The sequence below is a fragment of the Amblyomma americanum genome, chromosome 9 (genome assembly GCF_052857255.1).
Source record: "Amblyomma americanum isolate KBUSLIRL-KWMA chromosome 9, ASM5285725v1, whole genome shotgun sequence".
NCBI classification, from domain to species: Eukaryota; Metazoa; Arthropoda; class Arachnida; order Ixodida; family Ixodidae; genus Amblyomma; species Amblyomma americanum.
Genome location: NC_135505.1, coordinates 37,947,846 through 38,092,024, shown reverse-complemented (window position 1 = coordinate 38,092,024; position 144,179 = coordinate 37,947,846). Strand labels below are relative to the sequence as shown.

Here is a 144,179-nt window from a genome sequence, read left to right as displayed (position 1 = left end):
TTACGTTAACTGTAAACACAATATAGTTTAGAACAGCAATGTACGTTAGCTGTGAACATGCACTGGTTACCTGCTGATACTAACACGCTGCTAAATTACTCGTGGTTGCACTACTATATCTTCGGTTTGAGCAAGATTAAATATATCGAAGATTCCAGCGCAAAAAACCCTTTGCCTTGCAACGTTATCCTGTGCCCACTTACTACGTAGAACCAACTAAATAAATTTTAAATTATCAAGAAAGCACCCCAGCGACATTGAGGAAATATATTTCAGTGTTGCCTTTCTACCTTCGTACCTCAAAGTTTAGGTGTCAACTTTCTGTTCTCAGAAGTAATGATAAGAGTTGCAGCGCTTAATAATGTTGTAGTATATTCATTACAGATGGGAACAAAATACCCTTGCCGAACATATCCCGATAGCAGCAGCAGCACTTTGCGCTTCAAACCTCGCACTCTTCTTGACAATTAACTTGTGAACAATTCGTGATTCTCCATCATCCAATTTCGTCTCTCCCATCGTTATTTTTCAGAGTTTCATTTCTAAAAGGGAAATGAAATAATAGAAGGTCTTTACACAAGCTGCCCTTTAGAGTGAAGGAGCACTTGATGCTATGAAATCTAGCTTTATTTTCCAAACATTTTTGTGACGTAGCTTGTGTATATTCTGAGGTATATGATAAATTGTGTGCTATGAGTTGACAATGGGACTATTTTCTTGTTAAATGCAGGCTATAGCTGACATACACGAGGCAATAGAAAACAATTCTTTCCTGGAAGCGACATATAGGAAACCATCCTTTAAGTTTAAGGGGCAAACGTTCAAGCTACTGCGCAGTGCCTGTATAGCATCACATAGCGCTTTATTGTTGTTGTTGCCTCACTCGTTCCCCCAATATACCAGCTTAAACCATTCAAACGTTTAGTTATATTTGAAATATTTTGTTTTCCAATCATGCCTTTTTCTCCGATAAGTGTGAGGCACTTTCTGCTGTGTCCAATTTGGCGCCAAAAGCATCGCTGTGTGTGAGGAAGAGAAGGGTGTAAGGGCGGTGGTAATAGGGAAGCGTTCACCAACTCGCGCCTAGATCTGATTGCTTCTCATCACAAAGCCACCTTGGTTGCAATTTTTCCGGGAAAAGGTTTATCAGACGAGCTGTTTAAGAAACAGTCTTTCATATCTGATCGAATCGGGCACAGTTCTTTTAAAAAGGCGGCACTGGTATAAGGCAGAAATGACAGCCACCGCAAGCCACGCTAAATAGGCTGCATTGAGGTAGTCTCTAATCATAATAGTTAGCAGCACAGGAGATTAGGTAACAAGATATTTTAAGCATCGAGTGATATACCATTGGTGGACGTGGAATGCAAAGGATCTTTGTGGTGGCGGATTCGGTGTGGAAGAGCCGTACATGGCCTAGGCAGAATGAGTCGGTAAGGCTAATACAATTAGCTCGTCAGGACACAAAGTCTCATTATAATCAAAGTCTATTGTTAGAAAATTGTTACAATGCGAATGATAAATCTAACCCGCCCATGTATATACATAAAGGGTTATCACAGATTGCGTATATGATACCCATGTTGGTCAGAAATTTTAAAGGGCATTTGAAGCAAGTGATGTGAAGCTACGTCACCCCAGGGTCCACGAATGTTCGCCAGGCTAAGGGTGCTGTATTGTCTCGTGACGCAGCTTTATATGGGCTGCAAAATGTTGACAACATATTAGTTCTGCGCTTTCGGTGATGCTAAATGTAGAAACAGCCAGTATTTTAAAATGACACCTATTTAGAATTCGTTCCGAAGAACGCAACATAAGGTAGGTGTAAATAACTTAGAAATAACTTATATATCACGAATACCTTCCGCAAAAAAAGGAAGCAGTATATGAAGATGAAAGAGCCCCAATAGTGAGACTAAAAATGAAATAGACTTATTATGCGCTCACGCTGCCAACATACAGGATGTAGACGTCCTTGGTAATGTGTCTTCCAGAAAAAATGTGAGGCTAAACTTGAAGAGTGAACAGAAGAAACTAAAGAAGCGTAAGTCAATTAAAGTTAGTGGTTAGACAAAAAGTAGAGAAATTCAGGTGATCGTTGCAGATCAGATGTTCGGCCTTAACTCAGCACGGCGACCTTAACGTTCTAAAAATTAACAGTAATATCACATTTATCATTACGGAATGCATAGTAGAAATATGACGCTTGGACAGGATACCGGCAAGCTTTCTCAGGAGACAAAAGACCTGGTTAAGAAACACCAAAGCTTGAAGGCGGAAAACCTCGCAGAAAGGATATAATTAGCACAGGCATCAAAGCTAATCAATAAGCGCAAGGTAGCCGCCATAAGAAAATTTAATGTCGAGAGAAACGAGCATGCTCTAAAAAACAAAGTTGGCGTAAAAGCAGTGACTAGGAAACTATGCATAGGCAAATACAAGATATATTACTTAAGGCCGAAACACGGCAAAGTCATTGCCAACAGACTTGCAGAAGTTAAAGTAGCCAAGAAGTTCTACACAAACCTATGCAGCAGCCAAAAAAAAATCAGTGCGGTAATAAAAGGGGCAGTAGCGCAGAGCAATCGTACCTCCGCAAGTAAAAAAACAGGAAGTAAAGAAATATTTAGGAGTAATTATTAGGGTGAAAGCAGCTGTAAGGATCGAGTGTCAGCAGATCTGCTGAACGACGGACGGGAGATTGAGCTATAAGAAATATAAATCGTGTATATGAAATCCTTAATTATCTCGGCTGCACAAGAAGCTTGAAAGCACGAAAACATCATCTTAATCTATAAGAAAAGAAAGGTCAAAGACTTGAAAAATTATATTCCTATTAGCTTCCTTTCCATTCCGTATAAGGTATTTGCTAAGGTAATCGCTAATAGAGTCAGAACAACCGTAGGCTTCAATCAAGCAATTGATCAGACAGGCTTTCGTGAAGAGTACTCGATTATATACCATATTCACAGAGTCAATCAGGTGGTAGGGAAATGCGCAGAGCATAACAGACACCTATATCGGTATACTGCCTTTTTAGATTACGGGAAATAATTGGAGTCAGTTGAAACATCAGCAGTCATGAATGCATTACGGAATCAGGCAGTTGAAGAGCCTTATGTGAAAATATATAGCGGGTTCACATCTACTACAGGGCTGCAGAAGGTCAGCAATAACATTTCAATAAGGAAGGGTGTCAAAGAGGGAGACACCATGCCGCCATTTTGATTTGATTTGACCTTTATTCAACATCAGGTGATGCTGGGTGCACATGCAAAAAGCCAGAAAGGCTTTACTAGGCCAGTGCACCCATTCTTTTACAGCAGGGGTGTAAAATATTATGTTGCACAACATGAATACATATATCGATAAAAATACAGAGGGAATGCAATAGAAGATTACACAGCATATATAAGCCACTCGTAGCCATCATGCTTGCATTATCACAAAAAAGCAAAACATAAAACGGTTACTGTCGTATTATCAAAAAAGAAGGCACAGAACAAGCACTAGTTAATAAAATAAGTAAAAGTAGAAAACACATCGTTTATCTAAGTAAAGATTTCGCGCAACTTTTTCATGGACAATCTTGTAACATCTATGTCATTTTGCAGTAGTTGATTTATGTTAGTTGGCAAGGTGAACTTCAGCATCTGTTTCTTATAATTGGTACAGCATTTGGCAACTTTCCAGAATTCAGGATGACGTGTGGGGTATGAAGCTCTGTTTCTATTTAATTCGGTTAATTCAGCTAGGGTTTGAATATGGTTTATGACATTTGACCTTAACATTTGCATAACCTAAAGCCATACATGAAGTCCGCACGAGTAAAGTTTGGTTTGGTTTATGGGGGTTTAACGTCCCAAAGCGACTCAGGCTATGAGAGACGCCGTAGTGAAGGGCTCCGGAAATATCGACTACCTGGGGTTCTTTAACATGCACTGACATCGCACACGAGTAAAGTTTAGTTTTTAGAATCAGTCAGCTGTGGGATATTGGTATGGCACTTTACATATAATTCTAATGGCACGTTTTTGAAAGACTACCAAATGGTGCATGTTTTCTGCAGTTGTAGTGGCCAACACTAGAATGCCATAGTTCATCAAAGGTAGGAAGAGTGATTAAAAAGGAGGGTATTAGCGGATATGGGGAAAGTCGGGCAGTAGCGACGTATAAGGACAATGGTGCTAGATAATTTACCGGCCAAATGTTCTATGTGTGTATCCCTAGAGCGCAATGCTCACGAAAGCGCAATGCTATTCATCACCTGTATACTGGTGGTCCTCCGTAGGTTGGATAGAAAACCGTTCGTTATTAGAGTTAATTGAGAATACCTACGTAATCTTCGATTTGCTGATGACATTCTCTTGCATTGCCACTTAGAAGACGAACTGCACAGCGTGATCATTGAGTTAGGCAGGCTGACCAGTAATGTGGGTATAAAAACTAAAATGCAAGAAACAAAAGTATTACTGAACAGCCTCAGAACGGAACAGCAGTTCACAATTGGTAGAGAGGCGCTAGAAGTAGTAAGAGAATATGTCTACTTATGGCAAGTAGTGACCGCAGATCTGAATCACGAGAGCGCAATAACTAGAAGAATAAGATTGGTGTGGAGCGCATTTGGCAGGCTCTCCTAAATCAAGAATGAGTTTCCCAACATCACTGCAAGGAATAGTATACACGGCATCAGAGCTAAATTTATCCAGAGTTTTAAATATGCCGCGGCACTCAACGACAACGTGACCAAATGAATGTTGCTTGCTGTGTATGAAGCAACTCACACTCTTTTTGTATTGTTCTTAATTGCATAATTAGTTTAGATTATTTAACCAATTTCACACGCAATGAAGTTTGGCGAAAAAGTTCAAGAAGAAGGTTGCAGAACGGTCCGCGAACCGTCCAATTGAACACTTTCTAACTTGCTATCTAAGACTATTCGGCTTTTTTCAATCACTGCAGATGCCCTCGAAATAAAACAAAAACACCTGACATGCCCTCTTGCGCACCGCGATTGCAGTGCCCTCAACCGTTCTTTGTAAGAACAAACAGAACATTTATCACGGTGTGCTGCAATATAGGCAAGCGGTATGCTTCCCTTGTGGTGCTTGATAGGAACAAGTAGACACAGAACTTATCGCTTGCGCTCACGCAAATCACACAGCCAGCACCTGCGTCACCACCCTGTCACGTTTATGAGCAACAGCGCACAGGGATAAATGTTTTGTTCGTTCCTAAGCGGAAAGTTTGAGAGCACTGCAATCGCGGCACGTAAGTGGACACGTCACGTAGTATGTTTTGTATTTCGCGGGAAACTGCAGAGAGCGAAAAAAAGCCGATACGTATCAGATGACAGTTAGAAATTTCAGCTGGACGTTTCGCACTTCGTTCTACTTCTGATTGGACTTTTTCGCCTATCATTGCTGCTTGCGAAGGGTGTTAATTACTCTCGACTAATAATTCAATAAAGCACAATAAAAAATTAGTGTGAGATGCAGCATAAAATAGCCAGCAACATGAATTTGTTCACGTCGTCTTACAGTGTCGTGGTATAATTTAAACCTGGCTAAAGTTACCTGGGATTCCCTGCATAACAGCTGTATCTTACCGGTCCTCACATACGGGCCGAAACATGGAGGCTTACGAAAGAGGTACAAATTTAGCTCACGACAGCGCAGCGTCCTATCGAAAGAAAAATAATACGTGTAATGTTAAGAGACCGGAAGAAGTTTGACTGGGTGAGGGATAAAACACAGGTTGGCGACGTCGTAGTCGAAATCAAGAGGAAGAAATCTGCGCAGGGAGGCATGTTTAGAGAAGGCAAGATAACTGCTGGTCTTTAAGGTTAACGGAGTGGATTGGAGAGAAGGAAAGCGCAGCAGGGTGCGGCACAAAATTACGTCCCCTGATGAGATCAAGAAGTTTGCGAGGATAGGGTGGCCGCAGCTGGTACAGGGCATGGGTAATTCTACAGATATGGAAGAGGCCTTTTTGCCTTTTTGCTGCAGTAGGCGTAGTCAGGCTGATGACCATGATGATGATGAAAAGCAGTGATATCACGAAACAAATCACTTTAGGCAGTTACAAAAACTGGGTACGAGAATCTTGGAGCTTGGTTTAGAGAAGAGGTAATTATCCACACCTCAATTCCTTTCCGGCCGAATAACGCGGTGCGGGCCATAGTTTCCTTCTTCAGAACATTCAAAGTTATGGCCCATGTCTGGTGTGCGCTAAGATCGAGGAGGAAGTCATAAACCAAATTAATCGAGCTACCCGAACAATTGAAACGCCTTAATAAGAGAACAAAAACTATATCAGCTCTTAGAAATGGGTTATAAGCAGACTGCCCCTTCACCGTCGCAAATGGTAGTGCCGGTAAAGCGGAAACTGGCACTAGACAACACCTCAACCCCTCCCCCCTCCCTCCTCAGCAGGCCAGTGTAATCCAAACGTGAGAGCAGGATCCGGCAACATCAACATCCGCAACTCGAACTCTGGAAAGCTCACAAAACATTCTTAGTGAGGGTAATGAGATTATTGATCAAAGGCACAGTCAATGACACTGCATCAAACCACAATTAAAGCCCAAAAAACACCAATACTCTCTGAATCTGCGGCAGTCTAAGACGAATTCATCTCGAAATTTCAAATACCTAAGGGAATGCGAAAGCGCACGGGGATCAACGACAGCCCACACCTTAAGGCTCAACGAAGGTTCGCTGGCATTACAGATCTGAGTGACTGCGAATCCTCGACAAGCAGCGCTGATGGGCTCATCCCCAAACTGACAGCCAGAGCACCTAGATATCTGACAGTGGAAATGTCGCTCCGAAAAAGAGAAAAGGCAGCTCCGTGCACATGTTTATTGAAAATCAACCGATACCCCCTGACGACTTTTGCATTCAAGACACGGGAAGCGCCTGGAAAACATCAACCAACTGCTACATCAGCTTGCTACTAACACCAACACCAACTTGCTACACTAGTGATACCCAGACTAACAGTGATATCACACGATCTCCCCTTGCGTGAAACCAAATCAATTTATCATCGAGATTATCTCTCAAAAAAGAAGGAAGAGGAGCGTGTTCGTCCTAAACTCTACAGTCGTCCGAGCAGCACGGAAAAAGATTTCATGCCAATTCTACTAGAGTACCCACGTACAGCAGCAAAACCACCTAAGTATTATGGGGGGACTTAAACGCTATTACACATGGCATGGGGCTACTGCAATGACATCCGAAAGGAACCAACCTGATGATGGATATCATGTCCCCCACTAGAATAGAGAACAGTGTTAGCAGAGGCACCTGCCTAGGACCGGCTTTTACGAAAATATTAATACCCTGCACATGAACTAATTTGGAACAAACTCTGGGCAGCCATCACAAAAATTTTAGCTTATCCTTAACGACAACACGCATAAGGCGGACTATTGCTTATTTAAAAATAAAGAACTAGAATAAGTTCAGGAATATCAAACCGTCAGAAGGCGGCATCACAAGAATTGAAGGCTTGATTAAAGACATTAAGAATGCTTATGCAAAAACCACCTAAATCATTCAAACGACAGCAGAAACAAGAAAATTTATACAGCGCTAGAGAGCAGGATCAGAAACACGACGATACAAACACGGCACTGAAACAAAATCACCCGAGGTAGACACTTATTTCCTACATTTATGGGAAGCCCGAAAATATTTAGTAAAACAGTAGTAAAATGAGAGAATATATATAAACTACGATCAAAACTAGCGAATGTTACGGAAGAAGCCCTGGTCTATGTATAAAGCTCGGCAAGCAAACGTAAATAGAGTTTTGTGATTGGCTAAGAAGTACCCCAATTACGACCAAACATTGTCGATCTTAAGATGCCTGATAGGCTTGTCGAAATAAAATCGGGCTCAAACAGAACACTCCACTCAAAAGCCCATAAATTCTCCGGGACACATGAAGATTCAATAAAATCTATGCGCGAAAATACACAGGGGACCTATCCCCTGCTGGCCAAACTCCATGAGGGCCAGCCAAACTCCACCCCCGACTCCCCCATAACACTGGCAGACATCTACGAAGCAGCGAGTATGTCTACAAGAAACACTGCTCCGGGAGGTGACAGGGTTACCAACGGTATAATCAGGAACCTGATCACTGACCATCTGATAGACACAAGCAAGTACATCAAAGCAGAACTGTGGGAGAAGAGCCAGCTGCCGTCGGCTTGGAAACACGCGGACACCATCACTATACCTAAGGTAGGAAACCCTCCGGCTATAGAGAGTCTCTGTTTAATGTCCCTCACTTGCCTGGGAAAGCTCTATGAACGAGTAAACCAACTGACGCTTCTAAACACGGGGCGAAAGCAAAGAATTAAAAAGAAAGTAGCCGTATGGCAGTCATCCGCAACCTTCATAAGATGTCTCGCAACATAAAAAAGATGAAAGGAAAGTGTTATGTCCGGGTCGTCTACTCTGCGCTGCGCAAGCTGGCAAAATATTTGTTCAAGTTACATTTAGCAAATTGACCTCACCCTATTTCGAGGGATCACGAGTTACGTGGCCCACCATGCATTTTGCCCTCTCCATTCTTTGTAAGGCTTTATATACTTGATCTTTCTGTACAGAAAGCCTATACGAAATCTATCCTCGTTTTTTGATGAATAAACCGTAACTGTCCTCAAGTTCTAGCATCGATTCCTTTAGTAAATACCTTTCAGGCACTGGTTAGTTGGTTTAACGGCAATTTTTTAACTCCTTGATAACCCTTTTCTGCTGGTTTTGGACAACGTAAGTGTTCAATCATGCTGCTTTAGCCCACATTGAGCTGCTGCGTCCCTGTTATTCACAGCTATTTCAAAATGAACAGTGAGAAGACGCGCTAAAGTTTCATAAAGGCCAAATAGAAAATCCAAAAAGAGGTCTGAAAAAAGACACTACTGGATTTTCGTTAAGGAAGGAGCACAAACTGTGATATAAATAGCGCAAACAAACACATTATATATGAGCCTTCCTTACAAAAAGAGATATATGGTCAGCTGAATAAACGTCTTTGAAATTCGCTAGGGTCTGAAGCCGCACCGTGAATACTAAAGAAGAATAACAGCAATTAAGTTGATATTTCGAATTCAAATAATAGATATTAACAGAATGATTGTGAAGTAAAGCCTTACATTTTTCCGATCGAGCAAAAATTTCTACGAATACGAACTTCAACAGGATCTAACATCTTTGCTAAGAATGCTCACTAAGGAGTACTTCACCAAAAAAAAAGAACTCGAATCTTAACTTAGGTATAGGCTCTAATACGCAGTCAACACAAATTCTTCAAGACACAATGTCGAGCCTCAATCCTGCTTAGCGCCGCTTAGCTACACTTGCTTAATAAATCTGTCTCCAAAAATTATAAAAAGCATTAGCTAGCTCCAAAGCAAAGTCACGCGTCCTCGACAAAACAGAGTTTTCGAAACCTTATAGATTCTAAGACCACTATTGTTATTATGCCACCACCCAAAGACGGCTCCAGGCAGCATCACATCCTACAGATATGAATCTCTCCTAAGTTTTATAGGAGAAACAATGAAACGCAGGTTATTAACAAGTCTCGAATGATTTCAGCAAAACTGCGGCCTATATGCAGAAGATATGACCGGATCCCGCAAAGATCGTTCCGTTATCGAGAGTGTAATTAATCGGAAGTCGACCGCAGAACACATGAAACGTCGCCACAGGCTGAATACTGCTCTCTTCCTCGACATCAAGGGTGTATTCCACAATGTCAGCAGGTGCGATCTTTGACGGCTTCGAAAAATATGGAATTGTCGGACACCTACATCAATGGATTGGAAGGTATCGAAATAACGGGGTAGTAGACATGGTGACGACTGATTAATGGGACACTTGAGATCATATTGTCACGCGTGGTGTCCCTGAGAGAGGAGCGCTTAGTCCAACATTATTTATTCTAGTTTTAATCAGCCTACTCAGAGGACTAAAACAGTTTTGCTGTTCACGTACACTGACAATATCTGCATATGGGCATCAAGTGTGACGCGTTTCCAAGTTGAAAGAAGACCGCAGTGTTAAGTGTCCATTGTGTCTGCCTAATTGCGTCGTCAGGGGTTGAGCTCAAGTTAGTTTTCACATGAAAGTTGATGGCTTGGTACCCAGCCACAACTGACAGTCAAGCCATTTCAAACAGGGCACACTATAACCTCTTAGGTGCCACAAGAGACCACGGCCTCTCCTGAACGACAAACATCTTTTTAGTCTTTCAGGCGGTCCGTTTTGCGCAGTTTGCAAAAGTTGGAGGCTGCTGTCTCTTTCTCCGAACGCGAGTAAAAAAGCACTGCAACATTTTTCTGCGAAACGGAGTGTGATGCGCTCGTTTTGTGCAAGTTAATACGTCACAGCAGACGCAGTTGCGGCGCAGAACAACAACGAGAAAACTCTGGTGATCCTAGCACAGTTTTGACGCATTAGCGAAGTCAACAAAAAAGGAATATTAAGAAATGTGGCAAGAATCGCTTTTTAACGAAGCTAAAAAAATTGACACAGAAGAGCGGGCATGGAGCATGTTTTTAACAGTGCGCTTGCATTACAACGTTGTAAAACTGCAACCTTTCAAAACAAAATATATCGGCATTTAAGGAACAGGTCCTTCGCAACCAGTTGACCGTTCACATCAATTTTGTTGCATCATTTATGCACATGCATCTTGATCAGACTAAACCTTAAGAATGTCCGTCATCAGCAATTTTTTCTTCGCAGGTAGAGCAAGAATTAATCGCCAGTCTTGAAAACTAACTGTGATGCCAATGAAAACTGAAAATATTGCAGTTTTACTTGAGAAAGGAGCCCACACTATGGCGAATGCCGGCGACGCGTTTACTTTCCGCCGTTCTTCCTAAAATTTTATAGCCTTTAATTATTGCACGTTAACCTTTAAAAGCTTTAATTATTTAATAATGTCACTGTGCTTAGTTGATTTTTACCAAAACATTCCGGTCACCATGTAGAAGTATGAACTGAGTAAAATGTAAATTTTCTCTTCATATCCTTCTACGGAAGATTAAGTAGTGGCAAAGAAATGGAGGTACCATCCTCTCTTCTGGTTCCCAAAAGATGTTGCAAAATAAGAGAGTCTTATTAGCCTTAGGCTAATTCGGGCTTTCAAACGTAACTTGTTTTTTCACCAATTTTTAACCCTCAGCTTTGATATTTTCTGCGTCAGATCAGAGCTTCTTGTGCACATTGTAACAGAAAGTATGAGCATTCTTCACAGCAGAGGATTCCGGATTTACTTCACACAGTAAAATGGAATGTTTCCAGGAGGCGGCAGAAAGGTAATCGTTTATTTTCGGGACATCTGGCATGTACAACCTGCTCAGAAAGCCACAAGCAACAAGTGTTTTCCATCGCTGTTTGCGCAGAACATGGTCTTTGTTTCTGTATAGAATGTACTCAGTGCAACCAATTTTGAAATGTTGCCACATCACTGTACTAGCTTGAGGGTCACTAGGATTTGGGGCATTACATAAGATATGGGTTATATGCAATAGAAGAAATTTTTACGCAAGTAAAACACTGCAAAGACACATATCTTCGCCCTTAAAAGTAATACTATGAACTTAAAACACGTGTCTGAATAGGTGACTGCGACGATGCCCTGTGGAAGGCCATTCCAGTGCGAGGCTCATCTGAGAAAGAATGATGTGCCAAATTTAGTGATCGCACGTCACCGGGCAACTTGAAAGGGATGACCAATGATGCGTGAAATAAGTGCTGCAGCACGTATATAAGGCACCAGGTGAATTGAGCTGTAAAGAACTTATGAAATAAACACATAGCTACCGATTTACGCCGCTATGTCAGGATTGTTAGGCCAGATTCTGCTGTTCAATTCAGTTCACTTCAGTTTTTTTCGCAGAAGATCTATGTCCGCTGCCGGAGGAAAAATCTTTGAGTGAACAGCTTGACGAGGCCTACGCAGCCGTTATAAGGCACAACAGCACACATTAAAAAATATTTATGCACATTGAGCAGGAAATATATGATACATGTTTGAAATGTAACAAATTAGGTTTAGGTTTATGGGGGTTTAAAGTCCGAAAGCAACTCAGGCTATGAGGGACGCCGTAGTGAAGGGCTCCGGAAAATTCGACCACCTGCGGTTCTTTAACGTGCACGGACATCGCAACGTACACGGGCCTCTAGAATTTCGCCTCCATCGAGATTCGACCGCCGCGGCTGGGATCGAACCCGCATCTTTCGGGCCAGCAACCGAGCGCCGTAACCACTCAGCAACCGCGGCGGCTTAAATGTAACAAAACAGGATCACTAGTTGAATTAATTTCAGGGCAAACATAAGTGTAATAAAACAACATCAAAATATCAATTCCGTAATCACCACCCACAAACAGAAAATATGCATACAATAAATTGACCAATTACAGCAACTCATAGATGCTTTATTAGCGTTTTAAAAGAGAAATTGTAAAACAAACTTTCAGGAAAAATAGAAATGAATTGTGCAGCTGAGAGAAACAACATTGGGTTAGATTATCACTAAACGCCGACGAAGGGCGTCTTTAGTGCGCCTATATATATGTTTGTATTTATCTGCCTTTGTATCTTGGTGTTGATATTCTTATGCTGCAAAAATATCATGAGTGAATGAGTCTTGTGCTTCGATTCTCGGTAGATGCTAAGAAATTTGTTACATATGTTTGCTTACGGTTCCAGGTGGCAGAGGCATATTCCAGCTTAGATCTCACAAGTGATTTGTATGCAAATATATTTAGGTTCGTGGCATAGGTGATGTTTGAGCAATCCAAAACTTCTGTTAGCAGATGGCGTGACTAGTGACGTGCGCTTTCCAGTCTACAACATTTATCCAGGTTAAGCCGAGGTATTTGTAAAACTTAGTTAATTGAACAGTGACGTGTGAGATTACAAATGGGGACTTAAGAGTATTGTATTTGCGATTAGAAGGCACGATTTTGCGCTTTTAGAGGCTAAGTTTAATGAGTCGTTGGTTGCGCCAGTCGGGTAAATATTGTAAGTCGTAAGTTTATCGGATGGGTCATGAACTGTGCGAAAGAGTGGAGAAGTCTTTGGAGAACATGCGGATGTTACTGAAGACGGGCGTGGGTAGGAGGCCATAATTAAAAATTGAAGGCGACCAAGGACAGACCTTTGCGAGACTCTAGTTGTTACTTGCAGAAAAATATACGCATCATTATTAACTAAAGAAATGGCTACGGCTAGCTACAAATCATTTTCTCTAATGCAGTATGTGAGGATGTATCTTTAACCAAGAAAGCTTTAGTAGTAAGCGTTTACGAGGTACTTTGTCGAAGTCTTTCGCAATGTCTAAGAAGAGTGCGTCAGTTTCAAGATAAGGGTCGAAATTCTCATGTAAGTCATGGAAGAAAATAGCTAACTGCGTTTCTGAGGATATTTTCTTACGGAGCCCGTGCTGAGAAAGTTATGCGCGTCATGAAGATTTATTGTTTATTTATTTTTCAACCCCTGAAATTTTATTTGCTACAACCACGAGAGCGGCTGCCTTGAGGTTAACTGTGCCCCCGTTCTGATCATTGAACGGGCTCTACTAGCGACGACAAAACTTTGCGTAACAAGTAAACCATACTGCTCCGCTTTTGATTACAACGTTCGAGAAAAAACGCCCTCCATATCTTAACCTCTGCGTCCAAGAGCTGCCAATAAATTTGGCCAGGGCAGTCAGCCAAGATATCAAGCGCCACCTGCTTCGCAAAACAAGTGTTACTTAAAAGGACAGTACTGGGTAATTTTCGTATTGGTTGTAGTTTTTTTACATTTCCTGTGAAAATAAACATTCTGATTCTGAATCATTATCAAAATTCATCAAATGGTGTTTTGCAGCCTTTCAACATAGTATGCAAGGGCTCATAGTGTATATCGAAGAAGAACACAGGACCCAGCATGTCGTCCTTCTCTACGTCACTTTGGCCTACACCACGGCATTGCAGGAGATGGCGAAGAGTACGCCTTAAAGGCCCGTTTATGGAAAGAAGGCAACGACCACGCCCTGCGCCATGCTCCAGAACGTCACCGAAGTAACTGGTTACCTGCACCACTCCAAGGACGACCGACTACGTGCCCGGCCACGCATTCAAGGCCAACATCGCAGCGACTCCAGAAGGTAGATTCGACGCCAATGTCACATGAAATACAAGCCAGGTTACAGTGTATGGGTGCAGAGGCCCATTCGCCACTGCGGACTCACTAAGAGGTTTCGCACTGCCACTTGGCCCCGTATATCATTTGCAGAATTGGAGATTATTATTGCGATCGAACAGTGAGGCTAAACACTGAAAGGGATGGCACCCTCGTTCTTGAGGTCGACCAATTGAAGCGAGTTAGAGGCTGATCGAGCCACGAAAAGACTTGGCAGTACACCAGTGCGGCTATCAGGAATGAGGCCTATAAGAATGTGCTATTGCGCTTACTGTAATGCAGATCAGACGAACAGTTATCCTCGAGACGGGTTAGAAATTGTCTAGCGGATAACACAAGTATAAAAGCTCACGAGTGGACCAAAGTCGCTCACTCGTCCACACACCTGTTTACAGCGCTCGAACAGCGCAACGTGGAGTACACCTTGCGTTATTTACTAGTGTCCTAGAATTTGAAACAAAACCCTATCATGCGAACCAATTCCCGTAGGTCTTCTTTAGTTCCGCCTTCATTTAAATATTATATCGAAAAGGGAAGGCTGAGGCGGTTTTCATTAATACACAACAGAGCACTCCGTTCGAGCGCTCCATACAAGTTTATGCGTGACTGTACCCACTAGCTCATGGCCTTTGCACCCTGTCTTCAAGAAACTAAACGTGATTCGCAGAGACTAGGGATATACCTGAGTTTTGCTTAGAACTCACTGTATATTTTCTTTTAGGATTTATGCCTTTTATGCTTTTGAATATTCATAGTAATAGGTTGTATCTTAGTAGAGTGATTGTTTGGCATAGAGCGGAGAATAGCTAATTTATGTCAGCTGTGTTAGCAACCGTGCATTTTGCTGATCTTTACCGTGGACAACCTGGGTCCTCTCACGGCACCAACAAAATCATAATAGTCATCCTGTAGAACCCTTTTACGTTAACTGTAAACACAATATAGTGTAGAACAGAAATGTACGTTGACTGTAAACATGCACTGGTGACCTGGTGCTACTAACACGCTGCTGAATGGCTCGTGTTTCCAGTAAAGCAGCTAAATGGGCTAGTTGGTTTTGCATCTTAGTGAAAAACAGCGCACAAGCAAACACAGACAGAAATAAGGGGACAAGCGCTATACCTTCACTTGTGGCAAGATTCAGTGTGTCGAAGATCCCGCCACAAAAATTCCTTTCCCATACACCTTCATCCTTTGGCGCGCAATTGCTATGTAGAAAAAACTGAATAAATTTCAGTTCATAAGAAAAGCATCTCAGCGCGTATTGAGGCAAAATATTTCAATGTTTTCTTTCTTCCTTCATACCTGAAAGTTTTGACATCACCTCTCTGCTCTCAGAAGCAAAGATTATGGTGGCAGAGCTCAATATTTTTGACGTACTGTATTCAATACAGATTACGAACAAAATACCTATGCCAAACATATTCCAATAGCAGGAGTGGCATTTTGCGCTTCAAATTTGGCACTCTGCTTGACAACTAACTTGTAAACAATTCGAAATCCTCCATGGTTCATTTTCGTCTCGCCTACCCTTATTTTCCTGAGTTTTATTTCTGGAACAGAAAATAAAGAATAGAAGGTCTTTACACAAGCTGCCCTTTAGAATGAAGGTGCACTTGACGCTTCAGAATCTAGCTTTATTTTCCGCCCATTTTTGTGACGTATCTTCTGTACTTCTGTATATGCTGAGGCATATGATAAATTGTGTGCTATGAGTCGATAATGGGACTATGTTCTTGTTAAGTGCAGGGTACTTGGGACATGCACGAGGCAATAAAAAACAATTCTTTTCTGGAAGCGACACATAGGAAACCATCATTTGATAAGTTTAAGGGTCAAAAGTTCACGCAACTGCGCAGTGCCTATCTCGCATCACATAGCGCTTTCCTGTTGCTGTTGCCGCACTCGTTCCGCTTATATACCGGACTAAACGTTCTTCGTCATAAGGTCCTTCCTTTGCTGCAGACCTTACTTGGTTCTTTGAGTTGCTTCTTCTCCGCACCAGACGTGCCCACCGCTCGAGACGGTTGCTTTGTTGGGAGACCGCAGACTTCTTTTCCGCACCAGGGGTGCTCCGTCGTAGACGGTATTGCGACGACTCAGAATGCAGGCGTTCAGGGGAGTATGAATTGACTGTATTATACGAAATGTTTACATTGCAAGCACTTTGATATGCATGAGACACATTGAAAACGGTAAAAAGGTTAAATAACAAAAAGGTGGAACTGGCTAACACTAGGGGAGGCCCCTACTCGGCATAGCCGAAGATGCATTACATCTGACCTTAGCCCAGAACTTTTTCCAGGGCTCCGGGCCCTGGTTTTAAAGACCTAAATGCTCAGCACATTCCTTGCATCACCCAATCACAACAAACTAACTCATGATTGGTTTACAAACTGCATGGCACGCCTTCCAGTTTCGGCAAGGTTCAAAGCCCTCTCTCTAAAATACACAACAGGAAAAGAGCATCAAAATCGCTATAAGAAAATAGATTTCTGGAATGGACCCTCGAAACGAGTTTCCCACCAGGTTTACGTGCCACGCCCCATACTTCCACAGTATGATTCGAACTCTCTCCCTCAGTAGGAAAAAAAAGCACAAACAACCACACATCGTACCCGCACGTGCAAGCGGTTTCCTTTGACTCTCGGTTTCCCTTGACTGAAGCTGTTCCGCAATTAGCTCTGTCATCGGACTACAGCGGGGCGCTTCCGCGGTGCAGCCCGTCTGCTCGTTTTTATTTACGACCCTCCTTGACGAGCTTACACCTTTTCACGAGATGCTTGTCGCAAGGTCGCATCGCGTTTGGCGCCGTTCTGACGAGGGGACCGAACAATGCGATGGTCAAAGCGCTTGACCATCGCTGTCAGGGGCTCTTGACCCCAAGGGCGCTCCTTTTCAGTGGGGCGCCCCGCCGCCGCCCGCCACCGAAAGGGAGGGGGAGAGTTTCAAAGAGGAGGCCGCCTCAGGGAGACGACGAGCGGGCGACCGGTTCTAATGACACCGCGAGTCGTACGATCCCTTTACACGCCCTTACCAAGATTTTACCAGGGGCCCAAATGGCACCTGTAGAATCATAACCCAAGAAGGGATCGTAAACAGCCCCGAAACCGCCCGCCAGGAGGGGGGGGGGGGGTGTTGGTTTTGTCAGCAAAGAGGCCCCTCGCCGTTCGCTGGGACCGAACAACATGAATATCCAGGTAACAAAATGGAAGATGAAAACAAAAACGTGCACACTCAAATACACATAGTGGCATGCTTGCTGGGCGCCCTCAAACGGAGTCCAAGTTGCTAGGCTGCATCCAGTCCACCTACAACGACGCACGCACTCTGCCCAACACACATTCGAGCACAGAGTTCACACTCGTGGCTGTCACATAGAAGTGGCAAGGAGAGCCCCTTCCCGCTCCGCTGCCAGCGGAGCGCCGCTGTCCAGATCCCAGCAATCATTACTCACGCGTGACAAGGCGTCAGCTTTGGCGTGTTCGCTACCCTTCCGGTGTTGCACCACCACGTTGTACCGCTGGAGCGCTAGCGCCCAGCGTGTCAGCTTCGCGCCGTGAGGTGTGCTAAGTGTAAGGTACGCAAGGGAATTATGGTCAGAGACAACAGTGACAGAGGCACCGAAGAGCCAGTGATCGAACTTATTTAGTCCCCAAATCACTACAAATGCTTCCCTTTCGATTGTAGACCAGCGGATCTGCGCAGGGGAGAACTTGTGGCTCGCAAATGCAATCGGCCATTCCGAGCCGTCCTCGGCTCGTTGTGAAAGGCAGGCCCCCGCGGCAAACGCAGACGCGTCTGTGTGCAGCCAGTATGGTCGAATGTGGCCCGGAGTAGCCAAGGCTACCGCTTCGCAGAGCGCAGCCTTGAGCAGTCGAAACGCACTGTCAGCTTTTTCCGACCATGGGATCTTATTCGGATTCCTTTTCCCGGTAAGCTCTGTGAGCGCCCGTGCCACCTTGGCATAGTTTGGTACGTAGCTGCGGTAATACCCGCACAGTCCTAGCACGCTGCGGAGTTCCCGTTTCGTTGCCGGTGCCTTCAACCCCCTTATCGCTGCCAGCTTCTCTGGGTCGGGTGCATGCTGCCCTGAACCAACAATGTGCCCTAAGTACCGAACGGACTTTCGTGCTATTTGGCACTTTTCCAGCTTTACCTTGAGATTTACCTGTTCAAGCGTCTTGAACACCTCTCTAAGATGGCGCACATGCGCTTCAAGCGTCTCGCTAAACACGGCGATATCATCAAGGTATGCGCAACAATGGTCCGAGTGCGGGAGCAACAGCCCGTTCATAACCCTCTGGAAGATCTGCGCGGCGTTTTTGAGCCCGAACGTCATTACCTTCCACGCTAACTGACCCCGGTGACAGGTGAAAGCGGTAAACAGCTGAGCCGATGGAGCTAGTTAAACCTGCCAATACCCCCTCCAAAGGTCCAGCAAGGTAATATATTTCGCTCTCCCAAACTTTCATTATCAGCTCCTGCTGCAGCGCCATCGGGTAGGCGTCAGCTACAGTCCCGGCGTTCAGCCTGCGGAAATCTACGCACATCCTGACAGTGCCGTCCTTATTAGGCACGCAAACCAGCGGGTGCGCATACGGGCTTTCGCAAGGAAAGATTAAACCCAACGTCAGCAGTTCATCTACCTGCATTCCCACTTCGGGAATCCTTTACGGATGCCACTCCCGGCCGGTCCCTGAAAAGCCCCTCGTGTTCCGCGAACGCTCCCAGGATTCGGTCTCGCTCATGCTTTGACAAATGGGCCACCGCGTCTCGTGGCAAACGCCCTCCGCTGACCGTCGGAGCGCGTACTCAACCTCTCCGAACGCGCTGTCTCCCTCGAACATTACGCCCACGTTCATTACCCTGCTCATATAGGGCCGCATTTTGCTTGCATGAACTAGTTTCCTTCCGCCGTCCGGCATTTGCACGAAATAAGAGTGGTCTCGGTACCTTTCAACTACGCTGCCAGGCCCCTTCCATTTCGGGAACATCTTGCCTGGGCGCTGTTCGTCGAATATTAAGACTGTCTCGCCTTCCCCAAAGTCTTTGGCGGTCGCTCGCCTGTTGAATTGCGTGGCGTACGCATTTTGCTGCCTCAGGCTTACGGCCTTTGCGACTTCAGCCGTTCGTTCTAGGCGTCCCTTCAGGTCTAGCATGTACTGAGCTGGCGAAGGCCCTAAACTTACCGGAGACTCACTCTCTCCTGTCCAGGTACTCTTTAGTATGCTAAGCGGGCCGGTCGGCTGCCTTCCATAAAGCATCTCAAAAGGCGCCACCCCGTCGTATAATGAGGCACTTCTCTGTATGCCCACAGCAAATAAGGTACAAACTTGTCCCAGTTCCTCCCCTCTTTCTGAATAACATGGTAGAGCATGTTTTTAAACGTCTTGTTCCAGCGTTCTACCGCCCCATTACTTTCCGGGTGACCCGGTGTCGAAAACCGAGGGGAGCACCCCAGCTTTCCTAAAAACTCCTGGGTGAGTTCCGCGGTAAAATTTGTTCCACAGTCCGACGATACAACCTCTGGGATGCCTGTCCTACTGAACACCGTGAGGAGGGCGTCGCAGGTTGCTTTAGCACTGAGTGAACGTAGACACACAACCTCCGGCCAGCGCGTGCACAGGTCAATGACACATAGTGCGTACCTGTGGCCCCTACCCGAGGCTGGTTCCAGGGGTCCGATGATGTCGGCGTTCACCCGCTGGAACGGATACCGTGGCCTCACCAACGGCTCTATGGGAACGCTGTCTGCTCGACGCAGGTCCGATCTCGTTTGGCAATTATGACAGCTATTACAATACCGCCTGACTTCGTCGCCATACCCGGCCAATAAAAGCTGATTTTAATTCTGGATTTGGTTTTCCTGAAGCCCAGATGCCCTCCCCAATTTGACTCGTGCGTCAACTGTAGTACTTCTCCGCGGCGGCATTCTGGCAACACCAACTGCATCACTGTCTGGCCCAGGAGATGATCTTTGTGGTACAGGATCCCGTCTACCACTATCATGCCTTTCTTTCCTGCTCTGGCGTCCTTCCATGCCCCCTGTAACGTCGCGTTACTGCTCTGGTTCTCCAGGAATATTTCCGACGCGCTTCTCTTTTCTACCATGGGGGCTTCCACGTCGCCGCTGTCCGAGCTCGTGCTCTCGTCACCCTCGCTATGCATTGTTACCTGGGCGACCGCAGCCTCTTTCTTCCCCTCTGTCACTACCGCTTCTGATGAGGGCCCCGGATAATCCTCTTTTTCTAGCGGCGTGTAGTTCTCGCCCGGCTTCTCTCTGCCGGCGACGATCCCTCGCATCTCCCCCTCTTGCTTGAGCGACTCCCAGGCTTCCTCCGAAAGCAAGCAATTGGTCTGGGACAGCAGCCTGTCTGTCAATGCGCATAAGACCGGCACGGCCTCGCGAATGTCTGCGAAGACTCCGGTGTCTCGCTTTAACGTAAAGGGCAGGATTGCTAGCTTTGCCTGTATCTTCTCCCCGAATGCGGAGATGAGATTGATCGTTCCGTGCGGCTTGACCAGTTCCGGCGGCACTACGCTCTCTCGAACTACTGTTACGTCGGCTCCGGTGTCTAGAATGGCCTCAATCTCTTCATCCTGACACGTCAGCGTTATTAGCTCGCGCTGGTGTGCCGCTGAGTCCTCCCGTACTGCAACGCGGGCCGAGAGGCCGTTCCGACTTTCGTTAAGCGTTTGCGGCGTCCCGTTTTTCGCGTGCGGGCAATCCGCTCTTTGGTGCCCCGTTGCTCCACAGGAGAAGCAACCTCTAGGTTGTGACCTTGCCTGCGGTGCCTGTGGCCGCCTCCCTGGAGGGTATCTAGGCATTTCCTTAGCGTCCGTTCTTTTCTGCTCTGGCCTCTTGCCGGTGCTGTTTTTCCCCTCTGCGTCCTCGAAGGTTTGCAGTAGTGCTGCCAGTTCGGTGGCCTTCCGCGACCCGTTCCCTTCCTGAAGCCTAACGTACTTTGATGCTGCTTCAGAAAGATTTTTTTTTAGTTGGTCCTCTACCATCAGGTCTAACAGCTGTTCAAATGTCCTGACGCTGCGCGCATCTAAATAGAAGCGCAAGTGACTGTGGAGTCGCGTCGTGTACGCTCTCCATCATTCAGTGCTCCGTTTCCTGGCGCCCTGAAACATGCTGAGAGGTACTCTCCAGCAGAGAGTTTAAGCTCTTCGAGCACCCCTTTCTTCACGGCCTCGTAATCCCTGTGCTGTGCTGGCGCTAAGCGGGTTGACAGAAATTGCACCTTGTCTGCAACAAGCGGGAAAACAATTTGGCCCCACCGATCTTTTGGCACTTCGTTTGTATTAAGGGCGTTCTCCGCCGCCCCAAACCATACTGGCACTTCTGCGTCGCTCAGAAATTTGGGCAGTATTCCCGCAAGCAATTTTGTGTAGTGCCGCAACTCGCTGTGGTTGCCATGCCTCTCTCCGACCTTGGAGTTCTCTCCAGCGCCTCCTCGCTGTCCCTGCTGAGCAAGCCCCAGTTCCAGCTCGGCCAGCCGACACCTCTCTTGCAACACCAAAACTTCGTCCGCCACTTTATCGTCCCTCTGCTCGACCTATGGCATCTCCAGTGTCCCTGTATTACTCGCCCCGCTTCCGACAATCCCGGCATCCTCTGCGTCGCTCATTCCCCTTCCTTTTTGGTTATCGGAATTTAAATGGGCGAAACGCGTATCCATAGACCTCACTCAAGCTTGTCTGGACAGTAACGCTCGCGCTAACACGTAACGAGAAGGGACTCACCCTTTGATGACAGACGCCAGGTCGCCTCCCTGTTGCCGATGGCGTCGAGCCCGCTGCTGCCGTCTCGGTTGTGCTCGGTAGCGGTCCGGTCGCTGCTATGTTTTCCCGGCCGGCTGCCTTGCGTCGCTGGTCCCCTGCCTTCGCCCTTGCCGCCGTCTCTCCGCAGGTCCTTCCTTGAACGCTGCTGCTCGTTCCTGCACCTGGCCTTCCCGAACTGCCGTTGGCTGGCTGTTCCGGCCCCGTCGCGCCTTCCTTGTCTTCTGCTCTTCCTCCTGCGCTGTCTTCCGATAACGGCAGGATCCTTGTCGACTGCGCCACTAAACGTTCTTCGTCGTAAGGTCTTTTCCTTTGCTGCAGACCTCACTAGGTTCTTTGAGTTGCTTCTTTCTGCACCAGAGGTGCCCACCGCCCGAGACGGTTGCTTTGTTGGGTGACCGCAGACTTCTTTTCCGCACCATGGGTGCTCCGTCGTAGACGGTATTGCGACGTCTCAGAATGCAGGCGTTAACGGGAGTATGAATTGACTGTATTATACGAAATGTTTACATTGCAAGCACTTTGAAATACATGAGACCAATTGAAAACGGTAAAAAGGTTAAAGAACAAAAAGGTGGAACTGGCTAACACTAGGGAAGGCCCCTACCCGGCAAAGCCGAAGATGCATTACATCTGACCTTAGCCCAGAACATTTTCCTGGGCTCCGAGTCCTGGTTTTAAAGACCTAAATGCTCAGCACATCCCTTGCATCACCCAATCACAACAAACTAACTCATGATTGGTTTACAAACTGCATGGCACGCCTTCCAGTTTCGGCAAGGTTCAAAGCCCTCTCTCTAAAATACACAACAGGAAAAGAGCATCAAAATCGCTATAAGAAAATAGATTTCTGGAATGGACCCTCGAAACGAGTGGCCCAGCAGGTTTACGTGCCACGCCCCATACTTCCACAGTATGATTCGAACTTTCTCCTTCAGAAGGAAAAAAAGCACAAACAACCACACATCTTACCCGCACGTGCAAGCGGTTTCCTTTGACTCTCGGTTTCCCTTGACTGAAGCTGTTCCGCAATACGCTCTGTCATCGGACTACAGCGGGGCGCTTCCGCGGTGCAGCCCGTCTGCTCGTTTTTATTTACGACCCTCCTTGACGAGCTTACCCCTTTTCACGAGATGCTTGTCGCAAGGTCGCATCGCGTTTGGCGCCGTTCTGACGAGGGGACCGAACAATGCGAGGGTCAAAGCGCTTGACCATCGCTGCCAGGTGCTCTTGACTCCAAGGGCGCTCCTTTTCAGTGCGGCGCCCCGCCGCCACTCGCCACTGAAGGGGAGGGGGAGAGTTTCAAAGAGGTGGCCGCTTCAGGGAGACGACGAGCGGGCGACCGGTTCTAATGACACCGCGAGTCGTACGATCCCTTTACAACCAGCTTCAAGAATTCAAACGTATAGCTACGTTTGAAATATTTTGTTTTCTAGTCATGCTTTTTTCCCCGATAAGTGTGAGGCAGTTTCTGCGGTGTCCAATCTGGCGCCACTAGCAGTGCTGTGTGTGAGGAAGAGAAGGCTGTAAGAGCGGCGGTAATAGGGAAGTGGTCACCATCACCCGCCTAGAGCTTATTGCTCTCATCGCAAGGCCACCATGGTTGCAACCTTCCGAAAACGGTTTATCATAAAAGCTGTCAAAGAAACAATCTTTTATATCTGATCGAATCAAGCACGGTTCTTTTACAAAGGCGGCACTGATATAAGGCACAAATGACAGCCACCGCCAGCCGCGCGAAATAGCCTGTATTCAGGTATTCTCTAATCATAATAATGATTAGCACAGGAGAGTAGATAACAAGATATATTAAGTATCGAGTGATATACGATTGGTGGACGCGGATTGCAAAGAAGGTATGTGGTTGCGGATTCGGTGCGGAAGAGCGGTACATGGCCTAGGCAGGGTGAGTCGGCAAGGGCAATATAATTTAGCTCGTCAGCACATAAACTCTCATTATATTCAAAGTCAGATGTTAGAAAATTGTTACAAAGCGAAAGATAAATCTAACTTGTCCATGTATATACACAGAGTTATCACAGATTGCGTATATGATACCCATGTTCTTCAGAAATTTTAAAGGGCATTTGAAGCAAGCAATATGAAACTATGTCACCTCATGGTCCGCGTACATTCGCTAGGCCTAAGGTGCTGTATTGTCACAGACGTCACGCAGCGTTACATGGCCTGAAAAATGAAAGGAGCCCACGCTATAGCAAATTTCGTCGATGCGTTTAATTTCCGCTGTTGGAGTAGTGGCTTGAGTAGTGGCAAAGAGATGGATTCGTATGTAAGTCTACCATCCTCCCGTATGGTTCCGAAAAGATGTTGCAAAATAAGAGAGTCTCATTAGCCTTAAATAATTCGGTCTTTCAAATGTCACTTGTTTTTCTTCAGCTTCTAAGACGCAGCTTTCATATTCGGTTTGTCAGATCACAGCTTCTTGAGTACATTGAGACAGAAAGTATAAGCATTGTGCTCAGCAGAAGATTGCGGACTTACTTGGCACAATAAGATGGAAAGTTTCCAGGAGGCGGCAGAATGGAAATCGTTTATTTTCGGGACATGTGTCATCTACAACCTGCTCAGAATGCCACAAGCAACAAGTGCTTTGCGTCGTTGTTTGCGCAGAACATGGTCTCCGTTTCTGTATAGAGTGTACTCAGTGCAGCCATTTTGAAATGTTTTCACATCACTTGATTAGCTTCAGGGCCCCTAGGATGTGGGGGATTACATAAGGGGTGGGTTATATGCAGTCGAAGAAAATTTGTACGCAAGTAATTCACGGCAAAGACACAAAGACACAAAAGTAATACTATGAACTTAAAAAATGTGAATGCATAGATGATTGCGACGATGCCCTGTGGAAGACCATTCCAGTGCGAGGCTCATCTGAGAAAGAATGGTGTGCCAAATTTAGTGATCGCACGTCACCGGGAGATTGAAAGGGATGACCAATGAAGCGTGAAATGAGTGCTGCAGCACATAATTAAGGCACCAGACGAATTGAGCTGTAAAAGAACTTATAAAAAACACATAGCTATCGATTTACGGCCGATACGTCAGGATTGTTACACCAGATTCTGCTTTTAAATTCTGTTCAATTCATGACCTGTGCGAATGATAAGAGTCATTAGAGAACATGCGCATGTTAGTGAAGACGGGCTTGGGTAGGAGGCCATAATTAAAAATTGAAGGTGACCAAGGACCGACCTTTGGGAGACTCCGCTTGTTTCTTGCAGGAAAATACACGCTTCATTATTAACTAAAGAAATGGGTGCGGTTAGCTAGAAATTCATATATCTACTGCAGTTTGTCAGGATGTACCTTTAACGAAGAAAGCCTTAGTAGTAAGCGTTTACGAGATAATTTGCCTAAGGCTTTCGTAAAATCTGGGAAGAGTGCATCAGTTTGAGGATAAGAATCCGGATTCGCATGTATGTCATGGAAGAAAACAGCTAACTTTGTTTCTCAGGACATGTCCTGACGGAGCCCGTGCTGAGAAAATTATGAGAAACAAGAAAATTCATTGTTTATTCATTTTCCAACCTGTGAAATTTTACTTGCTACAACCACATGAGCGGCTGCCTCGAGTTTAACTGTGCCCCCGTTCTTGTCATTGAACGAGCTCTACTAGCGACGACCAAACTTTGCGTAACAAGTAAACCATACTGCTCCGCTTTTGATTACAACGTTCGAGAAAAAACGCCCTTCATATCTTAACCTCTGCGTCCAAGAGCTGCCAATAAATTTGGCCGTGGCAGTAAGCCAGAATATCAAGCTCCACCTGCTTCGCAAAACAAGTGTTACTTAAGAGGACAGTTCTAGATAATTTTCGTAATGGTTGTAATTTTTTGCAATATTTCCTGTGTAAATAAACGTTTTTATTCTGAATCATTATCAGAATCCATTAAATGGGGTTTTGCAGCCTTTAAGAAAGTATGCAAGTGCTGATAGTGTATATCGAAGAGAAACACAGGACCCGGCATGTCGTGCTTCTCTACGTCACCTTGGCCTACACCACGGCTCTGCAGCAGGTGGCGAAGGGTACGCCTTAGGGGCCCATAAATGGAAAAAACGCAACGACCACGCTCTGCGCCATGCTCCAGAACGTCACCGACGTAGCTGGCTACCTGCAGCGCTCCGAAAAGACCGACTACTTGCCAGGTAACGCATTCAAGGCCAAAAGCGCAGCGACTCCAGAAGGTAAAATCGACGCCATTGTCACATGAAATACAAGTCAAGTTACAGTGCATAGGTGCAGAGGTCCATTCGCCACCGCGGACTCACTAAGAGGTTTCGTGCTGCCACTTGGCCCCGTACATCATTTGCCGAATTGGAGATTAATTTTTATAACGATGGAAGAATGAGGATAAACAGCGCCGTCAAACAAGGTGATTTTTGTCCATTCAAGGCTGGGTCAAGGACACATTTCCCAAGCACTCCACCCGAGGTGAACCGAACACCAGACCAGGCGAATGCTTGTACCCAGTTTATCATCGCTGGGCCCCCTGCGGCGCGGAATGGATATCGAGCTCCGCACCCACTGAATGCGTGGAGGATGTTCAGTCTACTATGCCACCGCGGTAGTTTAAGAACTTCAATACAAATTTGTTTCCTACGGAGCAACACGGTCCAAGCACCGCCTCGCTCGCCTATAAGTTCTGTATGTTGTTCGGCTAAAGCCATTTTACGCTCGGGAAAGGATATCTTGTAGAAATAATACTCTTAGCTTCTAGCATGCAATCTTCTGCCCATGTGAAGCGAAAGGTGACCAGCTTTTTTTTAGTGTTTCAACCGCTCGCAACTGCTTCTGCGTTGCTCGAGTTCATCGCAGGCGTTTTATGCGTCTTATATCAAGAATTCTTTGTAAGCTTGAAACACAGCGGACACACGACCGATGGCGATTCTGTTTCTAAAGTGCGCACTAGCACACTCACTGCTTTTGCGGCCATCCAGTTGTTTCCGTTGGTGGCCATAGTTTAGCGGAATACACGGTCCAGAGTTTCGTGTGTTCTTTTTCTTCGGCCTCCTTCTTAACCCGTGCTCTCATTACAGCTACGTGATAAGCACTGATATCCTATACTGAAAGAGTCTAGCGTACCAAAGTCTTGTATCTGTTTTGGATGTTTTCGTTACAGACGTGTTGAGTATTTTTTAAACGCTAAGTTTCAGCTAGAGAATATCAAACAGCGAGACGGGCGAGATACACGTGGCAACAAAAGTGATATCTAAGACATCATGCTTTGCATAAGACTCAAAATCTCATGATAAAGACTTCTACGTTGAACGGTCATGAAACATATTACTATCGTTAGAATTTGTATTCCCCACTCCTAATTTGTTCCACATGAACTCATGCACAGAAAATCACACACTATAAAACATCGCTAGATAACGTAACAATACTCATATACCTGTTTCACGCCTTAAAACAAACAGGTATAAATGTCCCCAACGGAAACCTATCATTGCCGATGTAATCGAATAATGAGGCCTTGTCTGGCCATAGCCTGGATAAAAAGAGCGCCACGAAAGTACAAATCCCTACTCATGCCTTCATGCTTTATTACACATCTTTATTCTTTTTTGCACCTTTGTATTTTCATTCTTTTCGAAATTTCTTGCCTGCTTTGCAACTACTGCTATAGTTCTAAATTATGCTTTTCCTTCGTACTCTCCTGGCTCTCTCTTTCGCTTTATCCAGGCAGTCTCAGGCATATAATACGCTTCTCTGTAGTGTTATTTTCATGTCCTCTGGTGTTTATCTCCCCATCCTGCCTGTCGATGTTTCACCTTCAAAGTATACTGTTCTACTGTGCTGCTGTGTTTAATTCTAAGGTCTATCCATCATACATTTCTAAGGTCTGTCCGCCATACAACACCATTATGTGGTTCACGTTCGCGGCCTTGCCGGCCATTCCTTCCAGTCCCTCACCCCCTCAGCAGTACACCTCTTCGGAGTGAAGCTCAGACTTAATTCCTGCCAGTAATGAAATTATTGCCGATACGAAAAGGAGCGCTCTTGGTGATATGTTGGCTAACGGACTTAGGGTCTCCCTTTATCGTTGGCCATTTTCTTATGTTTTCTCCAAATTTTCTGATTGCCTTCTCTGAACCATGAAACTATCAAAGCGCGTTTTAGGCGACGGAGTACAGACCTTTCCTAAAACCTACAAAAGTCTGGAAATGCACATAAAACAACTTTACGAGACGGCGCTCGTTCATGCAGGTACATTTTCCAAGGTGACGTTATATGTGGAACGGAGGTCAATCGACTATTATCTGCAACTGAAACCATATGGTAGTGCATGCACTCAACTAAAAACGCAGTTTGGTTGGTCTAAACTGGCACACAGCACCGGTGTATTATTACATCACTCTGAAGGCAATCTTTGTCGGGAATTATTGTCCATTAGTTTGAAGATGCGATGCAGAATGTATGCCTCATGAAATATGACGTTTTCTGACATTTCCCTCCAACTGACTAAGCGATATGTGTTACCTGCTATTTGGCCTGCATCAGTGAATACCACAACAACTTATGCAAAACAAACTCTTGCAGCGCAGTATTCAACATGTCACAATATTGACGCGAATCATTCTTCTCTTCCTACGTTAACAATCAACGACGCTGGCACGCGGCTTTATTACGGGATTGTGACGCCAGATGCGACCAGTCTTAAGTCGATTGATCGCGGCCACGCGCAAGTGCTGTTATGTTTTTTCGAGAGTTTTTCTGTTGCTTTTGGTTCCTTATCTTGAAGGTTCTTTGCCAGCTTTAAATAGAGCACGGCCAAAAATTGCAGGCATTCCGGTCGACGACCGCCAACCACGCTTGTTGCTACGCCGCCGCCGAATTATTCAGTTCTTTTTGGGCGCAGATCTCCCCGATCAAATGGTTTATAGATGCCCTCTTTGCTGCCTCTCTTCCTCCAGCACCACCGCGTAAATTCTGGTGGAAGTGCTGAGTAACAGATATTCCTGTCGACCTCATATCTCGCAGCCGAGTGAGCAGCCCGAGCTGCCCTGGAGCGGCATCGGGAAAACCTCCGAAGTCGTCCCAACCGAAGTGGAATTGCGAAGCAGCAGAGGTCTCCAAAATCCGCAGCTGAACGAGAACAACAACCGAACTAAACTTAAATGCAGAAGGTCTCTATAAGGCCAACGTAAACTATGGCTACAACAACGGTGTCGATTATTCGGCACCAGCCCGACTGCCGCCCATGTTCAACGGCTAGCCAGGCGAGTTTTTGGAATGACGAGACGAAACTAAGGCTTGTGTTCGTCGCCCTGGACGCAACACTAAAAATTTGGTTCGAAAACCACCAAAATTCTCTGGCGATTTGGGAACAGTTCACACGAGAGTTCCGCCAGGCATTCATAAGCATCGTCTGGAAAGAGAGCATAGTTGCTTCGGCAGTCACACATCCAACACCTGAATCAGAGTGTAGCTGTAGTGTACAAGAAATGGAAGGCCTTTTTTGACGCGCGTATAATGACACGGAAGAAGAGAAGAAGGTGGAGCTTTTGGTGCAATGTGCTAAAGAGGCGCTTTTTGCTGTCTGACCCGCAATCTAACGAAGGCCGTCTCTGAACTAGCCAGGGAAGCGGCCACAAGTGAGAACACTGGAGAAGCAATAGCCCGCCATTGCTCCACATGACCTCGACAACCCTCCCGGATGACAAAGCATTCAATGAAAACCTTCTAGGTGTTTTCCGCGACATTGTACAGGAAGAGCTGCGTCACCTCTAATCGTCTTCCAACCAGCCTCAAGTAGCGGCGCTCAAGAAATCATCGGCGAAAAAATGCATATGGGCTTGACTCCCCGTCATCGAAACCTCTAGCGCTAGCTCAAGCCATGACGCTGTCCTCAGCTCCAGCGACTGCCCTTACGTCCTCTTTTACGTGAACAAGTTGGTACAAAACGCTCGCTCACCCAGGAAACGCGACGCCGGGAGAACTTCCCACAACCGCCAACTGTTCTTTCATTGCCGCGATGCCGGCCATATTCTTTGGCACAGATTGTACCGACGTATCGGTTTCGGTATCGGTATCGGTTACAAGCTTCGGCCAACGCCCGCAAGAAATAGATGTCTGCATAAGGCGATAGGAGTATGTGCCAAAAAGCTTTTCCCGCTCGTCATTGCCGTAAGCCTCGTGCTTCGCGTCGCCACGTCGCAGCTAGGCAGCCATGGCACGATGAAGGTCTGCCAACCACCATATGTGAAACTAAAGACCGCAGCCTCTGGAGGTAAGGATGCTTATGACCGAATTAAGCGCTAAAAAGCCTCCTCCGGTCACGCCGTATACAACGACAACCTCGAGCAAGACGCGAACTACTTTAAGAATAGCGCCGCCACATAGAAAAGCTTTGACGACCTGTCATACCCCCAATTCCTATCCTCGACGAAGCCTTAACCCGACGTCGAGGCCGACGTGCAAAAAATAAGTCAGGACGTCCGACTTGCAAGTGGCTGTCGACGGCCGTAAATTTACCGCTGCAGTCGACAAAGCAGCGGATTATTCAGTTTTGTAGGAACATTCGCCGTGCACATGAAAAACGTCATGACTGCTTGGGACAGACTGCTTGGGACAGCCCGCAAATCCACACCGCAGGAGGCCGCCTTATTACACAGTAGGGACGATGCACAGGGCGAGTGATCGTCGACGGACGTTCGTATATTTCGTTCTTAGTGCTGCAGCAATGTTCCTGCAACGCCATATTGGGCATGGATTTTCTCAGTGAGCATTCGGCGATCATCGACCCTCCTTCTGGGCTCAAAAAACTCACTACCGCTGAAACCATTTTTTCGATGAAACACTTTATTATCACGTTCCCCTCAGTCTACTGAATGAAGAAGTGAGCATCCCACCACGCTCAAGCGTCATGGCCACCGTGAATTACAGAGAAGCTAAGAACAGAGAAGCAATCATTGAGGCGAACACAGAGTTGCTTCTTCTCCAAGGAATCGGCATAGCAAAATGCATCGCTTATTTCCGCAATAGCCAACCTGCAGTGATACCGATGAACTTCAGCTAAAAATATCGGCACGTCAGCAGAACCACGACGGTTGCTTTCTTAGACCAATTCGACATAAACCCTGCCTTGCCCTGGAACCGACAAGACTAGGTCTGCAGCCAGCTTCAAAGCTGCAGCGAGTGCTTCGCATCGTCGTCAAATGTCCGCCAAACGCCCGCTGTCAAACATTGCATTGTAACCGACCAACCCGTCCGACCTCTCCGCGAAAGCCCCTTCCAAGTGTTACCTCCAGAACGCCAAGCTATCCGGGACAGAGTAGAACAAATGTTTTGCGACATCATCCAGCAATCGAAGTGCCCTGGGTGGCACCGCTTGTCCTGGTGAGGACAAGCGATTTACTTCGCTTTAACAGCATAAAGAAGAAGGATGTCTACCTTCTTCCCCGCACTGACAAAACAAAGGAGCGGCTCTGCAACTTAAGTGGACCTGAATAGACTTGGATGAATCTCAAGAAGACTTACTGGAAAATTGAAGTCGAGGAAAGATACTGATAGAAAACCGCAGTCATTATAGTTAATGGCCTATTCGAGTTCAAGGTTATGCCATTTATAAACTGTACAGCGCCCGCCACATTTCAAGCAGGCAATGCATGAAGCACTAGAAGGCCCGAAGTGCGAGATCTTTTCCCCTATACTTACTTGACGTCGTTGTCTTCGCCTCGAACTTTGAAGACCACCTGAAAAGACTTCGAACAGTGCTGGAAGCATTCAAGCCGTCCGGGTTAATCTTGAAAACAGAGAAGGGACACTTTGCCTACGAAAGGCTGCTGTCTCTATGCCACATCATAACCAAAGATGTAGTACGCAAACCTCGCATAAAAAGAATACTATTCCACAGTTTCCACCGGTGGCCGATAAGAAAGCTGTCCTCTGGATTTTAGGACTGTACTTTTATTACCGACGATTTGTTAAGAATTTTTGATGCACCGCCTGATATCTGATCTGGCAAAGGTATGCGCGCGATCTAAACGAAAAGCACTTCAAGCAGATGCCTTCAACAAACTTCAGTGTCTTTCACAGTCCGTGCCGGTCCTCGGGCGCTTTGATGAACGCGCCGAGACTCAAACAAGCATAATAGGCATAGGCGCCTTCGTCATTCAGAAAAGCGACAAACCGGGGAAAGTAATCACATACGCTAGCCGTTCCCTGTCCAAGGCGGAGGTTAACTTTTCGACAACTGAGAAAGGGCGCCTCATCATTGTTTGGGCTACGCTGAAATGCTGTCCCTACATGTAAGGATGACTACTCAAAGAGATAGGGGATTACCACACAGTATGCTTGCTTGCCAATTTGAAGAACCTCCAAAAACGCGTGGCTCAATGGAGGCCAGTGCATCCAGGAGTTCGACATCAACGTCGTCTCGGCATCTTCAGAAAAGCATATCGCACTTTCTATATCGAGCCTCTCGAGAAGGCACAGAAAAAGGGCGACAAGGACCCCGTGTGGGATAGCTAAGAACCAGCGACTAGCACAATAGCAGCACGTCGACCCGAACTAAGAGCGTTTTGTTCAGTATCTGGAAGGCAAGGGTTCTTCACCCCAGCAGCGTTCAAACGCTGTCGGTCCTCTTTGTGTTTGCATAACAGAATCCTGCTGAGGAACTTTGCCCCCAACAACACCGCGTATCTCCTTGTCGTTCTACACAGTTTACGGAAAGAAATTCTCCAGGCGCCGCATGACGCACTAACAGCTGGACAGCTCGGGTTTATCCGAATGCTACACCGCATTCAAGATAAATGCCACTTTCCACGACTGTCTGCGTATGTCGCAGGGTACGTTAAAACATGCCGGTAATGTAAACGACAAAACAAGCCATCCATCATGCCAGCTGGCCTATTATAGCCCATACCACCACATAGTAAGCCCTTTGAACAGATTTCACTTGATCCCCTCGGTCCCTTCCCAACGTGTGCATAGGGTGAGAACTGGATCATCGTGGACACCGACTACTTTACCTGCTGCGCCGAAGCAAAAGCCCTGCCGAATGGTGCTGCGGCGGAAGTCGCAAGATTTTTAGTCGAATGGATTGTTTTGCACCACGTAGCCCAAAATGTTCTCATCATGAATAGGGGAAGAGTATTTACGGCTACACCTACAGCTACACAATTCAGCCGCGAACTACCGCATACCAGCCGCAGAGCAAGGGAAGTACACAGTGTCTGAAAAAAAAACGATCACTGAAGTGCTCGCCATGTATGTGTACGCCGAACACAAGACCTGGGATTTCACCCTCCCTTACGCAGAGTTTGCGTACAGTACCGCTGTGCTGGCCACCACCAAAATGGCACCTTTCAGGCTCGTCCACGGCAGTCAGGCTACCACCACGTTCGGCGCAATGCTCCCAAAAGTCATTGTTGGAGACAACATCGCCGTCGCCGCCTACAAACAGCGCGCAGAAGCAGCCCAACTACTTAGCCGAGTACAGATCAAAGACCACCGGCAGACCGATTCCAGGCGCTACAACCTATGAAGACAAAACGCGGAATACTAGCCAGGAGCCAAGTCGTGGTTGGGACTCCCAATAGCCCCAGCGGCTTCTGTGGAAACCTTTAGCACCACTTCTTGGGCAATTATAATGTTCTTCGTCGACCACGTGAACTGGATCATGATGTCGTTCCTGAAATGACGGCAGCATCCAAAGGACGCCACGCCCGACCTGAGTTGGCCCGGTTAAAGCCCAATTATGCACACTTAGGAACACTGCTTCTACTTTGTGTTCATTTTCTACCGTCCGTTTTTTTTTTCTGGTTACGTTACTTATTTAGCATCGGTCGATGCTTCTATGAGAGGGAAGGAATTCCTCCAACCTTTGTTCTGTTTGTTAGTTCACCCTCAAAGACGCCAGCACGCGGATTTGTCATTCTGTTTGTTACTAAGGAAGCGACCACGCTTATATCGACTGATCGCGACCACTCGACACTGCCTCTCCATTTTTCCAGATTGTGGTGGGTGCTTTTTGATCTTTGTTTTGAAAGTTGCTTGACAGGTTAAAATTGAGCACGGTCAAGAACTGCAATTCATCATAATGGAAAGTTGGGCTGTTGGAAGCTGTTCGTGATGGAAATGAGGGCGCAAACAAAACAGACACACGCTTGTTACTAAGATGCCAGCGATTAAATCATTTGTTTTTGGGCGCAGATCTCACCGATAAAGTTTTTTTTTAGAAGACATTTCGCAGTCTTTCTGATTACCTTCACTACTACGCGACAATAAATGCGAAGAAGACATTTGAAATCTCAGAATAACCGTTGTGCAAGCACAACTCACAGATTCAGCTTAAACTAGTGGCGCAGATGAGACAACATTCAAATGGCGCTAAACTGGTGTTATATTATTAAAAAAATAAACGCCGTTCATTTGCCCTCTTCAAATTTGTATAGCATGGCATTTGGGCGCACAAAATTATAGACCAGATAGAGGAAAAATTTTTGTTAAGCGGCTTTTTTAAATAAAAGCTGATGTCCATTTTTGCTAAAACCTATAAATGCAGAAGGCAAGTACAGTATCCAAATATTTCCCTGGCCGTGCACGTCTCTGCACCCCTGTGGGCCCTCTGTACCCAGTTGGGGCTGTGGCAGGCCCTGAAGTACTTATACCTGTTGATATAGACCCATCTTTGCGCAGAACACGCATCGATCCTATAATGTTTTTAGAAGGGCTAACCATTGTTGCCAAACCGCATATCACCGTAGAGGACTACTTCCACCATTTCAATACGATAACGATGAAGGCACACGGTGGGTCGTCCGAATATTTTTCGAATTGCAAAACGCACATCGACCACAGTTTTACTGCCGACGTCATATCAGCAGCGACCCGCACCTGATAATCCACCACTCTGTTATAATAGCGTCAATCGCACATCGGCATGCACCGCTATTGTTGTGACTGTAGACTGGGCGAAAATGGAACTTCTTGTTTGAGTTACTTTGTTCTACCCCCATTATACAACGTGGTGATTATGGGTGCCAGATGGAGAATTTACTGAGCCGATTGCTACTCTCATGCAGACTGTTGTACACTAAAGGCAGTAGAAACAAGTGCAAACACACGAACGACTCGATAAAAATGCACTACCAGCTCAAGCCCATCGGTCCTCTTTCACAGTTTTCACGTGACATTTGAAATTATGTATCTTCCTGAGCACAACTTGTAAACGTTATTTTTATATCACAGCTTCTCAAATTCTGAGCTTGCTTAGAAATTCGGCGAATGCAAACAATATACACGAAGTACGAATACTGCGAAATGTTCAGTAAGTTGAGAAGGTCCTACAGAAGGAAAAAGGACACTTCGCCCGTTGACTTTTACCTTGGTCTTGTCAAGCAAGGTTTTCCTAGATAAGCTTTTAATGTGCCCGTCAGAGGCTTTAATTGTGCATATATAAGTATCATACCTGCATATATAAGTATCGTACCTGCATATATAAGTATCATGTAATGAAGAATACGGCACTTTAGAAATGAGAGCTCGACCACGTGTGATCATAAAGGTATAGTCTTCAGTTTCAAAGGAACATTTCAGAAGTTTGAGGAAAATGTCCCAGCTGCTGTAAAAAGCGGTAATTTTATTACGATATCACAATTCTGCAGCCAGCAATCGGACAGCTAAGGACACCAAATTATTGTTTAGGAATATTGAGAGTACATTTTACAAACATGTTAGGAGCGCTTCAACAAGCTAATCATTGTTTATTAATCCTGAGAAGTTAATTATCCTGCTCAGCTGCGGACAACTGTGCTACTAGACGAACTAACACCAGCAATTAAAAACCTGATTAAAAATCTGACAAACAATGAACTTCTCGTCGACAACGACAAAACCTCCAGAAACGCTGGAAGATTTCGTAGATTGTTCAATTCGTTGATAAATCTTGGTTTCATAGTTTTATTTTTGCTGCACAGCTTGTTGAGATTGACCAAGAAGACATGCTCAGGACGAAGATTGCAAATCTGTTCTTTTCTTATGTCAAGTTGAGTGAAGAGAACAAAAAAAAAAAGCATGAAATATTCTCTGTATTCGTTCCTTCGACTAAGATAAAAAGGTCAGCCATAGAGCATTATCCGCTAGATGCGCCTTGGCATCTAGCGAAAACTAGCTTGGTAGACACAAGACTGCTGGAGAGGATGCAGTTACCGTGCTTTTATGTATGCCTTGTTATTCCACTCACAGGTAAGATTCTTCTACACTTTCCCATATGCAAAACGTGCTAATCATGGGCGATTTTTTAACGGTTTCATATTTTACTCCAAGAACAGTAAGAGATATGCAGCCGTGGTCTCTGTAGCTCAATTCTTGATCAAGGCAGATAATATGTGCACGAAAAAGTGCAACTAAAAGACGAATTATTGAATTGAACTAAGCAAACTTGTAATCGTTTCGCTTCACGCCACAGGCATGAATTGCGAAGTTAATGTCATCCGCATCGAAAGGCAGCCCAGTTTTTTTTACTTCTTTAGTCGCCAATGCGGTTCAAAACACTGAGCGTCAAAAGTACAGTGTTGTAGGCAGTTTGAGTTACCTTTCCCATGTTGCTCATATACAAAACTCTGCCGCTTGCATTTTCAACGAAGGAAATACAAGCTAGGTTTGCACATTTTGTGTTGCAAAAGAATAAAACATGGTTTTGGTCGCAATACCGAACCCAGCGACGTCATTTTTTAAACGTCCAATGAAGGAAAGCCATGTCAAAGAGCGTACAAAATCAGCTTATATTCAACATCAGACACTTAAAACCACAATGTCGATACAGAAAATAAAGAGGAAGAGCCTTCCATGCTCACCGTCTTCGATTTCTGAATTTATTCTGATGCCCAAAACACCAAAAATATATGGTTGTTTGCTACGAAAGTTAATAATTGTCTTTTAGTTGACCTCTACCACATACTTATTGTTCAACTTTCTGTGCAGTCGAACGGCGCGGACCGCAATGACGTAGCTCTCATTGTTCATAAAATAAAATTCTGTAAACGTCGCAAACAATCACCCGCTATAGAAATTTATTATCTGCAACCCAGTGTTTAGCTTTGTCATTACTTGTTTTGGGCCCTGTTCTATTCTCAGAACGGCTGCAGTGTGTTGTGAACGCTGCATTAAATTTTGAATGGCAATGTGCGCACTCATAAATCCAGCAGATTTGATCCTTTGCCTATTCATTTTTATTTATTGTCGGAAGAAACGATGTTTGTGTCATCTGCTCACCAGTAATTAGTAGCTTATTGTTGGGCACAATAAAGATACACGGTAATGATTTAGAACTAGGTAATGGCTTATAACTACAGTTTGGCAACTCTTTGTCCGAGGTCGCCCAACGTTTTCGAAAAGAGTGTGCTTTGGGCTGAAACTGTGCGAAGTTCCACGAATTGGATCACGGCGTGTATTCTTCTCACGCCTGAAACTGAGAAATGCCCGCTTTAGGCACCACCGCACCCGCGCCGCCCCACCAGCGGAAAACTTCTAAGAATAGTCATTTTTTTCGTGCGAATATTTTCTTCACACATTTTATTTAACTTCCGCTTTTTGAAAGCAATTACCCACCCAGCTTCAGATTCGAAAGCAGAAGCATAACTGAAGTTGCTAACCTAAAGCATCACCTCGGAAGCCATGTTGTTTGCTGCTTTGAGAAAATTTACGTACTGTAAGCAAAATCGTGGTCTACACCTGGTGCTTCCAAACACAGCGTCACTACACATCTATCTTTGTAATAGACATTGTGGAAATCGCTCCTAGTTGTGCTCCATTGCTTTTGTGTTACCACTGCTGTCAGCGCAACGACAATTTAATCCGAGGACTTAACATGTACCATTTAGCACAAATGCCGCCATCCGCAGTCTGTCGTCGCGCACGGCACGAAATTTGCATATATGAGAACGCCCGAGTACAATGTCAAACAATGTAAACGAGCATATATGTTCATGATAGACCGTAACGTAGTATGCCTTATGAAAGTCATGAATATTAGTCATAGCATGTCTCGCAGTCATTCTGCAATTTATCATCATTCAGAACATTGCAAGTAACGTAATATAAAGTGTATAGGGTTTGCACAATGTATGCATAGGTATGCACTCTATTCATGGTCAGGACTCATGGTCGTTTTACAACATGGCATGACTTAGCACTTTAATACTTTCTCAATCTCACATCTCTGCAGGTTTGAGTGCTACTGCAGAATTTTTTCGCCTGGCGTTAAGCAAAAGTGCAAAATTCCTTCAGATGGTCTTCACAGCAATCTAAAATTTTATACTCCCGACTGTTAACGAAGCACGGAAACTAAAAATTATTACTCTGAAAATTTTGTGCATCAAGTGCGGCAAAGGCAAAAAAATGCGGTAGAGTGATCGTTAAAGTGCGGTCCTCGCAGCTGTGGCTGCTAAAGAAAACGAGAATACCAAACATGTCATCAAAAACATGTATGTTCTTTCCGTCAGTATGAAACTGTGGGGCGTCCAACGAAGATGTACTTAGAGTGCGAAAGCACTCATACGCTCGCCAACACCGACCATCGATCTTTTCGCGATCTTGTATCGTTGCCAACCAAAAGCAACGCTATCTTATGTTAAAAAGAAATCGAATAGATATTGAAGACGGGAAGTTAAGCCCCTTTTACTATGCTCTGATCAAGTTCGCCGATGGCTGCTCGAGAGCCCTAGGCCAATGTAGCTTTTTTCAACGCGTTATTTATTACAGTGAAGCAAAGTTAACTGTATGTACTAACCATGTAGAAAGCAATCACAAATCGACAGCATGCATAATAAGACACGACTAAACAACCAAGCACGAGAAAAGGCCCGACACAAGACGCGTCCCTGCTACAACATAATACGACACACTTAAGCAACGACGCACTAGAAAAAGGGCAATGAAAAGCAGAGCACTAGGAGTGGTTGCCACTCCGATTCAGTCGCAGCCACCGAACGCGCCTCATGCTAACCTGCGACATCCTCTCGTGCAGTGCATAGCACGTCGTCATCTTCATAAAATTTCATCTGCGGGGTGAACAGATCAGATCAGCTTAACCTCAATCAGATATTAACCTGAGCCTAGTATTTTCGCCAGACTTGCGACGACCCATCAAAGCAAAACCATGAGACAGCAAAGCGAAACATATGTTTTGGCACGTCTACTCCGTTTAACTACGTTAAAACCACACCAATGTTTTAAATGTTCCGGCTTATGTAAGCCACCTTTGTTCTACTTCAAGTAAGGCTTACATGATTCAGACAAGCCGGTATTTTAAGTTAATACACATTTACAACCCCAATGAAAGAATATGACAACAATGCTGGTGGTCTCTTTGGGGAGTTAAGAAAAGCCCCACTGATGATTACCAGAATGCGATATTCGGTAGTGTGATCTTTCAAACTTTCCGCGAGCTCAAAATTATGACAGGTTAATAAAACTTGCGCAAGGAAGGCGCTGAAAATATATTTCTGCATTGAAATATTTCGTGCAATAAGCGTATACACAAGAAAGTAAGTGCGATCAATATGTAGCCTTTTCATAATTTTGTAATTAAATTTACTCTCCGGATTTTCACGATCACGAAATCAGGTAAAGAAATTTAACCATGTTGCACAGTTGATTTTAGGGGACATACCCAGCAATTCCGGACAACATTTTTGAGCGGAAAACCATTTATGAACACAATTTTTTTCATACAATGTAAGATTTCACTATACCAATCGAATTATGTGAAGATCAAGTGACTGCAGTCTCGATAAAGCGACTGCAAGACGGCCGTGCCTCGTGTTTATTCAAAAAGCGAACCCGGGCGCGTGCCACCGGCGCGTGCCACAGGCGCAGCCACGGGATGATGATGATGGTATGTACAAGAGAAAGAAGATGATCCCTGGAAGGCTCACAATATTAACGTTTTTGCTATGGTCAAAAGCGTTTTCCACTGGTTTTCTAAGGGAGTCTTAACTGTTTGATGCGACGAATGGAAGCAATTTAAAATAAATATTTTAAAACACATCACAAGAATCGACCATTGCCTTCAATATTAATGTAAAAGTATCTCACAAATTTCTAATTTTCAAAATATTTGTCCGAAACTGCTGGATATATGTCATGTAGGGCGTAGAAGATAAATGAGACGGAGCGCTTTGCCTCCATTATTTCTGATTGGGAATAAATTGCCATTTTTATATTGGTGTAAGCTACCACAATTGTCAAGGACAGACACTGAACGTGTGTGGGAAATGATCGCTTCAAGCTTTACACAGAGAAGAAAATACGCTAGAATATTACCTAAAGTAATACCTAACGTTACACAAATAGTGGTACTGTATACGCGACTTATTTTACACATTTGATCTCTCTTGTGTTCATTCTAATAAGCATAAATATTTTATCTAGCATTTATGGCCTCTTAGTTCACAGCTGCTGTGTTTTGCTAAAAACATATTATGTACAGCTGTAAACGGGTTTTTTGTAAACATAAGGTAAATATTCCAGAATAATTTGACCTCATGTGCTCGAGAAAACTGTCGCAGGCATGGCACTAACGTGTGCATCGTTTCATTTTTTATTACAGTATTCCACGTTAGGTTTATTGCTTCCAACCTCAGTACAGGGTTTTTGCCGACGTAATTATCGGCTCCAGTTTCTGTACTGAAAATATTTTAGACCAGAGGAATGTTGCAATGGAGAGGACTGGCGACGCTCCATCTGATTGCGGGTTTGTAGGCTCACGAACTCCAAGAAATGAAGTTCGTGAACTCCACTAGCTACTAGCTCCAACTCCTGGCTCCAGCTAACAGCTGTCTTGAAAACAGAATGGATGGTAAGGTCGAACAAGTGGCAGGCATCGTGATTTTGCAGGCTTCCTGCATTGGATTTTATTTTGGACTTTATGCACTGTGCAATGATGTAAATTATTGCTTTTTTTCCTTCAGGTGTTTGGTGTGCTAAACGTGGGCCACGCATTGTTAGAAGCGCCTGCATTGGACGGCCAGTTGCGGTAAACAAATTATTATTCACTGATAGCAACTTTTGGTAGTATCCGTGTTATTAATTATCGTTTAGCGCAACTTGCCAAGCTCACCAAACTAATATATACCACTGAGAACAAGTTACCATCGGAACGTCCAGTACTAAATGGCACAATTCTATAACTTCACCTTTTTTGTCAAGAAAATACAAGACAGCTAAAGATGAAACCCTCTGAAAAAGACATTGACCAGGAGGTCGTAGCAGCCACGAAACTAAGATGTTCAATGACATTAAATAAGGCCTCATTTCAAAAGTGACAGCACTTTTACTACAATTCAAGGGACGCATAGAATGCGCGAGGCTTCATCTAGCTTTTATTTTTATATTGGACATGCTGCCAACCTTTCGGAGCTTTGGTAGGTTTGTGCGTTATAGAATACTGAGCCTGTCACCAATACGCTGACACAAAACATTAAAAAATCACCCAAACCAGGTGTGCGCACGCACTGTCATAATATATAACCGTACAAGTTTCAGCACAAGCTGCAAACCATTCAAGTGGAAGTGTGCCGCTGCTTGAAGATTCATAGTTGCAATTTGAATAAAGGCTCTAGTATTAAAAACTTAGTTTTATGTAGAAAAAAGCGATATTTTGAAGATGGTAGCGTCTTGGCGATGTCGGTTTAGGGAAGATCCGTTGTCTGATTTCCGAGAGAGGACAATATTAATTTCCAGTGTGTTCCGAAAAGCTGAAGGAATCAGTGTGGTCACGTTCTGAAAAGAAAGTAAATTTACTCATGAGATTTTTGAACAAGAGGCTCGCTGCCTTAACTCCAAAAGGTGAAGCGAACAGGTTGGTTCTGCCAAGCCTCAAGTTTCCTAGTTTCTGCTATAGATAGTGGTCTCCACTCCAGATACTCATAAAAAGAAGAGTGAATGACATATTTCTATATAAGATGTTTATTATTTTGAAAGGGACAAACGCTTACATAAAGTGCCACAAAAATTTCCGAGATTTTTTTTTCAGCTCCGTAGCGCACACTCAGCGGAAATTATGCGGACCTTGACACGTCACCCATTAAGGTTACTACAAATTGCCAGAACGCGAAAACTCTGTTTCATGTGGAAGTTATGTAGTAAAATTTTGAAAAACAATTTTATGGATGCGTTTACTGTGTTTACTTACTCACAATTGCTGCAGAAACAATATGAACTTCATAATATGACCATAAAACGAATGTGGTACTGATCAGGGCTATTGGTACAATAGAGGCAAATCTTAGATGAGATGGTTGAAGCAAACAATCTGTTAAAATGAATAGGGAGTTAACATATTATAATACCTTGTGGATCTACAGAGTTTTTCTTTTGTGCAGGGGCAGACAGCGTTATTAAAGGACACAAACTTTGACCGTTACGTTAGAAAACTGGACATGCAATAAACTGAACAAGCTTCATGCGAAACGGATTGTAATGTGTTTAGAATTAACAGTGAGGTGCTGAATGAAATGCTTGAAGGGAACCTAAAGTTATGCGGTGACATTCATCAGCAGAATCCATGCTCTAAGCGATGCACAAAGTCTAACAATGGCCTTTTGGACTTAAGTCTCGCCTAGGACTGCGTTTTACATGCGATAATTAGCCATTAGAATAAGAAAATTCTAATATGGAGTTCTGATTATTCTAGTTCTGAAGTTCGCAAAATATACATTAATAAACGCGACCCCTCAATAATGAAATTATGCTTCTCACCGAAATTATGCGAGGGTAGTATGTGAGCTTAATTTCAGCGCAAGTGGTCTATAGAAGACGAGGTAGATTTTTGCAAGGTAGCGGAAGCTAGCCGAATAGTCATAATGAGTACCGTGATTGCCACGAGTTCAGTACCTCGTATGATTTTAGGCATTACGCGTTGGAGTCTAATGTGATATTAATTACTGCATCAAGCTTATCGTTATGTTCTATGTAGATTGCAGACAGGCGGTTATATCAAAACTAGAACCTCGCTACTGACTCGATCAAGGAGAGACTTAGAAAAGTATCGAAATGCTTGAAAATTTATTAAAAGGAGTACATTAAAGTGACATTAGTTGCAAATAATTTTTGCAACATGGCACTGGGCACAATATGCATCCAAACATATGTCGGCTCTTCAGTAATAGCTGCTGTTCTATACCATACAAACTTTGTGGAGTAATGCTGACATGTAGCTCCTGTTTGCTGGTGAGGAAACGAGCAACGACGGTAGGGTCCCCGACCGTTTCCAGCGTATAACGGGGCTGAGTTGGAGATAAGGATGTAGAATATCTCTATTTTTGTTTTAAATACAGCGCCTGTTTTCTTTGTTTTTCAGGGCTAAATGCCTGCACTGATGTCCTAAGTAGCGTTTCAAGGAAATGAACTCAATCATTGACATCCCAGTTAGAGCATAGAATCGAATTATTCAATTCCAACGCATCCACTAAATCAAAAAAGTTTTCTGTAGTTGTATTGCCACGTGTAAAGCTGAAACCGGGTAGTGAGGTAAATGAAAGGCATTATTATCGAAGAGGCTGAGCACTTGATAAGGAACTGCCAACTGCTCTGAAGTTTACTGACTTGCGTCAGATGTAACACCTTTAAGCAGAATGTCAATATGGAAGTATAGTGAAACCAGACTAGAAAGTAGTCTAGTTTTCTGTAAGTCTAGTTTTTTTGGCCATTTTACGAGAAGTAAATTTTTCTCTACAGATGCATACATATCTCCTGCAATAGAAGGGTGATTGCTGATGAATTCATATTGAGTGACAAATTGTGACAGCATTGCGCGAGTGTGTGTGTGTGTTATGCCTTTTACCGCTTCTCTCTTTCTCCTTTTACTCCCTAATTCCTCTTCCACAGTGCAGGGTAGCCAATCGGAACCCCTGTCTGGTTACGATCCCTGCCTTTCCCTCCTCCTCTTTATCTATCATACGTGTGATCTAAATGATACTAAATCTCTTTATATTATGGTGATGCATTAAAGGCATGCGGTGGATGCCCACAAGAATGTGGACAAGAGCTGTGGAACGGGCCTACAAAGATCATTTGCTTAATTAGGAAGAGTCTAGATCAATCAACCAATCAAATTTATTCCGCAACAAAAAAGTTACGAGGAGGGCAGGTAAAAGCTGTGCGAAACAGCTTGAGGAGCCCTGACCCCCTAGCACACGGACAGCATAAAAAACGTGCGGCTAAGGAAGTACACTTGGACAAAACAAATACACGAGTTAAGCAAAATCATTGGAAGAGGAGAGCACTAGGAAAAGATAGAAGAGAAAAAAAAATAAAAAGGTCAGTGTATGGCATTATTATACAAACACATCACGCAGTTCTTTTGGTGATATACCAGTTATGTCAATGTTAGTTTCTTTTAACACGCGATTTAAAAGTGTGGGAAGTAAAAATTTCAACATTTGATGTCCATAATTGGTTCTGCATTTCGCGACGTACCACACTTTGGGATGGCGAACATTATAAATAGGGAAGTTTTCCGCTAGTTGTGTTAAGCTTGTTATGGCGTCATTATTTTTTAGTAAACAGAGTTTATACAAACGACATAGCTTGTAGTCATACATTGATGAAACCTGAATTATATGGTGCTTCTTAATTAAACCTGCAGTGTGAGACCGATAAGGGACTTTACAGGTAGGCGTAAAGCTGTTTTTTGTAAGATGTAAAGTTTACTAATATTTTCAGCTGTTGTTGACCACACAAGAAACGCGTAACTTAATAAAGAAGAAAATAATGAATTACATATGAGTATGTTAACAGACGCAGGGAAGAAGTAGCAGTGACGGCGCATAATGCCGGTTGTCCTGGATAGTTTATTGATAATATAGTTCACGTGATGATCCCATGTCATGTTTTGTGAAAAGTATACGCCCAGTGATTTAAAGTTTTTGACCACTTCAATTTCTAGTTATTTAACAAAATAGGAGGCAACTGCACCTGTGTATGGTGGCGGTGAAATAAAACAACCTTCGTTTAATTACTGTTAACTTTAAGACAGTTCATTTGTGCCCATGCATTTATTTCTGACAGTGCGCTATTTGCTCGACTAGCTAAATCTGCACATGATTCACCTGAAAAGAACAAACTCATGTCATCAGCACAGATTATGTGATGGGCCGTTTCATTGATGCCGTCTATCTCATTAATATTGTAACGAAGACAGGACCGGCACAGATCACAGTCTCAGCGAAGTCCAGCGCACAGCAGGTAACTCACAAGATGGCTGTCCGAACCACACACACACTTCGTCTTTGTCCACCGACACACGCACACTTCGTCTTCATTGTCGGCGCGCTCCCATGAGCACGCGCCATTACCCCCTCCATCAAGGCGGCGGCCCGACGCCGGAAACGAACACGGACAGCAAAGGTAATGTTCGGTATAGACGGCGGACGGCAGAGAATACAGAGAGCTGTTAAGCTGGTAAAGCGGCGGGTTGCAGCCTGTCATGGTAGGGCTTCATGCGCACCACGTGGACAGTCTCGGTCGGATGGCGCCGACGTGGTGAGGAGGTCGTGTCCCGCGGAAAAACTTCGTATGTGACATCACTTATATGACGAACCACCTCGTACGGACCGAAGTAGCGTCGGAGGAGCTTTTCGGAGAGTCCGCGGCGGCGCACAGGTGTCCATACCCATACAGAGTCGCCGGGCTCGTACCGAACGCATCGGTGTCGGAGGTTGTAGCTACCAGCGTCGAGTTGTTGTTGATGTCGAATCCGGCACCTTGCGAGTTGGCGGGCTTCTTCAGCCCGCTGGACGAATGTGTCAACGTCAGCGTAGGGGCCGATGTCTCCGTCGTTGTGAGCAGTGGGTAGCATAGCATCCAGCATGGTAGTGACACACCGTCCGTAGACCAGCTGGAAAGGTGTAAGACGGGTAGTCTCCTGTTCTGCCGTATTGTAGGCGAAGGTTGCATAAGGAAGAACTTCGTCCCACGTACGATGCTTAACGTCGACATACATAGCAAGCATATCTGCAAGCGTCCGGTTGAGGCGTTCAGTCAAGCCGTTTGTTTGGGGATGATAGGCTGTTGTCTTCCGGTGACTGGTGTGGGTGAGTTCGAAGAGAGATTGCATTAATGCCGCCGTAAAGGCGGTTCCACGGTCCGTGATGACGACTGATGGCGCACCGTGACGCAAGACGATTGATGTCATAAAAAACTGAGCCACTTCTGCAGCACTAGCGTGGGGGAGCGCCTGTGTCTCGGCGTACCGCGTTAAGTAGTCCGTCACCACAACAATCCATTTGTTCCCAGAGGAAGACAATGGGAATGGGCCCAGCAAGTCCATGCCCACTTGTTGGAAAGGTGTTGTAGGCGGTTTGATGGGCTGGAGAAGCCCTGCGGGTTTAACTGGTGGTGTCTTTCGTCGCTGGCAGTCACGGCAGGTCCTCACATATTGCTGGACTGATGAGAGCAACTTTGGCCAGTAATACTTCGCACGAATGCGGGCATACGTCCGCGTAACACCCAAATGGCCAGCCGATGGCTCATCGTGGCAGGCGTGCAAGATTTCTGGACGGAGTTCGGATGGCACAACCAGTAGAAAGGTTTCCGTGTTACGGGCGAAGTTCCTCTTGTAAAGGACGCCATCTCGGAGACTGTTCGAGGAACCCAAACCTCGAACGAAAAGCCGCGGAACAGCGACGTTAAGGCCCTCCAGATGCTCGATGAGCGGACGCAACTCTGAGTCAGCCCGTTGACGCCGGGCCATATCGGACGGCGTGACGAGAGCAAAAAACGGGAAGTCGTCCTCCGTTTCGGCCGGAGCAACGTCGGCAGGTGCACGTGACAAGCAATCGGCGTCATTGTGCTTACGGCCGGACTTGTACTCTACCGTGATATCGTATTCCTGGAGGCGAAGGCTCCATCTCGCAACCCGTCCCGAAGGGTCTTTGAGATTGGCTAGCCAGCATAACGAATGATGGTCACTGACAGCTCGAAGCGGGCGACCATAGACATATGGTCGGAACTTGCTAATCGCCCACACTACCGCAAGGCATTCCTTCTCTGTGGTAGAGTAGTTTGCCTCTGCTTTCGAGAGGGAGCGGCTGGCGTACGCTATGACTTTCTCGTTGCCATCCTGCCACTGAACGAGAATAGCGCCGAGACCAACATTGCTGGCGTCAGTATGAATTTCAGTGGCAGCTCGTTCATCAAAATGGGCGAGTATTGGGACAGTTTGTAGGCGGCTGCGTAGCTCGTTGAAGGCAGATTCCTGATCATCATGCCACTCAAAAGATACATTGTCTCTAGTAAGCATTGTAAGGGGCTCGGCAATTGTGGAAAAGTTTTCAACGAAACGTCTGTAATAGGCACAGAGGCCCAGAAACCTACGAACGGACTTTTTGTCGGTTGGGCGCGGGAACTGTGCCACAGCGGCAGTCTTCTCCGGGTCAGGACGGACTCCGTCAGCGCTTATCACGTGACCAAGAAAACTGAGCTCTTCGAAACCAAAGTGACACTTTTGTGGCTTTATCGTCAACTGTGCCGAACGGAGCGCCTGTAACACCATTCGCAGCCGGTTGAGGTGTTCCTCGAAGCTAGGAGCAAAAATGACATCATCAAGGTACACTAGGCATGTCTGCCATTTCAGCCCAGAAAGAACGGTGTCCATCATGCGTTGGAAGGTTGCTGGCGCAGAGTCCAAAGGGTAGCACTTTGAATTCATAAAGGCCGTCAGGTGTCACGAACGCTGTCTTCTCTCTGTCCCTTTCGTCCACTTCGATCTGCCAGTAGCCATTCTTAAGGTCGAGTGAAGAAAAATATTTAGCGTCACGCAGTCGATCCAAGGCGTCGTCGATACGTGGAAGGGGGTAAACGTCACGTTTCGTGACACGATTCAACTTCCGATAATCGACGCAGAATCGCAAGGTGCTATCTTTTTTCTTCACCAATACCACAGGCGAAGCCCAGGGGCTCGTGTACAACTGGACTACGTCGTCCGCAAGCATTTCTTGCACTTGGGATCGTATAGCCTCCCGTTCCACCGGCGACACTCTGTACGGGTGTTGGGATATGGGGCTAGTCTCCTCGTTGACGATGATGCGGTGTTTGGCTACCGGGGTGCGCCCTACCTTTGATGTCGTGGCGAAGCACTCTGCGAAATCGTGAAGGAGCTCTAACAAGCGCTGCTTCTGACCCACCGACAAGCCGGGATTAATGTCCACGGTAGACAGAACGGTTGCTGCATCGCGTCCGTCCGGCGACGGTAGCTCCAGAGCACATATTTCTGCGGGCTCAACGAAGTCGGTAACGTATGCGACGGCCGTTCCTTTCGCAATAGGCTGGAACTCTGTTCCGAAGTTGGTGATCAAGAGTGTCGCAGAGCGATCCCGTAAGCGAACAAGCCCTCTTGCAGCGCAGATTCCTTTCTCGAGTAGAAGGCTGACGTTTCTCTCTGCCATAACGTCTCGATCACCGGGCGAGTCACTTTGCACGGGGACCATCATGCTGCACCGCGGAGGCACCGTCACGTCATCAGCAGCAATACGCAGGGCGGGTATCCTGGAGTCGTCTGGGTCGGCTAATTCAATTTCTTGCGTCGGCGAAAACGTCACGCGCGGCTCTTGTAAATTGATAACGGCGCCGTTAGCTTGTAAAAAGTCCAGGCCGAGAATGACATCGCGCGAACAGTGAGGTAGGACAACAAGGTCACAAACGTATTTAAATCCGTCGATTGTAACTCTCCCCGTACACCGGCCAACAGGGGTAATTAGGTGCCCACCAGCTGTGCGAATCTGAGGCCCAGTCCACGCGGTTAAAACTTTCCTCAGTTCTTTTGCTAGCTCGTTGCTCATAACCGAATAGTCCGCTCCCGTATCAACCAATGCCGTAACCGCTAAATCGTCGATATCGACCGGTAAGTTCGAAGCTGCACATCCTTTGTGATCGTCACGTGTCCTCGTTTGATAGCCGTCGTCTGGTCGGGAACGCGATGGAGGATGTTCGGCTGTTCGCTCGTCAGCGGCCTTACCTCCGCAGGCCGCTGGGTCTAGTTTCCCCGGCGAGGACTCGGTGAGCGGCTGAAACGGCTTGTCGAAGGACAGGGACTCGGCGAACGATAGCGGGTAGAGGTTGGTGGGCGGTAGTCAGGGCGAAGGAAATCAGTGTGAGTGTGATCCCGGCGCGTTGACAGGTGCTCCTCAATTTCGCGGGACCGTTCGCCATTGGGCGGACAGGGGACTCGCGGATGAAATCCGCGAATTCCAGCTCGACGATAAGGACACCACCGCAAGATATGAACAGCCTCACCACAGTGGTAGCAAAGGGGCCGCTGGTCAGGTGCCCGCCACACGTCCGTCTTCCGCAGCCTGGCTTCGGGCAACACAGGGACAGGCGGGGGCCGCGGCTGGAAAGCAGATGCAGATGGGCTGGTGCTCCAAGCGGCGAGGTCGCAGTTCTGTCGGAGTACCGACGCGTACGTCTGGCGCGGGGGCGTCGGTGTAAGGGCAGCAGGGGCCACAGGTTCAGGAACCACCTGCTGCACTTCCTCTCGGATAATGTGTGCTAACGATGGACACTGCGGCTGCGACTGGGCAGAGAGGCGTTTTTTTGCAGCTCTTCTTTGACGATAGATCGAACCAGCTCCCGAAGGGTGTCAGCGGAGTCGCTGGAGGCTAGCGCAAAGTCGGCAGTTGATACGGTGTTCACGGCGCGATTGTAATTGCGGGCGCGTTGTTGCAGGTTCTTTTCGACGGTAGTGGCCTCCGATAGAAACTCCGAAGTGGTGTTAGGTAGGTTTCGCACAAGCCCAGCAAACAGTTCTTTTATCCCGCGCATCAGGTGGCGCACTTTCTTGTCCTCGGCCATGTTTGGATCCGCCCTTCTGAATAGTCGTGTCATGTCCTCATAATACATTGCGACGCTCTCATTGGGTCGCTGGTTCCTTGACTGCAGCGCCGACTCAGCTCGTTCCCGACGGTCGGTGTTGACGTAGGTCGCCAGCAACTGGCTACGGAACCGTTCCCAAGAAGGAAACGTTGTCTCGTGGTTCTCGTACCACGTCCGCGCCGAGTCGTCAAGAGCGAAGTAAACATTGTGCAGCTTCCGCTCCGCATCCCAGCCATTGTACCTGGCAACGCGCTCGAACTGGTCAAGCCAGTCCTCCGCGTCCTCAAACACTTCGCCATGGAAGGTCGGCGGTGTTCGCGGCTGGAGGACCAGGAAATGAGCAGCTGAGTTCCCGTTGTCAGCCATAGCTGCCGCGTCTCCGTTGCTAGCCATAGGTGCCGCGTCAGTCCTGCGCGTCGCAGCTGGAGCCCTGGTCCTAGGGGATAACGGACCGTACTCTGGTGACTGAGCTTGGATTCGGCGGCTCGTACTGCGATGAATCGGAGTCAAATCCGTGTTCATAGAGAGCCTTCGGGGCACGTAGATGTTGGAAAGTACCCAGCACCTCCACCAAAAATGTAACGAAGACAGGACCGGCACAGATCACAGTCTCAGCGAAGTCCAGCGCACAGCAGGTAACTCACAAGATGGCTGTCCGAACCACACACACACTTCGTCTTTGTCCACCGACACACGCACACTTCGTCTTCATCGTCGGCGCGCTCCCATGAGCACGCGCCAATATAAAGGATGAAGAGAAATGGGCCCAGTATGCTTCCCTGCGGGACACCTGCTTTAATGGATTTTATCGAGGAATGTTCTCCTTCAATGACGACAAATTGAGAACGGTATTGAAAGTAGGACATAATAATTTCTTCGCGATGCCTCTTATGCGATAGTGATCAAGTGTTTGTAGCAATAGTTCATGATTAATTAGGTCGAAGGCTTTTGAAAAATAAAAAAAGGCCAAGTACCATAATTCTGCATTCAAATTTTCCTAATATGAATTCTTTTTGGGCGAGTAATGCGAGTTCTGTAGATTTGTTTTTACGAAAACCATACTGTGAGGAGCTTATCAATTTAAAGCGGTCAGTGAATGAAGTAAGGCGTTTCAAAATTATTTTCTCCAAACCCTTGAAAAACACAGGTAGAATCAATATAGGACGGTAGTTGAACAAATAATTTCTGTTACCCTTTTTAAATACAACTTTTACTTTTGCAATTTGCATGCTTCGGAGAAAAATTCCCGTCGACAAACTGATATTGAAAATATGAGTAAGACAAGGTGCTAGTAAATCAATTACGTGTTTTACGGGCTTCATTTGAATATTGCCAGCGTCCGCGGCTCTGCTATTGCTCAGGGCTAAAAAAGTGGCTACAACCTCACTATTTGAGACTGGCTCTAGAAATATGGTTGGATTACTTCGGTCATTCATATATTTTATGTCAGAAGTGCTGGTGCTATGGTCCCCAACTGACAGAAAGAAGTCATTGAAAGCGTTAGCTAACTCAGCGCCTTGAAATTCTGTCCCATCCTTAACTATATTAGTCACCGCTTCTGATGCACTATTAATTACACTGTTAAGTGCCTTCCATACATTGTCTGTGCGTCCTTGTGTTGAGCTGAACAGGTTAGAATAATATTGCTTTTTTGCATCACGAAGGTATTTAGTGAAAAAATTTCTGTATTTCTTGAATTCCTTGGGCGCTTCGGGCGATTTACTAACAATAAATCTCTTAAACAGTTTATCCCGATGTTTCATAAGCTGAAAGCTTTCTTTATTTACCCATGGTTTCCGACGTTTTTTGCATATTTTAAACGCCTTGATTGGGAAACACATCAAGTATATTTCAGACATGATTTAAACATCGTGAGGAGCAGGTAAAAGTGAAAATTTTAGGGCCGAACGAAACAGAAGACTGACCAACCTGCATCTGTTGTCCCAACGAAAAAGTACCCACGGGAGTTTTACATGCAACAGCTGTTCAGCGCCCGTCCCTGGCTTTCGTGTCGTAGTCTTCCGCCGTCGTCGGTTATGAAGGCCAGCCTGGTTGGAATTACGCCTAGGGGTGGCTCCGTTCGGAACAGCCATCTGCCAGTGTAGGGGTGCATCACGTGACCACTGCACTAGTGCTCAAGTGACTAAACGCCTACAATCCTAAACAGCTATAGCTTAACCTCGCGTTACACAACTGTAACTATCGTGCAAGTTTTTTTTCTGAATTTTTTCGCCGATTTTTGAACATTCCTATGCTTTTGTATCGAAAGTGGGCCTAGATTTGTTTGCCTTATTTCGCTTGGTCGTCGCCGTCAATGTCAGTGCACATGCACACCACTGCATCACCCGTGAATACTTCAGAACTCCGTGTACGCATGCGCGCTTTGCTGCTCGTGCATTGTTGATAAAAGTTACATTGAGATCATATTGGCAACAAGGAGCCAACAAACGTTTAAAAGATATACAAGAATATGGAACGTTGACATCCCTTCTCGTCACTTTCGATCGCACTTCCTCTCTTGTTATGGTTGCTGCAGCAACCAACTTCAGTCCCACCCCAAAAGATTTTGCAGTCGACAAAATTGTGAGACGGTACGTCCGTCAGGAGTCAGACAAGCAGAATATTGAAAAAAATTCTGCCCATATGAACCGAATTCTTTCCCACAAATCTAATACAATGAGTGTGCGAAAAAAATGTTCAGCACAAAGCCAGTAAACCCCTGTGAAGAGGTTATCACGTATTCTATTTATCTATTGTGTAAAAAAAACTGACCGCGACAATCCGGTACTGTCTGTGAACATTTCAGTCAAGCACCATCAATTATAAACCATTTTCCTAGCTAAAAATCGAAAACCACTTACCGTGCCATTTGCGTAAGTGGCTGACATCCTCTTTTTGTATTATACGCTTTCAAGCAAATAAATTCTAGCAGCTGTTTCAGTCACTGCAGAAAATATTCGCTCTCGGAAAGTACTTAAAATGACTTTTCTCTAGCATTGCCTTACCTTCTGTGGTCTAATAGTAGATCCGCTTCACGGGACTGATATGAGAAAGATGCACCAGAGGAATGAGGTGCCTAACATTATTACTTATTCAAATATATGAAATGTCTCCTAAAATGATTTACGAAATGTATGCAGACTTATAAGCAAGTATGTTTTAATTACAGTCAAGTTGGTACCCCTGCTTGTATTTATGTTATTACAAAGGAGGATATACCGAGTATCACACATACCCAGAGGGCACGCAATGCACGGTGAGTTTCCTTTTGTTCTTCATTAATGCTCTGATGAAAGGCGCAATATGATGTCATAATTTTTAGCAGCTGCATGAAGCTGCAAGCTCCATGCAAGCAGCTGCCTAAATGCAGTGTCCAAAATCTTGTCGAATAAAATTTTTTTAGATTACCATAGATAGATCTACTGTGTAAATCCAAAAGTAAGATTGCATTTAGGAGGTAGCAGAAGGTGAGAATATGGTATTTCAAAATAATGAAACAGGCTAGCATGCATGCAAACAGTGATGGACGCTCTGGCGTGCTATTATAAAATTGGCCTGCAGCAGTGGTTACCGCAACCGAGAAAATTTAACTAACGGTCGGGTGAGAGAGAGCTCACGAAGTGCTCTTTACGACCCTGTTTAGAGGTGTTCAGGTTGGGAGCTGTATTTTGGCGAAAGAAATGTGGACCGCAACAGCTTTGTTTAAGTACAGAATCAGTGCAAAATTTAAATTGGGTATTGTGATGCCAGAGGCGGAAAGCAACCGAGTTGGGCCTAGTTATTCCGCATTGCTCCACAGTGACGTCACTCTACACGTGCATCATCGGGATACAAATTCCTGATGCCTGTGCCACGATAACTTGCTCGTGGCAGTGCATGGTGGCGACTTCTGCAAATAGAATGAAATAGATCACCGATGTAGTTACCTTTTAATCCTTGAAGTTTAAAGTTGAGAAACTTTCTTGAGGGTACCAATGTTTCTGAAAGGGAAGGCTGTCTTGTTGATCAGCCGTTCGCTATCGCAAGACTTTCTTCTTCTGTCAGCAGGGGCAGCTAGCGGTTATTCATTACTAGGCACATTTCGCGCGGCGTATTGCTGAATTTCAGAGGCGGTTAACGCAGATGTGGCTATTGCAGAGACGGCTAAGTTGACGAAAAAGCCTATACGTACTTTGGAAACTGGGAATGGAGTTGCAGACGCAAAAATGATAAAGGTAATGTCTTGATACAGGAAAACAATAGAGTACTAATAAAACAAAGGGCAGTAAATTAATCTTTGCGGTGATCGACAACGGGAAATCAGCATTACCAGGGCATGCAGTGCAGTGAGCAGGTCTGCCGTAGTTGTATAAGGTAACAGAATATATTTTAAACAAATCAAATATAAAAAGGGATCAAAAACGCATCAGAGGTGAATTAGATTACGAAGTGTTGTATAAGACAGCGGCAGCATGGCTTGTGCTGGGAAGGGTTTTTAGCGTTAAAAGCCTGTTGAGAGTAAAAATCTGGCCGCTCCTGGTGTCCTGTGCAATAGAATTTACTTACTTGCTGGTGGGATGTGACGTCATCACTTACGCTATCCGACTGGATAAATCCTATTCGCTTGAAAGACGCCACGTCAGCATACCGCAGAAAGTCACCGACTGGAGGGAAGTGAGGCCGCCGGATATGAAGTGACGTCATTAGATCATGTTTCTCTGTGCGAACCGCGCACTTGCGCATCGTGGCAGTTCATCATCATTGTCATCAGCCTGGCCACGCCCACTAAAGGACAAAGCCTCTCCCATATCTTTCCAAATAACCCTATCCTGGGCTAGCTGCGGCCCCCTTATTAAAGCAAAGATCTTAATCGCAATACTTTCTTTACTAAGCCTCAACATCTCACTTCCTGCCCCTCGTCTCTCCAATTGCGTGACTCTTCTCCCTATTATACCTCCGTTCACTCAAACAAGTGAAATTATATAACCAAACAGATTTGCTTGTTGTGTCCCTAACAAGAGCTTTCGAAAGCGACAACAAACAATTCATGCTGCGTGCTTGACAAGAAGGGAAGCTGCAAATGTTAGCTACAACTTCATCTTCCCGCCTCTCTCTCTCTTTTGCATTGCCTTTAAAAGCGCCAGCAATCTAGAGTGGATATAGAAAAAGAGAGATTAAAAAGTCACTTGTATCAAGCAGAGGATTTGTTTGTAATCCCATTCAAGAGTAAAGAATTTTCTTCGCGTTCATCAAACTCACATTCAGCGAAGCATTCAGTGCATGGAAAGGCACGCCACAGCTCTAGAAAACGCGCGACTCCTTATAGCGCTGGACAAGTCAGCGGCGCAGCTTTCGGCACCGGCGGGCTCTGGCAGAGCTGAGAACCCAAGTAATGATGTGAACTGCTGTGGGTTCATCGAGGGCGGCTTTCGGTGTCTGGTATCCCTCTTCCAGTCCGCATCGCTGTCATGCGCTGACGACAACCTAATTATAGCCTATAGATGCTATTCGTCTCGCATGCTACACTGCCGAAAGCGCTGTGGGAACCAAGTGTACTTTAGTGTTAACGAGATTTTTAATCAGTCCGCAGTGGTAGCAGGGATGGACATTTCATAAAAGCTTCTGGCTAGTTTAAAAGCAACGTTTGGCCAGCTGAGCTCCTATGCGAAGCATTTTAGTCATAGGAATAACTAGAAAACGTTGTGCTGCCAGCACGCCACCTGGTTGTACCTTGCTGCATGCTGCACGTCAGTAGCCTGGGGGCAACAAAGTTTTCGTTTTCGTGACAAATAATTATTTTCTGTTACAATGATATGCTTCTAATTATTGAAATACTGAAAATAATGATATTGACACAGGTGATAGAAGAGGAGGACGAAGGGAACTCAGGCGATAGAAGCAGAGGACGAAGAAAATCTTCTTCCTGCTCGTGCTCGCTCTACCGGCTGTGTAACTCCTTAATCCCCGAGTGTTTTTGGTGTACTATTGGTTACAAATCTGGTGGATGTGCTGGTACGCTTCCAGACCCGCGCAGCCCACCTGTGATCACGGATCTCACCCCGGTCCACCAGCGCCGCGGCCGCCGCCTGCGAGGAGAGTCCCCAGAGTTCGGACCCCTTCCGGCATCCACCAGGACGACACAGCCTCGGACATCGGAGGAGCCAGCTGCCATGTCAACTGAGAATAGGCTCCCAGCTCACATCCTGTGCCAGCAGCCACGAACACCCCCGTCTTTTCATGGCGACGTGTTCGAGGGCGCCGAGGACTGGCTCGAGACATTCGAGCGTGTCGCCCGTTACAACGGGTGGAGCGATGAGCGGAAGCTCCACAACGTGTATTTCGCTCTCGAAGAGTCGGCGCTGACATGGTTCGAAAACCATGAGGCTTCGTTTCCATCCTGGGAGGCCTTCTGCCGCAACCTGCTCGCCACTTTTCCAAACGCCGACCGCCGGGAGCGAGCTGAAGCTGCGCTACACTCGCGCAACCAGCGCCCGAACGAGAGTGTCCGCATGTTCTTTGAGGACATGACCCGCCTTTTCAAGCTCGCGGACCCCTCTATGTCGGAAGACAAGAAGCTTCGCAATTTAACGCGTGGTGTCAAGCAGGAGCTATTCGCGGGACTCGTGCGCAGCCCACCGCGCACTGTGGCCGAGTTTCTCAGCGAGGCGGCCTACATAGAGAAGACTCTACAGCAACGAGCCCGCCAATACAATCGTGACGTCAACGCCTTCGGGCCAGACACCTGTTCTATGCATCTCGGAAGCGCCCCGGACGACTTACGCGAACTCATCCGTTCCGTCGTCCGGGAGGAACTCCAAGCCCTTCGGACGCCTTCTAACATGCCATCCTTCGCGTCACTGACTGACGTCGTCCGCGACGAGGTGCGCCTCGCAGCCCAACAACAAGCATCTGAGGTACCCCTCCAGCTTGACGCAAGACCCACGTACGCGTCTGTACTCCGTCAAGCTCCGACGTCGGGCTACACCATCTATGCCGCGGCTCCATCAGTGCGGCCACCGGGACCCCCTCGTGACCCCGCTCTGCCAGCCTACGAGCGGACGCGTAAGAGTCAAGTGTGGCGGGCCCCAGACCTTCGGCCCCTCTGTTATCATTGTGGCGAGGCGGGTCACCTTTATAGGGCGTGCCCGTACCGCCGCGTGGGCCTGCGGGGTTTCGCCCCGGACGACCCCTGCCCTCGCAATGGCGAAAGGCCACTTGAGATAGCCTCTCACCTATTGGAGCGGCAGAATCTCGTCACATCCGGTCGCCGCGGGTCTCGATCACCGTCCCCAATGCGCTACCGTTCTCCAAGTCCCCGCGGAGCGCAAAGCTATTCCGGACGCCGTTCGCCCAGCCCACGCCGGGAAAACTAATGCCGGCGGCCTCCGGAGGCAAGGTCGCTGCTGTAGGGAAATGTGAAGAACCTCCGCCACCATCACGCCGATACGCCATTTCGCCGGGGGCAGGTAGCGACAGCATCCGACACGCTACCTCCGATTTGTACGTAACAATTGATGGAGTCGACGTCTCCGCCTTACTCGACACCGGTGCCGATTACTCCGTAATGAGCCGTGCCCTCGCCCAAGAATTAAAGAAAGTTTTGACGCGATGGTCTGGGCCGAGCATTCGTACTGCTGGGAGTCACCTGATTACCCCTGCTGGCAAGTGTACTGCAAGGGTCGGCATCCGTGGTTTTCTGTACGTCTGTGAATTCGTGGTACTGTTCGAGTGTTCGAGGGACTTGATCCTGGGCCTCGACTTTCTGCAGACGAACGGCGCTGTCATTGATCTGAACGAAGCCCGGATCACGTTCTCGACGAAACAGGCCGTGGCGCATACCGACAGAGATCCGGGAATCAACGCTCTGCGTATAGTCGACGATGACGTGATGGTGCCACCACGGTCTAGCGTCCTGGTTCTCGTGAGACATGACCTGTTCCACGATTACGAGGGTATCGCGGATAGCCACCTCCCGCTGCTGCTCGCGAAGGGAATAGCCGTCGCTCGAGGCCTCGTTCAGTTGCATAACAGTTGTACTAGTGTCCTACTCACGAACTTCGCCAACGAGGTTCAGCACCTCGCCAGGGACACGGCTGTTGCCTTACTTCACGAAGTTACTGTGTTGCCTGATTTATGCGCCGTCGGGGCCAGCCCTCAAGACGAGGCCGCACCATGCCACGCCCTGCAGACCGTGAAAATCAACCCGGACTTGGCACCTGAGAAGAAGAATCTTCTGTCTGCTCTTCTAGCAGATTTTGCAGATTGCTTCGCCACCAGCTCCAGGGTCGGTCGTACACCCGTCGCCAAGCATCGCATCATCACAGACGAGGCCACGCCGCCTGTATGCCAGCGCCCATACCGTGTTTTTCCTAAGGAACGCGAAGCCATTACAACGCTAGTCGATGAAATGCTTGCAGACGATGTTATTCAGCCGTCAACAAGCCCATGGGCGTCGCCCGTGGTCCTCGTCAAAAAGAAAGACGGCACCTTGAGATTCTGTGTTGATTACCGGAAACTAAACAACGTGACCAAAAAGGACGTTTATCCGCTTCCCAGGATTGACGATGCCCTCGACCGATTACGTGACGCCAGGTTCTTCTCCTCATTAGATCTCAAAAGCGGATACTGGCAGATAGAGGTGGACCTGAGAGACCGAGAGAAGACGGCTTTCGTGACTCCAGACGGTTTATACGAGTTCAAGGTGCTCCCGTTTGGTCTTTGCTCGGCGCCGGCCACGTTCCAGCGTATGATGGACACCGTTTTATCCGGTCTGAAGTGGCAGTCTTGCTTGGTGTACTTGGACGACGTCGTCATTTTCTCGCCTACCTTCGATCAACACTTGGACCGGCTGCGCATCGTGCTTCGAGCCCTGAAATGCGCGCAACTAACGATCAAGCCCGAGAAATGTCATTTTGGTTTCACGGAACTTCGCTTCCTTGGCCATGTTGTCAGCGCACAACGCGTTCTCCCGGACCCCGACAAGACGGCTGCCGTCTCCAGTTTTCCGCGCCCAACCGACAAGAAGGCACATCGACGTTTTCTGGGCCTCTGTTCTTACTACCGACGCTTTGTGCCCGATTTCTCCAGAATAGCTGACCCGTTGACAGCACTGACTAGAGACGAAATACCCTTTCTGTGGGGAAGCGACCAATAAGAAGCTTTTCAGGAGCTCCGCAACCGCCTACACAGCCCCCCGATACTCGCCCATTTCGATGAAGACGCCGCCACCGACATACACACCGATGCCAGCAATGTTGGCCTTGGGGCGGTAATTATCCAGTGGCAGGACGGCGTGGAACGCGTTATCGCTTACGCGAGCCGAACACTTTCGCGATCGGAGGCGAACTATTCGACGACAGAGAAAGAATGCCTTGCGGTGATCTGGGCCATCAGAAAGTTTCGTCCATACCTGTACGGACGACCCTTCCGTGTTGTCAGCGACCATCACTCGTTATGCTGGCTGGCAAGCCTTAAAGATCCGTCCGGCCGGTTGGCTAGGTGGAGCCTCCGTTTGCAAGAGTACGACGTGACTGTCGTTTACAAGTCAGGCGGGCAGCACCAAGATGCGGATTGCTTATCACGCGCGCCCGTGGACCACGCTCCGCAAGAAATCACCGAAGATCTTCCTTTCATTTGTGCTCTTAGCCCATCCCATGTGGCTCAGCTTCAACGAACGGACCCGGAGCTAGCGCCGCTCATCGAGCACCTGGAAGGTCACAGTGGTCGGGTTCCGCGTGTTTTTCGTCGTGGCCTGCAATCCTTCACCATGCGAAATGGCGTTCTCTACAAGCGCAACTTTGGAAAGTCCACCGAAACATTTTTACTCGTGGTGCCCACCCAGTTACGACCTGACATCTTGAGCGCTTGTCACGACGAGCCGTCCGCCGGCCACTTGGGAGTCATTCGCACGCTGTCAAGGATTCGGGAGAAGTACTATTGGCCCAAATTACTTCCATCAGTGCAGACCTACGTGCGAGCCTGCCGCGACTGCCAACGCCGGAAGTCTCCACCCATTAAACCAGCCGGATTTCTTCAGCCAATAGCGCCACCGAAGATCCCTTTTCAACAAGTTGGAATGGATCTCCTTGGCCCCTTCCCGAAGTCATCCACTGGAAAACGGTGGATCGCTGTTGCGACGGACTACTTGACACGTTATGCTGAGACCACGTCGCTTGCGAGCGGAACTGCTGCGGAAGTAGCCGAGTTTTTTGTCCACAGCATCGTCCTGCGTCATGGCGCCCCTGCGGTCATTATTACTGACCGTGGGGCAGCTTTCACAGCCCGCCTAACCCAGGCTGTGCTGAAACTGACGCATACCAGCCATAGACGTGCGACGGCGTACCACCCGCAGACCAATGGCTTGGTGGAACGGCTCAACAGAACTCTGGCCGACATGCTTTCCATGTACGTGGATATAGAGCATAAAACCTGGGACCAAATTCTGCCATACGCTACATTCGCTTACAATACGGCACTGCAGGAGACAACGCGGCTCACTCCCTTCCAGCTTGTCTTCGGCCGTCGAGTTACTACTACGCTGAATGCTATGCTGCCTGTTGACCCCCACTGCGAGAGTGACCCTGACCTCGACATCGCCACTTTTGTGCAGCGTGCGGAAGAAGCGCGGCAACTGGCAAGGCAGCGCATACACCGTCAACAGCAACTAGACGCTGGCCGCTACAACCAGGGACGGCGCTTCGTTGCCTACGAGCCAGGCGACTATGTGTGGATTTGGACGCCCCTTCGTCACCGCGGGCTGTCTGAAAAATTACTCTGTCGATACTTCGGCCCATACCGTGTCCTCCGCCGCATTAGCGACGTCACCTACGAAGTTCAACCCGCCACCCAAGCCAGCTCATCCCACAGACGCAAGCTTACCGACGTTGTGCACGTCGTTCGTATGAAGCCGTACCACGACCGACCACCCGATTGAACTTGAGGCTGACCGCTGTGCCCTGTTCTATGTTGTGATCCTCGTGCCTTACCCTAGCACGCTCGCTTTCTGCTCGTCACTCTAGCGCACGATGGCCGCATCGGGGCGATGCTGCAGGGGAGGGAGCAATGACACAGGTGATAGAAGAGGAGGACGAAGGGAACTCAGGCGATAGAAGCAGAGGACGAAGAAAATCTTCTTCCTGCTCGTGCTCGCTCTACCGGCTGTGTAGCTCCTTGGTCCCCGAGTGTTTTGGTGTACTATTCGTTACAATATATTCATTGATCGACTGTATTTACTCTTCCATAACGTTAGAGGAACTGTCGTGAAACGTCATCCCTGTAGATACACATGTTGACTGATTTGCTACATATAAATGTGCTGCAACAGTTTTTCAAACAGTGCTAGCAGTGATACTACGCTTTAATTAGCTCGTTTTAAAAGCCTTCTAATTTGATCATATGAAAGCGCAACCTTTAGTTGTTCCAGGATGTAGCTCCACTTAAACATCACGGTTATAATGTTCCTATTGAAGCGGTTGCCTTGGCATCTTCCTTAGTTGTATTTCATGGTACCACCACCACAAGCAGTATTATTCTCAAGATAATAATTCATGCCGTATACTTAGCGCCTCTGAGTTTCGTGTAAAACATGCTTCACTCTAACCTTTCACCCTGAAAACATTTTTCGAAATAGTCGTTACACTGTAATTTTTTCCACGATTGCGCCTTGAAGCAAATGCATTCGCCCTAACCACGACAATGGCGCATCGCACAGAAGTTATGCTTAGTCCTCACTTTATAACGGTGTTCTGCGTTAAATATCATTTCAAGCGTATTTTCTAATTTCTTAATTGCTATCTATTCTTCGTTAACCCGGAAGATACGCTTAAAAGGAAGCAATCACAGCGCTATCGATTTTCTACTCCAGAGTCATAATGTAGGGCGAGAGAGGAAGAACAAAAGCAGAGAGGTTCTCCAAGGATGCTGTGCGTTTAAATTGCTTCTTTGCGTAAACTGCATTTCTAAGCGGTGTAAAGCACACGAATTATATAAAAAACGATAGAAGCCCATGTAGAGCACAAATATGAGTGGGTGTTGTGAGCAATCTTCTCACGTGTAAACTATATCCAAACAATATGCGTTCCATTTTTTGTTTAAATAAATTTTTACCGCTAATTTCAATTCTAAACAAATGGGGCGCTTTCCTCTCCTAGAACATAGAGAAAAATAAAAGCCGGAGAAGAAGGCACGTATATACTTCAATTTCTAGATATGACAGAAGTTTGACTTTCTAGGATTATTTTTTAGATTCCTTGCATGATTTGTGCCGACGCTCTTGACAGGTGTAAATTAGTAAATGCGCCAAGTTCTAACAAGCGGTAATAGTTTACATTTGCTAGGGCTCCTGCTAACACTATTTAGTCTCACTTCAAGTTTCCAAAAAACTGCTAGCTGGCATTTATTTTTCGTAGAAATGCAGTCGAGGCTTTTTGATGTGCGCAAAAAGTTTATTGCGAGAAGCTATAAGAGAAGAAAGGCATGAATAGTTTTTACGTTCAAACAAGTTGGAAGAAAAGTTATATTCTAATGTGAATGTGTTTTCAGATGCATAACATTATACATTTTGCTACCTTTAGAACACACCGCTACAGCCTAATCATTAAGATCTTCTGGAGCAGACTGCAGAACAATTTATTAAAAAATTCCCTCGGTCTACTTCATTCAAGGCGTTATTGATTGGCACGCGACCATAACTTAATGTCCTTGAAAACCTAATTCGTACATTCTTTTTCGCGCGTTATCACTAATCAAGCAGAATCGAAACCAAAACAAATTATAGCATATGGTCACGAATACCAGTGGCTAATCCAAGAATGAGGGTAGCAGCTCTATTTCTTTTGGTATCAATATGCCTATGAAACTTTCTGTGTAATCTGTAGCATTTTGGTTAGTGTAGCAGATATTTCAGAAAAATGGCAATTATTCAGTAAGAACCTTTGATTCACATCCCCTGCAGTGGCATGTTTGTATTTTGCCCTTTCGAATAAAATCACACATTTCATCGCCGGGTATACAAATTTTCTTCCAAAGCCCATTTGCTGTCTTGGTGCTGAAACAGAAATGCTATTAAATATACATGCGTTTATAATGTTTGAATCGTAATTCGTGACACAATACTGTGGTGCTTGAAAATATTTGCTTTTGTAGTCGCCTCATCTAATATGCGCATGCCAGGAAGGCTCCGCTCATGGAAGAAATTGCTGTGGAACAATTACGGTTTGTGCTCAAAACTGCCAGACATTCGGCCATCTCCGAGCATATTGCTTTCCTTTACGGTTTTCTCAGAATCGCGCGTCGAGGAACAGTTTCGAGTGAGCGGTTACTATTTCCATCATTCCCAACGAGGAAGTGGAGTCAGCCGATTACCAAAAGGTTGTCGAAAATACATTTCTCTGCTCTGACTGATTTTTAAACGCGAAATGACAACAAACAGGTGCGCGTCATTACAATATTCACGTGACGTCAGGAATTCAATTTCACTGGGGTGTATCTACAGCCATTAGACCATTCCACGCCTCAACAGTGGAAGCTTTTACGTAGTCGACAGCTCCGCCCCATACTGTATGTAGGAAGTTCAATCACCATAATGAAGTTTGGGACAGAGGATACACGTGTGGACTAGGAGCCAACCACGTACATCGCCAGTCAAAATGTTTCATCATAACGCTTAGAGTAACGCTGCTCCGAAATCTAAGGACCGCTGGCTGCATTGACGTTACTTTCAGGTTCCTAAAACTTTCTGCGCCTGCACTTAAAACACGTAGACCGGATTACTTCCCAGATTCTTATATCACTGTCGTAACACGAACGTCTTCGAGTCAAAGTTTTATAAAATCATCAGAATTGCGTGCTGTAAGGCCGCGCTTCATCAACGCGTTTTTTTATTACTTTAGTTCGAGGCCACTGCGCGCCTTCGGTTTACGCGGAGTGTTCCCAGTAAAGCACCGAGCTCTCCACCCGCTTATCCCCCGCAAACATTAGCAAAGGCGCAGGAGTCCCTATCCGCTTGTCAGTATCGTTGTGACGGTAGAAAGCTGCTAGCTTTGTTGAGCACGTATATCCAACAGCGTGCCCAGATAGCAGCGTGGCGCACACAGTGAGTTCGCGGCGCCGTTCGGTCCGGTGCGGCCTTCTCACGGCAGTGGATCCCCATACTGCTTCTGCGGAAATATGCGAACCGCCTTATGTTTTGCGAAGGGCAAATTTTGTTTCATAGCATTCTTGACGGCTCCGAAGCGTCGCCGGCCTCCACCATCTGACATTCCCGCGACGGCCAGCAAATTAGTGGCCCTGCCAGTTAGCAAGAAAAATCGTCATCCTTCGAGAGGCGACGGGCAGGTGCCGCGGATAAGTAAAATAGCATCTCGCGATAACGGCAAGGGCTCCCGCGGGAGGAGGGTGTTAAGAATGTTTTCTATATGTGTTTCTTCTTTTTTTAAGCAAGCCCTGGGCTCGAGGTTGTCCTCAACCATCAATAGTTGTGGCTACCTTATGTTAAATTTCATACGTTATCGAAGTTCATTTAGTGCAGGCCACAAAACATGACCGCCCACACATCTTTGTTTGCGTATGCTATTAAATTGGAAGCAAAATTATTGGACAGTAGTCTTGTCTAGCCCTGTCTAGTCTCGGTGAGGAATTCGCGCTCGACACGTACTTCTGCAGGTACCTAGACTTTAACCCGTTTGTCGATAAGTAAGGTCATGTAGAGTGTTTCTTTGTGTGAGAATTACCATTTTGATTGAACTTTGCTGATTGCCTGTGTGATTCAGCTTCTATAACTCAGTGTGCGCTTGCCAATTCTGTAAATTATTTTGCTCGCAGCGTAGTCTGCATTCATCAGTCGTTACCATCTTCGAACACCGCCAAAATCACCAAGTTTGAAGAAGCCTTGTGCCCCTCCGAAGAAAGACAAAGGGCCATTTTCATTTCACTGGTGCTTACACTGACACTCTAAGCAGGAATATTACAGCTTGAGCAGAGAATCCTTGCCTAATCCCTATTGTTGCTCATTCCTTGACGGCAAGAACGCGTACAGTAGCTAAAGACGGCCAATGTCCGTTAAATGAGGTGCTTAAGATTATGTGTGCAATTCGGAGACAGGCCGGACGAAATGTATTCCGCTAAATAATTTGAAGGCTTCCGCGCTGCGTGTGGGGCGCACTATCCCTTCCGGCACTTCGTACCTGGCTAATTATTACTACAGCACAAGGACGGGGTGACTTTTGTGCTAGGTGTGATATTCGTCAACTAGCATCCAAAATCTAGCCGATTTGTAAGTGGCATCCCGGCGAACCAGCAACCCCTTTAATCTTCTGCTGCACTATCTTTCTATGAGCGGAAGATATAGAAACAAATCTGTGACGAATACTGCGAACTTTTGTGTAGGGCTTAAGAACTTAAGGCACTCTCCGAAAATCATCAAGCTGACCTTCAAAGAACAGCAGTGGCAGCATTAGAACTGCCCTTCACGATTGAATTACTGTCGACAGCTAGTGTCGACAGCTACTGCCGAATCAAAGTAGTGCAAGTCAGAAGGACAAAATGGTGTCAGCTACAAGGCTATCGCTTGCCTACACCCCAACGTTCGCCTTCGTCTCCTTGAATTTTCAATTCTCTCTTGATTTCCCATTTACTTCCTGTTATTTTGACTAGGATGTCATTAACCCGCCTTTGTTCCCTCACTCTTTCTGTCCACATTTGGTCCGGTATCGCTACACCAATCATTTTTTTTCATAGCTCGCTGCGTTATCCTTAATTAAAGCTAAATCCTTTTCGTCACCCTTCACGTTTCTGCCCCATACGTGGGTAAATTCTCTGTGGTAGGTGAACGCATGCAGATTATGGTTTACAGAAGATTAGCATATTTCCTTCATGCCCAAAATGTGGAGGCTAAAGATATGAGTGATGTTTGCCAAAGCAGGCCCTAATTCCCACGTCATCCGCCCTTTCTCATCACTTGAAGAGGATCTTCACTAACTGCATGCCGATCGGTGTTTGCCTTAAGATCAATGCCGTTCTCGGCTTTGTTTTTCAGAATGCAGTTTTCGCGCCTTTGGTTTGGTTGGTTTATAAGGGCTTAACGTCCCAAAGCGACTAAGGCTATGAGAGACGCCGTAGTGAAGGGCTCCGGAAATTTCGACCACCTGGAATTCTTTACCGTGCACTGACATCGCACAGCACACGGGCCTCTAGAATTTTGCCTCCATCGAAATTCGACGGCCGCGGCTTTTCGCGCCTTTGAAAAGTCTTGGTACCTAAGGAGAGCTCAACACTTAGATTAGAATTTATTTGAATGAATTTAAACTATAGACGAGTGCCTCAAATAGCTAATAGCCCACCGTTATATCGTGTTGATTAGAAGGGCGTAGCACAGGTTGCTGTGATAACGTTCCACTGTTTCATACATATCTCATCACATTGAACAGAGCCTACCATGAGGAGAACATATTGCACTGTATCTGGACGACATATTTAATTGCAGTAGCCCAAGATCACGCTATATTATACATCAGCGTCTACAGAAAACCTTATTCAAACTCTCAACCTCGAACACCCGGAGAGCTGACTTTGCCGTTTGACAAAATGACGCGACATCCTCTCCTGCTGGGTGGACGAGAGCTGGCCTGCGTGCGAACTCAGATTCATCACCCGTATTATAATCGGAAGAAACTTGGTTTAGACACGTTAAATTAAAACGCTTGATGAGAAAGTGCTGAAATATTTTCTGCAGCATTGCAGATGCCTAGCCCTGAGGCGGGTCAGACTGGAACTGAAACTGCCATTGTTATCTAGATTGAACACCTTACGCCGAAGGAGCAGTGCATCATTCTCCGCGCTTTTTGCACTGTATACCTCACATGAGTAAGACAGCAGTAGACGCGGCGCGGAACAACTACCCTCGACAAGGACTCGGCTTTCCACAGGGATCCTATTCCTTAGAAACTGTAGCAAAAGCCGAAAACATACCGCTAGCAGCAATCACGTCCCAGGGGTCCATACATATTCACCTTCGGCATGCAATCCAAATCTAGAAACATATATATTATTGCACTCTCTTGATGCACAATAACTATGGCTTCGTTGAAATCGTGCAACTTCATTGTCTAGCTCATAACCGAAGAACGAAAGTTTTGTTTTGCAAGTTTCTGCTCTCCAAGTATTGTAGTTTATATCTAGTGTCAGTGCAAAGAACCGTTGCTGGGCCACTATAAGCCTCATTGAGCCACATCGTTTAAAACTGTTCGCAAGGGACACAATCTTAACGTGTGGCTAATGTACTTAACAGAATATTTTAAGTACAGCTAACGCATGCTTGCTCCCTTCAGCAGACAACGTCTTCCATATCGGCGCGTCTGCACGGCTTTAAAGAGCCTGTCACATACATCTTCCGCCGAACGGATAGACGGTGGACATTATTAACAGATTCCAAAGCAGCTCTCCTGAATTTCTTCAGCCTGTTTAAGAAGGCTAACCATCAACCAGTGCCTGCTTAAATAGGAAATCTCCATCATTCTGCACAGCATCCCAAGCCACATGTACAAATCTATTGGATAGCAGCAAACTGCACAAGTATGTGCAAATAAAGGATTGTTGAAGTGACTAGCAGAAGCCTCCAGCACTGGATCTTAACGATGAATTTGAAGCTACGCTAGGCAAACCAGATTACTCCCTGCTTCGCCGGTTGACCTTCAAGATAAGCAGAGGTCATGTGTGGCTATAGGTGGTCCACCGTGATGTCGCACCACCTGACCTTTGACCTTCGACCTTTGCTTTTTCGACTGGCTGGTAGAGAGCGGTAGAATATGCCGCAGCGTTCATTCGTTGAACAACCTCTCGCGATGAACCATTAATTTAACTGCCACCTGCCAGGATGGTAGGGTTGACGCGCTGCCTATCCAGTGTGCGGAACGCACTCAGCGTTACAGACCCCAAGACGCGTCTACTTGCCCGATACTCCACTGCTTTCGCTCTCTAACCATGTTCAGCAGTAGTTAAACTGCATCTAATTTTTCTTCGAAACTCTGACGCGTTCCAAAACTAAAAATACACCTACGCCCATGAGGAAAAAATGAAGTACTAGCGATGGCTATCTAATCAATATGCATCTCTTCATTCAGTTACCCCATTCTTAAAATCTACAAGCACCACGTAGGCTGGCTCGCCATCTGGAGTCAGTGTACTAACGTCATCAACTGAACACTACGTTGACACACTGCTGCCGATACCGCTTAGGTAAGCTACCAGTCGACGCTGCGCCAGCTAAGGTTCTGTAGAAACTGCAGAACACGTTCTCTTGCATTGTTTTCTCACTCCAACGACACTGCCTATTCGAGCATCAAATAGCCTCTCGTGCATTGGTAGGGGTTTAACTTAGTTAAACCGAGCATACTGGCGAAAGCAGGTGGTGATTCTTCAATTGCAGGAGGCACCTAAGCTCCGCTAAAGGGCATGAGGCGATGTATTTTGTGGTTTAATATTCATATATGCAGAATTGCTCATTTAACATTCATAAATGGCGGCGAGTCCTCATACCACTGCCAGCGCAGTGGGGCAGCGGTTAAGTTATGCGCCACTCCACTGGTAGGTGGCTGCTCCTGTCACAGCCACCCGTAGGAACTGTGCGACCCAAGTTGTTCAAGGATGGTACACTGACGGTACCCTCTTGACAACCTGGCGTAGTGAAGCTTTATACACACTCTTTTAGGTCCAGATGCCTTGCGAACGGCAGCAACGCCGTTCCACGAAACTTTTGTTTGCACGGTTTGGGGACATTGGACATATTTAGAAACTTGCAATCATTTTTAATATCGCCTGACGGGTGTTCACTAAGCACTAAACCTTTTCTCTCTCTACCTGTGCAAGATTGTACCGGTACGCTATCACTAAATCTTGCCTTGTCTCCTGTCGTGTTGTACACTCATATCAACGGCATGTTATTGTTAATTTATTTCATTTCTTTTTATTTTCTTCTCTTATACGTCCTTGTCCTCTCCTCATCTTCTCTCAAAGCGCATCCCCAACGCAGTGTTGCTTGCCGGTGCTGTTTCTATGTCAGCTAAATTCTCTGCTCTTCATTAAACAACCCCTCTGTCTCTCCCTTTTATCACGTTAAGTTTGACCTCCTCGCGCATCAATATTTGTCACGCAAAGGTTTCTGCATGTGGCAGTTCAGCGTTCTTCACACTATCAGTTATAGGAATCTTACGTATGAGAAAAAATTATCAAATTGGAAGGCAATGTCATAAATGTAACGTATCAATGCTTTTGCCGCGAAGGCTTCGTGCGTTTAGGTAAGCGCAAAATAATATTTTTGCCTTGCTTTGGACGGTTCCAACAGCCCTTCAACGCCCCTTAGAAAAGACACATGTTGAGCTTATTGAGTGCTGCGGTTAGCTAGGGGTTTTCACGACACTGGGGCCCGTCGGACCAAGGAAACGAAATACAACGCTGACCAGAGCTGGTGCAGGAAAGAGAGTGAGCCAAGGGCAAGTTTGCACTATTATTCAGTGGTGGCTGTTGATGGAACAGCACTCTACAAAAAAAGCTGCTTCCACTAACCTAAGCAGGCAGTCTCGGAAAGAGCTCTCGTGGAGCAGACATCGCGTCAATCGCATGTACTACCAACGCCCGGCAGAATCTTGCGCCGAGGGTATTGCGCGTAATTGAGCGGTCGGAACTCGTAAACCCGTTGAGGCCACAGCTTTATTGCCACCAAACGCACAATATAATTGTCTTCTAGGGAGAGCCTTTTCAGCGAAGTTCCATTTTATCGCACTAGCAGCTTTCCTTAGTAAGATTATCCCATGGAAACTAGCGCTCACAACCGAAATTAAAACTGCTTCAATCGGAACCAAAAGTTTGCTTCCCTGTTTTCAGTATAAACGGACATAACCGCAGCGTCCTCTTCTTTCCTCGCAATCTTTTTCCCGAGGCTTCAAAAGCGCCTTCTTGTTTATTTCTGTCTTTCTTAGCCTGCGAAAACAACGTTTAAAGATAAGCTGAACGGTATTTGTTGTTGCTGGGCTAAATTCAAAGATTGGAATATATGAAGCTTGGTTAGTTGTGACAAGTATTTTGCGCTAGCAGTAAAACGCTGGAATAATCGACCGTTAAAGCCTGTGCGGTCTTCACATTTCGTCTTTGTGTTAGGGCAGCAAAACTCTGATATGGCGATTTTGTTGCTGAGACCACATTTCTGTAATCCTTGCCAACATAATGCCTTCATCTTCCGATGCCGCCGATGGACATTTGGTTTTTACCTTTCCTGAATTTTTTTTTTCTTTGATGCAAACGTTTCTTCGTTTGGAATGTAACGACCACGTACACGACGTCATCCTTGCGCTTTCTACCAGGCGCCGTCCGCTGCTAACAGCGGTTTTAGATAGTGTAGGTTAAAAAAATTGTTCGGGTTTGACCGCAATTATTCAGTTATAGTGCAAAGGCAAGGGCCACTACCTGAAGGCGCGGTTTAGGTATCCACTGAACCCTAGAGGCACTTATGCGTGTTATAAGCTTTATCATCATCAATGTTTATCTACCTAAAGTACACCGGCATCCCCTGCTCCTGTTCTTCATTTCTGCAGCAATGTTGTTAGAGTCAACGCGTATTCTTCTAGTGCCGTGTTTGTGCCACAGCTTTGTTCATGCCGACGCAGACAGCGCACAGCTCTCTGTCACTACCACCACATAACCCAAAGCGCGACCGTTAGTTTGATAGTAGTATTAGTTGATAAAGAAGGCGATGTACAGTGCACAGAGCAAAAGCGTGTTACAGTTTTGTACGAGGCGTGTTCGGCTGGGGCAATGAAGAAATAAATGGGGCGATAGCCTAGTGCTCTTGCTGAGTAGGCTGCGAAGCTTATGTGAACGCGCCGCAGCGAGTTCGGCTCCAAGTGGGCGATATTGATTATTTTTTAACTTAACGTGGCTTGTGCGTTGCTAGACAACGGCACAAGATCCGAAAATGACAAGATTCTTGGTCGGTGTGGTGATCATATGTGTGCTTTCTGACAAAAATTGTTGCGGCTTAGCACTGCTCAACTCGGTTATGCATGGCAAAGCTTTGTTATGCGTGGTTATGCTATGTTGCTAAGGCTGGTTAGATCTCATACGCAACCACATGGTTTACATAGTTATTCCCGGTTTGATTTTACGGAGGCAAATACTTTTCGATGAACAATGAAGTAATTTGCGGCCATTTCAACACTGGCCACAGAGCAAGTCGAGGTCGACTACTCTCTCTGGGGCACCAAGTCTATACTGGTTCCCCACTGAGTAGTAGCAAAGTGCGAGTCCAACACTAAGTTTAGGTCGAACTTGTCTTTCATCCTCTGTTTGAAAGCCGAAGGCGCAAAAGAGGCAGGAGTAGCAACAGCTGTCTTCAAATTTCTTCACTGCCGCCTTTCGGTATCCTTCGACCGCCGTTGAGCCAGTCGGCGCTTCCGTTGTTCGTAGGTCTCTGCTGCTAGCTCATCACGTTTAAGTTCCGTACTCCAGCTAAGCACTTGGCACGATTGGCAACGTCAGCCAGAAGATCAGACTCAGCCCATCGTCTAAGAGACCATCCCGAAGTAGCAGACGGTCCCGGCCGACTCGCTTCATCCATATCGAGAACAGCGAGGCGGCAGAGTGTATGAACGCGAGAGCGGCGCCGTCTCCAACGGCGACTCACGTGGTTAGTCGCGTAGACACTACTGGCAAGGCGGCGGTCAACGCAGCGGCGGCGTGTTACGTGGCACGTCACGTGGCTGACACACCTCCACTCCTACACTTGAAAGTCAAATGCACCGTGGTCAAATGTACCGCGCCGATCACCTTGTCTATACGAGGGTTGTAAAGCTTTCGCTTTAAAACTAGTAGCGGAGTGGGTGCTCTTGGGGACGTCGTCGGTTTGCTACATAAATGGTCCCCCCTGGCTCTCTCCTTACATCGTCTGCGCTGTGAGCGGCTGCTTCTAGCCACCAATCGATATTGATGTTCATTTCTTGGATTTCGGCAACATACTACAAATTTCCCATGCGGTCGGCCAAGCATACAAGAGTGCACGACTCTCGGGGCTGACCTCTTCGGTGTAGATCTCTCCCGAAATCGACAGCCATTATTTTCGTGTTTCCACACAGCAAAAGTAATGAAATACGGCGTGTTGCTTCACCCTCGGTTCTTGCTTGATAAAACTCTTCGCGTGGATATTATGCGGCTTTGCGAAGCAGATTTGCAGGTCAGTTTCGTCATCCGTATGGAGACCGCATATGTGCTGATCATTAATGCTGACATTCCTTGTCTTAGAGACGATGTAAAGCCACAAACATCTTAAAACTCACTTAGAAAACCTATAAAACAACGGGTTAAGTCACACTAACAGCACTACATTTTGCGAAATGAGGGCCTCTTATTGCTCATCTCTTAGCAGCGACTGCAGAAGAAAGGCGCCGTAGTGAGGTGATCTTTCCTTGGCTTCTTTTGACAGTTGGGTTGATGAATAAAAGGTTGAATTATTGATATTTTCAGAAATGATTCATACAACTACCGAATTAGGCAGTGAAGGCCTGGTGCAAACTCCCATTAGCTTTGTAAAATCACCTTTTCAATCGCGAAATCTGACTCATAGAAGCAGCCAAACCTGGCTCCTAAGCGGCTAAGAAACGTACTTGCCGCGGCAGGCATGCAGTTACAGTTAATGAAACCCGATCAAAGAGCTTTCAGGCTTCCATTACGGAGCACAGCATTCCCTCACAATATCGAGTCCCAAAATGTTTTCCCAGCTAGGAAGTCACGGCGAGTTTGTTTTTGTGTGTGTGTGTTTCGAACTCAAATGTTGCTTTTAAAACTCAGGTTTTTGGTATGCCGGTCGTGTAGCAATAAAGAAGACGACAATTGTTAAGAGGATGATAATAAAAGTACTTAAGTGTAACGTTTCTTGCAAAAATTCTATAAAGAGGCTTCAGGATACTGAGGAGCTAGCCTTTGCAGATTTCTTTCTGCTTCTTGCGTTCTTCACACATGATTTCGCACGTGTTCGACATGGATAAAGAACGGCAGCAATAAAGGCTCTAAAAGAGAAACCCTCATCGGAACACGTTAAATGAGTCATAATGGTTAACAGATGCGGATTATTGAACATTTGTACTCGGCTAATTTTCATCATTTTGCCGTAAATCGCTTTTCTCCATCTGATATATAGAAGATCAATTTTTATAAATGAAGGCCCCTTTTTTGTGAGATTTTGTTATTTTTCTGCTATGATTCTTTCAGTTCAGTAGCCCTCGCCTCTTTACGTTTTCTTTCCGCATGAGAGCCGCAGTGTGTTCACGCGCCTCAGCAGAGAGCAGCAAACGACGCGTGCGAACCGATCGTAAAACGACCGCAGCGCCACCGCCTGGGCGGCGATCGCCTCGGCCCGCTCCGCAACACGGCACGCCGGCGCTCTTTGCATGCTGATTCTGTCTAAAAACGTCGGCTGCGAACACTGAAAGCTTTCGCGGCTTTATGAGAGGATTTCCTTACATATCAAATGCTAGCGAAAAAGACCCCATCCTTCCAACGTTTTGAAAGTGCTCGTGATATAAAGACTATAACTTGTGGTGGCCCCTTTTCTACAACAGCGATTATATTACCCGGCGATATGTTAGAGTTAAAATTGGTAGTAGTTGGAATATCAGATTCGCTAAAAAGGGTTATGCGATGTTTTCTGCTTTCAGGTTGACGGAACCGTAAACGGTCTTGGACGCTGCAAGGAAGGAGTATGCTACCCCGACAAGGGTATGTAAGATGAATTGTATGGTTAACTGAACGTATAAATCGGGCGAATACATACTAGCTTTATGACGATAGCACTTTATTGCACCATTAGATACAAAACGCAAACGCCAAACGCGTCACGACTGTATACATAAACTATGTGGGAAAAACAAGAAGAGCGTATCAAATTGGTTCACACCCTCCGTATTTGGAGTGCGTAAGAGAAGTGAAAGAGTATCGAAGTCTGAATTCTTTATGAAAACGACAAAAAATATCTACATAAGTCAATATATATATAACAGATACTCCATATTAGGATTCATAAACAATCCTAGTTTATTCGGGTTGCATAATCACTGGAAGCTGATTCGTGTTCTTAGCAAATACTTTGGCATCTATTGCGCAAAAAAAGTTTTGCCTTAAAGAATTAGGCACCTGAACAGCATGTATTTTTCTCTAATCAGCATGACTTCCGATGTTATCGTTCCTGTGAGCCAAAGATCTTTGCACCATGCAAACTATAGGGTTTAATTTTTTTTGCTGACGTCTGCGTTGTTTATTTGACAAATGATCAGCTGTGACGGGAAAATATGATAATTCGCAGAAATATTATAGCAATGCCCATTTATGTTTGCACATTTCAATACCTATGTGTTCATCTTTCGTCTAAATTTGCAAAGAAAACATCAAATCGGCGCATATTTCAGTGCATCATCGAAAGCATTCGGATTCGTCAGACGTCACTCGCACCACGCTTAGCCTGCCACTGAACGCTTCATCTTCATCATCCTGACTATGCCCACTACACAACAAAGGCACCTGCCATAACTCTCCAGTAAACCATGTCATGTGCCGGCATCAGCCGCCCTATCCCTCTAGACGTCTCAATCTAATCCGGCCATCTATCAATCTGCCACCTCCTGCTACGCTTCCCTTCTTTTGGAATCCACTCCGTTACACTTAACCACCATCAGTTATCTGTCATTCATAATACATACCCGCCTAAGCCCATTTATTCCTCTTGATTTGGACTATGATGTCATTCAGCCGTGTTTGATGCCTGACCTACTCAGCCCTACTTCTGTCTATTAACAATAGACCCGCCATTTTCTTCTCCATAGCCTGTTGCCTTGTCCTCAATCTAGGCTGAGCCTTTTTCTGTTACCCTCAAAATCTCTCCCGTAAGAGAGTTTCGTAATATATGAAACATTAATATACGGGTTTGTTATAATTTGCGCAGCTCCTTATCGCCTGATTAATAGTATGAACATGGTCTGATGTTTAGTAGCATTTACGAAATCAAGCCTGATCATTTGGTTGATTTAAGTCTAAGGTTGTCGTGTCATAGCGATCAGTTTATTAAATACCTAAACACCTTGTAGCAACGGATAGTAAGCTGATCAGTCTGAAATTTTCCAATTCGTCGATGTCTCTCTTCTTATAGCTTTGATGACGTTAGCTTTCTCTAACCTTCCGGCACGCTCGACATCATAATGCATTGAGGAACACAGGGTGGCTAGTTTTTGTAACGCAATCTGAACACCTTCCTTCAACAGATCTGCTGTTACCGGATCCTCACCAGCTGCTTTCCTCTTAAGCATTACTCCCAGGTGTTCCTTTATTTCTTGTTTCTTTAACGGTTGGGTGTACCATTGCTACGCGCTGCTGCTCCTCTCATTAACGTCCCGATTACTGCAGCTTCTGCATAGGTTTGTGTTGACATTACCGAACGCTTGCTGGCTTTTCATAGTGACTTCAGTTTTCTGCTACTCTCTTTTCTCCTTCACTTTGTTTATCATCTCAGCCCTTTCACTTTGTGCAGGGTAGCAAACCAATCATCCTTCCGGGTAATTTCCCTGCTTTTCCTCTTCTTCATCCTCCTCCTCCTCTTTCGACTACGTTAACGATTTTTTTCTATATTGTTATTGACATTGCCCTCTTTGTCTCTGAACGCATGCATCAGATATTTGCCTATGCTACTTTCCTCTTCACCGCTTTTGGATTATCTCCGTTCTTTAGAGCAGGCTGGATTCCCTGCATATTAAAGCTTCTTATGTCGGTTACTCAGCGCTTGCTACCTTTGATAGCTCTTCCAGCTCTCTTCTGTCTAGCGGGATAGATGATTTTAAGCATGTACCCTTTTTAATTACATCTTTCGCCTCCTGAGAGACCTTTCCGGTATGTTGTGAAACCAGCCTAACGCTTCCTTCTAGCGCACACTCCGTAGTGATAGCTGCGAGATTATCGTTGATCGCTTGAGCACTGCGCTGGTCATCCTTCGGTAATGGCGAAAAGTTGTTATAATAACAATAATTGATGTTTCGTGAAATAAATGGCGCAGTATCTGTCTCATATATCGGTGGACACCGGAGCCGCGCCGTAATGAAAGGGATAAAGGAGGGAGTGAAAAAGAAGGAAGAGGTGCCGTAGTGGAGGGCTCCGGAATAATTTCGACCACCTTGGATCTTTAGAATGCACTGACATCGCACAGCACACGGGCGCCTTAGCGTTTTTCCTCCATAAAAACGCAGCCACCGCGGTCGGGTTCGATCCCGGGAGCTCCGGATCAGTAGCCGAGCGCCCTAACTACTGAGCCACCGCGGAGGGTGAATAATAGTTCTGCGGTGAAATTTTGATTTCCGCTACTATTACTGCTAACGCTTGGGCGGGCTTACACTCCATCAGTTTATTCCTTTCTCTCTTCTTCCCTACGGCAACTGTACCCAAAATTACCTATAGATCATACGAGCAAGAAATAACTAGAAGAAAAAGATCGGGTTGGAGCACATACAGGAGGTTTTCTCAGATCATGAACGGCAGTTTACGAGTAACTCTCACGAGAAAAGTGTACAGCAGCTGTACGTTATTGGTACTCACCTACTTGGCAAAAACGTGGAGGCTAACGAAAAGGGTTCAGCATAAATTAAGGACAACGCAGCGAGCTATGGAAACATGATAGGTGTAACGTTATAGACCGGAAGCGGGAAGAGTTGGTGAGGAAAAAACCGCGGGTTAGTGACATCCTAGTCGAAATCAAGAGGAAGAAATGGGCTAGGGCATAATGCGAAGGCAAGAGAACCGCTGGTCCCTAAGGGTAACGCAGTGGATTCTAAGAGAATTCAGGCGTAGCAGGGGGCGGCAGAAGGTAAGGTGGGTGGAGCAGATCAGGAAATTTGCAGGCATAGAGTGGACTCAGCTGGCAAAGGACGGGGATTATTGGAGTGACATGGGAGAGGCCTTTCCCCTGCAGTGAGCGTAGTCATGCTGCTGATGATGATGAGGACTGTAAAAGCTAATTTCTCGCCCCAACGAATGCTGTTGGCGCCAGCTCCAAGCGCACGCCTTCCCAAATCCCACAGGTATCTTGAATATCTATAGCCCCCTCGCCTACCGCAGTTTCAGATTTTGCGGTGGGTACGCTAGCTTACTCGCATCATGTGGGCCTGCTGTATGCCACCCTTCGCCGAAATCACTGCCTAGGAGCAGTGGGCGGTCGCTCTGCGCAGCGTGGATCCGGGCCTGACCGGGCTGACCGGGCATCCTAGACGCATAAACTTAGCCTTCCGTAGTTTTTAGTCTGTTGGTCTTCTGTGCCTCTTACCGCTAGAGAGCTTTTGGGTTCATTCCTCCATAGTTTCCTCAGTTGCCTTCTGAAACCTCCGCTAATTTAAGACCGCACCAGCACATTGTCGTTAAGCTTCATTGCCGTCAGCACCTCTAAATCGAGGACTATGCCATTTTTCAGAACGAAAATAACACTATTTCATTCTTAGTCTCGTCGTTGTAGTCTTTTTAAAGGGGCCCTGAAAGGGGGCGCGAATAAAGTTGCGGTATGCCTACAATGGTAAAGGACGCCGCTTATCAAATATCCTTCGGCAAGAAATTCTGTAATGCTATTTGTGGAAGCTGAGTTATCTGTAGTTAAAAATTTCAATTCACCCGTCTTTGCGCATTTCTCTCTCCTCTTGTGACTTTTTGCACGCTGAAACGTGGGCGCTCCTGCGCCGGTCCCACCCACTCGGTACCACCGCCGGCTTCCGACGCGTGCGAGGAGGGAGGGTGGGGGTGGAGCTTCCAGCCGCGGCCATGGGAAGTGCGTGACATCAGAGAGAAACGTAACGGCGAACCAATGAAAGCCCTTCGCTGCTGACGTAACGATGGCTACATGAAGTAAGGAGCGCGGATTTCGGGCGAACGCTCGGAACCGCAGGTCGCCGCCAGGCGCGGAAGCGCGAATTTTTAAAAATTTATTGTAAATGATCGGTTCGCTTTTCAAGTACGGTGCGCGGAATGAGCACTTGGTGGCCTGCACTCTACATAATGCAAGGTTATTATAAGCAACCTCAAAGAGCCTTTCAGGGACCCTTTAACTCATCTTGGTGATTTCCTGTTTCTGAAAAGAAGCTTTCATAATACTTTATCTATTTCGCTCTGTTAACTCTAGTAATAAATCTCTCCGTCTATTCCTGTATCATGAGCAGTTTAACCCTTCTGCTTGGTCTCCTGAGTGATTTTTTTCAATTCTTGGCATTAAAACAAGCGATCAGAACAGTTTTAGGCGTTTTTATTCAAGCCATTGCCGATTCCACATCTTCATATAACGTTTCTAGCATGCCATCTCCATAACTGAAAGAAGGTGCATAGCTCTCTACAGCCTTAAATTGTATCGTTTATTGCTCTCATTACAGTAACTGCCAGCCTCTTATTAATGCACTGAAATTCCTGTATGTTACCAGCTGTAACCTGAAACATCAAGAATTCTCAGCGTAGTACTCACCCTACTCCTAAAGCACGACAGCATGTTTCGCACGCGATCTTTAACGCAGTATACCAGACGTTTCACCTAAAAGGTTGTGCGATTTTTAAAGATAGGCTTTTTGAGCTAGAACGGCGCAATTTTCGACATATCATTGTCGTAGAAAAAGTACATTAGAAGACAGTTACAACAAGCTTAACAGTAGGCTGATTAACTAATTATAATTAATTAAAGCTTAAACATTTAATATTCATCTCCCTAATGTTGAAAGGCGTGTAATCCTCGTTAAGTAATGCAAAGATCACTTTACAAAAATTTAGAAACGGAGTTACACGCGGCGTAGTGGCTCAACAAATTTTGGCTCAATCGCGCCAAAATGCATGCCTTTCAAGAAGCTTGTAGGCAAAAGAACACCTTCCCTGCACAGAACTCGATGAAGTAAGCAAATTGTTTTGCGCCACCGCGCCGAGGGCAAGTGCAATTTCGAAATTTTAAAAATTGATATGGATATCACTTACGATGAGCTTCACGCCCCTCAGTGAGCAGGAAGACCACAATTATTTGTTTAAAGTTTGCTGCTCAACTTTTAGTTAATAACCTCTACTAATTAGCGCATCTTAATTGCATCCTGATGGACTACACCGCTCATAGTGCTATGCCGGAAGAAGCGCTCTTGTAACTCAAATACCCTTTTTTGAATATTGAGGAACTTTTTGAGTGAAAAACCAGTTACGCATTTTCTGACCTGGTAATCTCACTAAGCTCTGCGATTTCCCATTTATTGCACGCCATTTACCCCAACAGCACCACAAGGCTAGCTGAAATGGATAGGCTTCACGGTTTAAACGTTGCCAGTTTTTGTTCCCATTGGCAACGTGTCCGGGACCACATACTCCAAGAACTATCCGCTGCATTCCATGTCTGAGCGGCGCCATGGTCAGTTGCTTCGCTGGCTCTCAGGGCAGAGGCCAGAATTTAAGTACTTTGTTGGGCCAAATCCTCTCCTCGTAAGATAACAGGCGTTATCGGCTGTGATCACCAGGAAGAGGTTGCATCCAGGGCCTGGTTATGTTTTTTATCGATATTCGCATTTATTTTCTGGTGAGTAATTGTGCACCTCGAGGATTCGTACCATGATCACCTTTCACGCGACGTGGATGCTCTACCTCTACGCCTTCGTTCATCTCCCTGCAGCATCTTCAAGAATAAGTGGGCGTCTCAACTAATGTGTCTACGACTACGTGTAGACCTCTCCCCCCGTCTAGGATAGGAAATAGTTAAACCTTAGTGACGGCACTTGGCTTTCGCAGCCGTGCTCTTACTAGATCAGCGAGGGACCTTTGAACACCGGCTATTCTAAAAAAAATGATTTTGCCTCTCAGCGGCAGTAGCCGAATTTCGGGGAACGATGTTCGTTTGGACCGTTTCTGAGTGGCGCCTTGAAGAATCGTTCAGTACTGCAGAGAAAAGTTTTACGCTATTTTATTACATTGACACATACTCCCAATTCATTGCAGAAACAGGGGTCCGCAGCGAGCAGTAGCACAGAAAATATTCTCCGCAGTCAGCTGGCACCCGTGCGCCTTGAAGAAAGTTGAAGGTTCGCCGCTGAGACGAATTAGATGCCCAAATTTCTGTCCCGTCGTCTTCGCAGTAGCCGCTGCCGCTGTTATTACTTGTTATGTTCATACGGCGCATAAGCGGAAGTACAGCGACTATCCGGCGTCGGCCCCTTTGTTGGCTTTGTGAACTCCCCGCCTGCCCCAAAGCAGAGTTCTCACAGATGGCCCGAACAACGCCGCTGGCACTGGCGCTGGTCCGCGCTCAAATCGGTCAACCGCGCCAAACGTCCGCCGGCTGCTAGGACCCTGAACGGCATCCTAGTTTCCGTTCACTCGTTCGGGCGGGACGGATGGCCTCTAGGCAGTAGAGATCTAAACAGTGATCGTGTAACGAAAGCAAATTTTCGGGGAATTTCGAGCCGGGCCTACCGAATCGACGTACCGTTCCAGTAATAGTGTGGTGTGGACTTAATCGTATTGTTAACATACCCTCTCGTATTCAGAGTAATCTTTTAGGGTGGAAACCCTTGTACGCCGTCACTGCGCTTTTTAGAGGCGAATAAATTTCCAGAGCGTCTTTAGAGGCCGCTTGTCTGGAAACTTTGGCACGAACTTCCTTCGCGCAAGCGACGAAGTGATCAAGAATTTGGCTTATTTTACGCAGTCTTAAACCAGCCGTGTTGCAAGTGCGGGAATGAGAGCTTTAGAAAACGAAGAAACAAAGGAGAATATGTGCCCTTGTTTATTACTTCCTGTCCGCTGAGTATAGTCGCCCTCACTTCACTTCCCTTCCCTTCACTTTATTACCTTAAAGGCCCCAGAGATTGGGGGTATTACCTAAGCGGTGGGTTACATGTATAAATTAGATATAATAAACGAAGAAAACTCGTGAGGTAATGTCACATATAATAGGGAGTCTAAAATAAAATTATGAAGGAAAGAGGAGTGAAGAGGACAGCGTGGATTAACCGAAAACTAAAGATGATGAAGTATTTGGTGAGGTGGAGAGAGGTGATTGCTGGAGAAGAGAAGGAGAAGATGACGTCAAGGCTTACGTGGACTAACACCAAGGCTATAAAAGGGCGAGAGAGAGCGAGGCACGGGGGGAAGAACTGAGAAGCCGAGGTTCCGGCGGGTCAGGGACGCTTCGGCTGGAAGAGAGCGACGCCGGCCACTGCTCCGGTGAGCTCGCGTTCTACGGCTTCGCATCGCGGACTCCCTGCCGTTCCCGAGCCCGTTCCGGGGAGTTAACTGAGGACGCTACCACCTGCTACGGCCAGGGGTGTCTCCAGCGCGGTTGTCACCCATCCGGGTGGTGCTCCCAACACCAACAACATCGGCATCATTTCCACGCGCGCTTGCACCTGGAGCTTGTACGATGCAGTCAGCGACGCCGCCAGCGAAGCCAGCCGCAACACGTTGAACGCCATCTCGACGGCGGCTACTGGACCCATACAGCGCTGCAGCCGCACCCAACCAACCGTGAGCACGAACGCCGACCGCTAAAAGGAGATCGCTAGTAGTAGACGCTGGTAGCAGTGTTCCCGTGTCGTGTGTATTTATAGTCTGTGTTTTGTGTGCTAGCGTGTGTCACGCAGGGTGTATTAAATGTGCGTCTGTGTGGGTACACCTGTCGTCTAGTCCATTCTTTCGGTCCGAGTGTTCTCTGGGGAGATGCGTGACAAAGATAAGGGGCGAGCCGGTGCCAGGATTCATTTCAGTTTTCCTTTTTGCTTTGTCTCGGATCTTTCCGATCTCTCACCGCGGATAGTATGTATTTGGAAAAAACGTTATAACTGGCGCTCAAGCTAGGGTTAAGCGAGGAAGAAGCGATGCGTCTCTATGAGGAGGAAGCAAAGAGGCAGAAAGAGGAGGCAGATAGGCATAGAGAGGAAAGGGCGCAAGCACGCGCAGACGCTCGCGAAGCAGAACAGCGAGAGGCGAAAAGAGCTCGCGAGGCGGAAGAGCGAGAAGATAAATGAGTTCGCGAGGCAGAGATAAGAACAGAAGAACAGGAGAAAAGAAGGATGGAACGGGAGAAGTAGCTTCTTTTGTGGAAATAGGCACATGCCGCGGGAGGATATGAGGAGATCACGGACAGTGATTAGCGGTCCTTAGCGGCTAGAGAATCTCCTAGACCGGCCAGAGTTTGTCCAAGGAAGTTGATGGCTCCTTTCGAGGACAAAAGAGATGATCTCGACGCAAATCTGCAACGATTCGACTGGATAGATTTGGTGCAAGGCTGGGAGCGCAGTGAATGGGCCACGGCATTGTGCATGTGTCTAGTCGGAAAGGCGCTGAATGTGTTTGGAAGGATGCCTGCTGTTTATTCCATGGACTACGAGAAAGTCAAAAAGGCTCTCATCCGAAGATTCAGTCTTACGGCAGAGGGTTTTCGTGAGAGATTTCGCACCGCGAAACCTGATGATTCTGAAACCGCTAAGCAGTTTTCCTACAGGCTGACCAACCATTTTGATAGGTGGCTTGATATATCAAACACCGAAAACAGTTTTGAAGGGGTGCATGACAGGCTGGTCAGAGCGCAGTTTTTAGCGTGTTGCACCTCAAAGCTTGCGCTCTTCCTGAAAGAAAGTTGTGTTCACTACAAGAATTTGCCGACATTGCAGAGCAATTTCTCGAGGCTCGAGGGCTGAGAAGGTAAAGGAGGAAACACAAAAGGTCCCAGAGACAGAAATGTCAAACCCAAGAGCATATCTGGTGCATCTAAGGCACCAGTACGGTGTTTTCTCTGCGGCAAGGTGGGACACCGTGCAGTTGACGGTCAGACTGGTAGCGTTTCCCAAAAAACACAGGTTGTGTGTCAAGGTTGTTAGAGGAGGGGTCATACTCTGGATGAGTAAGGATACAGAACGCAGGACCGAGCTGCCGGCGTTGTCGACTATCGGGCAGAACTTGACAAACCTCCTGAAGGTCCACAGCTAAAATGGGGGACCGTCCTATATTGGTGCTTAGACACAGCGGAGCCAACACAGTTTTGGTTTTGAGAAGCCTGGTGAAGGACGAGGATCTTACAGGAGAAGCGTCGGGCGTCACTCTGGTAGATAGCACCGTAAGGTACCTTCCTGAAGTCAGGATTTAGAGTCTATGACATGATATACTGGACACATAGCGGCAAAATGAGTATACTAACCCATCTAGGATCTCATCTTGGGAAACATTACGGGTGCGAGAAGTGTCGAAGACCCCGGTCCCGAGTGCAGGATGCTCGATGTTGAAGAACACCTAAAGGAGGGAAGGCCCGCGACAGCTCAGGTGGGTGATGGGGCAGTCAGTTTGTCGTTGGCAGTGGTGACAAGAGCTCAAGTGACAGACCGAGCAACGTAGCGTGCGCTATCTACTCCTATTACGATGTGCCTGAGCGTAACACTGGGTGAATTTGCAATTAGGCAAAGGGAAAACCCGAGCTTGAAGGCCTGCTTCGAAAGAGTCGGGGAACAAGTGAAAAGAAAGAAGAGTCGTACGTCATTGGAATATCAATTGGTAAATCGTCTTCTGCACAGGGATTGCATATTTAGCTCAGGAAGGAGGATCCAACAGCTGATGTTCCCGAGAGATATGCGAGAGACAGTGCTATGCATAGGACATGACGCCATTATGGCCGGACACCACAGTGTTAAAAAAACGGTGTCAAGGATCACCGAGTTCTGGCCAGGTTCCCCGATTGACGTTAAACGCTTTGTTCGCTAATGTGACGTGTGCCAGCGCACAGTTCCGAAAGGAAGAGTTGGTCCCGTACCTTTAGGCAAGATGCCAGCCATCGACCTACCATTTCAAAGAGTACCTATTTACGTTCTGGGGCCTATCTCTCCAGTTTCTGCCAGAGGCAATAGACATGTGCTTACTCTGGTTGACGTGGGCACTCGTTATTCTGACGATATTCAATTGAAGACTATTGACAATATCCAAGTGGCGGACGGTCTTGTGGAGATGTTCTGGTGTTATGGGTTCCCGAGGGAAGATTTAGGTGACCGGGGCTCGAGCGCCACATCGGAACTAATGAAGGAGGTTAATCGCCTTTTGTCAGTAAGGAATTTACTGACAACGCCTTACCATCCCAAGTGCAATGTTCTTGTACAGCGGTTTAACGACTCCTTCATAAATATGATCAAGGAAATGTTCCAGGAGGGACCTACTGATTGGGATTGATATCTCCCAGCTCTTTTGTTCGCTTACCACGAGGCACCGCAAACGAGTCTTGGTTTCTCTCCCTTCGAGATGTTGTATGGGAGAGCCGTTAGAGGTCCACTTACATTACTCAAGGAGGTGTAGGCTAATAAGGAGATTGCATCAGAACCCAAGACAACATACACATACGTTCTTGAGCTGCGGGCAAGTTGGAGAAAACATGCAGGCTGGCACATCAATGACTGGAAAGGGCGTGTGAATGCTATAAGGGATGCTATGACAAGAAAGCCGCTCACAGAAATCTGAATCCGGGCGACAGGGTTCTTATGGTACTACCTACGGATCAAAATAAGTTGCATATGCAGGTGAAGGGTCCTTACCTTGTGACGCAGAAGACAAATCACATGGATAATGAGTTATTTATATATAACACCAAGAAGGTTTCTCATGCAAACATGTTGAAAAAGTACGAAGAAAGAGTTCACGTACAGTGCGCCCCCAAGGTAGTATGCTGGGTAGTAGCCGAGGAGACAGATGATGTTGTTGAGGTGCCCAAGTGCAGTGGGAAGAAAACTGAAGGATGGGATAAGGTGCTAATAAACCCCAATTTGAATGAAGACCGAAGATCACAGATAAAGGCCCTACTCCGAAGCAAAGGGGATGTGTTTTTGAATGCACCGGGCAAAACATATGTTATATGTTTCAAACTAGATCTTTCTACCGATAGACCAATCAGCGTGAGGCACCCGCGAACATTAATAATAATAATTGGTTTTTGTGGAAAAGAAATGGCGCAGTATCTGTCTCATATATCGTTGGATATCTGAACCGTACCGTAAGGGAAGGAAGAAAGGAGGAAGTGAAAGAAGAAAGGAAGGGAGAGGTGCCGTAGTGGAGGGCTCTGGAATAATTTCGAGCACCTGGGGATCTTTAACGTACACTGACACAGCACACAGGTGCCTCAGCATTTTTCCTCCATAAAAACGGAGCCGCCGTGGCCGGGTTCGATCCCGGGAACTCCGGATCAGTAGCCGAGCGCGCTAACCACTGAGCCACTACCTTTAGTAGTTAGTGCAAGAATCAATTTACAATGAGGTGCGGGACATGTTGGAGCTTAATGTGATTTATAGGTTAGTGGTCAGCATACAATGCGCCTCTCGTGGTTGTCAAAACCCGATGGTATTGAACGACTGTGTGTAGATTTTCTTCGGCTAAATGACATCACAGTACCCGATGCCGAACCTATACCAAAAGCGGACGTGGCGTTCGATAAGGTGGCTCACAAATTTTTTTAAAGCTTTCATAGCTAAAGGAGATTGCCTGATACTAATGGAAGATTCGCCTAAATAGAAGACGGCCTTTTTGTGCTCGGTGGGTTTATTACAGTTTAAATACATGCCTTTTGATTTGAAGACAGCATCTGCAATATTCATGAAGCTGATGAAAAAGGTTTTGGATGGGTTCCAAAATGTAGAACACTATATTGATGACATCCTTGCGGCAACAGATACGTGGGAAGAGTATGTAATTACGCTGGAAAAACTATTTGATAGAATTCAACAAGCCATGTTGGCCATAAGACCGGAAAAATTCGAGGTGGGCTTTGAAGCTATTTCTTTTCTCGGACACAACCTGGGGATGGGCCACATCGCGAAGAAAGACGACATCTTCGACAAAATACAGCAGGCCCAGACACTGACCACCAAGAGGTACAGTCGTTCCTGTGTTTAATGGGATACTACAGGGAATTTATTCCCGATTATGTCCACATTGCCGATCGGCTTGTCGAAATCACTAAGAAGGGGGCAAGCAATAAGCTGATTCGGACTGCTGAACATGAAAAGCATTCGTGATGTTAAAATGGCATATGGCAAAACCGCCCGTTCTTCTTGCTTCGAATGTGGATAAAAAGTGTGTGCTTCGCACTGATGCATCAGACCGAGCTTTAGGAGTCGTATTTATGCAAGAAGAGAATCGCGTGCTACATCCGGTATTTTTGGCAAGCAAGAGATTATCGGCTAGTGAACGAAACTACGCCACTGTTGAAAAGGAATGTTTGACGGTTGTGTGGGCAGTAAAGAAATTCCGCATTTATCTTTATGGGAGACATTTCAGAGTCCAAATGCATAATCAACCTCTTGAATACTTAACTAAGGCTAAAATGAACAATAGTAAAGTCAAGAGATGGAGTGTGGCCTTACAAGAATGCTCATTTCAGATGGAATATATTAAAGTCAGAGATAACGTTGGAGCGAACTTGATGACTAGTTCATAGTTCTTCAGCGCAACGGCACGTTTTTAGCCAAGGAAAAGAAGACAGAAGACAGAAAAGAAGAAGGACGAACAGGGACGAACACAGCGCTGACTTACAACTGTTTATTCAGAGTCAGTGTGTGTGTGACTCTGAATAAACAGTTGTAAGTCAGCGCTGTGTTCGTCCCTGTTCGTCCTTCTTCTTTTCTGTCTTCTGTCTTCTTTTCCTTGGCTAAAAACGTGCCGTTGCGCTGAAGAACTATGAACTTCAATCAACAATACCAACTAGCCCAAGAACTAACTCTATTGATGACTAGAGCCAACTGAACAGCTATAGATATCGCTGGGATGTATCTTGTTGTTGCTGGGCTAATGTAACTCTGGGATTTATCTTGTTGTTGGTGTTGGTGTTGTTGGTGTTATGTGATTATACAAGGGAGTGTGTTGTGGACACCAACATGTTTGTTAAGGACAGTGTACCGACAACAGCAGTGGTATGTTAGTGTTCCAAAAATGCAGTTTGGTGTGCTGTGCTAGTGGTGCGCTTGTGCTGTGTGCGGGACATCTTCGGTGCGTTGTGTGCTGGGTTCGGAATCGCCACAGAAGATAGTCGGCTGGCTGGATGGCTTGAAGATGAGGATGATGTGCGCAGTTTTTCATAGAAAAACTGTTGAGAGAGGGGGCCCTTGTCACATATAACAGGGAATCTAAAATAAAATTATGAAGGAAAGAGTTTTGAAGAGGAGGACGTGGAATCACCGAAGACTAAAGAAGATGAAGAAGACATCAGTGAGGTGGAGAGCGATCATTGGTGGAGAAGCAATCGGTTAGGTGGAGAGAGATGTTTGGGGGAGAAGAGAAGAAGACGACGACAAGGCTTACGTGGACTTGCACCAAGGCTAAAAAAGGGCGAGAGAGAGCGAGGCACGGGGAGCGGGGGGGAGAACAGAGAAGCGGAAGCTCCGGCGGGTCAGGTACACATCGGCTGGAAGAGAGCGACGCCGGCTACTGCTCCGGTGAGCTCGCGTTCTACGGCTTCGCATCGTGGACTTCCTGCCGTTCCTGAGCCCGTTTAGGGAAGTTAACTGAGGACGCTACCAACTTCTACGTCCAGAGGTGTCTCCAGTGCTGTTGCCATCCATCCGGTTGGTGCCCCCAACGCCTAGAACACCAGCAACATCTCCACGGACGCTTCGACCAGGAGCATGTGCGACGCAGCCAGCGACGCCGCCAGCAACGCCAGCCGAAGCACGTCGAACGCCACCTCGACGCCGGCTACTGGACCCATAAAACACCGCACCTGCACCGAACCAACCATGAGGACGAACGCCGACCGCTAACAGTAGAACGCTAGTAGTAGACGCTGGTAGCTGTGTTCACGGGTCGTGCCTATTTATAGCCTTCGATTTGTGTTTGTTTTGTGTGCTTGTGTTCGTGTACCGTAGGGGGCAATGAATGTGCGTCTGTGTGGGTACACCTGCCGCCTAGTCCATTCTTTAGGTCCAAGTGTTCTCCGAGGAGATCCTTGACAGGTACGTAAGTTATTCGCTGTTAAATATAGGAGCTAAACAATTCACAAATATTGATGGACAGGTGATTGCGGCGACGTCTTGTGGAAGGCCGTTCCACTCCATGGCTGAGCGTGGAAAGAATGACGATGGAAATGTAGTAGTGCGCGTACGAGGCTCGGCAACTTGAAGGGGATGACCAATGCGGAGGGAAATGCGTGCCGGAGAATTGATGTAGGGCGGATGACGAAGTGAGCTGTAATAAAATTTGTGAAACAAGTACATAGTAGTAATACGACGTCTACAAGTTAGAGATGTTAAGCCTGCCTCTGCTTTTAATGATGATATAATAACATTATATGAATAGCACGAATATATGAATCTTGTGGCTTGACATTGTACTGATTCTAGGAAATTTGTTACATAATTTTGGTTAGGGCTCCAAATAACAGAGGCGTATTCCGATTTAGAACGGACAAGCGATTTGTAGGCAAGTAATTTTACGTTTTGTGGCGCAGGGCTTGATGTCGTTTTAAGAATCCAAGACTTATGTAAGCGGATGATATGACTTTTGTCACATGCGCGTTCCAGGTTAGATCATTGGACAATGTTACGCCGAAGTATTTATAAGTCTGAGGTAATCCTACCGCGACGTGCGAGATTTTATACGAGAAGAGGGCAGGATTACGTTTCCGGATAAATGACACAAGTTTACATTTATTCGGAGTTAGTTCCATGAGCCCTTTCGTTCCATTGATTACACCAATCCTGTATGCTGACTAAGTTATTCTGAAGGGCGAGCTGATAAGAGGCGTTATTGATTCTGCGACAGTCATCGGCAAAAAATACGGACGTCACAAGAAACATGCGTTGGTAGGTCATTAGTGTATAATAAAAATAATAGCGGGCCAAGGACTGATTCTTGCGTGACACCTGATGTTGCGCTGTCTAGTCCACATGCCTGCCTAGTGCTCTAGAGCGGCGAGCGGACACACTTTTGTCATTTACGAGTTACCTACGGCTGATAAGGCCTTATCGAGTATGCACATTTTCATGGATAGCTTTCAACTCCTCATATCATTTGAGGCTGTTTTGGGCTCCCAAGGATCTGACGATTGCATAAATTCAGAACAAGCGCACAAATCAAGTGCTCTAGGCAGGTGCGTTGATGACCGTAAAGTTTCCATATCAAATTCCGCGCAAGTAATATCCTCTCGGTATGCTACCTAGATGGTTAAGAAAAACAACATGCCAGCACTTGCGTCTGCCGGCCGGCGTCGGCTCGCGTAGCCCGCGTAACCCACACAAATGTCAGAAATAAAGTTTACTGTCGAGTTACCGATTCTCGATCGGTGTTTCGCGCGTTATCCGTAAATTAACAAAACATGGGAAACTTTGACAAGAGCAAGAACGACGCAAACAGCGTGAGCAATAAGCTCCTATTCATTTTTTATTGCAAGTGCAACTCCAAGTTTGGTACAATGAGGTGGCGTAAAGAGTAGCAACACAAAATACAGCCGCACGAATTATTCACCAGTTTGCATATTGCATAACAGCAATTTCTTTCTTTGATGGAAATATAGATGGCACACACACACTCTCATGTTTCCTTTTTATTGTTCTTGCTTGCACGAAATCACTTATGTGGCCTTTGTTGCTGCTTACGAATTCATATTACATGACAAACTTATGACACCGATACGGTCTGCACTGCAAGCAGTTTTCGTTAAGTTGTTTATTATTGTTTTTAAGGTTTTTAATGTTCTCTAAGGGTCACTCCAACACGCCCCGGTTTTAAGTAACTATCCAGAATTTTCCACCTAAACATAGCAGGTAATAGCCATGCCCTTCCGCACATTCCACAGTTGTATTTTTATCTATTTGGTTGTTCATTCCTACTACTTAAAGAGAAAATTATGATTAATAGAGAGTAATACTGTAGACTTCAATAAGTTTTTAAGGTGCTGAAAACATGTATTTGTAATGAATGGGATCAGTTGAAAGTTAGTGCTCGTGTTTTCTACTTCGCATTTGTCCGCTTCAAATCGCTATGTGATTTTTTATGACGAAGCAACTCACCCGAACAGCCACCCCTGGTTTTAATGAACAGTTTATGTACTGCTTGCGGCTTCGAGACCGCCCTAGTATATTTTTCAACCCTTTGACGCAGTTCAGTAGCATCCGCGGTGTTCTTCCGTTTAATGTGTTAAATGTTTGAGCCCTGGGTTTCGTTAGGACATGCGAAACTTTTGAAAATCTTGTCGCTCTCCAATATGAAAAACGTTGAAAAAGCCGGCTGCCGCAATTATTCAGACTAAAGCGTAGTTGGTTGCTTTCATTTGCCTGTAACCGAAGCTGTGTGCTAATGTTTAGTAGTGAGTGGTTTGTTTACAGTTATGTTTGCAGGTATCTGTTCTATTTTATGCTCGCGTTCTGCATGCCGTTCGCAGTGTGCATGTCTGGAAAAATGACATGCAGAGCGGCAGTAATGATAACTCACTTTTTAATTCATGAATTAGTGCTTAAAGGGCTGAGAATTCCTACAATGACCTTGAAATTCTCGAATGTCTGCCTAGTGCCTACATGATTGTAGTTGCGCAGACTTTTATGTAACCGTTCTTTAGGGCAGCAGTTTACCCTCTTATTCATTAAATAATGCGGAAGGGTGCTGTTAATTCTGTGAGTTATTTTCCACGCCGCTGTCTTTTTGTGGATTCTGACCATTCTTTTTGTGGGACTTGAGGAGGCATGCATCAATTGATTCCAGAATTTATACTTTTCCTTTTAATAGGCTCTGGTAGCTAGAGCTCTAGCGGCTGCGCTCTTCTTGTCCGTCTTGTTGGAAAACTAGCGTGGCTGCATTCGTTTGTTGTAAGCGGTGAAAAGTGTATATGAGGGCAAATGCCTACTTTCTTTGGAATGTCAAGATTAAATAAGTGGATGACGTTCATTTGAGCATCTCAAGCACGATAAACATTAGCAGAGCTGATCTTTTGCAAGTGTGGCAAACGCTAGGGCCATAACCGATATGCGGCCACCGCTGTGTTGTAACTCTTGTGGACGGGAGGGAATATCAGTCCTTGCATAGCGAGGTGCCAATGGACCTTCACGAGGCTTGCCCTCCGTTTTCTGGCCAGCCAACAATTTCTATACTTATGGTGAGCGATCGTTTAGATGTTCTGAGTCACAGACATATTAGACAGCACGCATGGTCAGGCCACGATTGCCACAAACGACAACCGATTACGACAGGGAATTCAGGATGCGCACATCGCCCCGACGCCAAATCAAATGAAATCAAATCAAATCTTTATTCAGCATTCTTCCGCGTGTAACAAAGGAATTCTGGGACAAGAGCAAAAAAGCTGCTACAAGCAGCTTGACAAGGCCCTTGCCCCTGTTTGATTGGCAGCGTGAAGGTTTTTCAGTCATGTTAAATGCAAGTTTTTACATATATATATATATGTTGCATCTCACAGATAAAAGCAATACAAATGTATTCGCGTACAACAGCATCCCACGTGCAGGCCAACATATTTGGATACATATGCAGCAAAAGGGAAAGGAAAAAAAACGAGTTTCTGGTCTAAGTTAGACCATTTGCACTCAGGACGTACAGACAAATAAAAGAATCGTACAAACCTAATACAAAAACAAGCATGCTCCAAAATAAGAGAAAACGTTTACATTAAAACATTTTTCTTCTGTACTTTTTTCTTAAATTTGGATACCGTCGTTCGTCATTAAAAATTTTTTCCATTGTTTTCTAGTCATGGTGTTTGGGTCTATATGTAACTTTTCAAGGCTATTTAGCAGGAATGGTACACGATATTGCAACCTGTTAAAACCGTTATTGGTTCGGGAAAATGGCAAATCCCATGTATCTCTTTGCCTTACACTGTATGGCAGCTGCAAGGATTTTTTAAGGCGGCTCATTCGAAGAAAATGCTCATTTGTGTGTTTTAAGCTGCTCTTGTATTTTAAGAACAGGTTAAATATGTATGCATGCGTGACAGTCAAGACATTAAATGATTGAAATCAATCCCGCGTATGGGAATCGTATGGGGCATTTGCAATATGGCGGATAGCTTTTTTCTGTATTAAAAGTAATTTGTGGATGTGTGTAGCAGATGTTGTCCCCCAAACAAGGTTACAGTAGTTTATATGCGGGAGAAATAAGGTATTATATACAAGAAGCTTGAGTTTCGGTGGAATCACCTGTCGCAATCTACAAATCATTCCGCATGCCCTCGCCAACTTTTTAGCTACAAGGCCAACATGAGCGTCCCAAGTTAAATTTTCGCTAAAAATGACTCCTAGTGTTTTAACCTGTTTCGCGAGCTCTATTTTAGAATTGTCAAAATAGATATCTAAGCTACGATTTATTTGCTTTTGCACCGGCGCAAATAAAATACATTTGGTTTTCGCTGCGTTTATTTTTAAGGAATTTTCTGTGCTCCATTGAGACAACCTATCGAGGGTGGTATTGGCTAAACTTGCGAGTTCCTTAATCTCCTTGGACTGAAAGAAAATGCTAGTGTCGTCTGCATAGATAACAAAATATGCTTGATCACTAATGCTTAATAAATCAATAATATAAAGATTGAATAAGATCGGTCCCAGTATACTGCCCTGCGGAACCCCTGCTTTCACAGTAAGCAAAGATGAATATTCACCGGTAAGAGCGACGCACTGTTTTCTTTGGTCTAGATATGAGTTTAGTAATTTTAGAGTTATTCCCCGAAATCCATAACGTGCTAGTTTACATAGTAAAGTAGCATGATTAATCCTGTCGAACGCCTTCGAAAAATCCACAAATATACCAAGGGTTACCTTCCTTTCTTCAAATCCATCAAGTATGTACTCCTTTTGCGTCAGTAGAGCCAGTTCGGTTGACACTTGCTTTCGAAAACCATATTGCTGAGGCGTAATAATAGAAAACTTATTACAGAACGTTGTCACTCTATTACAAATAACTTTTTCCAAACCTTTTGATATTACAGGTAATATTGCTACTGGTCGGTAATTGGATAAGTCATTTCTGTCTCCAGACTTGTACAACACCGAAACCTTTGCTAGCTTCATTTTGTCTGGAAAAACACCTGTAGACAAACAAATATTAAACAGATGGGTGAAAACTGGTACCAGGAGTTCGAGTACAAACTTGATAGGTCCTATCTGAAGTCCATCTATATCACGTGCTTTACTATTTTTCAGTGACAAAAATACTGAGAATATTTCCTCAGGAGATGCCGGCTCAAAGAAAGCACTGTTTGTAATCTGCTTGTTCAGGAAGCTCGTGGCAGTTTCATCGTGGACGCTATCAACAAGATTTATGAAATATTCATTAAACTTGTTCGCCAAATTTTGTCCTTTAAATGCTTCATTATTAAGTATTATTTCAAGTTCTTCATTTTGACGGCTTCCCCTTTGTAATAGTTTGTTCATTTCGCGCCAGATTTCATTACCACGAGCACCCGGTTTCCCCAAGAGGTTTTCAAAATAGCAGTTTTTAGCATTCCGTAAAAACTTTGTCACAAAGTTTCTGTGTTTTTTATAAGCAAGAAGGTCTGCATAGTTTTTGTTTGCAGAAATACAGAATACAACGCGTATTTTTTTCTTATCATGTTGAGACAATTATTCGTAAGCCAGGGCTTACGTATCTTCTTGGATTTCTTTATCATTTTGAATCTCAAGCAGGTTCTGTAGGCTGCAGTAAGGATAGAAATGAGAATGTTGTAGGCTTTGTTAGCGTCTACACATTCTAAGACAGGGTTCCAATTTACTTTTTGAATTTCTTCCCTAAATTTATTTTATGTTCTCGAATTTATCTCTTGAACAATGAATGACTAAGAATGATTCACACTTTTTTTCATAATCTCACCGTGTTTACAAAACATATAAATAGGTAAGTGGTCACTCACGGCTGCTGAGACAACACCAGAATGTACCGTGTCTTCAATGCTGTTAGTCATGAATAAATCCAGAAGACTTTCAGAAGAGTGGCTGATGCGTGTTGGCTCATTTATAACGTTTTTGCAACCAAATGAATCCAACATTACCTGTAATTCTTGTGACTGAATTGTATTTTGCAATAGGTTAATGTTACAGTCACCCCCAATTGTAATGTGCATAATGACACAAAACTCAGTACGCTAAATAGCTTTTCACAACGGTGGGTCATAGAACAGAGCGTAAGATCAGATATGAGCTGGCTATAGTACCCCTCATACGCCCCCAGCTTAAAATGTCCTGCCCAGATACTGTGAAATTTACAGTTACAGCAGAAGTAGTTGCCTCTACTTGCGCAGCTTACCGCGGCCCCTTATGGGGAGCGTGTGGGGAAGCCCTTAATTTGCCTTCCTCTCTCCGTTCCGCATTGGTTCAATCATGGTGGTCGAAATACTAAACTATTTGCAACATGGACGTTGGCGCTTCATTAAATGCTTTCATTTCGCTAATATAAGACCTACAAGTGAGCATTATACGTTCGTAACAGTGAGTCTGTGGTACTGGTGGCGCATGTCTCAGGGCCCACATGAGCCCCATATCTGCAGCCTCATCATATTCATGCTTCATTTCAGACTGCCTCGGACCATTCGAGGACAAAGACTTGTTCAACTGGCGAGGAACTAATACTTTGCAGCGAAGCGGCGGCCGATTTGACCACACAAGCTCGTTAATCTGATCCGCCCAACTAGCACTGTGCCGCTTCTTGCCTACGATTGCCTTATCTGAGGATCTTGTCCATTTTCCTGAGGCACCATAGGCCGTCTTCACCTCATATCGCATAATCTCACCCTGATCATTTATACTTCGTTCCATCTGGCGTATAGTTAACTTTTTCTTCGTCCCTTACCGAATAACCTACTTCTGAGATTCTTAACGTTTGAGATATATTTTTTCCATAGGACTCTGTGCTGTTCGTGGTTTACTTTCAAGGTATACTATTAGTCTGTGAGCTACTTCCCCGTTGTTCAGCACCTTGAAACTACTCAAGAGCAACACATACTTCTAGCTTGAAGGCTCGTCGTAAGCAGCTATGCGAGTGCATACCAAAAATTCAAAATACCCCATTTCAAATCCATCCTTTTCACTTAGGTCCAAATCACGGGTCACTAGTAGCTTTAAGGTGACATATAACAATTAAAAAGTATATAATCAAACTTTTCGCTGAGTAAGAATTTCCCCGAAGCTAAATACGTACATTATTTTTCTAAATTTGTTTTGTGCAGAATAGGCATTATCCACCAAAATTGGTTGGGAACTTAACTGTTCTCTTGCAGTTTGTTTTTTATTTCCTTCCGTTCATGCGCGCCTCCTATTTCGCTTATCTTCTGCTATTTCATGTTCTTATTACCTGTTTGCCATTTTCAAGTAACAAATTTGGTGTTTACATGCTTTTCTCGGTGCTTTAATAAACAAGGGCTGGGTAGCGAGGTTCATGCAACGTGCAAAGACTGTTCAAATGGCAATTATTCATTACCAGAACTCTGGTGCTAAATAGCACCATATTTCAATTCACTGAAGAGTAGCTCAGTTTGCCCCCCAGGAAGTTAAGGAAAGATTTGGATTCAGAGGTATTTTTATTTTTTATTTGCACATCAATACGCCAAATGGACCTAGCAAATTGTCTTCAAGGACAGTGTTCGGGCGAGCCGAGAAACCTCCACTGTCTTTTAGGGACATTTCCAAAGATTTGGCCTTTGCATCGGGCTACACAGTTGCTCTATAAACTATGAGATGCCAATTGCGGTTTGTTGAGGCCGGCTCTGGAAGACTAGCTTCAAGCCCGACAAGCAGGTAAAGGAATTGGGCATCCACGATGAAGTAACAAATCATGACTTTGATCATCACACTCCTGACTGCACCCACTGCCGGACAAAGGCCTTTCATATAAGCAGCAGCATCTTTACTACGCCCACTGCAGGGTAAAAGCCTCTTCCATGTCTCTCGAAATAACCCTGTCCTTTGCCAGCGGCGGCCACCGTAACTGTGCAAGCTTCTTAATCCCATCCGCCCACCTAAACTTCTGCCGCCGCCTGCTACGCTTGCCTTTTCTTGGAATCCACTCCGTTATCCTTGAGCACCAGCGGTTATCTGGCCTTCGCATTACATGCACAGCCCAAGCCCATTTCTTCGTCTTGATTTAGGCTGCGATGTCATTAACCCGTGTTTCCTCCCTCTCCCACTCTGCCCGCTTCCGGTCTCTCAAAATTACACTTATTTTCTTTTCCAGAGCTCGCTGCTTTGTCCTCAACTTAAGTTGAACCCTTTCTATTAGCCTGCACGTTTCTTCCCCATAGATGATTATCGCTAAGATAGAGCAGTTATATACCTTTGTCTTGCGCCATATTCGCAGCCTGGCATTCATGATCTGAGAAAACCTTTTAAATGCGCTACACCCGATTTTTATTCTTCTAAGTATTTGTTTCTAATTATACGGACCTGAGGCCACTATCTGCGCTAAGTAGAAGTAATCTCTTACCACTTCAAAAACCTCGCTCGCAATCGTAAGCTGCTCTTACCTTCCGTGCCTTTTGAGCATTACATTAGTTTTCTGCATAAAACTTTTTGACTCACCGTTATGCTCTGGCGGTCTACGTCACTGATCATGTTTTATAAGTTATCACCTAGAGTTACTTACTTAGTAAGGAAATACCATTACCAAATCAGACTGTCATTTCAGACTCCATTAACTCCTATCACGAAATATCCGCAATCCAGGTCTCTGGATACCTTCTGTAAAGTTGTGAATAACATTGGAGGTTCCACTGGACTCCAAAAGAAGGCAAGCGTAGCATGGGGAAACAAAGTTAGGGGGCGGTTGAGATAAACAAAGTCTGCGCAGATAAATTCGCCACGGAATGCACAGGAAAGGCATAACTGGAGAGATATGAAAGAGGCATTTATCATCTAGTGGGCGTAGTAAGCTAATGATTGTGATGATGTCATGGGCAATATGTATAGTATATTTATCACACGCCTACTGAGACGTCACTTACGCCAAAAAGCAGTAAGCGGGAGATAAGAGATGCGTCCTGTGAGCTCAATAAACCTGTCTATTTTCTGAAATTCAAAATTAAATCGAGCCGATTTTCTTAAATTACTTCATATTTGTGTTTTTTTTACCGCAGGTTCTACTACTGCAAAACCTGAGATTCCATGCGAAGCAAAGTACAGAGGGGTGAGTGAATTGCAGAGATTCCTCCTTCTTCGACAAATAATAAGGTCAAGGCTCGGCTAAGGAGAAATAGCGGAAAGTGTACATTTGGAATCCTAGTACGCGTCGTATAACTATTCTGCCGTAGGCTGTAATATCGCTCTATGCAAAAATACAGTAAAATAATATCCCTGCACCACTAATAAAATAAGGAATTGCAACTAGCTCCGTCGCGTCTTCCGCCAGGGCTTTTGCAGTGTCTCGCATTTGAATAGTACAAGCAAACCTATTCACTGTTCACTGGCAATCAAGACAAAATGAGACCAATAAAGGAGTATAATAGTGGGTGGCATGCAATGGACGGAGCCGTATATATAACAATTCTTCTTGAGGAAAGTGAACAGCGTTTAAACTTCTTCTTTCTGTGGAACTTAATAATCGCTGTTAGCAGAAAAAACGTGGTTGATAACCATTTTTAGCACCATCATCATCATCATCATAAGCCCCTACTACACCCACTGCAGGGCAAAGGCCTCTCCCATGTCTCTCCAATTAACCCTATCCTTTGCCAGCTGCATCCACCCTTTGCCTGCAAACTTCTTAATCTCATCCGCCCATCTAACCTTCTGCCGCCCCCTGCTACGCTTACTTTCTCTTGGAAACCACTCCGTTACCCTTAAAGACCAGCGGTTATCTTGCCTTCGCATTACATGCCCTGCCCAAGCCCATTTCTTTCTCTTGATTTCGACTAGGATGTCATTAACCCGTGTTTGTTCCCTCACCCACTCTGCCCGCTTCCGATCTCTTAACGTTACACCTATCATTTTTCTTTCCATGGCTCGCTGCGTTGTCCTTAACTTAAGCTGAACTCTTTTCGTTAGCCTCCACGTTTCTGCCCCGTAGGTGAGTACCGGTAAGATTATGCTGTTGTACAGTGGTGCAGCGATGGCGTAGAGGTAGAACATCCGCCTCGCGTGCAAGAGGACCGGGGTTCAAATCCTGGTGCCGCGCAATTCTCCACCGGATTTAAAAAAAAAAAATCCGCGTGTCGATGGAATTGCATAACCAGGCCTGGAGTGCGGCCTTATCTCGGTGACCAGAACCGACAACGCACTCTCTCACCAGAGCAGGATTTGGCCACCCTGGTGTAGTACTTGGCCACAACCTTCTATGATCAAACCAATTTTTAACACGATTACAATAAATTCCGCATTCAACGCAAAAAGTGGCATCGTCCCATCGGCATTGTGAAGCAAAATTCGCGTCACAAGTGTCGTCACGCAAAATGTGTCTACACACTTTGATCTGTGGAAGGAATCATAGATTAAAATATGACAGGTCGCCGCATGTCTAAATTGATATAACTTTATTAAAGGGACACTGAGGAGAACTCTATCATTTTTTTTGGTTAGCAAAATCTGATACTTCGGCATTTCATGGCTTTGTTGCCGCTTGTCCGGGCGCGAAAGATGCATTTATTTCAAAGAAATTTGGAATCGATGTTGGGAACGTTTTTCCCGCCGCTCTGATTCAAACTCTAGAACTCTTATGACGACACGGAGGACTCTTATGACGTCACAGAACGGAGTGACGTGATACGTGACGTAAACGCAGACTCCGTGATTTCTGACGGCTAGCGGTGCGGTGCGCAACCTTCCTTTGCTAAGGTGGCAGACTGGGCATGTTGGTGATTCATAAGCCTCAGAGACTTGTGGTTCCATGAAGTAAGGAAAATTCCTCCAAGGTGGCGCCTCTTGTCCTAGGAAGTCATCACGCTTGTACTTGCGAGATTGGCCTGGGGCGGCGACACCTGTATTTTGGTTCTTGCTATTTTCTACTTTACAAGAGCTTTGTTTTCAGTAAGAGTGGCGTTTTTGTGATCAGGAGCTGCTATTCTATCGATACAAGCCAACTTCAATTTCTCCTCAGTGTCCCTTTAAGCAAATTATTTCTGTTGGAAGAAATTCGTCAAGGATTTTAGAGAGGATTTGAAGCTATAAATCCTGCGTTGCCAGTTACACACGATACCCCTAGATAATAGACGCATTTGTTTTTTCTTGAATATTGTATTCATTGGAGTAATGAAATGGCGTATCTAGACTTTTATTGCGAATCATTTTTATTGCGAACACGCGAGTGCATGACCATGCCCTTTGGAGGACCTCTGCCGGAGACACATGCGCGCATCGAACCGAATTCGAGATGATGCGAAGCAACGCTTCCAGATTGAGCTTCTCCTGCTCCCTTTACTAGGATGAGTGGCTGTGTCACACGCAGTAGCCTTGCTAAGAATGAGGCAAGCACTCGCGCGTTTGCGCTAAGAGTGGACGGCCCATTACATGAACTGTGGCTTGATTACAAGCGGAGGCTTACGCATATGTCGTGTGGCCTTTCATGTAAAGTGGTATATTACGAATGTATGCTAATGAGTATGCGTGCATTTATAGACGTTATAATTACAAAATATTATTTAGGTGAGTAGCCAAGCCAATGTCGGCGTTTGTAATGCTGTCTGCTGAACAGGACACAGTGGCACCGGTAAACCTCCATGATATGACGCACGCCTTTGCCCTAAAATATTTCCCGCGATCGGTATCAAGTGTTCGTCGTCTTTGGACTTTTCAGTGTTTGTGTGTGCGTGCGTCCATGTGTGTGTGCACGTGTGTGTACGTGGGTGTGTGCGTAGGTGTGTGTGTGTGTGTGTGTGTGCTCGGTCGCGCGCACACACACACACACACACACACACACACACACACAAACACACATATATATATATATATATATATATATATATATATATATATATATATATATATATATATATATATATATATATAATGCTGAAACCGACCTTCAATGCGCAATATTGTTCCTGTTTATCTTGGTTTTAAACACTTTCTCCTTTTTTTACCCAGTATTGTTAGCTTGTTAACAAGGGCCTTGTTAACTCCTCTGCTATGACGGAAGCAGAAGCTTTTCCCGAAAAGCATTATATTTTTAACTCTCTCTTAAACGCGGAAAAAGAGGCAGTTTCTGTCCTCTGTGGGTAAAAGACGCATGAACTCGTAATTTTTTTTGCAGCGCATCGTAGTGTAGCGCATACAACTCACTACAAAGACAAAATCATTTCTTTTATGCACTCTACTCATTTAAGAAAGCAGTCTTCATAACTTCAGAAGCCTTAATGCTAAACTTTGCGATCGGTAAGGAAAAAATCAGTATCGCACCGAGTCGGTTTGGGCTATTGCATTGCTGTGCAGTAGAGCAGCGGCCGTCTTGGTGAAAATTGGATACTGTTCACTTATGATGGCGAACAACTTTTCAGAACTGGCCCTATACCATAAGAGAGGCTCAGAAAGCAGTATTTATTACAGGCAGCCGCGAAAATGGGTTACATCAGGGTACCCGATAGTCCGGGCTAGGTGGAGCGGTCCCGTTGCTCTGCACTAAAATAGCACGAATGTGCGGCATTTATTCCGCACAAAACTATCGTTTGCATCGTCCAAGAGGAGTATCCGCGCTGCTGAATAGTAGGAACACCACCGTGCATAGTAGATTGCCCACACTACGACGACGCCACCATCGATGCCTTGCTCGAAATCATCGGCACATGATCACAGGCTTGGAAGGAAGTTTAAAAACCTTATTGTATGGTCGACGAAGAAACAAAATATTAAACTCAGGCACACACACACCTTTTGCGACATACATGATGACGTGCTTGCCCATTGGCCCGATGCGAACACATTGGATCAAGTCATGACATCGTTCACACTGAATCATTGCAAACTGAATCATTTGAATAGGTGCAGTCATAACGAGTTAAGAGATTTCAATAATCTCTAATACATGAAAAGAAGCTTCTTACTCGTTTAGTGGCGAGCCGATTTTAGATGGCGCAGGCTCGCGGTTTGATTCGCAAAATGAAATGATGCATAGCCTCTTTAAACTATTGTTGATAGGAGTTGACGTACTCTAGAAGAATTTCTTTCTGCAATGAGGTAGATTTTCGATTCGGTTCTCTAGTGTTCATAAGCATACAGAGAGGTGCCTTGTTCTTTGATGATACAGCGCGTGAGAACATTGGGGAGGGTCCCGAGTCCTTTCATTGCATTGAAAATATATTACATCATTGTATACACATTTGATGTTAAAGTAATGCATAGCTTCTTGTTCCATGCCATATTCGCTTCAGGTTTCTTACTCATCTGGTTTGCGGAGTGAAGTCCATAACATCTTTGGACCGAGCAATCTTCGGCATTCGAATATTCAATGTAGGCTTGTGCATGCGACTGCTGCAATGTAGACTGACTGAACATTTCTTTCTCTATTTCTTCCCGCACCCTATTCTTACCTTACATGGTTCAAATCCCAGCATGGATATGCTCCCAGCTGCAGTAAGCGGTGTCGTGGTTCTGAGAAGGAAGTTAATTACCCAAACACCACGCCATGTGTAGTAAGTATTCCATTAAATCATGAGCGATTTTCCTATAACTAACGAAGAATCAAAAGCAAAAACGGAATGAAAACGAAAAGAAGAGGGCTGGTATGCGCTAAACTGCGGTAGGGAATCTTCACGTTTTTCATGAGAAAATACAAAGATGTGGAAAACACCACGTTTGGTTCTGATGTTAATCTGAAAATTTTAAATGCCGTTTTTCCGAATGCGTGCAGACATTTCTGTGTTAGTATTGATTATTTTTAAATTTCATTTATTTACACTAAGCTAGATCGAGGGCTTTACAAAAGGTGCGCTAACAGCCGCAAGATAACATCATGCTGAATACTGGCAAAATGTAACCAACGGATCGAGATGTTGAGAACAGTGTGCTTCGCGCTGCATTGCAGGTCCCCGTGTACACTACGTCGTAACTGTAACGACGAAGATGTGTCGCTGAGACGACCGCTGACCACGCGCTGCTGGCTCGCTCTAGAACAACCGCCGACCGTTCAGTGCCTCTATATATAATAGGAACAGTCACCGAAAAAAGGTGCGCAGGGGAACGTTTCTATCTGTTTTTTTAACTTGTTGTGCTGATTAATGGAACGAGCCCATCATTTCCCTTCCGTTGTCCGTATAGATGTATAGATACACAAGTGTATATATATATATATATATATATATATATATATATATATATATATATATATATATATATATATATATATATATATATATATATATATATATATATACTTGTGTACTTATGCAGAGAAGGGAAGGGAAATGAGGGGCTCGTTCCATTATTCAGCACAACAATTTAAGAAAGAAGTATGTATTTATATATATATTGTTACGGTGTGGGATGCCACGGGGTGGCCACGGGCCCGCCCAGAGAAATATAGCAGCAGTACGGAGTAGAGCCGGTGAAGCACGACCGGCGGCGGCCTAGCTTTTTCGTTCTATCTCCCTCGTGCTAGGGCCGCGCGCTCGCCGCTCGCGCTCGCTCTCCGCCTCTTCTTTTATTCCCGTATCACCTTTCCACCGGGGGGGGGGGGGGGGGGGGGGGGCGGAGAAGTCAGGCCGTGCTTTGATGCAGGGTTTCCTGGGGCGATGCAATGTGGGCTCGCAGATAGGAAACGGTCACACTCTTCGTTGAATTCGAAGTGTGTGAGCTGGGCGAAGGTGTGTGCAGTCGCCGAAGAAGGTCCCACACCGGTTAGGCTAACTTCAGGGAGTTTTATGCATATTGAGCGGCGATCCGTTTATGGGACTGCATTGCGTGGGGAAGGCATGGAGCCAGCAGGCGACGACGGCACTGATGAGGACCCGGTAGCTAAGTCGGAGTCACCGCAGGCGCCGTAGACATATCGCTTCATGTTTGAAACATGCTCTGGGAAAATGTGGTGCACACCGCATGGTCGATGCCCTGGCAGGTCTTCGAGGCGTTATGTCACGGGGCCGAGTCGGGCAACGACACGGTAAGGGCCGCGGTATCGGGGCAAGAGCTTTGCGGCACGGCCAGTCGCACGGATGGTGCGGCGAACGAGGACCAAGTCACCGGGCCGGAAGGGGGGATGTGGTGGTGCTGCCGCGTTGGCCGCTTGCACACGCGCGTGAGCCGTGAGGAGGTTGCGCTGGGCGTCGAGGCGGGCGGAATGAAGTCGTTGAGCAGATTCAGTTGGTGACGTAGTGGGATGGGGAAGGCCCAACTGCGCGTCGAGAGGGATGGAGGGCGTTCTGCCATAGACGACTGAGAACGGCGTCACATGCGTTGTTTCTTGCGCTGCAGTGTTGACTGCAAAAGCTGCAGCAGAAACAAAACGATCCCAGTTTGTGTGGGACGGAGCGACGTAGGATGCGAGTATATCCGTGAGGGTACGGTTAACACGCTCCACGAGGCCATTGCACTGCGGATGATTGACGGATGTAGTGGAATGCGCAATGCCGAAGGAGCGGAGGGCTCGCTCGAATTCATGGGACATAAAGCAGCTCCCACGGTCCGTGATGAGGCGCCGGGGAACACCGGGCCGAAGAACGAGATGCTGTTCCACAAACGCGACGGCATGAGCGGACGACGTGTCTGGAACGGGCAGTGCTTCGACCCACTTGGAGAAGTAGCCGATCGCAACCAGAACATACCGGTTGCCGGCACGCGTCTTCGGAAACGGGCCCAAATGATCCAGTCCAACCAGCTCGAAAGGTGAACTTGGTGGCGAAAAAGCCTGCGGGTGTGGCTTGGTTACACCTGTGGACGGTTTTCTGTACTGGCATGTCTGGCAGGACGCCACGTGTTCCTTGACATCTCTGGACATATTAGGCCACCAAAACCGCTCCGACACTCGTGCGTAGGTCTTGCCGCGACCAAGGTGACCAGCCGTGGGAGCGTCGTGTAAGCCGCGCAAGATTTACGACCGCAGTGTTGCCGGCACAACTGGCAACCAGACGGGTGGTCGACCACGGAGCCGCTTCACATGACACAAGAGGTCGTCCTTCATTCGATAGACCCGGCGTAGTTGGCGGAGGCCTGCGCCGGCGGCGGTGCCAAGGGAGTGGATTATGGCAGCAATGGCGGGATCTTGCGTTTGTGCAGTCCTCAGGTCCGTCAAAGCCGTCACGAAACAAGGGTGGCGAGAAAGGAAATCGGCATCTTGATGGGCAGAGCCGCGCCGATGCACTATTGTGAAATTGTACTCTTGAAGTTGCAGGGACCAGCGTGCAATCTTGGCATTCAAATGTTTGGCGGACTGCAGCCAAGTGAGAGCGCTATTGTCCGTGACTATGGTGAAGTGACGGCCGTACAGGTAGGGACGGAACTTCTCGACGGCCCAGACAACGGCGAGGCACTCGAGTTCTGAAGAGTGGCGGCGGCGCTCAACGTCGGAAAGCTGGCGGCTGGCATAAGCTAGGACTTTGTGGTCACCAGACTCGTCTTCTTGCAGGAGAACAGCGCCGAGCCCATCTTGGCTGGCATCCGTGTGGAGGACGATGGGGGCCGATTCGTCGTAATGGGCCAATGTAGGAGGCTCGAGGAGGGCGTGCTTGACGTCAAGAAACGCGAGCTGTTGGGCCTGCGTCCAACTCCACGGTGCATTCTTCTTCAGCAGGGCGGTCAATGGAGCGCTGCGCTTGGCAAAGTCCGGAATGAAACGACGGAAATACGAAGCAAATCCAAGGAAACTTTTGAGCTCCTTGGCGGTGGTGGGAGCTTCGTAAGCTGTAAGCGCTTTTAGCTTTTCAGGGTCGGGACGGATGCCATGCCGGCTCACAACGTGACCCAAGTACGTCACCTCCGCGAAACCGAAGAAACATTTTTTTGGTTTTAAGCGAAGCCCAGCAGAGGTAAGGGCTTCGAGGACGAGTTTGAGGCGTCTCTGGTGTTCTTCAAATGTAGCCGCGTAGACAATTACGTCATCCAGGTAGACCAACGCCAGAGTCCACTTCAAATGGCATAAGACTCGGTCCATGAGACGCTGGAAGGTGGCTGGAGCGTTCGAGAGACCGAAGGGCATACGGTTGAACTGGTAAAGGCCGTCGGGAGTCACGAAAGCCGTATTTTCCGCATCATCGGGGTGAACAGGCACCTGCCAGTAGCCCGAGAGCAGATCTAGCGTGGAAAAATAACGGGCCCCCTTCAGGCGGTCAAGCGCATCGTCGAGGCGAGGCAGCGGGTACACGTCGCAATTAGTAATAGCATTTAGCTTCCGATAGTCAACGCAGAAGCGGAGTGTTCCATCCTTCTTGCGCACAAGGACGACAGGGGAGGACCAAGGGCTACAAGAAGGGGCAATGATTCCCTGGTCAAGCATGTCGCACACGTGCTGCTGGATGACTCTCCGTTCGGCCGGCGCTACACGGCGAGGTTGGTGATGAACAGGCCCGCGGTTTTCGGTGTTGATCCGGTGTTGAGCCCAGGAAGTGCACCCGAGTTCACCGGCGCTGAGAGCAAGGCAACTGCGATGCTCGAGCAGCAAGGTCTTCAGAGAGGCGAGCTCCGCGCAGGTCAGGCTGGGTCCAAAGTTAAATTCTTCCCATGATAGGATCGCCGGCGCTGGAGGGTGGCGAGGCGGGGCTTCAGGTTGCAGAGACGCCACTGGTGACCCGGGGTCCAAAACTGAGGCTGTACCCAATTGCGTGCCGGGAGTCAGCGCGAGAGGTACGCTGCTGATGTTGAGTATAAATACGTGGGCCTCTCCTTTGAGCACAGGCAGAAGGCTTCGAGGGGAGGTCATCTGACGGGCTGGAGCTGAACACCGGATGGGTTCGAACAGCACGTCTGCTGTGACCGGACTGTCAAGCTTGGCATACACCCACGTTGCCGCACCCGGTGGCAGGGTCACGGCGGACGCAACAGTCACGGTAATGACGTCGAACGGCTTGACTCGACACGGCCACTTCGTCGCGAGGTCACGCAGAGATGCTGAGGCACGCTTGGTCGCCGACACCAGGGACTGCCACAGGGCGACACCGAGGCTGGAAACCCGGCTAAGCCAGCCCGGCCCACAGAGAGTTCGGCTCGCCCGTGGTTTGGTTCTAGTAAAATTAAGGACGACTCCGGCTTGCTGGCACCAACCGCACCCGAGGACCACTGGCCAAATAGGGCTGTCTGCGACAACAAACTCGGTGGAGATGGTATTCCCGAGTGCTGTCAGGTTGACGACGACACGTCCGACTTGCTCCACAGGGGTGCCGTTAAAAGCTAAGAGCCGGGTTTTGGCGGCTGGCAGAAGCAGGTGGGGCGCGTTAGCAACAAACGATTTGTGCAGTACATTGACAGCCGCTCCAGTGTCAACCAAGGCCTTTACATGCCGGTCAAGCAGGGCGACGTCGACGAGCACGTAAGGAGCATCAGTGGTAATCGGAGCCGACGAAAGGAGGGGACGCGGAGAACGAAGGAGTGTGGGGACGGACTCCCCGTAGCTCCCCGTAGCGGAACGGTGCCCCCGGAGTTCCGCCAAATCGTTTCCCGACGTTCGAGGGCCGGCACAGTCCCTCGCGTAGTGTCCCCGCCGGCCGCAGCGGAAGCAGGTCATGCGGACGTCGTTACGCAGGCGTCGGATAGAGGCCGCAGTTGGGGCTGCGGACCGAGGAGCCTGCACCCGGACGCTGCGCTCGGCAGACGGTGGCGACCCCCGCGTGGCCAGCAAAGTCAATTCCGCCTCGATGGCGAGCGCCATCGCGGCGCGGACGGAATCAGGACGGCCAGAGCGGACCAAGCGCTGCACCTCGGGGAGTCGGATGGCGTCGACAAACGCCTCGGTGCCGACCAGGGCCACGGCGTTCTGAGGCGCTCCCGGCAGCGACTGCAGAGCCAGGCGCTCAATGGCGGCGGCGAGGTCCTGGTACGTCTCCCCGGGCTCTTGACGGCGGGCTCGCAGGCGGTGGTACTGCACACGGGGTTGACCTGAGGCACCATAGTGGTCGGCGAGGAGGCCCGCCAGAACAGTGTAAGAGCCCAGCTGGTCGGGCGGCACGTTCTGCAGCAGCTCGGTGGCGCGGCCCCTCAGTTTTGCAACGAGCATCCATGCCTTCATTTGCTCGTCCCAGCCTCTCGCCGCCGCAATACCGTCCAGCTGGATGCGGTAAGCATCCCACGAGATGGTGCCGTCAAATGTGGGCAATTCCACAACGTCCAACGAACACTGCGGCGAGGACGCACCCGCGCCGAGCACGCCATTGGCGGCCACGACCGCAGGCCCAGCGACGGCAGAGCCGTAAACAGCGGCGGCGGGGACGCCCAAAGGCACCTGACCTGTGCTCGGCTCGGCTGGCACCAGGCGACGGAGTTCGCGCCGGAGAGCTTCCATCTCCCCAGCCTGGGCAGTCAGACGGGCCTCCCATGCGTCCATGCGTTGGGTGACTGTATCCAGGAGGCGCTCAACACCGGCGTCCGGCTGCTGCGAAGAGCCGAGCCCCTCCGAGCGCCTAGGTCTAGCGGCGCCGGCCGCCGCGTCGTCGGCGCTATCGGCTGGTGGTGGACTCCTGTCGTCTGGCACGTCGGGTGCTTGATTCCGGGAGCGGGTGAGCGGCATGATCCCACCGCTGCCACCAAAATGTTACGGTGTGGGATGCCACGGGGTGGCCACGGGCCCGCCCAGAGAAATATAGCAGCAGTACGGAGGAGAGCCGGCGAAGCACGACCGGCGGCGGCCTAGCTTTTTCGTTCTATCTCCCTCGTGCTAGAGCCGCGCGCTCGCCGCTCGCGCTCGCTCTCCGCCTCTTCTTTTATTCCCGTATCAATATATATATATGTATATATATATATATATATATATTAGCAGACAGGTTAAAGGAAATGAGGGGCCCGTTTGACAAATTTATGAAGGGAGCCAACAGTCACCGAAACCAAGGTGCATAGGGGAACGTTAATTTTATTATTATTATTATTTTTTAATAACACATTAAAAAAAATAATAATAAAATTAACGTTCCCCTATGCACCTTGGTTTCGGTGACTGTTGGCTCCCTTCATAAAATTGTCAAACGGGCCCCTCATTTCCTTTAACCTGTCTGCTAATAGCTTAACGAGGGTCTCGGTTCTGGCAGTCTTGATGCCATAGGTAGCATAAGAGGGCTCTCGCACAGTTTCCGCCCTCTCCGTTAGATGACGTTCTACGTCACGCTCGCGGTATTACAGGACGTGCTACGTCCGCCGCTATGGTCGAGGGTGGCGCTGGTGAACACTCTCAAGGCTCGCTCACACGCAGTAAACATAAATACCCACGAGAGCAGCAGATTGGACAGCCGTCGCCGTAGCTCAGTTGGTAAGAGCACCGGACGCGATATTCGGAGGTCGTGGGTTCGGATCCCACCGGCGGCATGGTTGTTTTTTCTGCTGCTTTATAAGTAATTTTCTTTAAGCAATTTATTAATCTAAGTATTATTCTCTCCCTGATATAACACATTAAATAAAAAAAAATAATAATAATAATAATAAAATTAACGTTCCCCTATGCACCTTGGTTTCGGTGACTGTTGGCTCCCTTCATAAATATATATATATATATATATATATATATATATATATATATATATATATATATATATATATATATATATAAACACTTTTGTATGAAAACAGACGTGGTGAAGCACCACTTGCACATTTATTTCACTGGCCGAAACGGCAAGAAGGGCCACAAGATGGGCTTCTAACCCACGAGGTGGATTTAGGGTCACTTTACGGCGGAACTTATCTCTGACCCGTCAAGGCAACTGTAGTCAAGACCCTTTTCCCAAGCATCTCAACCCAGAATAGCCGAGTACCAGGCCCGGGAAACCTTGAACGCATTTTAAAACCGGGGGTACCGGGCGACACTGGGGTCGAACACAGCTCCTCCCGAATGCAAGGCGGATGCTCTACCATAAGGCCACGCTTCGGCTCTTTTCGCCGGGCACCGGCCGAAACGTCAAGAAGAGTATAAGTGTTTCTTCATCACGTCTGGTTTCTTTCATGTATATATATATATATATATATATATATATATATATATATATATATATATATATATATATATATATATATATATATATATATTCGCCGCTGAACATTTGGCGGAACTGCGGGGTTTCATCCCCATCGTCGTCTAGGAGCTTCGGCGTCCTGCGTCAGCCATGGTCTTCGGCTGTGAGTTCCTGGCCTGCGTCGCCCGGCCTAGCCCCAGCCTTTCAGACCTGAACCGACCTCGCCAGCTCAGGTCTGTTCAGGCCGAGGCGGGACGAGGCCTCGGCGTTTCTTCCTTGCCTTAGCATGGCCGAACGTTAGCTCACCCGTATCCTTCCTAGTTAGTCAGTGGACTTCGATTCTTAGCGCATTCTGTTGCTAGCTACCTTTATTTTCGTTGGAGAAATAAATGATTTTGATTTCAGCCAGAGTACTGTTCACTTGTCTCCCTCAGAGCAATGCTGCCATTTTCGGTGTGCGCTCGGCAGCGAGGGCGATCGCGGGGTGGCGCCGGCGGTTTCTAATGTCAACCACGGTTTAGCGGAGAGAACAGGTTTACTCCCTTTATTAAAACCCCATCTTTATATATTCAAGTATGCTTCTAGCTTATGGGGCGATGCATACGACCTCAATGTGGAAGCAATTTTCACTATTCAGCTTTCTAATTATATCAATGTTATGCTTCTGCATGCGCGGTAATGGAACATTACTAGAAGTAGCTCAATCGGAGGTCGAAGGTCCGCGCTGCGAGCTGTTTTGCGCCTCATTCTTCTTTTATCGAAGAGGTGAGTCTGTAACATCTGTTCAGCAGCAAAAATATTATATGTATTGCAGCTACCTCCTCAGCCCCGGAATATACGCCATTTTTTTATCGAATGTTGGCGATATTCATTTGCAAAACTCTATCATTTTTTTTGTACTCGCAGGCAGGATGAGCTTCATATATATATACGGGGCAAGTAGGCTCTTGATTCTTTATATTATTGATTGTTATCCGGGCTTTAACACACATTTTTGCAGGCTAAATATTGAACAGTCTAGCTCCATCCTTCAAATTTATCTAAGCGTCCATATCTTTGGGTTTATGAAAAGCTAATTTGAAAGCAGTTTATTGTGAGGGTTTTTAACCACGCTATTTTGCGAAACATCTTTACACAGACTTAGTACCCACGTTGAAGCAGTGAACCTCTATTTGTACTTTGCTCGTAATAGATACGACCTGTGACTGCGAGTGCATAAAATGCCGATTACTCTCTCCCAGAATGGTTTTCATTCATGTACAGACTGAAGCTTTGCTTGTGAAATGGGGGCGCAGGAGGAACGCTATTCGCCACTCTCGTGCGCTCTGTTTTCTGTCTTTCGTGCCGAAAATTGTAATACTCTGCGTTATTTCCTCAAAAGAGGCAACATTTGGGTATCTCCACAAAGTACAGAAATGAAGGGCATCGTTTTAACTTTCGACAATGTGAGATTCCAGATGACAGCCTATCATGATGAAGGACACTTATGGCACATTTTTAAAAATGGAGTTCAGAGCATGAGACAACAGCTGGGCGAACTAATAATATTTATAAACTAGCAGCACTAAAAAAGGAAGCCAAGAGCCAAAGACGAACAGTGCCTCTGTTGTGTTATGTCTATGGCTCTTTTCCTCGTTCTTCGCTGTGCAAAGCTTGTGAAAAGCGTATAGATCTGACCGCATTTCTAATGTGAATTCTTCTCCCACAGCCCAAACTATTTACATAAAGCTCCCCCTGAAGATCAGCTAATACGTAAACCGTTTTTCTTCTTTTTGATTAAATCGTTTATCAGCTGACTTTCCTTGACTTTCTGTGGAACGTAAAAGAAGTGACAAATCGATTTTTGCAGCGGGAATCCTGCGATTGTTTTCCCACATTCTGTTGTGCTACTGCAGCTCAAGCTATCGCTTGATGCCTTTTGGAAGGACCTGTTTGTGTAACCTAAGTATTAGGTTACACATCGCTAGGATGCAAGAACTCAGAAAAAAAAGGCAGCCAATCATAGAGCTTTTAAAACGGCAATACAGTAAGAACTCTGCAGAGAGAATTCATATACAGGAGAGTTCGGAACAGAATTATCTTGTTTTGTGGCATGTGAAATTTCATCAAAAATTAAGTTTTAATTTTTCATGTTCTTCGTTCGGGCTTTCAATTCGCCTCTTCTGCATAAGATTCAAAGCCTTTAGGTGAATGTTGGATGTAAAAGATTTAGGCCTTAAATAAAGCCTTTTGATACCTTTGAAAAGGCATTCTCTAATGGCCAGGCCTTCTTCTGTTCTTCAAGAGAACTACAAAAGTGTGAGGCGAAGAAAAGCCTTCTATAATACCGTCCTTACAATGACTACGGCGCCACCTCACAACCATTACTTGAGTGTAGGCATTTATCGCTGTTCCCCTTGCTGTGACCCTGTTGCTTACATGATTCCAAGCAAAAAACGTTCCTGTTTAAGGAGCGGCTGCCATAGCCAGGTGTACATAATCACTGAGCACATGCAAATAAATTGCTAGAAATGAAAGAGCGATTGACATTAAGCTTTTAGTGAGGTCAGTAATTCACACCCATGATGTTTTTACCTGAATACAGGTTATAATTTTGCTTCAGTGAAACAGCGACCCACAGTAGAAGTTCCTCTTTCTCTCATTCCTGAATGAGTTTTACGGCAGCGCTCTCCACGCACGCTTTCACATATGCATTACCCCCCGTGCTGCTGGATTTTAAAAAAGCGGGATATATTTTTAGAGGTGCACACTTCCTAGTGGGGGATGAAAATTCAAGTTATGCGGTGAATATGCAAGCTGAAACTATAGCAAGGGCGTTAACCTGCGGGCTCCAACATGTCAACAACCGTGAAATAAAATTTTCAAAAGATCAGTAAAGCTTTCGAGATTCTAAACACCGCTTCTTCAACGGCGCGATGGCTTTGCTCTGAGAAGAGCGAAGTGAAACAACACGAATATGGGCTATTTTTTCTTTAGCGTGAAAAGTTTACCGACACTGACCTGATAAAAATTGAAACGACTACGAGCCCAGTGCTTGTGTGTTATTCTCACCTATCTCTGTGGAAGAAATATGCAATGAGCAAGCAACAGCCGTCCACATATATCCGGCCATAGCTGTTGCCGAAATGTCTGCACGGTGCTGACCCTGTAATATCCATTGTGGTAGGAGCAGTCGTCTCTTGAATAAATGTCTTACGCAGAAGGCTTAACTTCAATTTTAGTTAGGAATGAACTACTTCTTAATGTCTCATCTGCTTATCGGCTTAGAATTTTTTCTTAATTTAATAATCAGAGCATGCGGGAAACGATAATACGCATTTGATGTCCTATGCTTGAATTACAGGTGCTTATCAACGGCGGAAAACAAGCCGTAATTGCAGGGCTATGCAACGATGGAGAATGTCAACGCTTCGATGACTTAGGTAAGTCACAGAGCTGTAAGCTTGGTTTGTTCTACTAGGAAGGTTTGTGCGTACATATTTAACAGCACTTCGATGGATTCCAAAACAGGCACGTTGAAGCTATTCCCTGTGTCGCTATAGAGCTTCTGACGAAAACTACATTTCTGTCTTGTCTTAAGTAAAATTCGATTTTTTTCCTTTTGCGGCAGACTTAGCCTGCTTTTCCCAGCAGAAGAAATGTGTTTACATTATGAATTTGGAGTCCTGAATGGCTTGTTTTTTTCCGTCACTCTATTCAACGAGAGAAGTTCAACCACCGCTGAGGCAACGGCGGCCATATTTATCTGCAAGTTGTGTGGCAGGCCGTGTACAGCGGTAGACTGGCCTCTTCCCTACTCATCGAGCCCACCGCATCATGCTTGCACGTGCTTAGGCGGTTGAGCTAGCTGGGTCACCTGCCATCTAGGTTGCTTCTCTGGGAATTTTTCGTCTATTTTTCTCTCTCAGCCCACCACGCGGATACCGACGACGAGCTCGGTTTTTCTGCGACACAAGCTCGTTAACTCTGTCGCGTTAAAAGAATGCAAGTCTAAAAGTATACCGCCACATGTGTAGAAGGGAAGCTCATGCAAAAAAGGCTATAGATATATTCAAATATGTACGCGTGGGCCAGACGCTAACCGGAGTAGTAGACGTGACTCTGGAGTCCTCCGTTAAGAGAAGCGCGGAGGGCGCCGTTTGCAATGAATAAAGCTGGAACGTATTCTAATCCGGCTCATGAGATGGTTCCATGGGTTCACCATGAGGAAAATGGGAGTGGCCCAGAAAAATACATGAGTTTCGCTGCTTGCGAAAGCACGGTACGAGCCGCAGGTTTGCGCGGAAAAAGTGGTCAGAGGGATGCAGCCGCGATAGGAAGGCTACAACAAAGGAAGGGCCACATATCGGCTGGGCACTGTCTGAAGGAATGGCAGGTGCTGAATGAGCAGCTGGCTGCTTTCAAGCAAGCGCTGCTAAAAGCGCGGAAAAACAAGGGTTAATGCAAAGAGCCTGTCCCGAGAACAGGTGCATATATAAGTACGCGGTCGGCCTGAAGGTACCCGCGAAGAAGGAACGGCACCCTAAAACTGATGCTCTTGAGCACAGCGCACTATGTTTGAGAGGCTCTGATATTCGTCAAAGAAAAGGCATTTGTCTGCGTTGGCATTGCCACTGGGCGTTAAAGAAGCCCTCAGCTGTAGCAGGGGTACTTGCGATTGACTGCGGATGTGCGGCTCGTGAAATTAAGGCGCCGCATCTTCCTCTGAAAAAAAAGTGTGTTACCAATGAAGGGTTAGGTTCCTCGCTGTGGTCAAGGCTTCATCGTTGCACTGTAGCAGCGTTGTTTCGTGTTTGCATGTTGTTGGAGCATACGTTGTCAGTGTACGAGTGGCAGGAAGTGTAGCACTAGTGCTTACCAGATAGAAAGAGCGCGACAACAGAAGTATCAGACGCCGCTGACGAGCAAAGGCACGATTTCTTCAGCAAGACGACGCTACTGTGGCTCTGTATTTTCGACTGTGTGTAGCTGTTGCCCGGCGCTACTCAGTCGTGAGCAGAAAAAATGATCAGAATAAGCTTGGAAACGAACGGAACAGGAGGTTCTGAGCCCGCATTGTTCTCACCATTTCTAGGAATCTCTGACCCGGGAACAAGTGCATTATCATTGTTATCATGTGCACTTACTTGCGGAAGAGCTGCAGGTGACAAGATGGGTAGCGGATCGAGATAGGTAGGCAGAGAGGTTGGTAGAGGTGGCAAAATTGTTAGGTACGAGATAGGTAGCCGCATCACAGGATGGTATCCATGACGAGAGGCTTGGGTCGCCGGCAAGCAGCTGAGTGAGAGAAAGGAAGGAAGCGAATGTGCTCACGAAGCGCCGGAAATAAGAGCACAGCCTGATGAAGCTGCGCAGCTCTTTCACTGAACTGGCTCGAGGAAACTAGGCAACTGCACGCAGTTTTGCAAGAATGAGAAGAACGCCTAAGACGTGAGCAAGATGGTAAGCCGCCGGGCAGCGACGCAGCAATTCTTCAAGTCCAGCTGCAAGCCGGCGTCGGTCAAAGATTGCAGGACACGTTCGAGGCTGATCAGTTGGGACGAAAAGTCCGCAGAAAAGATGACATCGTCCAGGTACCACAGACACGTGTGCCACTCCAGACCACCGAGGATTGTGGTATCATGTGCTCAATTTTGGCTGGCACATTGTACAAGCCGAGCGGCATGACGTAAAATTCGTAGAGACCGTCGGGCGCAACTAAGGCTGACTTTCGCCGGTCAGCTGCAGCCGTGGGCACCTTCCAGTAACCAGAGCGAAAGTTCATTGAGGAAAATAATTCCGCACTCTTCAGGCAGTCGTGGGCATTCTTAATACGGGGAAGAGGGATACACATTCCTTCATGAAATCTTGTTAAGTCGACGATAATCAACGCAAAAGCAGATGAATCAGTTCTTCCTCGCGAGAACAACGCAGGAGGCCCAGGGGCTGTGGGAAGGCTGAATGACGACGCGCTGAAGCATATCGTCCACTTCTTTGGTAATTAAAGAGCATTCAGAGACCAACCAGAGATACCGGCGCTGGCTCAAAATGGCATGCGTGACAGTTTTGATGCACTGAGTGACGACGGATGTGCGACCAAAAGAAGTGTGGGGCAAGTCGAAGGAAGAACGCAAATGCTGAAGTAAGGCGAAGAGCTGAGCGCTTTGGGCTGGCACAACGCAGGCGTCGATAGGTCGAAAAAAAACAGAAATGGTGTCGGTTTTGCGCAGCAGCAGATGATTCGATGCCACAAATCTGGAGAGGGTCTGGGTCGCCGGAGAAGGAGTATGTAAGAACATGATCGAATGATTCGACATGTCACAGACATTCGCCACTGAGCAGCGTTGATGCGCAAGGAAAGAGGTCCGTGAAGTAAATTTCGCTGTGGCCTACGCAGTTAGTCAAAAGAGCGAACGGAAGGAAAAAGTGGCGACGAATATCAGCATCAGCGAGACTGAAGAGAACAATCGAATCAGAACAACCGGAGTAAAGAGGGGGACCAGGGGTGTATAGAAGGCAGTGATGGCAGTATCTTCAGCGACCAGCATTCTACTTGCTCGAGGGGACGTGTCGCTTGGCGAGGAGAGACAGAGCGGCGGCAATTCATTGCTGGCACGAGCCCAGTCGATGATCGTATAATGAAGGGTAAGAAAACCAATGCCCAGAATGACATCGCGAGAACAGCGGGACAGCACGAAAAACTCCGCGATGTACCCAAAGTCCTGGATAACAAGGTGAGCTGTGCATACCTCCAGACGTTGCACATGTCGCGAGCTTGCTGTGCGGAGGCAAAATTTCGAAATAGGCATCTTAAGTTTGTGCAGTTTTTGGTAAAGGGCGGTGCTGTTAACTAACACTGCAGCGCCCCTGTCAACAAGGGCTAGATCGGCAACGCCATTGACCAACACTTCGACAACATTGGTGGGGGAGGACGGAGGACTGAGACAGTTCCATTAAAACGCAGTTCTTGATTTTGAAACTGCGGCTGTAAGTTTTCCTACAGGCGGCAAGGAGAGCGGTGGCGCATCAGAGACGGGAAGAAGGCGTTATCGGCCTCACGCACTGATGCGCTGGCGAGCTTGCACAGGCGGACATCTTATATGTAACTCGTGAAAGTTTCGTTGGGGTGATGAGCGTGAGCGCGGAGGCGTTTTTTGGCGCGCAGTTTGCGCATAGCAGGACAGCCGAATGCCTCCTAGAAACAGGTCTTGAAGAAAAACCAGGTAGGCAAGTCGACCTCATCATTTCCAAACCACAAGTTAGCTACGTCGCTAAGAGTCCAAGACGTTACCGAGCTTCCTGGAATTCCCCTGTTGTAGGCGCTGATGCGCACGTACTACAACTAGTCGTCGACGGTGCGGTCGTCGGCGCCGCTGAAGACTCTGGGACTGCGCTGTAGGAGGGCGTTGGAAGAGAGGGTAGGGGGCTGTCCATCTGGCGACTTCAGGTGTAACAGCAGTCAGAGGTAAGGTGTGGCTACGGAGCTCTAGGATCAGAGGGGGAACGTACCGCAGCCTCCAACAAAATGTACAAGGGGGTAGTGGCTCAGCACAACCTAGGTCGCTTTGCAACGTAGAATGTTCAGGCCAAACGTTCAGGCTGTTAGAATGCTTCACACGTTTGGAACGTGCTCTTCTTTCCCACAGAAATATCGCCACAATGAACGACCGTGGTCGCTACGTTACAGTCGCAGCACAGCGTTCATTATGTCGGAACTCTCCTATCCTGTACTAACCTATACATCTATCCTAAAAATAGGTGCCTAAACAGTTTTATTGCGAATTAGCTCTGCGTTGAATTTCGAGCTTTCTTCAGATTACTGAAAGTGTCGCCTCTAGCAAATGCAGATGTTGATATAAGTTTATAATACCGCACTGCGTACGTAACGTTAGTGCTTCCCTATATAAAGGGATTATTTATCCTGATTCAAAAGCTCCTCCACCGCGGCTGACATTGAACGCGTGACCCATAAGACGCGGGTGCGATCACGGCGGCAGCAGTCGCATTTCGATATAGGCGAAATGATAGAGGCTCGTGTACTCCACGATGTATGTGCAATTTGGAGAACTCCAGTTGATCGAAATTATCTGCAGCCGTCCACAACGGCATCTCTCCTGTTTGGGTATGCAATGCAGCCCGGCCAATCTCGCATCGCGGGTATGCGCCATTCCTACAGGGGCCGCAAACAAGAACACCTACAACAAGGTGACACAGGACATTAAATTTCAGATAGGTGACTGAAAGGCTAATCTCGCCTTTAAATTTAGAACAGCGACCACCAGCAACACCTAGCCAAATGAATCAAAGGGACCGAGAAATTCCAGCGGTTGTAACGTCGTCTATGACAGCAGTAAAGCAGTTTCTGTTTTGCCGGCACTTCTCCGAATCCTACCGAAGCTAATATTTCAGACAAAGCTTTTCTGGCCTAGCAGGATCAAGAAAACTCGGCTCCGAGAACCGAGATGTCACAACCTCGTGACGTCACGTTACGTGGCGCCACTGCCATAGCAAAGCAACACGTCACTCCACCGCGTCGCCGAGCCGAGTGTTCGCCGTCACTGCGCAGGGGCTCCAGAGACACGGAGCGGCTGCTGCCTGGCCACGTAATCTAGCCGAGTCTCAGCTGGATAAAAAAAAAATAGCTGCGGTTCAACTTCTGCAGACCGTAGTTAGAGAGTGAAAGCTGTGCTGTATCGGTCGAGCAGACACAGCTTGGCGTCTGTAGCGTGGACTGCGTTCCACCCCCCGGATAGGCAGCACCCCACCCTGCCACCCTTGCAGGTGGCAGTTATTGGTTGATTGCGTGAGGCTGGTCACCCAATGAACGCTGCCGCCTATTGCTGCAGGGCCACGAGTCGGCCACTACGTTGTCAGCGCTAATGCATGCAGCCCACATCTATCTCTCACCACCGCACGTATCTCATAGATCGTTATTAACGCCATAGCCAATGAACGTAATGAACGCCGAGAGCTTTTGCTTTGTAGGTAGGTAGGTAGGCCTCAAACAATGCTGGCACATATCCATTGCGGGGGAGTGGCCAAGACACGGCTGGTTAATTGCTGGATACAGGAAAGTTTTGATGGAAAAAAAGAGTAGTAATAGCATGTAGGCTGATAGATTGGAAGACGCAAGGACAGGGGTCCTGTTAACTTGGAGATCGAAGACAGGAAAATGGCTTAATGTGCAAAATAGTATGCAATATCTGTACTGTTTCAATGTCGTACTGACTGAGAGCGGGGAAAAGAAATTACAATGCGAGTCGCTGAGTTTTTTTAAGGGAATTTTGCCCAGCAGAGCGCACACTCCTGTCACTTCGTCCAAGCAGAGAAGCGCCAATGGAAATAACAACCGCAGAGGACACAGGAAAACCCAGTTTATGAAATGGAATTTGCAAAAGACGCTTCCTCAAATGAGAGAAGCGGCGGAAGAACAGCAGGAAGGGATCTATTGTCTCAGGTTCGGCGCAAAAAGTGCACAATGGGGAAACCGCCAGGCCAGATCTGTGAAGGTAGAAATTTAGTAGGGGAACCAGGCAACGCAAAAGCTTGAAAGGGACCTCCAGTCTGCGCGAGCGCCAGTCTTTGCTACTCCAAGGATGCAGAAGATGCTGATATCCGGAAGATGATGTAAGAGCCGAGGCAGCAAATTCCTGAATTATTGTGTAGCTGCGAAACCTCACCGCAGCTGTGTATGCAGAGGTATATATCCTGAATGAGCTGAGAAAATTCACAGCCATTTTTTTCTTTTAAATAAGAAAGAAAGGAGAAGTTCACAAATATCCATGTATGTTTAACGGAACAATGGTGCAGATCAAGTGACAGGACAGTAGGAGATTACAAACACACAGAAGCGCCAGATCAAGTGACACGACAGCAGGAGAGCACAAACACACAAGCGCCAACCATGGCTTACCAACGGTAGAAAGCCACCGAAAATTGCCTTGATGAACGGAGGTAGAATCTTCGAACGGATGCAGAATCTGAGGGCGCGTGCTTGACATTCAGCGTTGGCAGTCAAGGAAACGAGGAAACACGGGTTTGCACATTAAAGATTGAAAGAGCCCGATGTACTAGAAATGTGATTAAGATGCGTAAAAGATTGGGCATGTTGGTGAGACGTGCTTAACATGATCAAGTGACAGGACAGCAGGAGAGCACACACACACACAAGCGCCAACCATGGCTTACCGACGGTAGAAACCCGCCGAAAATTGCCTTGATGAACGGAGGTAGAATCTTCGAACGGATGCAGTATATGAGGGCGGGTGCTTGACATTCAGCGTTGGCAGCCAAGGAAACGAGGAAACACGGGTTTGCACAATGAAGATTGAAAAAGCGCGATGTACTAGAAATGTGATTAAGAAGCATTAAAGATTGGGCAAGTTGGTCAGGCATGCGTAACGCGTTATCCGCGTTAAGCATGTCTGACCAACTTGCTTCATCCTTTACGCTCCATGCATGTTCCGCTTTCTATTCGGGTTCAGCATCAGTTTGAGCTTCACCTTGAGTGTTAGGCTGACCTTATTTTCAAAAAAATCTCATACTAAGTTTACCGATTTCAGGAGTTTCAGTAGTTCATGTTTAAATGTGTACCCGCGAATTAAAAAGTGTTATTAAAGGACAGCTCGCAGCGAAAGAGGAACACGAGACCAATAGACACAGACTACGGTTCTCTGTGGATAAAATTCTAGTGTCTGGTGTTTGCATTGAGCTGTTCTTGCCTAACAAATAGCCATTTAATTAAGAAAAGCTGTGGAAATACTAGTATCAGAGCGGGTTATTCGCAAGAAACGCATAAAAAATGCAAAGTGCCGAAAGTACACGCACAAGAGCAAAATAATCTTTGTTCAAATGACCGTCTTCGCCAGTATTCTCCCATATATCTTCAAGGAAAAAGTGCATACCTGTCGGCTACTTATAGATTAATGTGTATCGAGATAACAGCGCAATTTAGGAAAAAAAACTGACTTTTTAACTGATTTTTTTCTTTGGCTTTACTATCATCACTTCTCATGTTACCTTTATTTGTCTCGATAGAAGGTTCGGAATTCGGATTTTTTTCATGGTTGTCATCTTCTCAGCGAATTGTGCATCTCAAGACTCGGGCGCCTCGTGTATTCCTCGCATTTTCTTTGGCAGAGCAGAGCCATTTTTTATAACTCCAAAGGAAAGATCAAAATTTCCGCTGGTTGGAACATCACATTTTTCTGACCAAAAGGATCAACAAACTAGGTGCTAAACGACGCCAATGTGGAAAAATTTAAAGGCGATGTCCTGTGCTTTGTTCTTCAGCAATCGTTACCACTTATTCCTTCGGGATTTTGTTACGAACAACATAGGATCCCGCCAGTATAGAAAGAGGAAATAAAGAAAGCCTTAGGACCAATATAAAGAGAGAAATCAGCTGATGAGATCAGGTCTCTTGAAGAACGGAGGAGAAATTGTGCTAGAAAAACTAGCCACCGAGTATATGCCTTGCTTTATGACCTCAAGCGTACCATAAGCTTGGAAGAACTCTAACATTATCTGAATTCATAATGAAGGAGACGTCAAAAACTTTAAACACTTACACGATTATCAGCTTACTCTTCGTTGCCTATATAAACTTAATAAGGTATTCGCAAATAGAATCAGGACAACCTTAGGTGTCGAACAACCAAATGATCAGGCAGGCTTTATTAATGTATACTCGATAATAGACCATATTCACACTATCAATCAGGCGATAGCGAAATGCACAGAGTGTAACCAATCCCTATTATAGCCTTCATTGATAACGGAATGCGTTTGAGTCAGTGGAAATCTCAGCAGTCATGCAGGCAAGCGGATTCGCTTTAGAAGAGTCTTAAGTGAAAATGCTGGAAGAGATCTATAATGACTGTATAGCTACTTAAGTCCTTTATATTGTCAGCGGGCTGACTGGGTGAGGGAAAAAACGCGTGTAAATGACACCTAGTCGAATTCAAGACGAATAAATGTGTTTGGGCAGTGCATGTAGTGCGAAGAGGAGATAACCGCTGTTGAATAAGGGTAACGGAGTGGATTGCAATAGAAGGCAAGCATAGCTTGGTGCGGCGGAAAGTTAAGTAAGCGGAAGACATTAAGATGTTTGCGGAGATAGGGTGGCCGCCGCTGGCAAACGACAGGGTCAGTTGGAGAGACAAGGGAGAGGCCTTTACCCTGCTATGGGTGTAATCAGGCTGATGATGATGACGCTGACTTTAACGTGAAGTCACACACAGTGGGAAGGCTGTACCATGTGGACAGTGGGCCATGTTTTGAGGCGACATCAGGAAGGCTGTCCAGTATTTCCAAGTTTTGGCAACTATCCTCGAAACGTTGAAGCAGAGTTCTGGTTGATTGCGGTTTGCTCTTGAACAGTGGTTTCGAGGTACGCTTTGTACCAATCGGATGACTATTGTGTTGTTATGTTGAATGCAGAATTATTCCAATTTATGCCCATGATTCGTGAGCCGTTGATGAGGGCAACGAAGGTCTTGAATTTTCTATGCATATGTGCAATAGTTTTGGTGTAATTTTTGCATGAAATTTTATTTTGTCAGTAAGCGTGCCAGTTTTTTTTTTCATAAGTGTTGTGCAAGTAAACTAAAGCTAGCAAATCGATTTCACTTAGCAGGAATTTAAGAGTAAGCTGATATAAAACAAACATTCCAACTTTCTGCTCAGTCATTAAACTGACTTGAGATGACTTTATTGCTGTGTTAGCAGCAAATACTCAAAAACGACAAACATATGGTAAAACGATATCCAGTTATGAAATCTGCTTTAAAACTGCATATTTATACCAGATGTGGCAACACCTAGTGTAAATATAGAAATCGTTTAATTGCTTCGCCTCCCCTTAATACGCTGTTAAAAAAGAACCCTACCTTTCAATATGATAATAACGTCCCTTCGCTTTACAGATGCAGAAAGCGAAGGAAGTATTGCAGTGGCAAGTGTATATTCTGAAACGTTTCACAAATGCCCTCAAAAGGAGTACACAGGGGTAAGCTTGCAAATCGTATTTGAGCGGCATTTTTCTTTCGCGTATAGCACAAAAAGGGCGCATTTACCGTTTACTTTAGCCGTTGCTGCTATTAGGTATTATTATTCCTAGTCTCGTGATAAACTAATAGAAATACACCCTAAATTCTTAGTATATGGATATCTGATAATGCGAAATTACTAAGAGTCATCAAATAATCAATTTAAGACAATAGGAAATATTTGAGAACACCTCGAGGAGACCCCGCCTAGAAAAATATTTCAACTGAGCTAATTTATTTCGTGGCCTGCATTAGACGCAGAAAATGACCGACGAATCGCACACTTTAAACAATCAGGTGCGACCTCCGTACGTGATATGTTAGAAACAGGTGTCAGGCGACGATCCTAAACGAACTGATATGCACTTGGGATGATAAATAGATAAATTTGTAGCTAATTGATGTATCACCCCATAAAACACACGGAACATACTCTATATAAAACGTATATGGCTCGGCGTTGCCTTCACAAATCAATATGCATTCCGGATCGGGATGGCCGACAGCACTTCTTGTGTAAACTGTGTCTTCGAAGAGAGAATCAGTCAGCTCCGTGTGATTTTCATGTATTTGCGAACGAAATACGTAAGGTGCGTTGTGATCTGGACCGCCTTGATCATCGCCCTTTCAGAGAGGTTAAGGCCTTTGGTCGTTGGCAGCAACAGTCGTCTGCCTTCGATGCTTACAAGCCACTGTTTTTTTTTTGCGAGAGACTGCCTTGATTGACAGATTGTGACTGTGTTTCCTGTTCCTCCTCTCGTCTTTTTAATTTCGCCATTCTCCTTTCCAGTTCAGGGTGGCCAACCGGAAGTTTTTGTGGTTAACATCCCTGCCTTTCCGCTCTCATCTTATCTATCTATATGTATAAAAAACGAAAAAAGATGCAAATTTTCATTCTAACACAAGGCCGGTTTACAACAAAAGGAAGGCGTCAGATGTATACATGCCTGCATTGCATGAAGCCTTAGCCTATTCAAATTTAATCCTAGACATCTTATTACGTAGAACAGTAAGTAACAGGTGATCAAAGTAGACGATGTGCATAAGACTGCAAACTTAATAAAAATTTCGGTTGCATGCAATGATAATCTAAATTTGGCTATTTTTGAAAGCACTTCTATTTCCTTTCTTAATTAAATACCTTTTTTCTGAAATAAAGCAAGGAAAAAAATTTTAATATTTGGAACAGCTTTTCTTCAGCTATAAATAAGCGACACACTTTAGCATATTTAGGCTCCCTGTCGATTTTGGTGAGCGTTTCTACACATAAAAAAAAACGCTAATGATTAAAAACACAAATACAGCGCATACTGCGCATGCAGCAGTTCGAAATATGTAACTCTGAAAATGTTCAATTCCTTCCAACGAAGATCACAGAATGCACATCTTTTTTTGTGCAGAAAAGAGCCGTGTTCCACTGCAGGTATTACTGCCAAATTGGGGAAGATTGGTACTACGGAGATTATACCAGGAACACCACATGCCAGGTAAACATCAAATTCGTATTGGCGATGTGTTGAAAACTTCGCTGTGGTTGTCTTGCTTGGTGGCGGAAGGTGATTATCTTAATTTTAGCCGTTCCTTCTCACCTTCGCCCACAGGCTCCCCCATCTCACAGGAATGCAGGTTGAAACGATTATAAGTGATTGAGTACTATCACGATGGAAAGAAAAGCGAAAAATGCGGTCCCTCCGCGTTCCGCTGTTCGAATTTCTTCTAACTGCGCTTTTTGCCTGAGTTATAAGAAAAAGATGTTCGAGTCGTCCAAGAATGATTCGCGGACGACTCTTGCGTCTTTTTGCTAACCCTGAAGTAAAATCGTGATTTAAAGAAATGCGGATCGCGTAGGCGCCGCGTTGTTCGCATTTCTTTCCATCGCCTCTGTGCCATTCGAGCAGTTAAGCGGGGAAACGAAAACCTTATTCCTTCGCTAGGAATGCTTGGAGAAAAAGACGCCTAATATCGACACAAGTGTCAAGGGCAGTCAAGGCAGGTTGAAGTATCCATGCTAGACTGACGGAACGACACAACCTGTCGGGATAGTTGGTGTTGGATCATATTTTCCAAAGCGGGAGCACATTCCAGGAAGGAAGAGGCAGATGCGAAAAAGCGCTGAACTAACAATTTGTTTGTTCAGCGCTCTTTTCTATCCGCCTCTTCCTTATCCCACAGTGCTCGGGGTTGTGGTTACCTTTCTTTCATTCTTCCTTTCTTTCTTCCTTTCATTCTGGCTTTCTTTCTTTCTTTCCTTCGTTCATTCTTTCTTTCTTTTCTTTGTTTCTTTCTTCCTCCTTTCTCTCTTTCTTTCTCTCTCTCTCTTCCTTTCTTTCTTTCTTCTTTTCTTTCTCTCTTTCTTTCCTTCTATATTTTCTTTTCCGTTTCTTTCTCTCTCTCTCCTTCGTTATTTCTTTCTCTTATTCTTTCTCTTCCTTTCTTAATTTCCTTCCTTCGTTTCTTTCTGCTTTTCTTTTCGTTTTTCTTCCTTCCTTTCTCTTTTTCTTTCTTTCTTTCGTTGTTTATTTCTTTCATTGTTTCCGTCTTTCTTCTTTCCTTTCTATCTTTCATTCTTTCCTTCCTTTATTCTCTCTCTCTTTCTTTTCTAGTTTTTACTGAAGACATCCTGTAACAGAAATGACGTGAGGGACGCGACAAAAGGCAGGAGAGGAGTTTCGGCATCTAATAAATTAGTAAGGGAGTTGTCAGAGGCCTATCATATCTTTAAGAGCGACCACACATGTATTAGTGACCCATCGGTTGTCCTGCATTAAAGGGAGCTTTCATATCTAAACGCGCCTCATTGATTTCTTCTCTTTCGTTGATTTGTTAGTATCTGTCCAGCGTTTTGTGAAGAAACGACCACTAGCGAGTCAGCGCTTGTGTTGCCTGTTCTTTCTACGCCCTTCGACTTTTGAATTGTTTTCCGAGATGCTCTACCAACTAGCTAAAATATCAGTATTACTGCTGTGGAAGATGGCAGTAAGTAATGGCTTGTATGTGTGACACTTGCGTCGTGCTGCTGAGATCCCTCTGTCCGAACAGGAAACGTCGCTAATAGAACCAGTGGACCGAGCACTCTAGAAGATGCACTAGCGGCAATTTATGGCTAGACTTCAGCAGAAGCCAGCTTAGGCGGAATGGCGTGTGAGAAACGAGGACTCTATGAAAATTGTGGGGGCTGTGTTTCTCGTGTCATCATTATGACATGCATGGAGAGACACGTGAGCGGAATGGCTGCCCGTGTGGATAGCTGTGAGAGAGGCAGTGGCAACAAAGCACACATCCTCGTAGCTGCAGAATACCGGTTTTGGTAAAAGGCCTCGTAACTTTGGTTCGGATGGAGTACGGCTTACCTCGCTATATCCTCGGGGTTCAGATATATTATTTTAGACATTTTTTAACTATTCAGATCCGCTAAATATTCTTCTAAGATAGATGTGTGTCGTGCATGTTACTCACTATTCCTATGCTGTTGCAAGACAGCTTACTTTGATTCCCAATAGTTTGTAGAGCATATTACGTGTGACAGATCGTAAGAACATCAAGCTCCAAATGTTAACCATCGATCAAAACACACTGGACGGTTATGAGCACAGAGTGTGCAACGGACAGAAAATAGCAAAGCTCAAAGCCAAATCTTCAACAGCCAAGCTAAGACCATTTTTGACCTCATAATATAGATATTTTGTTACTTGTGAACGCTTTCAGACATTGTGAAAATTTATATATTTCACGCATTCCTAAGGTATTTTCATGCTCTACGTTTTGCAGTATGCATACAATGCAGGAAATGAAAAGTGGTATTCCTTTAGTATAAGGCAGTTAGCTCCCACATAACCTAATGTAAATGGGGCCAGCAGAGGTTGAAGAGCGTAGGCGACAACAAGAAATGGCGGGAATAGGGTAATGGCTGCCCTTGCAATGTATGATAAGTTACAAATTAGTTGAAACTTTTGGATTAATTTAATGTAACGGGGCAGATTTTAAAGATGGTGGGAAGAAATACTATATTATCATGCTGGGATTCTTAATTTGCGGCGTTCGTGAAGTGAGTAGAAATTTAATTGGTTAATATGCCATAAAATCTATATTTTCGGAGTCACATATTTCTACATTCAAAATAGTATTTCTTTTCTGAATAAGAAATATCTTACATAATTTACAATTGATTGACTGATGCTATACCAAAACTCCTGCAAAGCATTCAAATCATTCCACCTCGAAAACATTCGCAGCTGATGCCCATTTCATGATGCATCACTGTTCACCATACAGAACAGGCACGAGCAATTCAATGTGTCGTGTACTGAATGCGAGGAGAGGCTACCATAATGTGAAATTGATTCGCACAGGTTGATGAACCTAACGGGCGATTTCACATTATGATAGCCTCGCATTCAGTACACGACACATTAAACTGCTCGTGCCTCTTTGCATATATGTTATACTATAGTTGCGCTTTTATTAAAACATTTGTACCAAATTTCTAGCGCACGCATGTGTATAAGTTAATGAAGTTCGGTTAAGATAAGTGATATTGATATTCTAATGCGCACTCAACCGCGCGAAACGAAGTCTTCGCATTATTTTCTTTCGAACGAAATCATTGACAACTGCAGAAGTAATAAAACATGGGCGCAGTGCATCTACTGTATGGCAGTTTACGCACAAATAATTTGATTCTGATGAAAACTAGACGAAGGATAGTGTATCTTGTGCACCGGCAAGCTGTGCATAATCCAACGTCCCTGCAAAACGGGTTCTAGAGGTATTGCCTTTGAAGAAAAACGAAAAAAGTGTCATTTTTGATTCAAGAAAGAGGTGCCATGATAAGTAAAATAAAGATTGGAAGCGATGGAGAAAAGGCTAAATGCATTTGTGATCGGAATACATGGTCATATAAGGATATTGTTTTCGGGAGACTACTGGGGGATCTCGCAAAACAAAATAAGGCAAGTCGTTAGGCGTGTTCGAGACGATATTCCTTGACTGCAGCGCGACTAATAGGACACAGAACAAGGAAACACGCATTTCACTTTTCTTGAAATTAAGCAGCGCTACATATTTAGACGAATACATAGAAAGACATGACAGGCGGGCGCTGATTCCAACTATCCTTATTCACAAGTATGTTCGTTGAATATGCAAGAAAGACGACAGTGAACGCAAGCGCATCTATGTGCTGTTAAAATTCTAAAAAGGGAAAATGCATCACCAACTAGCCCCGAAACGTGTTTTATTAAGGAAACACACAGAGACAAAACACTGTGCTATGTTCTGTCTCTGCGTGTTTTCATCTTCTGTGTCTTGATAGTCGCGCTGTAGTAATGGAAAACAAAATACAATTACCTAATCGCGTCCTATTTAGTTGATGGAAGCAGGATATTCAATCTGGGGCAACTCCCTCTCGATGACTTCGGCTTCGAGAGCGGGAAACATTCCTTTCCAATTTTTACGCTTTATGAAGTTGTTGCGCTGACCTGTGAATCATCCCTACAGGTTCGTTCGCATACACAGAAAGATAGGTCAAGGACAAGCCGCATTTAACGGTGCCTTGCACTCTCGTTTTACACGCACATCGTGTCGCTGTATTGTTTGGCCTTAAATGATTGTAGCTTAAAAAAATCGCTGGTGGGATGGCATTGCTAAGCGCGGAATATTGTGCGAAAGCACAGTTTCTTGCATGTGGACACCTGTGCCACGCACCTGAAAGCGGAATTGAGGTGTCCACTCACCCAGGCAGCCAGTTATGCGCTTCTTCAACTTTTTCATCGTTAATGTCAATTCACGTAGCGTACGCCGGCTGCCTATGCTCCAGTGCAGCATTTCTGCAGCTTTTTTTGTCACTGGCAACGCGTATTGCTCTATAGTGCCGTGTTTCTGCCACGCTCTCTGTCACAAACGACAAATAGCTCAAAGCGCGATTATTAGTTTGATAGCAATATTAGTTGATTAAGCAGGCGATGTGCAATGCACACTTCGGGAGTGTGTTGCATTATAACTTCAGTCGCTCTCGGCTGCGGCCATAGCCTGGCGCTCTCGCGCAGTGGTAAGTGGTGCTGATCTATTCGCGCAGCCCCGGATTCAAATCCCAGCTGCAGATATTTATTTCATTTGCAATTATTTATTTATTTCTATTCAAATAAACCCACAAATATTGCAAGATCTTGCTTGTGCTTTACCAATCGGAATAGTGATTTTTTTGTTCGAAAATCCTTACGGAGAAAAATGTATTGCCCCCGGCCCTGTGACAGGCCGCGGGCGCGCCAGGCGCTACAGCAGAATGTGGAGAAGGAATAGCGCTAATGCAAGCAATTCTTTATAGTGTTGCTGTTATTATAAATTTTTGTAGACACTAAGAACCTCCGAAGACCCGCTGGTTTCGCTACGCTCGAGGTGAGCCAGTCCCTTAGAAAGCGCCATTGTACTTACATGTTGTGTGGCATGTTGAAAACGATTCGCCAACAGGCTCGATGGCATTTTGAGCTTTAGGCCCAGATGATGCTTGCTGGACAGAGCCAAGAAATTAAGCTAAAAGCACTTCATCGTCAACACCTTGTTCACCTCAATACATGTAAATATCGAGATACACGTGGTCGAGTCAGAGTTGTTAGCGCATAATCACGTTTCCCTCTTTCTCTTAACAACCAACCTAAACATGTGTTTTCTTCATTATCGCACCGAATTTAGACCTCGTGAGAATACCTGCACGAATAATGAGGTTTCAGCAAAATTCCTAATGGTAAGGCACTGTTTTAACAGACATATTCTGCTAGCGCAGTGTTCCAGCGAGACAATAATTTTGGCTGGCAAAACTGTTCACGTCGGACGCCATTTATAATAATTTGTATACTGCGCTTTTATTCTCAACAGCCTCTGGACAGTACCAGTGGTATCCTCGGCTGGTGCTTTAATGGAAATTGCCGTGCAGCAGTACGGCGTCCTTGAGTGCCGTAATGCGGAACACAAGGCTGTTAACAGGAACCAAAGCGTTATTTCATTCACATGCGTGAAACTTTGCCATCCTATCATGATGCAAGAGAAACCGTGACCCACACCCTGCTGAAAGCAGGTCCGCGAAACGAATCCTTATGTAAATGCTTTCTTTTTGTCTATCTCTGCAATAAAACTATTACGGACTTAGTGGAGAAGCATTCAAACGTTCTGCTGCATTGCCTCACTAGGCTTTTGTTATCCTACGAAATAGTCTATAAACATTTCAAAGCGAAAGCCTTACTGGCCAAGAAGGAGCGAGCTAACTTAGCTTCCATAAACATGGCGTCACAACCACGTGACACCAAGTGACGTGGCGCCGTTGCCGTAGCAACGCATCACGTGACTTCGCCGCGCCGCCGAGCCCAGTCTTCGCCGTCGCTGCGCCGTGGTCCACAACCGCGGAGCGGCTGCTGCCTGGCCACGTTATTCAGGCGAGCCTCAGCTGGATAAAAAAAAATATCTGCGGTTTAAATATCTGCGGTTTAGTTGTGCACAACTAAGCACCAGTCACGCTTCGTCCCTTGTGATAAGGGGGTTGTTTATAACATCCCTCTGCCCTGTGGAGGGCAGTACGTTGGACAGACGGGACGTTGCATAAATAAAAGGCGGACCGAACACCGCTATAAGGTGTCAAAAGTAGTTTCAGGTCATCTCGGCATTCATTGCCGGGATTGTGAATGGGCAAAGAAAGAGAAAAAACAGTGCGTACCGCTATATCATAAAACCAAGGTCATTGCCAAAAATCGGGAAAAAACTGCGAGGGAAATTATCGAGGCATACAATATATTCAAGCAGGGAAATGCATGTATAAGTACCCCTTCGCTAACACTTCTGAAAAAAGAGCTGTCACTCCTGGGGGTTGATAATCTCTGCTGATTTCTAGCGTGCTTATGTTGCTGTTGTCACATTTATGTTTTGGTTTTTGGTTTTTTGTGCACTTTGTAAACCTTTCCCTCATTGCCGACATCTATGTATTTATACTTGTGTGATCAGCAATAAACCCTCAGTTGTTAGTCAGCGCCGTGTCGTTCGCTTTCTTGTCTTTTGTGCTCGTCTTTGTTCGCGCTGTTTATTCAAGATGCATAACCAACTAGCCCGCCAAAACGTGTTAAAGTAGAACAAAGATGATCGTCCCTAAGCGGGTGCAGAGTCTCCTAGACCGGCCAGAGTTTGTCCAAGATAACTGATGGCTCGCTTTGATGGCAAAAGTGATGATTTTGACGCATATCTCCAATTATTAAAGCGGATACCTTTGGCACAAGGCTGGGAGCTTAGTGAGTTGGCAACGGCATTGAGCATGATTTTAGTTGGGGAGCCATTGAAGGTGCTTGCCGACACTGCAGGCCAATTCCTCGATGCTCGAGGGCTGAGAAATATAAGCAAGGCAAAGGAGGAAACGCAAAGGTCCTAGAGACCGATGCGGCAACATCAAGGTCCTATGGCAGTGCATCTAAGGCACCAGTAAGTTGTTTCCTCTGTGGCAAGGTGAGACACTGTGCAGTTGACTGTCGGACCAGTAGCGTTGCCCAAAAAATAGAGCTAGTGTGTCAGAGTTAGTTCCGACATGAAGTTCGAGCCCCGGTTACTCAAAATTTCTCTCCGGAACCCATAATGCGAGAATATCTCCACAAGGCACTCCAATGCTTGGATACCGTCAATAGCCTTCAATGGAATAGCGTCAGGATAACGAGCGGCCACGTCAACCAGAATAAGCACATATCTATTGCCTCTGGCGGATACTGGAGAGATTTCCCAACAGTGTTAATAGCTACTCTTTGAAACGGTGGGTCGATGGCTGGCATCTTTCCCAGAGGAACGGGACCACCTCTTCACTTCGGAACTGTGCGCTAGCATACGTCACACGAGCGGACAAAGCGTTTAACGTCACTCTGTAGACCTTGCCTGAAGAAACTCTCGGTAATCCTAGATACCTTTTTTGAACACCCTGGTGCCCGTGCATAATGATGTCATGTCCTAAACCTAACACTGTCTGCCTCATATGTTTCGGTAACACCAGCTGTTGGACCCGCCTTCCTAGACTAAATATGGCTTTCCTGTGCAGAAGACCATTTACTAATATATATTCGATTGACGTACGACTCCTCTTTACTTTCACTTTTTCCCGTACTTTTTAAATTAGGCTTTGAAGATCGGGTGTTCCCTTTGCCTTATTGCAATTTCGCCCGGTGTTATGCCAAGACGCATCGTAAAGGCAGTCCGGAGCTTACGCGTCTTGGTTCGGGGTGTCGCTCGAGCTCTTGTTTCCACTGCCGACGAGAAACTCAGTGCCCCATCAACCGCCTAAGCTGTCGTGGCCCTTTCCTCCTTTGGGTGTTCTTGAACGTCGAGCATCCTCTACTCGGGTTTGCGGTCGTCAACACTTCTTACACCCGCAATACTTCCTAAGATGAGATCGTAGATGGCTTGGTCTGCGTATTTTGCCACTACCTGCCCGGTATAATATGGCGTGGACAATACAATCGTGGCTTCATGAATGAAAGACTGTTAACTTAATTGCATCAAATGGGTAGTTTTTCTCATTAATGTGTTTAGACAAGGGGAGGCTGTGTAGAGTTAAGATTTGCGCGCGGAATTCGTAGAGCGAATTCGTAGAGGGTTAACGGTCTTCGCGATGTACTGCATACTGCACACTGCTATTCTAGGAGGTTAAATACGTTGCCGGAATCACAATCAAAGTTGCCATTAATTTTCCATTTTAAGCCTGAACTGTGCTTATTGCACAGCTAGATGATTGTCTATGTTTCCAGACCTTCATCTACTTTTTCCACAGGGTCGGCACCCCTAAAACCAGCTGGTTATTTGTTTTTGAGTGTATTAGATTGTTCCGAAAGTTTTTCGGTCCTCTGTAGACTACGTGAGGGGGAGCAGTGAAAATTTTGGCGAGGTGTTCGCTTGGTTCGAGATTGTTGAAATGTTTTTTTGAGGATTTTCTTTACGTTAGGCGGGTTACTGGTCAAGGAAAGTACGGGATTTTCCCGGTGATCTGCTTGCTTGCTGTATCGACGTCCCTCCAGTATGTGCTCTAGATAGAGTTTAGATGTCCTTTCAATGGGGTCGCCAACAATGGCGAGGAGGGGAGGGGTTACCGTTGCTTAATGTGACTTCTGTCATGCGTTTGGAATTTTTAAAGAAATCTTCATCTTGGAACATATTCTTTTAAATCGGCTTTCCAGAGAGTATGGGTTCCTTGTTTTAGAGTGACGAGGTTGGCAGCTTTGGAAGTGTAGGTATTGTTGAGGGTCCGTCGGTTTTCTGTATACACCAGTGGTAAGTGAGCCTTCGTTTACCAAAATCTCGACATCTAGGAAGCTAATTGTGCTGTGGGAGTACGTGCAAGTGAAAGATATGTTGGGATGGACGAGGTTGAAGTTTTCAATAAAATGCATTAGTTCTTGCTCTGTGTCAATCCAAATTAAAAGATGTCATCCTAGTAGCGTTTGTATAAATTGGGCTTAATGGGGCAATATTTCATAAGTTGAGATCGAATACTATGCATTAAGATGTTAGCGTAGGTGAGGCCCTTTGTACCAATGGCTGTACCGTAAATTTTTTATTAGTGTTGATTGTTGAATTCGAAGTTCTTATATCCGAGTGAGATTTTCGCCAGTATTTCTGAAACACGTGGAGCAGGGTATCCCTCCGTTGCTTTGTTCATACGCTTCGATCAGAGATATGATGCCATCGGATTGAGGAATGTTTGTGGAGAGAGAAACTACATCTAAGGTTTCCAGGAAGGCTCCTTCCGGAAGCTTGAGACCTGCTATTTCCCGAAAGAAATGGTTTGTGTCGCGTATGTAGGATGACTGTGTTGTTGGAATGAGTCTAATTAGTATGTCAAAGTAACTGAAATTGGTTCTCAAATCGTGCCGATTCCGGATACAATCGCGCGGCCAGAAATATTATTTTTGTGGATTTTTGGGGACATGTAGAATCGGCCTTGCGACGGGTGGGGTGCGGTTAGGGCTTTAGATAACAGTAGGGATATGTCTCTATTCTTCGAAAGTTGGTCCAAAGTCTCTGCTAGAAATTCGTGGTATTTCGCAATTGGATCTGCTTCAAGACGTTGAAAGCATCAAATCTTAGAGAGTTGTCTCGAGCCTTCTTCAATGCATTTTTTGCGGTAAATGACAACTTTACCACGTCCATTCCACTGGCTTTATGACATCTATCCTTATGCTGACAGCCTCCAATGCACCCCGTTCGTTTTTAGGCAAATTCTGCCTCCCATGAGTGTGAATTTTGAGGGCTAAATTATGTCCTGCTGGACGGCGTTAACGTGCATGCCCAAGTGTTTGTCCCTTCTTATAATAAGAGTCCATTGGTGGTTAGTAACGAAGAATTCTCTGCTATCTGCTGTAACGTGTGCCAGATCAGAAAAGTGTTCCCTCAGTCAAATCATTCATGCAAAGTTGTCGAAATCTTTACTCCGAGGATTCGTTGTATTTACCGGTGGTAGGGCAACATGTAAAGCCGCGAGACAGGACAGATCTTTCCTGCGTCGGTAGGATTCTTGTTGACAGATCAATAACGTTGTGCTGGAAAGCAATGTTGGTGCTTGTAACCGCAGGATTATTATTAGTTTTCTTTGTAGACAAAGTTAAAGAAGTTTTGCTAACGCAACTCTTAGATTTCCTGATGATTAGTAGCGGCTTCCTTTCCAGATAGTTCTAGGCGTGTTTTTTGAACTTTGATGTTTGTGTAGTCCTATTGAATTTGTTGTTGGAGCCTACTGTAACAGTAGGGTTATTATTAGTATCTGCTTCCGTTCTTGAGTCTTTTTCGCTTATTGTTCAATTTGACCACGCGAGGTGTGGAACCCCGTCTTGAATGAATTTTTTTCGTTTCACCTCGCCTGCCTCAGTCGATCTCTTTTCCTCAAAGAGCATAAGCTCGGTGGCCTCCGGAGCAGTAAGAGGAATTTGTTGACGAGCACAACTCTCTGCTAGGCCGCCGCGGTGGCTGAGGTGGTTATGGCGCTCGGCTGCAGGCCCGAAAGACGCGGGTTCGATCCCGGCCGCGGCGGTCGAATTTCGATGGAGGCGAAATTCTAGAGGCCCGTGTACTGTGCGATGTCAGTGCACGTTAAAGAACCCCAGGTGGTCGAAATTCTTGGAGCCCTTCACAACGGCGTCCCTCATAGACTGAGTCGCTTTGGGACGTTAAACCCTCATAAACTAAACTACATAACTAAACTACAGTTTACCAATTTCCCTCAAGAGGAAAGTGTACAACAGCATAATCTTACCGATACTCACCTACGGGGCAGAAACGTGGAGGCTAACGAAAAGAGTTCAGCTTAGGTTAAGGACAACGCAGCGAGCCATGGAAAGAAAAATGATAGGTGTAACGTTAAGAGATCGGAAGCGGGCAGAGTGGGTGAGAGAACAAACACGGGTTAATGACATCCTAGTCGAAATCAAGAGAAAGAAATGGGGTTGGGCAGGGCATGTAATGCGAAGGCAAGATAACCGCTGGTCCTTAAGGGTAACGGAGTGGGTTCCAAGAGAAAGTAAGCGTAGCAGGGGGCGGCAGAAGGTTAGGTGGGCGGATGAGATTAAGAAGTTTGCAGGCAAAAGGTGGATGCAGCTGGCAAAGGATAGGGTTAATTGGAGAGACATGGGAGAGGCCTTAACTAAACTAAAGTAAACAACTCTCTGCCATTCCCACAGTCGGCAATGGTATCTTCAAACAAATTTAAAGATGCAGATTGTAGTATACGATTCCAATTATCCTTCTCCTATTCACGCAGGCCACCCATAATGGTGTTAACGCAACTTGTGCACCTTTTGGTGAAATTTTGGATCGAAGATGGGCCTTTAGGCTGTGACCGGGACGAGAAAAAAAGAAAGAAAAACAAGGAGCGGGAGGGGATAATGGCCACCCCTCAAGGCAACAGAGCGGCGGAAAGTAAGGTGCACAGGAACAGGCGGTGGCGGGATCGCCCAACAGACAAAAATTAGAGACGCGTGCACTCGTGTGCCCCGGCAATAAAAGTAAACAAATAAACAGAATAAAATGCAGACGAGGCCGGAGACTTCCGTCATCTGGAACCTCTTCGCCAGCCAGAGCCAAGGCCGAATCAGCGGCGCCGTGAGCTTAACTAGACACACGTGCACTGTGCATGAAAACTCCCAGACATACAATGGTAAAACATCCAGGCTCCTGCCAATGTAGTGTGGGGGCTAAATGACAATGGCGGGAGCATTTAAGCGAGTAAAGTGTACAGAAACAGACGGCGGCGGAATGGTCCAACATAAAAAATTAGAGATGCGTGCACTCGCGCGCCCCGGCCAGAAAGAGTAAACAAATAAACATAGTAAAATGCAGACAGGGCAGGAGACTTCCGTCATCTGGAACCATTTCGGAAGCCCGAGTCAAGGCAGAATCAGCGGCACCGTGAGCTTGACTAGACACATGTGCACTGTGCCTGAAAACACCCAGACACACACGAAAGAAAAAACTGGCAAAACATCTGAATTCGGGCAAGTGTCGTGTGGGAGGTAAATGTGAATGACGGAAGCACTTAGGCAAGGCTTCTTCAATTGCACCCCGCTCTGCAAGGTAATTGAACTGGGAAGATAGGGGTGGGATGGGGTAAGGGATGAAGAAATTTGTGTGAGCTTGAAAAAGATGCTGCTGGCAAGAAACGACCGAGGTATGTCAAGCTGGCTTTCGTAATGTCAGCAACGGCTCTGCAAGGGGCGGATGGAGGACAATACACCTGGACATTCATTAATGCCGAGAGGAATATTTCCATATTTGTAAATAAAGTACGACTTGCGTTGTTTGCGTTGTTCTCTTTCCCGGGTGTTGTCGAATATATATATATACATATATATATATATATATATATATATATATATATATATATATATATATATATATATATATATATATATATATATATATATCAAAAGTGATTTCGGGCAGCTGATTTGGTCAATAAAATCACCAAAAATTGAAGAAACATAACAGGATTTAATTCACGACGTTTCGGCTGGAGGACCAGCCTTTATATATATATATATATAGGCAAGAACTAGTGGAACAATTGTGGGTGGTGCACCGCGAAAACAGACGAAAGAACAAACGAACCCTGATTCGTAACTAAACTTTTATTTAAGAAGACGCCAAATTTTATATACAGAGCATAGAGCACATGCACAAGCACTTTCGTGCATTGATGTATAAAATTTTGAGTTCTTTGCAATAAAATTTTAGTTGTGAGGCAGCGCTCGTCTTTGGTGTCTCCTTTTGTTCTTCTGTTTTCACGCTCTACCATCCCCCACAATGAGCTATTACCAACTCGCCCAGATGCTCATTCTATATGAGGGTGTATATATATATATATATATATATATATATATATATATATAAACTCAGGCAACTAAGCTCAATCTAAGATGCTTTCATATTTGGCCGGATCCATACGACCCTCAATAATATAATTGGTAATCACGTCATGTGACGTGTTTTTGTTTTCAAAGGAGCTTTTAGCAGCGACGGGTGAGAAAATGTAGACCTTAGGAAATGAACATTGCTTTCGGATGATGCGTTGCGGTTTTCGTGACAAAAAGCAGATATCACAATTTGTGGAAAATGTCTAACAATTTCGTACAAGCGCAAGATTTGATCGCAGAAAAAGAAAATTAAATTTCGCGGAACCTGAATGTTTTTTAGTAAGCATACGAAAACTTTGCTATTTACAGCTCAGGAAAAATATTTTGGCAGAAAAAAATCACATAGTTTGTTGAAAAGATATATGTTCTAAGAATGGCAGTTTCAAGGCGTTAAAATTTCGTTTGGTTTGGTTTGCGGGGTTTAACTTCCCAAATCGCCTCAAGCTGTTAAAGACGCCGTAGTAAAAAGCTCCGGCAATTTAGACCAACTGGAGTTCATTACTGTGCCTTGACATGGCACAGTACACAAGCCTCTAGAATTTCGCCTCCATCGAAATCACATCTCCGCGGCCAGGATCGAACGCGCGTCTTCCGGGTCAGCAGCCGTTCGCCGTAACCACTGGCCACAGCGGCGGCCCCTAACGCGATAATGAGATAACAAGGCCTGAGAACTTAAGCGTTGAAAACTTTCCTTATTATTCATCGGTCGTTCGAATATCTGCAAGAAAACATTCGTACGACTAGATGGGTAATTTTCTTGCAGTTATGTGCGAAACTGTTTAGAATGCAGGAATTTCGAAAAAGGGCCAAATTAGAGAGTCCCATTTCAGACTCTGTATTCTTCGATTTTTTTTTTTGAAACTGACGTCGGAGACGAATATTGATTATTAAGGCGCAAGCCCATCCATGACTAAAGAGTGCCAAGACATAATGTATTTTTGACTTTCTCAAGGTGCGGTCAAAGACCTATTTCCGAAGAATTTCGCCCCAAATAAGCCGAGAACCAGACAAAGGTAAACTTTGCACTCAATGTTTCACCGATGGGTACCCAGCGGCACTGGGGATGGAACCCCGCACCTACCGCATGCGAGGGGAGATGCTCAACCACTAGGCCACCGGCGATTGAGGAAAGTGATTTTTCAAATGGGCCTGAGACACCTTCAGTACATCTTTATTCTACGCCAGCAACAAAGGTGCGCCCTTTTAAGGTTTAAAATATGAAATAGTCGCCTAATGCAGACCACATTTCGTTCAGTAACCATTATTGTATGATGTCCTCTAAACATTTACTTCCCAATATTCTAACATAGGAATATCGGAAATTCCATTCTTTGTTTCCCTTCAAAATGCACTCTAAATTGCAAATTTATGTTTTCGTATACTGTACGATATTTCTAGAAAACATTACAACTGCAACAATTATTTAACGCATTTTAATAATTTCATTTATTGCAGGCACACAGACGTATTTTGGACCTCACGAAGCCGTTGTGACTCATTGGTTTCGGCACTCGGCTACTGAACCAAAAGACGCGGATTTCATGCCAATCGAATTTCAATGGAGGCGAAATTCTAGAGGTCCGTGAGCTGTTCGATGTAAAAAATCTATGAAAACTGTTTTTTTTTTGGGGGGGGGGAAATGAAATGGCCAGTATCTATCTCACATATCGGCGGACACCTAAACCACGCCGCAAGAAAGCACTAAAGGATTGACTACCAGAGGAAAGCAAGAAAGAGGTGCCGTAGTGGAGGGCTCCGGAACAACTTCGACCACCTGGGAATCTTTACGTGCGCTGACACTGCGCAGAATACAGGCGCTTTAGCGTATCGCCTCCATCCAAACGCAGCCGCCATGGTCGGGTTCGAAGCCGGGAACGCCGGATAAGTAGCCAAGCGCTCTAACTACTGAGCCACCGCGACGGGTTCGATGTCAGTGCACCTTAAAGAATCTCGAGTGGCCGATATTTCCGGAACCCTTCACTATGGCGTCCCTGATAGCCTGTGTCGCGTTAGGACGTCAAACCCGCTTATATCACGACCCGTATTTAGGGCCTTTTCACAACCGAGTGTTTGTGTACCCCGTTCACAAAGAAACAAAACTTTACAAACGCAATGACAAATAGTTGCGCATTTCGTCAAGGAACAACAATTAGCTTACGCCTCTTTGCCTTTCACTGGCAGTGATCTTTATGCAAATGTTCCATTTTTTGAACATTTTCATTTTTAAAGCAGAATTCAAAGACAAGCGATGTATTTATCATAGGGTCTTCCACATTAGGCCGATCGGAGTAAGCGCTCTCCTATTTTTGTGTATAAAAGTAGGAGGACGCTTAGGCTCTGCCTTTTACTTCACTTCTCTTACCTATTACGAATCCACAATCACATTACAGGGGACGATCATTGATTACAATCACAATTAGTCGTCATCAGCAGCAGCAGCATGACTACGCCCACTGCAGGGCAAAGGCCTCTCCCATGTCTCTTCAATAAGCCCCGTCCTTTGCCAGCTGGGTCCACTCTATACCTGCAAACTTCCTGATCACATCAGTCCACCTTACCGTCTGCCGCCCCCTGCTACGCTTACCTTCTCTTGCAAACCACTCCGTTACCTTTAAGGGCCTGCGGTTATCTAGCCAAAGCCGCCGTGGTGGCTGAATGGTTATGGCGCTTGGCTGCTTGCCCGAAAGACGCGGGTTCGATTCCGGGCGGGGCGGTCGAATTTCGATAGAGGCGAAATTCCAGAGGCCCGTGTACTGTGCGATGTTAGTGCACGTTATAAAACCGCAGGTGGTCGATATTTCCGGAGCACTTCACTACGGCATCTCATATAGCCTGAGTCGCTTTGGGACGTTAAGCCCACATAAATCAAATCAAATCTGGTTATCTAGCCTTCATCCTGCAACAGCCTATTTCTTCCTGTCACTTTCGATTAGGATGTCATTAACCCGCGTTTGTTTCCTCAACCACTCTGCCCGCTTTTACCACTTCCTGCGCCTTCCTGCCAATTGAGAACTGCTGTTTCCTTTCTAGACTGTTGAACATTGCTTTGGTTTCGGCATGTTATGTTTTAGGCCCACCGTTCTGCTCTGCCTGTCTAACTCTTTGATCATGATTTGTAGCTCACTTCATGAGTGACTGTTCATGGAAATATCATCAGTGAATCGAAAATATTTAGGTATTCTCTATTAACTCTTATGCCCAATTGTTCCCACTTCAGGCCTCGGAATATCTCCTGTAAAGAGGCGGTGAAATGCATTGGCACTATCGTGGCTCCTTGCCTGACGCCCGTGCTCATTGAATTTTTATTGCTGACTTTTTCGAAGATTATTGTAGCTCTGCGGTTGCTATATATGTCTTCAAGTATTTTGACATTACGCTCTTGTACACCCTCGTTCCGCAGTAGCTGTATGACCGATGAGGTTTCTACTGAGTCAAAGGCTTTCTCGTGATAAGTGAAGGCTATATGTAGGGGTTGCTTATATTCTGCGGATTTCTTTACCATCTGATTGATAGTTTGAAGATGATGTATTGTGGATGTTCTTTAGAAACGCCAACCTGATTATTTGCTTGATTAAAGTCTAAGATTTCCCTAACTCTATTAACGATTGCCTTAGTAAATACCTTGCAGGCAACGGACAGCAAGCTGATCGGTTTGTAAGTTTTCAAGTCCTTGGTTTACCAACCACAATTATCGATTACCAATCACAAGTCATTACCTAGGTTTCATTTCACGATATACTACACAACTACATACTCATACACATACACTGTTTGTTTCAGTGCAACGGCGTGTCATAAAATCGCCTCTCCTTTCAGCTAAATTTTATTTCCTGTAACATTAGTACGCATCCTAAAAAAACGTTACTAAGTTTTTGAAGCCACAACGCATTTCCTATGTGCACCTCTAACACGGTTGAACGAAAGGGCCTTCGTGGCTTCGTGAGTTGTTTCTTAGGTGTTTCATTTTATGTATTTGAGTGATGCTCCCTGTGATAGACCTTTTCTTGTGCTTATTTTTATAGCTGTTTCGTATTACGCGTTGTGTTGATTTGTGATTATAGCCTTTATAGTTTGCACATAAATCATTTATATAGAAGACTGCATCACTGTAATAAAAACCATTATGTTAAAAAGACATACGTAACCTTATACAGTAAATTCCGAGTAGGAAAAATCAGGCTTGTTCCCGTTATTCATGTCTTGTCTTTTCTTGCCACCGTTATATTTAAGTGATGTTGAGACGTGCGTTTTAGTGTAGTGGTGTTGTTTCCTTTAACTTGCTCGACTACTGGCTGATTACTTTGTAAATCATGTATATATTCATTTCCCGCATATAAATGCGTGTAATAAATAACATGCTAAAAAAACTTTCGCGGCCCCTGTGTTGCGTGCTCGCCTCACACGCGGACTAATCTTTTTTTATTTCTTGAATTAAGAAATTTGTGCCATTTTTTCCTACTGCCGCAGAGCGGCGGCCGGCGCCGGATTTTCAGCAGAACGAGCTCCTTGCTCTATCGCTCGAAATATGTTGGCACAGACTTCCAGCTGTGTTCGACCAGTGCGTTCGAGGGCAGCATATCGATCGTATGCTGCCATCCTAGACGCGCCGCAGTTCTTCCTGCTCTCACTTTCCGACTACAATCGGTGCCTCAGAGGTGTTTCGAAACCTTTTGGGCGCCTCAAGACCACGTATCCTTCCCTATGTGGGCAGAGAGAGCACTAAGTGAAAGCCACGGTGCTCGCAGGGCTGTTTCTCGCAGCCTCCCTACACTGCAATCCTAGCGCCAACCCCATCTGAAGACTATGAAGGCAACGAGAGACACGTCCAAACTGTGATCAGGCGATATAGCAACGTAGCTAAGTGTGTGTCCTTGTGCAAAGTGCGTATCATAATTAAGCTGTAAAAGCCATTCCTCAGTAAGTATTTTCCTGCTTCCATAGCTTCTGAAGCGCTGTATGGAATGTTGCTCACACGGTGCCAGGAAAAAGTACTAAAGCATCGTAACTTTCTGTAACTTGCTGTCTATAACGTTCGAAGGCACTGCAGACACCAATAAAGTTTTCTAGAGAAAGGAAGCCGAAATTCGCACTGCGTATTCATATGAGCTTCTTCCGACGCCATTACTATTTGCATATGCTAAACGGCAATGTTCCTAAAATGAAAAAAAAATGAAAACAAAATATGCATACTGATTTAAATGTTGGGACATCTTTTTTTTACGGCTACGGAATGAAATATGTTCCACATTAAGCATTCCATTTTGGTTTAAGCACTGTAAAGAAACACTTTATTGCTCGCCTAGAATTAACACGCACTAAGTGTCTTTCAGGGAAAATTTAAATAAAATGAGATGATATGGTGTTTAAATTAGCGAAATTTGGCCAGTTTTCGAAATTTTTGAATTTAAGATTTCAACAGATGGCTAAAAATTGACCCTTCTATAAGGTCGAATTGCCTCTTCTGACTGTGGGAAGGAGCGATAAGAATAAAGAAAAATCTCAGTTTGAAGTTCTTCATATTTCTTTTTTAATTATCGCCCTGGAAAGTCAATTTTTCACGGATATAACATTTCAAACCATCTTTGCGATGTTTGTGTCAAATTATAAGACCAAAAAACTATTTAGTACTGCTGAAGACTGGGCAGTTCCAAACTGCAATGTTTGAAATTATTCACATGCCCGTAATGTTACTTTTCTTTCTGCGGGGATCCAAACTGGCGATTTGAGAAAGCGGAAAAGTGGCGCTTTATTCATATCGTGTTGTACATTTGTTTTACAAATAAACTGCTGCGTTTCATGGAAAACGAAGGCCCATTTGCTTCTGTTTACTAAATTCCTCTTCAGATACGAAATTTTCATTGAAACCAAACAGTGGCTATTTGCCCTCGATTACCATTCAGTTCTGAATACACCTGTATATATTAAGTGATCACAGATAGTTTTTAGATTTCTCAGAATTAGGCTCGGAGAGCTACTTGAAATCTACCTCAGCACTCAAGTTATGCGTGCACAGAGACACAAAGTGTGGGGATAATTTTACCTTCAAGCACCGAATTAACTTAATTTTATTAGTAAAGCTATCAACGTGAGCTGTAAGCAGGAATGTTTTTACAGAAAACTAAGACGCAACACTGCATTCCGTTGAATTCTCTTACCACCCATGTTCTCCGGGGTACTTTCGTCCTAGTAAAGCTCCATTCACGTAATTGCAAAAGCAAAGCGGTGGCGATCGCCGCCAATCTCCTCTCGGCTTGACCTGACATTTCATCCAACAGTATTATCGAGGCGAAATTTAGACAATATATCTCGTTATAAAGGCATTCCAGAGCCACATGCCATCACTGGACACTCTTTATGACGTGGCCCATCTTTATATTGTCGTTAGTGAAACTCCTTATTTTTGGATCAATTTTGCTGGTTGTCCTGTCCAACAACAGTTTGTCGCACATTTGAAGATTTTCATACCCTCATGAAGGCACTTTATATTGGAGAAAACCTCTCGAGGACCAGCCGCCGTAAGGGAGTCCATATCCGGCTGTGCAAAACAGCGTGGTGGCTAGGATCATTTTGCGTGCCACTAGAAAGAGAGTAGATTTCAGCTATCGCATCAATATCAGAAAAAAAGTATTTAGTTTAAATATGCGAGCTTCCCAAACGCCATTAGAAGCAGCACAGTGTATAATAATAGTGCTGCTCTAGGAGGCGGCGAGGTTCCCAGTTTCTAATGTATATATATGGAGTGTGTTATGCATTAATGCTTTCATGTAAATGACCTTTTTATACTTTGGAAGGGCATTTTCAGAGAATAAAAATATCTCAGGAAGGTTTTTTTGACTGCCGTTTTAGTTTACATGGCTGAAATAGTGGGCCAGGAAACAAGCGTGTGTACATGACATCCTAGTAGAAATTAACAAGGAGAAATTGGCTTAGACCGGGCATGTAATGCGAAAGCAACATAAATAATGGTACGTGAGGGTAACTGACTGGAAACCAAGAAGCAAGGGTAGCAGGGGCTGGCAGAAAGTTAGGCGGGTTGATGAAATTAGGAAGTTTGCTGAGATAAGGTGGCGCAGCTTGCACAGGACATGCCAGTTAGAAAGATAAGAGAGAGCCCTTAGCCCTGTAGTGGGCGTACTAAGGCTGGCGATGATGATGAAACTTTTTAAGCATGAAGATTAGTATGCAAGCCTTTTCAGCATGCCTAACGAAAAATGCATGTGAAAAAAAGCATTTCTCGTTAATAAAAACTTTGCAAAATGTGGTACCAGCCATAGCTTCTGAAGCGCTGCATGAAATGTCGCTCATACGGTGCCAGTAAAAAGTATTAATGCATCGTTACTTGCTGTCACTTGCTGTCTATAACGTCCGAAGGTACTGCAGACACCAATGAGGTTTTCTATAAGAAGGAAGCAGAAATTTGCACTGCGCATTCATAAGAGCCGCTTCCGACGTCATTAATATTTGCATATGCTAAATGGGAATGTTCCTAAAATGAAAAATGGGAACAAACAGGCATAGTAATTTAAATGTTAATACATCTTTTTTCACGGGTACTGAATGAAATATATAGCGCATTAGGCATTCCATTTGGTTTAAACACGGTAATGTGACACTGTATTGTTCGCCTAGAATTAAGAAGCACTAAGTGTCTTTCTGAAAAAGGTTAAAGAAAATCATATCATATGGTGACTAAATGAGTGAAATTTGGCCAGTTTTCGAAATTTTTGATTTTCAGATTTCAAATGATGTTAAAGTATTGACCCTTCTATAAGGTCAAATTGCCCCTTCTGGTTGTGGGAAGGAGCAATAAGTACTCAGGAAAAAAAATACCACCCTGAAGTTCTTCTTTCTTGTTTTAATATCGTCTTGGAAAGTCGA

The 144,179-nt window shown here is 45.8% G+C and overlaps 1 protein-coding gene and 1 long non-coding RNA gene across 2 annotated transcripts; both read left to right on the top strand.

The window, feature by feature from the left end:
- Nucleotides 1-36,145: 36,145 nt before the first annotated feature.
- On the top strand, nucleotides 36,146-100,050 carry LOC144103299 (uncharacterized). The gene is made up of 6 exons (XM_077636058.1): nucleotides 36,146-36,222; nucleotides 40,950-41,014; nucleotides 53,021-53,107; nucleotides 73,527-73,587; nucleotides 96,929-96,978; nucleotides 100,036-100,050. Exons 1-6 carry the CDS (start codon nucleotides 36,177-36,179, stop codon nucleotides 100,048-100,050), a joined length of 324 nt encoding a protein of 107 aa, XP_077492184.1. The 5' UTR covers nucleotides 36,146-36,176.
- Nucleotides 100,051-101,328: 1,278 nt separating this feature from the next.
- LOC144104309 (uncharacterized) lies at nucleotides 101,329-121,847 on the top strand. The gene is made up of 3 exons (XR_013308495.1): nucleotides 101,329-101,410; nucleotides 112,203-112,281; nucleotides 121,765-121,847. It is a non-coding gene; the product is annotated as an uncharacterized LOC144104309 (long non-coding RNA).
- The last annotated feature ends 22,332 nt before the right edge of the window (nucleotides 121,848-144,179 follow it).

What these genes read in the sequence shown, in the direction of transcription:
- LOC144103299 (XM_077636058.1), top strand. Translation starts at nt 36,177, where the DNA reads ATGCAGTTACCGTGCTTTTATGTATGCCTTGTTATTCCACTCACAG. An exon ending in CCTTGTTATTCCACTCACAG is followed by an intron (nt 36,223 to 40,949) that starts GTAAGATTCTTC and finishes TTTTTCCTTCAG; the next exon opens with GTGTTTGGTGTGCTAAACGT. An exon ending in AGTATGCTACCCCGACAAGG is followed by an intron (nt 73,588 to 96,928) that starts GTATGTAAGATG and finishes TTTTTACCGCAG; the next exon opens with GTTCTACTACTGCAAAACCT.